This window comes from Pelmatolapia mariae, linkage group LG12, assembly GCF_036321145.2.
Source record: "Pelmatolapia mariae isolate MD_Pm_ZW linkage group LG12, Pm_UMD_F_2, whole genome shotgun sequence".
Taxonomy (NCBI): Eukaryota; Metazoa; Chordata; class Actinopteri; order Cichliformes; family Cichlidae; genus Pelmatolapia; species Pelmatolapia mariae.
In genome coordinates this window covers 31,530,261-31,641,670 of record NC_086237.1, presented here as the reverse complement: position 1 = coordinate 31,641,670, position 111,410 = coordinate 31,530,261, and the positions used below count along the sequence as shown (strand labels likewise).

Genomic DNA, 111,410 nt, shown 5'->3' with positions numbered 1-111,410 from the left:
ATCTAGGAAGGAATATCCAGGAGTGAAGAAATTTTACAAAGTAATCTATTGTAGCTGTAGTATCCTATTACAGTTCCATGCTCAAATTCAGCGTGCTCTTTAAATCAATCCATTCTTTCACATATGTTTGTAAAGGCAGACTCCGTGGCTAGGTGCTTGATTTTATACATCTGTGTCAATGGAACTGAAAAAATATTAATTGTGGCCCTATATCTTCCACGATATGGATATATTTGATCCATATAGTGTATGCATTATATTCCCTAGAACATTTGAGCAGACCTGTCAATCTGTTACAATACATGCTACAAGCTACAACTGAACTACCTTCAGTTTTGATACATTACACTGATGTTCTTTAGTCCTTGAAGCCTGGAATGTCAGAGAAGAAGAAAAATTTTTTTTTTTTGCTGTGCTATCAAAAATAATTGATATTTGGTGTTGAAAATAAAAACAGACTCATTTGAAGTATTATAGTATTTTTATTTACAGTTAGGTTTATTCACATCCAAAGCACATTTAAAGAATAACACTATACCAGGTAACACAGTAACAAAATTTGTAAACATAACATTTAAATATACAATACCAAAGATATATTTAATTTCTCACAAACAGGAATTACACAACAAACTAATAAACTTGATTTAGTTATAATTTACAGCCGTATTTACAAAACTGGCATTATAATACACTGTCATCAATACCACATAAGTCCTTCTTGAAATACTCCCATACACACAACCAGCTGGAAGTGACACACAAGAAGTATGAATCTTAAACAGCTCTCACACTAACTTCTGTCTTATGTGCAACAGTCAACGTTCAGAAAGTTCAGAAATTATGGATTTGCTAAAGCTTGGTGTGATACTACCAAGTGCAGCCTCTAATAAGAGCAGCTTGATCCATTCTTGTCTTTACACCCTACAACAATAACCAATCAGTTTGCTTACAAACAGCCTGTAGTAAGGGCACATCAGTGGATTTCATAAATATCCTCCAATCAGAGTTCAAGCTTTCCTCATCACTGCGCATTCAGGAGACTGATCAGTGCATAATTCCCCTTAATCCGCAAATAGATTTGTAGCCATTTTACAGGCCACTGCTGAGATAAGAGCGGCTCCACGACCGCTCCCCTCCTCTGACTGGATGAAGGTGATATCAGAGTGAGGAGTGAGGTCCCTGACGACTTTGTGGAACCTGTCACGGAAACTGAGACATACAAACAATTGGTCAGAACAATCTTCTCATCCTCATATCATTTCCTCTTGTGTCTTTAGAAGAGCTATCTAATAATTTTTAAGTTTAAGACACAAAATCCCTATACATAAATGTGTTTTGAATCTTCTACTTTCTGCTTCTCCTGTTTACATTCGACTGTTTCTTTCTTCTTTTTTTGGAGAATGGACTTTTTCTTTAGAGCAGGTAAATCTAATCTCATACAATCAGATTTACTTATATATTAAGGTTAATTAAAGTCTACACTATTCAAAAGTCTAAGAGCATTCCTTACCATGGGTGCAACTTGTAGACAGATCCATCGATGCCCACTGTGATCTTTATGGCTTCCTCGCCGCGTCTCTCCCGCATCAGGTTGATGACACCAGCGAGCCCTGCGGCACACATGTGAGCAGAGCGAGTGGAAACACTCTCGCAGACCAGACGCACAATGTCACAGTCAAGCTCTGAGGGCAGAACTCCGAGTGAGGACAGGATGTTGTAGATTTGTTTTCTATCCCCAGTGTCACTGTAAAAAAAAAACAGAGAGAGAAACATTTACAAATTTAGCTTCTAGAGGCACAATGCAGAAAATGTAGTGTGTTGAAAATATATTTTCTTTCATTTCTGGTTCCACTAAATATATAAAATTTAATAAACACCATATGTTTTCGTCACATAGACTATTTAATTTTGTCCTAATGAAATACTCCATTGATAAACTCAAGTCATGATCTGTTACTTTCTTCCATCTGTTCATATGCAGATGTAATGCTTTCGGGCATAACAAATATGATCTTTTGTCATATTTTTAATTGGCAGCATTCCTTTTAAAAAAAATGTTTACTCAGCCCAGGTTAGGATACTCACCTCTCCACCTGTGAGACATAACGTGTCTCAAAGCTTCCACGTGTCTTCAGCAGCTCTGAGGCTTCACCATTAAACAGCAGGTCTTCATTTATTAGCTTCATCATAACGAGCCTCACCAGTTCACCCATGTACTTCCCACTGATAAGCTTCTCATATCTGCAGGAGATAGGGGGGGAAAGAAGAGAGAGAGAGAGAGGCAATTTTAATGGCAGGAAAATATTTTATGGGACATGTGAGGGAAAATGAGGGCTAAACAGGAATGATGTGTGTCATAAAACACATGAGCAAACAACTGTGACTGGCTGGGGAAAGAATGACAACGGGTTGGGAAGGCAACGCTGAAGCTAAAGAGCTGAATGAGGCTGTGCTCTCTGCAAAATCTCTGCATAAAAGGTAAACAGCCATTAGGCTGACAGTTACTGGCAAGCAGCAGCAGAAATAGATGATTAACCTGACGTCCCCTCCATTGAACTCATCACTGACGTATGAGGGGTCTGGCCATTTACTACCATCCTGAGGAAAAATAGTGGGTAACTAAGCAACTGCACAGAAAGCTCAGGTGAGGGTCAGGTGAGTACTACCAGACAATGATAATGAGTTCAGAAAAAACATGTAACATGTTGTAAATTACTTAATTTACACTCCACACCCACCACTTTAAGCCCTTCAAACAGATGGCAGCTCTGACTGCACGTGTATTCAGTAGACGTTTGAAAATTAAAGAGCTGTGTGACGTGCATGCTATATGTCTGAACTAAATATAATGTTCTGCGTTTACTCACAGCTGCTGTCCGGGGTTAATTGAGGCTTCGTCCACCACTCTGTCGTACTCCAGTCTAAAGTCCTCTAGCTCCCCGTTGTCTCCGAAAGCCCCCCATTCTGTGTTCACACACATCCGGCCCTCCTCCCCTTCAACCAGCTCCACAGTCCTCATTTCCTCCATGTAACATGCATTGCAACCAGTACCTGGTAAGAAAACAGACCCACAAACATTATATGGATGCTCATTTCTGCAAGAGTCTAGTTATGAGTCAAACTTCAGGCTGATTGCACGTGTGCATTTACAACTTCTTACCAACAATCATCCCAACTTCACAGCTGCGATCTTCATAATAGCAGGAAATCATTGTGGCAACTGTGTCATTCACCATGGCAACCACATCCATCTCAAAGTCCTGTGTGACGATACAAAATTTGAATTCACAGAATTAAATTCAACCACTATATCTACAGCTGTACTTTTAAGAAGAAAGAATCCTATACGTCCACCTACCCCTCGTCTCTTGATGGCGTCTCTGAGTAAACCCACAACATTGTTCCCTTCTGCACCGGAGGCCTTGAAGCCTTTGGTCCAGTTAAGCAGGATTCCCTGTGATGGTAAAAAAAAGAAAAAGTAAACTTTAAATGTATGACTTTTATTATACAGTGCTTTATTTATTATACCACCACCTAACTTAAATTAACATTACTAATCTTCCTCTTTCCTTTGTCCAGAATATTCACTATCCCTTTGTGTTTTAGTCTCCACACCACTCAACCTGAGCTGTCCCTCTAGCATACTCATTTCTAATCGCGTCTTTACATCTTAAACTCTGCCACCTCCTGTCTATCATGGTTTAGATTTACCTTTTTACAAACAGCTGAAAGAGTTATTACAGTTATTTACTTGCATTCCTGAACAGAAAAAGTTGACTGTTATACTGTTTGTTGGCTCCCATTTGGGTATAAAAAGTGAAATCATATCTGCTATTCATTCATTTTTAGTTCTAAAGACATTTTGAAACATTTGTAAAATGTTTGTGTAAAATGTTTGTTTTCTTGTTTTTATGACAGGTGGTCTAATAAATAAAGAACTGTAGATAAAAAGCTTCTACAAGTCCAGCAAATAAAGGAATTGTTAGAGGTAGAAGGGTATGAGAGTAAATTCACCCACCTTGTCAATGTCCTCATGTCGTACTGGAAAGGAGAATGTGAAACCCAGAGGAAGCTTCTTGTGCTTGATGTGGTGTTTGTCCAAGAAATCTGACATACACTCTGCTATGTAGTCGAATAGCTGCAGAGATATTAAAAAGTTATTTCACAAGAGTAAAAAAAGAAATGCTTGCTTCTATAGATAAATCTGAGTATTACTAACCATTTCAGCAGTTCCTGTCATGGCATCTTCAGGAATGGAGTACATTTGATTCTTTGTCTCAACCTTGAAGCTCCTCTCTTCGTCTTCACCCACTTTCACAAGCATCACACGGAAGTTTGTGCCTCCCAGGTCCAGAGCCAAGAAATCACCAACCTCTATTGGGAGAAAACACCATACATTAGTAATCTGAATGCACATGTAGTCTTTCACTGCTACATTAAACTTAAGTTCACATAGGAAAGACTTCATCTAAACACTGGCAATCCTCTCTTTCAGAAGTCATGACCCACCTGATCCTTCAGGGGTGGAGCAGACATAAGTTGGAAGCATTTTAACGCTAGCCTCTTCATGTGTCTCCAAACGCAATCCTCTCTCCATTTCACGCTGCATCCTCTTCATGATCTCTTTCAGGTCTTCTTTATTCAGCCTGAACTCTGACAGGATCTGGTCCACCTGCATTCAGAGGAGAGATGAAGTAGGTGAGAACCATTTTACACCATATTATAAACACCGGACCGAAACTTAGAGTAACAGGAACAAAGGAATCACGGCACCGGAAATTTGCTGACTACAAATCTTACCGCAATGACTTTATCAACCACAGAGTCGTAGCTACTAGGCATCTTCACCATCTGGTCGAGTTGAACGCTGACACAAGGCATCTTCACAGGCTTAACAAAAAATTAGCTTGCGTGTGTTTTTAGGAGTTTGGTGAGTGTGAGACCACCCAGTGTGTGTATGCAGAGTGAGTGAAGTGTGAGTACCACTGAATGATCCTCCGCTGCTTTTATGCTCAGGTGAAGGGGGCTGGACACACCAAATCCTATCGCCCTCCCCTGCCCAGCCTCACCCCATCTGGCCAAAGAAGTGCAAACATACACAAACGCCCACATGCACACAAAGAGGTATAACCTCTGGGCAAAGTTATAAAATGGTTTGACCTTGTTTCTCAAGATATCTTTCATGACGTGTTCATTTTATTGCAAGAAGACAAATTTTAACTTTTTTTTTTTTTATTGGCATAAGATTTTTAGTGTTATATTTTCCATTGTGTTATATTTTTTATATAGTTAGAAGGTTTGGGGGTTTTTTGTTTTTTGGGGGGGTTGTTTTTTTTTTTTTTGCTTTAAATTCAGTTTAGTTTAGTGGTTTGGCTTGTTTTAGTGTTTACTTTTAGATTTTGTTGTATTGCTATTGGTGATATTTTTCAGACTTTTAGATTTAAAAGCAAGATGATGCAATACAACAACGCCAGCAGGCAATCACATAGACATCTGCATTTATTTAAATGGCTCCATAAGCAGTAGTAATTGCTTTAATAGTACAAAATCTTTTTTTAATTTTTATTTCTAAGTCTAGTCTAGTTTTAATTTTACTTTTGACTGCTGTGTTTTAGTTTAGTTAAAGTTTAGTTAGAGTTTATTATAATGACTAAGCTGATAGAAATAGTCAGATATGACATTTTGCCTTTACTCTATTTCTACAGAGGCTCTATCCTGGCTCAGTATACATTCATATTTTATTAATCAGTTATTTAAGTACATAATCACAATAAGATTATTTTTATTTAATAAATATTAAGGCTACCACATAATTTTAATCTAATTCTGATTCTGTGATTCTGATTTTGAGCACTGAATATGTTTTAATGCTGTTCGCCTTTACTGCCGTGGTTTTCAGACTTCACAAAAAAGCCTGAAAACTCTCAAAAAATGCATTTTTGTTAAATTAGATCATAATAACATCACAATAAACGTGATCTCCCAGTAATATTATGTGATTTGTTAGGTTGAGTTTACAAGGTTATCTGTTACTTTTATATACGGAATTACTTTTAGCCTCAATCTATTTTAGAATGCATTTTTTTTAACATGACATGTCAACTAACCCTGTGGCCCAAATTTATAATTGATTTTTCTTTTAGAAGAACACCATGCAAAGCTTTGGGGTTGCTCAATGTTGGACCTGAAAGATACTCTTATGTTTGCGAAACTGCAAACATGCCGAAATTAGAAATAAAAAGGGATGAATGACCTCCAAAACTTAAAATAGCACGCTAGAGGTGAAGGTCTCCACTGCTTATCAGCTCCAACAGTTTACCTGTCCAGAGGTAAGAGCTTTTTTTAGCTCTGACCTTTTTCTCCAATAGTTTGCTGGGCCTGAGTTCAGGGGTTTTTTTTTAGTAATGGCCTTGATTTTTGAAGGATCAGCACCAGTACTGTGAGATAAGTAAACCCAAAGAATGCGAATGACCTTACTTTCAAGTTTGAATAGTCATTAACTGTGCATGTTATATATATTTGTTGCTTTGGTATAACTATACAATGCTTAAAAATGAATAAAATAAAAATAATAAAATAAAATTACTACAACTTGTTTCTATCAGGTGGGATATCTGATATGTTTTTAAACTTTGGTGTTTCACATCTGACACATTTCTTGAAAATCTTTTGAAGTTCTCAGCACTGAATGTGCATATACCAAAACAGTTCATACATGCAGTAGTTTGCCATAGTAAACCTGCAAAATGCTGCAACTTAATTCAAGTGAAGTATTGCTATCAACATGACATGTTCCTTTGGCATGAGGTCAACCAGAGTGGTCAAAATGTTAAGATGTTTTGTCAGTGCTCTGATTTAAGTCTTGTCTTGTTACATCTTCCCTGATGCCAAATATAACCTCTAACAGACTTCTTTATCAAAGAATAACTTCTTCTTCTTTTTTTAAATCAAAGTGGATGGTCTTCTGATGCTGAAAGCAAAATGACATTTGCATTCATCTGTATGTAACATGAGGGAAAACATGTCTTGATGTATGCTCGATCATCCAGGTAAGGAAATCCCAGAAAGTTGATTCTGTTCATCTGGACGTAGCGTTTTCAGTGGGAGAGACGTTTCGTCACTCATCCAAGTGACTTCTTCAGTCTCAGCTGAATGCAGGTTTCCCAACAATATAAACAGTACATTTGCATAATGACCTAAACTAGCAGCACTGATAAACAATGGTTGGAAAAAGCTGCAGTCAGTTGAGACTGAAGTAGTCACTTGGATATGTAATTAAATGTTTCTCCCACTGAAAACGCTACATCCAGAAGAACAAAACTTTGTGGGATAAGGGAAAACTAATTTATTTTACTGCAGTGGTCACACAACACCTTAAATGTAGTTACAACAAAAGCTAAAAATGTTACACAAATATTGCTATTAATACCTAATCATAACTATGTTTACAGTAATCTGTGCTGGAACTCACTGGATTCCAGCTGGCTTGGCCACAGATTCTCACCAACCTCTCCTTCACAAGAAGTTGCTGTACTGTAATACTTTTAACTGTGAAGAAACATTTAGTGCGTCTTCTTTCTGCTGTCTTCAAGTGTCATTCAACTGAGCCAAAGCCACTGAGGAAGCACTAATGTGTTTGTGATGTGTCTGATTTTTACTTGATTTTCACCAGCTGGTATGTGTTTGACTGATTCTGGTAATAAAACAATATGATATTTTATGGGGGGGGGGGAATAATGCTGGGCGATGAAATTGTTAGAAGCATGTTGTAACACGCACGCAGTTTGTTTAGTTTGTGTCCATTTACAGGTAGAAATTGAATGTGTGCCAAGTGCTTGTCAATAGATGATTATCCAGTTAATTTAACATGTGGCCTGTTTGCACAGAAGCCTGCCTGAATGGATCTCCAGCTGTCTCTTGCAAAGTAAACTTCAGAGACTGAAGCAACTGTGTTGTTCGATTACACGAAAAGAAACGCAAAGATCTGTAGCGTTATAGTGTATTACTACAAACTGTACATCAAGGACAATTCGTTTAACCGTGTTCATCAAAAAAAATAGTGCAAGGAAATGGAAATATTTTAGCTCCGTCTTATCACGTTTTCTGTATCCAACTGTAGCCATGATACAACAGATACTTAGAAGATAGTCATGCATTTATTTACCTTTTGCCATTAATAGTCCATTTATAGTCTAAGATCATATCATTGATATCAATATCATTGAATTGAGAACTATACTGTAGCTATACCCTTCTTCTAAAAGTCAGTGCATCATGTAATACGGAAAACACAATTTGTGACTTTTCCTGTGTACCTCTTTAGTTTACTGTCATGATTATGCATATATTAATCTATCTGGAATGCATCTGTTCAGAAATTTATTTGATCACATTAAAAGTTTGCAGATAGCTAGATTTAAAAACAAACAAAGAACTACTTTTTTACCTTTTCCATCGTATGACAATGATGATTAAATCCCTAGTGTCCTGTCGACCATTAGTCTTGGAGGTTGAGGTTCCCTCCCTTTAGGAGTTTTGATGATTCCCAAGTTGTTGCTCTTATGGTGTTTTGCCTCGGCATAGGTGCATGAAAGGCCCAACCATTATTATGTCCCCAGCATTTGGTCTATAATGCTCAGCAGCAGCTTGAAACCACATTTACATATCTGCAGTTTTTCTACTTTCAAAGTTGTAAACAGAAAAATAAAATCTGCAGGCGTCCTAAATATCTTAAATAGCTTTAGGAAATTTCTTCATTCTTGCAGATACTTTTGGCGGAAAGTATAAAAACCAAGAATTTGTTTTAACTCTTGCACAAAGTAAACTCAAATCTTCATTGATAAATAGCCTAAATTACATCCTAAAGAATATGTATGGGAAAAAATGTAGGATTCATTTTTGATATCTACATATGTATCTACCTATTACACACATAAATGCTACATATTTTAAATATTCAAACATTTGTTTCTAGGCAAAAACCTATGGACGTCTTCATTCTTGTTAGCGGTTCCAGTTAATATCCACACAATGAGTATGCCATCCAAGAGTCAGTTAAACAAGAACAACAAGACAATAAATTATCCAACCAAACCTTTGTCGCATTGATAAGGCCTTACATCTTTAAGCAAAAATGGAGAAAAATATGAAAGCAACCTCCAGTTTGTAGGCAAACTTCTCACTGACAGTATCTCAACTCAAACAAAATTAGTTCCAGGAAAAGAAAACTCATTTCTCCCTTCAGTGCAGCTGACGATCATCAGATTCACCTAAATACTTACTGGTTTCCATGCCAATAGGATTTCAATGTGTCACCAAGGAAATGAATAACAGGCTCACATCTGACATGGAAAACACTTACTTACACTGAGTTAAATGCCCAGGAGGAAATTGCTAAATGGAGCAAGATTACCAGAGAAAACATGAATTGAGGTTGCCATAAAACAGCTGAATGTTAAAATAGTTTTGGGGTTTTTAGGTTTTGTTGTTTTTTTTACAGATTAAGGACATATTAATAATAATAATAATAATAATAATAATAATAATAATAATAATAATTCTACAATTAGTATAAAAGCACATTAAATATCAATAAATATGGTTGCAATGTTGAAACATATCACCATTTAAACCAGTTATTACAATCTCATAATCCTGCTAATCTAAACCGATAAAAATTAGATTTGCTGCATCCAATAGTGTACATAGTACCTTAGATGAAAAATAAATATGATCCGTTTAAGGCTGACTGTTATCCATCCGTGTGTCTAAGATTTCCCTCCGGGTAAATACGTTGTAAATACGTTTATATTAGGTAGATATAATATCGCTTTGAATCTGGCAATCAACCGGAACTCTTAGCACAGCGGTGTGCGTGTTTCCGGCGGAGTGAATGTCAGATTGCACCGTTTGGGGACCGTGACGTGGTGATTGGTCACTTTAAGTTCATGTTAAAAACTGTTAAGTTAGCGCTAACTATACTGTGACTAGGTTGGTGGACGTGTTTCGTACATACCCACGAGTTTTATTTTAATACGGAATTGGACTTTTTCTGTCTGTTTTTACTGGAATCAGACGGTTTGCGATAGTTTTAGCTGGTAAGTTAGCCGAGGCCTGCCTTAGAGTAGATAGCAGCTGGAGCTAATCTGATTAAATTTTGTAATTTTCTTGACAAGTTTAAAACTTGAATCAACTTCTTTGCAGTCTTTGCTTTTCGCCGTCAGTCAGCCTGTTAATCCCATCTGTAAGGAGGGAAAATTGTTAATCTAAGATGACTATGGCTGAGAGTAAACAGTTAGCCTACAAGCTTTTATCTAGGCGGCGACTGCTTTTGCTGCGAGCTTCACATCGTTGAAGTTTCTCTTTTTTTGTTAGCAGGGAAGCTAGTTAGCTGAGCCGGATAAAGGATAATGCTCTCATGTGATTGTTCTTGTGTTATCAGACTATCAGGACTGTGTAACTGACACACGAACCGGTGGCAATATGAAGCTCTACAGTCTCAGCGTCCTCTACAAAGGAGCGACCAAATCCAATCTTCTCAAAGCGGCCTACGACCTGTCCTCCTTCAGTTTCTTTCAGCGCTCCAGGTGCGTCTCACTAACGAAACGAAACAGTTTTTACTGTAGTTTACTGACCTGTGCCTCCCACATCACGGGTAGTATTTATTTCACTATTTCTAAGTGTTTCCTTCTCTACACTAAGTATTGCTTTGGTTTGTTTAGCATTCAGGAGTTCATGACCTTCACCAGTGCCTTGATTGTTGAACGAACATCTCAAGGAACCCGTGCCTCTGTCAAAGAACAAGGTAAACAGATTTAGAGTATTTTAGGTGTGGCCCTGTGATGCAGTGATTAGTGCTGTTGCATCAGAGAGGACCCTACAGATTCAGGGTAACCTTTTGCCAAGTATCCTCCTACAGTGGTATTGGTATAAAAGGCTGCACATTAGCCGCTTACATGGATAACTAAAGACTATCACAGATCTCAAAGGACGAGAACAATAATTTGATATATAACAGTTGTGATTTGTAATATCATAAAGGAATGACTTCCTGCAGTGTCCTGTGTCACAGCAGGGCAGAAGGAGATTTCTGCTGAAAAGTGATTTGATGTTTGACAGGGAAATTGTGATGGGGCTGTGACATGTTCTCTGGCCTGAAAATGGACATTTTAATTCAAGTTTAAACAGTTGGAGATAATAAAGTAAAATGTAAGCTGTCTCAAAACAATGACGCTAAACATTTCCTTGTTCCTGGAGTACACAGACTGCTTTTCCCCTCTTCAGTTTCATGCAGGCTGAATCATCATATCATGTGACATGGACTTTAACAAATGTCATTACAGAATTATGCTTCATAATCAGTGTGTGTTGTTTGTTTTTGTTTTGGGAGTCTTATGGAGAACATTTTGCTAAATTGTATTTTAATAAGGTTTTTTATTCTTTGGCTCTTCTTCAATGCACCAGTAGACACAGTAGTTTTCTTGTACAATAAGATCGGGTGAACATTGTTCTGATAACAACACACCTTGCTCCTTTGTTTTTTTTCTTTCAGAGTACCTGTGCCATGTGTATGTGAGAAATGACAATTTGGGTGCTGTAGTCATCGCAGATACTGAATATCCACAGAGAGTCTGTTTCACATTGCTTGACAAGGTGGTTTATGTATTTTTAAAAAATATATATATTATGAGACTTGTTGTTGATTTCAATATTGACATTGCTTTTTTTTTAGGTATTAGAGGAGTTCTCTAGGCAAGTGGACAGTATAGACTGGCCTTCTGGTAATCCTGACACCATTAACTACAAAGCCCTTGACATTCACCTCTCTAAATACCAGGTCAGTTTGTTTTACTTCTCAGAATTTATGTTAACGAAAGATCTGATAGTCTATGACTGCAACTAGACTGTTTGTGTGATTTAAAAACAATATCAGAAGGACTCCATAATCACCAGATTCTCACATCATTTGGCAGAATTTACTTGTATAGTGCAAAATGCATCTACTTGATAGCTGGTTGTATTTTTGTATTTGTCCACAGAACCCCAGGGAAGCTGATGCAATGACCAAAGTGCAGGCAGAGCTGGATGAGACAAAGATCATTTTGGTAAACCACTGTTCATACATAAATCAAAGCAGAAAAGTGTCCACATTAATTTATACTCAAACTGGGGTGTTAGAAGTTTTCAAATTTCGCATTGCATGAGAACACAGAAAGAGATGATGGTCTCTTAAAACAAATTTTTAATACATGCTTTCAATTACATCAGAAATCAGATGTGTTCATAGTTATTCCTTATCCCTCTGGAATGCAGATGGAAAAGCCATCACAACCTATACCTTACTAAATCTTAGGAATGAAGCACAAAAAAGCTTTTTTTTTTTTTTTTTTTTTTTTTTTTTTTTTTTTTTTTTTTTCTCTTTTACATTCACATTTTTATGTTCTTTAGACATTTAATAACTTCTCTGGAGTTAGACATACCCTGGGTATGTTGAACTCGCTTCATAGCATAGGGTCCAGATTGGCAAGGATTGGAAAGGTTTGCATTTAGAGCTGGGCGATATAAGATTTTTTCATATCACGATATGTTTTTTTCATTTCAGGCGATAACGATATATATCACGATATAAGCCAAATAACTATATTTGTAAGATTGAAATGTGCCGTTGCTCACAAGTAAAATGTGAAATAATCTGCAGCTTGTTTTGATTTAAATATTTATTTCCCATAATAAGTTCAACAGGGTAGATGTACTTAAGGAACATGAGACTTCAGTTTCAGATGAATAAAGGCAAATATTGCAAACTACACAAAAGGCAGCCACTAAAGCGTTTAAGTTTCAAAATAGAACAAACAAAACAGACTACTAAATTGTCAATTCCACTTAGAAACAAAATTTTAATTTTAAAAATAAATCTTGGTTCGTTTTACAGAAGAACAGACAAAATTGACTAACTTTTGTCAATATCAAATAAACTGAGAACTAAAAGGAAATTCTCAATCTCTCCTTGTTGTATAGCTTAGCTTTTCAAACAGTCACTTTAGTCTGACAAAAGCCGAATGACGAATTAGCGCTTTCAGTCAGAGATTGAGCATGCACCGGTTTATTGTATTTCCAGACTTGCTTTCGGCACAATTTACAGTGCGCTACTCTGTTTTTTGTCAGACTTGAAATAGCCGAAATACCTTCACACTACGGAACTTCTATGGCCCTTCCGTTCGACAATCTCTCCGGCATTGGAACCATCATCGTTTTTTTCTTCGGTAACCTTCGCTCACGCTCTCGGTTGATTTTTCTCTAGTCGGCAAACTCATTTCCTCCATTACCCGGGCGGCCCGGCTGCAAAAACAAATACACATGTGCGCCTTGGCACTTGTGCTGTACATAACAAGTCACGTGACGTGACGCTGCAGCTGTGATTGGTTCGGCTCTGCACTACTTAATTTGGATTGGCTGTTCTTTCTTTTTTTTTTAAGAGGACAAGAGAGATGAGGTCTATCGCAATAGTTTAATTTTTCTATCGAGAAAAAGTTATTTCGCAATACATATCGTTATCGTTCTATCGCCCAGCTCTATTTGCATTTGCACTTTATGTTATCCTGTCATCTGACAAAATGTAATGGATTGAAAGGCAACTTTCTCTTATTAGCTGCAATTTTTTTTAACCATATTGGGCAATCTACTTAACTAAAACCAAGTTGTAGTGTTTCTGCTGTTTTATAAACAAATATTATGTTGTCTGCAGCACAACACCATGGAAAGTCTGTTGGAAAGAGGAGAGAAACTGGACGATCTTGTGGCAAAGTCAGAGCATCTGGGAAACCAGTCTAAAGCCTTCTACAAGACTGTAAGTGTGAATGACTCACCTTATTGACATTATGCTAAATTTCAAGACTGTACGCTGAATTTACTAAGCAGGGCAAACTATTTGCATATTTGTTTGTGTTTAACCTTCAGGCACGGAAACAGAACTCTTGCTGTGAAATCATGTGATGTCGCTGCCTCGTCCTTCTTGGACATGCCTCTCTATCTCTGCCTTTCTGCTTTTCCTACAACTCCCATCATCCACCTGCCACCAGCTCTCAACCAAGACAGTTCAGAGGCCGTCAAATCCAAGATGGGACACCGAGAAGAGAGCAAGAAAGGATGGCCAGTCTTAAATGCGACCTCTGCGGATTGTGACTGATGGGGGCTGAAGGAGTGATGGGGTTTGGTCAGGGGGGAAAAGTAACACGAGTTATTTTTAACCATTGAAAAGGTAAACATCTGTGCAGTTTTTCAGTACCAGCCGGAGACATAAGTGTGACGTCATGTATTGGTGATGTGTCGTTAAAATGTCTTCAAACCATTTAATGTTATTTCGATTGAATCAGATCTTAATAGTCTGGTCTCCACTCTTAAAATTTGAAGGAGTATTAACCATGGTTGTGCTGCTGCTTCATGGCAACTCTGACAATCCCACAGTCTTATCTCTGTTCATTCAGCGTGTCAGCATTGCAGTTCAGTCCTTCTGTGCCCACTAGGTGGCCCTGCTCATTCACTTTATGGTTTCATGAACCTCAGTGCTGAGGTCAGTAGAAATACTCTAAAATGAGCCAAGACAGCAGATGGCTGTTTTGACATGTGATATCTGCTTAGACAGAGATTTTTAAACTTCTCTTCTGTACAGGGTTCGGTTACATAATTTCTTTGTTGTTGAAATCGTTAACATTCCCACTTTGGATAACTGCGTTATTAAGTAATGATGAAAATGCTTGAAGCTAATGAGAAGTCGGAGATTAGATATAAAATGTATAACGATGTTTGCCATAGATGCAGCCTTATTACAGTGTGACTAACATGAAACCCGCTGCCGTGTTTGCACTCATTTACGATGTGTACCGTAGCCATGCTTTCCATACTGATATCCCACACACAACACTTAATCAGGTTTTTGTGTTTGGACGACTTGTACATCTGTGTGTAATCCCTCTGGGATCACTGGCATTTTACCACCTTTTTTTTTTTTTTTTTTTTTTTTTTTTTTTTTTTTTTTTTGACAATGGTGATTCTGGGTAACCTCAGGTGCTCATGCACTCTCTGCCCTGTTACTGTGTGCTGGTCAAGTTTCAATTAAATTAAGTTTAAAGCGAGAACAAACAATTGTTGACTAATATTTTAGACCCCACTTACTTTAAGACACTCCGTGACCGACGCTGTTTGACTAGAGGAGCTTCTTTTTTTTTTTTTCCTTTGGTGGTAGGGGTAGAAAGTTCATTCTTCAGGAAGATATGCCTTTGGTTGTGCATTTTAGATGTTTCTCCATGCTCTTGTCTGTTGTGTGTGTCTGTGTGAGTGATTTTTGTGAAATATACCATCCGGCTTCAGGCTCTATTAATGCTGAGTGCCTGTGTGTGTGCTCTGAGGTTTGTATGTGTGATCTGGAGTTGCTCTTTCTGCTTTTACAGTGTAAACATTTGTGCAATATCTGCAGACTGTTGGTGTGATTCTCTTTAATGGAGAGAAAAACAAATATTTCTCATAAATTAACTTTTGTGTATATTCTATTCGTATGACTAATTCCCATATGAAGCTTGTCCAGGGTTGTTTCTGGCAGATTTGTTGAATTTCTTCTTTTTTTTTCTGCAATTTTCCAATTAACAAGTTGAATTTGATTGTCTGTCTGATCTGTGGAGTTATGCTGTGGCTATTTGCAGGTCAGGTCTTACTCTGACCAGTGTATTAAACGGTCTGCATTAAACATATTTTGGTCAAGATGTGGTCTTCAAATTCGAAACGGAGACTTCTGATAATAAATGAATTTTCTGTCTGTGTTAACGTTTTGTTTTTGAAACACTGACTTGTTCATACACTGTTTGCAGAACATGTAATCTTGCTTAGATAAAAAGCAGAGTGTTTTTCTGTGTCCCATGTCCTTATTGTTTTATCTATCTGAGTGGAAGTGCGTTTATCAGGGTGAATGTTGTGGCAGGAAAACATTGTATACACTCACTGAAAATCGGTAGTCCTGCTGTAAATATAATTATCTTGGATCAGCATACTTTTGCAATATGTGACTGCTTTCTTCCTGCAGGAAGTTGGGCCGATCTGGCGCCTCCTTCACTTGCTGTAGGAAATGTAACTTTAAAGAAATGTTAAAATTGTGTAGCCATGCAGCTTGGCTTAAAGTGGAGTTGTTATGCTCAGTTTCATATTTCGTTCTTGGACTCCTACTTGAGCAGCTTTGTATGATTTACATTTTAAAATAATCCTTATATATCTTTTAGGACGCATTGGCATAGGCCCAAAAAAATAAAGCAATCAGTTTTAACTCCTTCATTTTAATTTTTATATTTATTTTAATTGGCTACTTCTACCTCTTTGTGTGTCACCAGCGTCACATAGAGCCAAGAACAGTGAAGAAACTTTTTGAAACAGTCTTTGGAGCAATTTAAAAGCCTAACACTTATTCACACTCAGTGTATTAGAATATATTTATTCTTATCTTAAGTTTAATATGAAGAGCAACCATTGTAGCGGTATACATGACAAAATAATGAGGTGGGAGGGGGGGCATTAGTTCTACTTCATTATAAATTAAGCATCAATGAGCCCTTTTAATCAAAGGTTAGTCCAAGGGTAAAAAAAACAAGCAAGTACATGTTGAATTTCCTTAATATTACAGTATTATAGAGCACATAAGAATCAATTTACCTATGCAGCCTATTCATTTCTACAAAATTAGCAGCAAGCTTGTGAGCGCTGTTGTACGAGTTCAAAAAGAAGCACTTGAACGCACCACGAGAGGTGCGTCTCAGGGCGCCGCTGAGGTGAGAAAAACAGCATGAGTTGATGAAGTCTGGCCGCACAGCCCTGAAAATGTGGACGGAGATGAAAAACAAAAGCAGCGCTCTAATCAATAACGGAAATAGTTCAAAGGTGAGAAGGAAGCGCTTTTTGTGTGTTTTGTGAGCGACACTGTACCAAAAACAAGTCTGTCGGGATCTATCTGACGACGGTTACACGGTACTGATTTAGGTGTGTATGAGCGGGTTTGTTTGATCGTTTTTACTGGGAGCGTAACCTGTTCCTGTTCTGTTTGGCTGTAAGTAGATTCACACCCTCAAGCGTTGCTCTGGCACAAACGTTTCTTGGACATTTTCTTACCTTTGTGACTGTCGATGCCCCCAAAACGCACCGATTTTTCACCTTAACTTCCTGCAGCAAGTTCCCACATCTGCTGTAACACAGAAGTACGACTCGCTGTAGATGTACACGTTTTTAACAAAGAAGGCGAGTTAAAAGACTTGTAATGTGTCCCGCTCCGTGTGTGTGTGTTAGGCAGCACTCTTGTGTTCAAACCCGAATGTTTTGCTTGCACTTTCAGATGGTCGACCGAGATCTCGGGGAGCAGTTGTCACATGCTGTGCAGCAGAGCAATGGTAGGTCTTATCTCTTCCTTGAGGTTTTCTCATACCTGTCTTCTTCCTCTTGGGTTGCAGTCATAAGTTCACCAGAGGAGTCCCAAGATAACAGAATGAAATAGATGCTGCAATATTTTGTAATGTTTTCATTTTAGGCACAGTATTATGCGTGGATAGTAACTCCACCAAAAAAGGGCCTTAACTACCTGAAACTGGATGAAAGAATCCAATAAATTCACTTCAGGTGAATTCCATTCAGTCCATTCTATTTATAGGGAGCAAAAAAAACAACATGGCACAGTTCCAGAGACGCCCAATAGTCTCTGCTCAACACTAACACATAGCAATAACTTGCACAAAAATGCAAATTATTTACTGTGTTCTGAAACAACTGTGGGCATGGATTACACGAAAGGGGTGTTACTGATTTTAATAGAGACAGTGAGGATCAAATAACTGCTTCTGGAACTGTTCATGTAATAAAAAGTGTGCTCACTGAGAAAGAAGCGTGTGTACTGCAGCACCGTGAGCACTGTGTATTCAAAATTGACCACAGATTTGAATCTTTAACTGACACAGTTTCACCACGCATCACAGCAAAAGCTGCTTGGGAATAAAATTGTTGAATCCCGATGAGAATATTTCACAATTATGTTATTTATTCAGTGTTAATTCAATGTTGTTTATGTCCTTTACACTCACATGGAACTTTTAAGTATAAATTTAAAATACTGTGTCATATTTTTACATTTGTTATGCAGGCAAGTATATATCTTAAACACACTTTTGTTAGCTGTGGACTCATGTATTTCTGTTTTCTTCCTTGTAAAGTTTCTACTGCAGCTGCCACTCATCCCAACTCAAAGGACTCTCCTACTTTCACTAATGGATTGATCCCGGGTGAGCATAATTTATGTCTAAAATTGATGTTTTTCTACACCATGTAGGGCCTGTTGCAGAGAGAGAGAGAGAGAAAAAAATGAAATGGACCACCTTCAGTCAACAACTAACAAAAACGCCTGTTTCTCTCAGAGAGTCGAGACTGAAAATAAACTGAATCAAGTTACACAACCAACAGTCAGCCAAGCTTTAAAACACCTTAGAAACACTTTACAGTTATTTTAGGAGTGTGACTGCAAAATACTGTCTGACTTTGGTCAAATTGTTTAGGGCTATATTTATTGAAAGAGCGAGAAACACAAATATGATGCTTTGCTGTTGTGCTGTGAGTTTGTGTTTGTATATGAGGTTTTTGATATCCTGTATGGTTTTGTTGAGACACAGAGGCAGATTTTTCTCTTATCTTCGGACCCTTGTGCTAAATAAGCTTTGCACCCCTGTGCCTTTAGATCGCTCTTGTTGTCATGTTGCTGTTTGCTCATGGAGCTCCTGTCAGTATGACCGGACATGTTTCGCTGTTGAAGTATGCGTATGCTTGACCAGAGAACTCAAACTTAAAAGTTGTTTTAAAGTTCAAAACTTTAGAGAGCTAAAAAAAAAAGAGCATATAGCACATCTTAAGTAAACTGCGCTTCTGTAAGCAAAGTGTGTGGTGCACTTTATAGCTGATGGAACTTGAAAGTCGAATGAAATCCCATCATTATTATTATTAGGTGCAGTCATACATTTTAGAGACAGTGGTCATAAAAGTAAAAAAAACATACCTGATGTAAATTCGATGTCTCTCTCCTTCAGTCATTTCCTTGTGTATCTGGGTTGTTTGTTTTTGTTGTTTTTTCTTACATTGCTGCCTGGAAGGCCCATTGTGCAGAGAGCAAACATCAACTTATATGTGAAAGGATCAACCCTGGTAATGAGAGCTGATTCTGTAGCTACAGCCCGGAGACAAATAGCAGTTTTAAGATGATGACTGCAGGTTTCTTAGTGTATCAGGATAAATGCATGACCTGACGCATCCTCTTGTTGTGTTATTCATTAACACAACAACCCCAAATCCAAAAAGTTGAGATGCGATGTAAAAACAAATTGGATTTTTGACTTTGGTGGTAGCAACACATCTCAAAAAAGTTGAGATGTGGTTTGTTTGGGGTTTTTTTGTTTTTTTAACAGCGCTCTGTAAACATCTGGGAACAGAGGAGACCAGCTGCTGGACTTTCGGGAGAGGAATTTCCTTCTGTTGTCTGATGTAGGATTCTAGCTGCTCAGCAGTTCTGGTTCTTCTTTTCAAACTGTTTGTTTCATGATGCACTAAATATTTTAAAGTGATAAAAGGTCTGGGCTGCAGGCAGGCCGCTTCCCTGAAACAAAAATGCAAGTTAACATGCTGCCAATTTGACACACTGGAGGAAAAGCTGTGCACTGAGATGCAGAAAAGAAAGATGCTCTTGAAGGGGAGGGGGCAAATTTAACTAAAGGATTTTTATATTATTTTTTAACACCATGCTATGGTAAGGTATTGTCATCTATCTGTTTACAGTTTACAAGAATCGGTACTTCTAGAGTATTGTTAAGATTTTTGTAAAATTAACAAACACTGACAAGCTTAAGAGTTTTCACCCAAACTGTCCTCAAGGTCAAGTTTATATTTGTCATTTCACAGCTTTTTTTTTTTTCTTTTTCTTTTTTGTGACTTTCCTGTCACCATTCTATTAGGATCTGGTAATATGGTCAATGCTGTGACATGTTGATGTGTTAAGTGCGTCTCTGTAATCATAATATTCCTAAACTCAACCACTTTTATTTGGTGATATATTTAATTGATATGATTGTTTGTGAGGCTCCTTCACTTATTCACACTCATTGTGAAGTAGAGCCAACCAATGACGAGAAAACTCATCAAGTTCTTTGTGTACTTTACGCACTGCAGTAACCTGTGAATTGTGATGGATCGTGAGTCAGATAAGGAATTACAGCGTCGATGTTCAGGTTTTGTGGGTGGAGTCCCAAAATTTATGACTGCACTTTATATTGTCTTTGTATCATAAGAGATTAGAGGTCTAAGAAGTGGCAAAAGAAATGCACTAAGTGCTAAACAGGATCATGCGGCTTGTTTTTTCTTGCAGAGTGAATCTTTCTTTAAATACTATTAAGCAAATGGATAGGGAAATCAGGAGCGTGTATATGAGCATATAGAGCCATATAACACAGTTTTTATTATCTGTTTAAGAACAGATGAATTCAGTAATAAAAGCATGTAAACAAATTATGCATGCTTGTCAGATATTACAGAAGCAGCATATCGTGCGACGCTTCCCTTAGTTTATGTTGAGATTTAAGTGCTAATGCATGACATGAATGAATTTGTAAAAAATGAATGTTTTTGTGCTTTTTAGGTTCCATTGCAGCCGCATTGTTCATTGCTTTTTTGCTTGGACTGTATGCTATTCTGTGGAAGTGTATGGTGTCACCGCCACAACGGTAAGGAACGGATGCAAGTTGAAACTTGATTTTGCCGAAGCTTCTGTTGGATCTTGTTGACACTGTAGTCGAGCAAACAGCAGTTTGTTCACCTGCTTTTAAGGGTCACACGTCTGAACTTTGTATCTGAGCTCATCACAAAAACACAAATTGTGCCCCATTTCTTGATAAGCACCTATTCCATTTCACTGCATGCAAATACACTCATTTGTGTTGGTTCTCTTTTTTTTTTTCTCTCCAGAAAACACAACAAGTTGAGGGTAAGAGTACATCAGAGAACTTCTATGTGAAGACATGGAAGATATCTGGCAGCTGCTCTGTTGGTTATCTTGGATTTTAAATGTCATGGACTAAAGACTCAGAGCAGATTTCCTCTCTGAAGAAGTTCCTTCAAATAGATTCAACACTAACAAAAGAAAAACTAAATGCTAAACTAAATGGATGAGCCACATGTGCCTCCTCAGCTTTACGGTCTGCTGGTGGCTTCTGTTTACTTAAAGAGTCATGGTGACGTTAAACACTGTTTTGGCAGGTCAGTCTGCTTTTTCTGTTTTCTGTGAATTCTGCACTACTGAGGGAGGCTACAACTCGCTCCAGTGACTAATGAGCTGCATGTAAATGACTCTAAGACAGAAAGAATATAGTATTTTTTTAGTATATGTAGCTATTTTAGCTTTTTTCTCAACTGTACCAAATGGATCTTTATATTTTAAGCATGTATTCTTATTTCGTTTTAGCATTTCTTTATAATATTTTGGATTTCATTATCAGATCAGAGTAGCATCCACCATTTTATCCTGTTCTGTCACCTAGTGGTGCCTCAGACAAGCCTATGTGCACAATTGCTCCTCAGGATTTTGTAACTACTGAATGAGTCTATAATAAAAGTATTTTTTACATTTAGTGGATGTGACTGTTTGGTGAATCTAATCAAGTACTTTCTTTGTTTATTTTAGGTGTTTATAATATGGCTGAGTAAAGCTCTGAGTCAACAGTTTCAATATCTCTCAGGCTGTACAGCACCTGTTTTTGTTTCTTTTGTTCTTTTTTCTTCTGAATTCATGCAGAAATTTTAATGAAAAAAAAAAAAGTAATCGACAGCTTAAGTGCTCATGTGAGTGTAATGAGGAGTCTATTCTGATTTACCAGTCGTGTAGTCCTATGTGACTCAATTTAAATCTATGTGAAAGAAGCAAAGGGGGAGAAAAAGTCATTCCGGGCTTTTCTATGCTATACATACGCAGCATGTCTCTGATGAACCACATTTTCTTAAGTCTGAGCAGCTATTTCTGTCATATCAACTCAGATGTGACTCATTTTTACCATTTTTGATGCTTGGCTCTTCATAACGAGTGAATGTGGGGGAGAAGTGTGAGGTGGAGGAAGCTTGACTAGATTTCAGTAGAGATACTGAAACTTTTTATTTTAAATATGAACATATGTGATACTCCACATTTGAATTATCCAAACCAGTCATGGCTTGATTGCATTTGATTTAAAGGCATGGAAAAAAATAGGCAGATGTGTGGTTTGATTAACAGCGGAAACAGTGAATATACAAGGATAGGACTTGATTTAATTAAGATGTGCTCTATAGGCTAATTGTCATGTTTTACTTTTTATGAACAAGTATTTGGTGAATTTAAATGTGTGAGCTCTGCCTTATACAAGGTATTATTTGAATAACCTGTCAGAAGGGCATTTTTGCACAATCATATATTTGATTGCAGTGTTGTGCAACTTTGTGTTAGTTACTTAAAAGAATATGAGTACAAATACTTAGTACTTACAATTTCTTTTTGACCAACAGTTGAAACTGTTTATAAATCAACATGTTATATCAAAAGGTCTGATCTTAAACTAGAATCATCGCTGGAGAGGTGCCACGTGTGAAATGCTATAGACTTCACTCAGTTTCCTAGAAGGCATAGAAATGATTAAGACAATAACTGAGCTAAAAAACACCCCCACTAATTTCAACTGTAAAATGTAAATGTGCAAGACAATAGAACACAACCTCAATCTACTTTGTATTAAATTAGATTATGAGCTGTACCCAGTGTCTGCTAACTGCATAATAACTGTATAGAACACAATGCATGTAAACTTAGGCGAGAATTTGCTGAACAACCTGTTACAACAAGTAGACCTGAGCTGAAGTCTAAAATTCCAATTATGAGTCACTGATCGAGAAATTCCAGAGAAATGACTAAACATTTCCTGTAATTTTCCTTTTTTATTCAACCTTCTGTTTTGTTTTTCCCATGATTCAACTTTCAGGGCATGACAAAATAGAGAAAACTGATATTTTAATAATGCTGGAAAATAAAAAGAAAGCCATTTAATGGGATTCTGAAAAGAAAAGAAAACAAGTTGAGCCAAGTTAATCTAGTGTGAATGTGAGCATGCATGCCACAGAATCAGACAGGGCTGGGATGTCTAGAAGGATATGGAGAAAAGGTAAAAAGATGGCAGAGTGTTAAAAATTCGTAAACTAATATCTCTAATAATGTTCTTACATTTATATAGAAAAGCACTTTATTCATGCTTTCATTTCAAAGGGCACATGACTCACCTGCTGAACCAAATAAGCTAATAGCAATGCTACACCAGTCGCGTTTTTAACTATGGATTCATATAGCACAGCACAGAATACACTTCAAGCATTGTACCTACGTCCCATCAACAACTACACCACTATCAGCACCTTCTGCATCACAAGCTATGTTTAAAAAGTCATGCTCAGAAAATATGCAAACATCTAAGCCTGCTCATCTACCTTATCTGTTGCAGCACTTACATCCTGTAGATAACATCTCCAGTTCCTTCACAGTTGAGCAAAATCCTGAGTTTTTGTTTCTCTTCTCACATCAAACCTTAGACAATCTGATGTGAGTTTTGTGCACTATTGATTCTTTTGTATGATAACGCCTATAGGATATCATTTTTAAACAAAACCACTTCTGTAATTTAAAGTTTAGCATGAATACAGGATAGTTGATTCACAATATGTCTAATAAACAAATTCTGTATTTACAGTATGGGACAGGAAGAAATACTGAGTCAGACTTGACTCAGTACAGTGGAACCCCGACTTACGAATACCCCATTTAACGAAAAATTCAAGTTACGAAGGCACTTAACGGCAATATTTCTGCCCGTGTTAATGCCCGCGTAACGAAATCCGCTGGCTCTGATTGGCTGAGCCCAGAATGCCTACAATGCCCACAATGCCTTCCGAATCATGTGACAACCCCCTTGGCTTTCGTACTTGCGCTTAGCTGTTCCACTTGAACGACGTATTGTTGTTGCAGTTAGCAATTAGCCTATAGCCCACAGGTGTCAAACTCTGGCCCTCGGGCCAAATTTGGCCCGCAGCCTAATTACATACCATATTACTATTAGAGCTGGTCTACTGGTATTATACAGCTAATATATATATTGTTTAGTATTAAGCTTTGCTTGTTCCATATTCAGTTTTTCAGCAAAACTTGTTTGAGTCCATAAGAAAAGATTCATTCTTATATCTGGAGGAAGATTTTTTTTTTTTTTTTTTTCAATAAATATTAATGTTAGCCCGCGACTTTGTTCCAGTTTTGAATTTTGGCCCACTGTGTATTTGAGTTTGACACCCCTGCTATAGCCTATCGTTCACTCAAAAGGCGCGATGGGTGCTTCGAGTTACGAAAATTTTCGACTTACGAAAGACCCTCAGGAACGAATTAATTTCGTAAGTCGGGGTTCCACTGTACTTATAAAGAATCATTGGCGATATAACCATATATGACACCACATGATTCAAGGGGGCAGTCAGAAGCTTCAAAGCTTGATTTGGTTTCACTGAATACAACGTTAGGTGGTTCAGAGTAACCCTCCTTCAAAGTGTATAAGTAACTCCTGTTCATCAGGCTTGTGACTTGCTGAGAGGCTGGTCTGTCCCAGGGCAGAGTAGCTAACTGTGGACAGTAATTTGCTTCGAGCAGCATGCAAGAAGGGGATGAAGATGAAAGCGAGGACTGCAAACTAGGAGAGCATGGTTCATTCATAAGCTCAGAATCTCTCAGTGCGGTTATTTCATTTAGAGAGGGTCTGCCATTCAAAATCTCGATGTCACAGCTGATGCACTCCTCTGGCTTCTGAGACTGCAGCCACTGATCAGTCTGTGCAAAGAAGATATAATAACTTAAGTAACAGGCACAAATCCAAATATAAACACAAACTTAGTTAGGCGGGGGTGGGGGGGATCAAAGGTTTAGACTGATGGTAGCAGCATGTCTCAAAGCATCTGAGAGAGGCAGTGTTTCTCAGAAGTAAAGATAGGCAGAGGTTCACCAATCTGTTTATAATGTTTAGACAACTAATGAAAACTTTGATTATTATCTCATTGTCTACAGTAAATACTATCATCAAAAGACCCCAAGAATCTAGAGAAATCCCTTTTCACAAGGATGAAATCAAGCTTGGATGGCTTTTGAGTCCTCAGGTGAAATTGCCTTAATAAAGGCATGATTCATTCCTGCAAATCACTGCAAGGGCACTGGAAGACTTCCAGAAATCGTTGACAGGTTACAGTTCTACCATGCAAAGAACAAGCCAAACGTGAAGACAACACAGAAATGCTGTCGTCTTCTGTGGACCTAAAGAGGAGAAGGACCATTCGGTTTGTTATCTGCACTCAGTTCGTAACCCTGCATCTCTGATGGTATTAGGGGGGAATAGGTGTCTATGTAATAGATCTACACGTTTTGGCGCAACACTGTCACCAATTCAGACATCTTTTTCAGGGGAGGCCCTGCATATTTCAGCAAGACAATGCTAAACTGCATACTGCAGTCATTATAACAACATGGCTTTGTAGTGGGAGAATCAGCCGGCTGAACTGGCTTGCTTGCAGTCCATCAGTAGAAAAACATTTGGTGTATGATGAAACAAAAATATGACAAAGACCTAGGACTGCTGAGCAGCTAGAATCTTGTGTCAGAAATAGATATCATTCCTTCCTAGGCTGGATATTTCCTCTTTGTGCATTTTTTTTTTTTGCTCTCTCAGTGAATAGCTCATACCTCATGCAGGAAGCCTTCAAACTCTGGAGTTTTAATGTTCATACCCGCAGGGTAGATAAATATCTCCTTCAGCCCGCTCCTCACACTGAAACAGATTTTTTTTTTAAAGAGTTCAAAATGGTTCATATCATCATCTTCAGGATTCTATCTTTAGGTCTCTATTAAAAGATGACCTTACTCACATTTTCACTTGGGACCACAGGAGAACAGTGCAGCCCATGAGGAAAAAGATGGGAGTCACTACCTTGATTATGAGAGAAGAGTCTACAGGAGGAAACAGAAGTTGAAATTAATTACTTTATGCACTGGAAGTTGACATCTTTTATCAAAGGTTCTCCCAGGAAAGAATACAGTTCAGTAGCTGTATCTCTGGGATCCCCCTGCGTGTTTTAAAACTCACAGTTGATTTTGGTTCTGAAGGTAATGCTGGCTGGTAGCCCAGGCCCCTCTTTAGTGAGAGCACTCACAGAGCAAGTATACTCTGTGTTCTCCTTCAGACTCTGTATGGTCACAAACTTCACGTGGGGATCTGCAACTGAGACATTGGACCGATCTAGATGTACACAGGATGATACATAGATTAAATAATTGTGCTGGGCACCATCCTAACTAAGTTTAATTCAAATCAGGTTTATCTGACACTGCCCAGAAATACAAAATAAATTCAATCATGTAAATAATTAGAACACGTCCACAGACTGAGATTAAGATGAAGAATATCAACATTGCTGGTTTATTCCTCCACACTCTCTCGCAACCTGACCTGGCAGCAAAACAGATCCTACTTCCTGCACTGTAACCAGGTACCCCATGATGAATGCTGGCTGAGCTGGATCATCTTCATTGTAATGCCACTCCAGTGACACAGAAGAGGAAGTACTCTGAACAGGTTCAACCAGACTTGGGCGCTGAACAGATTCTAAGAAACAGGAGATAGTAATGAGGAAGGAAGGCCGAACTAAATAAAACATTTGCAGCTTAGCTGGTGTCAAAACAACAATGCAATTTCTAAAAACAAAGTTTCCCCAGAGTTCAAAAACCTCAACTTCTATAAAATACCTATACTAATATGGTATTTTGTTATTTAAACCTGTAGCTCTTCAGGTGATTGCATCACAGTAATTACTCCACTCTGCATATCAGAACTGCATAACAGGAAAGACTATCTTGTTTACAGGGTGCCCCTATTAGTCAAAGATAAGATATCCTGTGTCAAAATTTAAACTACTACTCTGTAAAAATTGTAAAAGTACAGTACAGTGTACCATTTTTAAATAAAGGACTTTTCTGTATTAATTTTTTAAGGATTATTACTTTTTTCTGTATTTTGTAAACACATTGAATTTTACCATTTAAAGCAACCTCTGTTTAAAAAAAAGTTTCATGTTTTGTTTTTACACTTACAGTGTATAAAAACGTTTACTTTCAACTGCACAGTCCCGATCCAAACTATGATAGAAATTTTCTCACCATCCTATTCTGTGCTAGAGACCAGAGATTTAAAAGAAGAACAAGGTAAAAAGCTAAAGATGACATGACGCTTACAGAGTCCGAGTCTCAATATCATGGTATCATTCTTGGATGACAATAAGCAATTGAAGCAGCTGAGATTGTCAGAAAACCTACAAGTCAAGAAAAACTGGTTCTGTTTAAACTCCACATCTTTTATCTGCTTAATTTGTCATGGAATAATGAGGAAACAAGCCTCATGGCTCTGGAACTGTTTGTTTTTCAGTTGCCCTTTTTAGCCACTGAAAATGGGGAACATTGTATAATTCAGGTTGAACACTTGAGGTATATACTAAATACTTTTGTTAAACCCCTTTAAAGCTGAAAGTCTGCACTTCAATCATATATTTAATTTTAAAATCTACTTTGGTGCTATGCAGAGTCAAAAATTACAAAAATTATGGTATTTCTCACAAACTTGGGAACCTACCAGAACAGAAAAAGAGTACAATCACATGAGAGTCAATCTTAACTGCACTTTGTAAGAAGAATTATGACATAAAAACTTTTTTTTTAAAAAAATACTTCTAATTTTCAGTGGCTAAAACACAGCGCTCAGCCTCAAATGTCTCTTATATACATAATAAATGAATACAATAGACACACGCAATAGCAAAACTCACTGAATTCCTGTGAGTAACCAGTTTGTATCTCCAGTAGTCTATGTCCATCGTCCGTGCATCCATAAATATAAAATGTATACCTGTAACCTGCTCGGAATTCACCTAAAAATAAAAATATGACAGTAAATGCTAAACAAGAGTAAATGTATTTACAATGATTGCTGAATGAAAACAACAATAAAACTTACTAGCATGTAATAACAATGCATTATTTCCCTCTGGCACTTTCCACTGCAGAGTGCAAGGCACTGCATTTCCCAGCACGCACCACTCCACAACATAGCCACAGGTGGCAGTGCTCTGCTCTTCCCATGTCAGATTGAAACCACCCTCGCTGGTGCTGTCTAAACGTTTCTGTACTGGGAGATTTTCTGGGGAAAAAAGTCCAAAACAAAGCAAAATAACTCAGGACTTTAGACTCTGGCTGAGTAGATTTGAAAATGCAAAGTGTTTTTCTGCTTCTAAATTCTAATAAAACTTGGGTTATTGTACTCTGCCACAAAAATCTTAGAAATGCAGTATCTAACCAGATGCTTACTCTTGATGGCAGTAACACTGTGAGGAATTTTGGAGTTGTTTTTGACCAGGATTTGTTCTTCAAGGTGCATATTAAACAACTGTATGACTGCTTTCTTCCATTTGCGCAATAGCTCCAAAATTAGAGCATCCTGTCTCAGAGTGACACTGAAAAACTAGTTCATGCACTTATTATTTCTAGGCTGGACTACAGTAATTCATTATTATCAGGTTGTCCTAAAAACTCCCTGAAAAGCCTTAAGTCAATCCAAAATGCTGCAGCAAGAGTACTGACAGGTAACTAGAAAGAGAGAGCAGATTTTTCCTGTATTGGCTTCCCTTCACTGGCTCCCTGTTAAATCCACAATTGAATTCTCCTGCTTCTCACATACAAGGTCTTAAATAATCAGGCCCCATCTTATCTTAATGACCTGATAGTATCATATCAACCCATTAGAGCACTTCGCTCTCACACTGCAGGCTTACTTGTTGTTCCTAGAGTATTTAAAAGTAGAATGGGAGGCAGAGCCTTCAGTTTTCAGGCCACTCTTCTATGTAACCAGCTTCCAGTTTGGATTCAGGAGACAGACACTATCTCTACTTTTAAGATTAGGCTTTAAACTTTCCTTTTTGCTAAAGCATATAGTTAGGGCTGGACCAGGTGACCCTGAATCCTCCCTTAGTTATGCTGCAATAGGCCTACACTGCTGAGGGATTCCCATGATGCACTGGGTGTTTCTTCCTCACTCACTATGTGTTAATAGACCTCTCTGCATTGAATCATACTTGTTATTAATCTCTGGTGACACTCGTTGTTTCACTTTTTTACTTTTTTAATTCATGGAAACAAACAACAGAGATATTTGTTGTTAATACATTTACATTTCTAGGCTGGACGACTTTAATTTGTTATAATCAGTCTTAAAAGTTTTTAAAAAGTCCTTTTTAACCCTTTAGTCGATCCAAAATGCAGCAGCAAGAGTACTGACAGTGACTAGAAAGAGAGAGCATATGTCTCCTTGGCTTCTCTTCATTGGCTCCCTCTTAAATCCAGAATTGAATTTAAAATCCTGCTCCTCACATACAAGGCCCTGAATAATCCGGCTCCATCTTAATGACCCCAAGCTAAGAAATTTACAGACTTTTTGTTAAATTAAATTTACCGTAATATTTTATTTTATCAAAGGAAAAAAAACCTGTTAAATGTCTAAGTAAGCATTTAAATTTAAGAGACTCTGGGTGTAGAGAAGCTGTTCACCTTTGTGCTCTGCTGGTGGGATGGTGATGTTGGCGGGGATGGAGGTGCCAGAGGGGAGGACAGCCTGGACAGTGAAGTCACACTTTCCTGGACCAATGGACACCACTGCCTGGCCCATGCTGCTGTTCTTCGACTCTGTTTGGCCTTCCTGTGACCACTGAACCGTGTACTCTTGTATGTTTATTGTGGCTGCTGTGCCAGCAATACGCTGAAAATAAATTAGTAATTAAGGGTGAAGGATGTTCAAGGTAATGGTGACATACTGTATATTCTCTAAAACCAGAGTACTATTCCACCCAACGATTTGTGCTTAAAGGGCACCAAAAAATGACTTACTGGCTTCCATATCAGAGTAACTTGACGGGTGCGCCAGTTAGACAGCGGCTGTATTCTTCTCCATAAATCCAAGGACACCAGTGGATCTGAGGAAAATGACTTGTTTAAAGCATGACAGGCAGCAGATCATTGAACCAGAGCACTTTGTTTGTTTGTTGTATGTACCAAAGCAAGCCAAGACCAAGACTTGTTAGGTTAGTTGGTGATTCTAAATTGGCCACAGTAGATAAAGTACTTACAGCATGTAGAATAAAATATATGGTGAAATGTGGCTTTGAGTGGTCAGTAAGAAAAGAAAAGTGTTGTATCAAAGCCTGACAGTACATGGAGAATGAAAGAAAATGAAAGAATGAAAGTTCTTTGGGAGTTTGTTGCTAAGCTCTTGCTTTTTACTTTACTGATATTTTCAAGTATTTGTAATTTTAACAAACAAGAGAATTGGAAGAGACCTCAAACAGCACAAGTGTCAACTTGCTCTTTTGTAAAATAATATTTGTAGTTTGATTACTCTATAACAGGCTTAATAAATCGCTGTGCACTGATGACTTTTAATGTAAAGATCATGTTAACAAAAACAATTGCAAACACAAATGTTGCATTTAAGTCTCTTTCAAATGAACAAACCCACCACAAGGATAAGCAACACGAGAAAAGAAAAAATATGTTTCTATGCAGTAAATTTGCTCCTTCATGCAGCATCATTTTGCAGATAAAAGCGGAACACTGAAAATTAATTTTTGCCCTTCAATAATTTTAGTCTTTTCTCACACTTTATTAAATCTGGACTTGACCACGATATGATATTTGTAAAACAGCATTTTTTCTACTTATATTTTTATTTACCTGTTATGAAGGTTTCTTCTGCCCATTCTCCCCAGAGTCGTCCATTGACAGTGCAGCGTACTCTGACATTGTACTTCGTGTTGGGAACCAGGTGTTCCAGTTTTGTGTCGCAGAAACTGCTCATAATGTCGTTGCACCTCAGCTGTTACAGAGGTAAATGGACAAAAAAAAAACATGCACTAAAATGTCAACTCTTCACTCAGCAGTTTGATGATTATTATTATTAACTTAAATGAATTCACCTCCATGGTGCCGAGTGGGACTGTAGCAACCTGACAGATAAGGTTCATATGAGTCAAGCTTTCCTGCATGCTCCAGGACACTGTGGCGTCTGTCACCCCGCGGTTCACTCTCAGCGACTTCACAACAGGAAACACTAATGGCAACACACACACACGAACCATGTATTTTGTATCAGTGTATTTTCTGTACTGGTTGTGCAGTGAACATTCAAACAGTACAAAAACAACACCAACGCTTATTTCACTACACAGTGTAGGTAAATTGTGAAAGCATCAACCACAGAGCAGTTTAAATTGACATGTACGTGTCTTTATGTCTTCAAAAACATAACTGAGAATATGTTGTATAAACAAAGATGACCTCTGACCTCTGTCAGAGATGTTGAAGCTATAACGTTCCATCTCCTCTCCTAGCTTGTCCTTCACCCACACACTGATGTTATAATTTTGCAGGTGTGGCACAGCTGGAAAAGTACATGATAACTGCTCACAGGTGAAGGGAGCCTTGTCTGAGTTTCTGTGTTTTTAACAAACAATAGAATTGGAAAAGACGTCAAACACATCCAACACATCAGCTTACACTTTTGTGAAATAATATTTATGGTTTGATTACTTTATATTAAATCTTTTGTGTCCTATGAAATTTGTACTGATGACTTTTCATTTAAGATAATGTTAACATAAACAATTACAAACATACATGTTGCATTTTCAAATGAACAAAAACATCTGTACATCAAGTCTGACCACAAGGATAAGCAACACAAGAGAAAAGAGTGCTGATGCTGGCTGCCTTTTGTTTGTCCCTTTCTCTGTCAAGATGAGGTCTGGGCTCTGGGGAAGCCAATGCATGACTAAGGAGACGTGACTTTGAGCTATCTGCTATAGATACTTTTTTTTTTTTTTTTTTGGGGGGGGGGGGCTATTTCTTTTTTTGTACTCAGTTTTCCAGTTTCCTCAAATTTGTTGGGAACACACTGCACGACATGCTCATATATGCCAGAAAAACCTTATAAGACATCCAGAAAACCTCAAAATGTCTCTATAAGTGTCGCTCCTTTGAAACAAAATATAAAAATATGACTGATGGCTCAAAACTTTTCCACAGCACTATATCAGTCCAACATGATGAAAATCACTGCCATCTATGCCTTACATTGTGTTGCAATATAAGGTGTGTACTTCATGTGCTTACTCTATGTGGAGAGTGTAAATTTGCACGTTGCGATCATGCAGGAGTCGCTTTCTGGGTGAATCCCAGGTGCAGGTGACAGATGCTATGTCAAAGGTTACACAGCTGAGGTTTCTGGGTTTCTGGGGTGGAACTACAATATACACACATGTACATATACAGTTATACATGTAAAAGTTCTGCATTAAATGAATAAAGACTACCAAAAAAAGAGAGATTCAAACTTACAACTGATGTAGTTCGAGACATGGACACTGTTGCCTGTTGCATCATCACAACTCAGTAACAAATGCTTAATTATTCCTTTTGGGATAGTGAGGTTGTTTACAGTAATAGCTTTTACTCCGCCTCCAATGCTCAAAAGACGGTATTCCTTGTTCCTGAAGGTCATTCTTTTAACGTTCACACCTGTTGGGGGAATACAGCAGAACACGGCACTGCTGCCCTGCCTCAGCACACGGCTGGAGGGAAAAATTTGGATCTCATCGTTTGCTTTGAATCCTGCAAGACAAAGTAAAGTTACAGTGCAGTCTATTGAAGAGCTGTTCAGTATTTCATGCAAGAAAAAGTGTTGAAAGGTTTTTTTAATCCCTTGGTATGTTCTAGGGTTCTTAAAAGGGGAACAAAAATTGTATTGTTGCACTGATGGAGACACAAAAAACAAAGGGGATTCAGAAATGCCTCTGCTTTCTTTGCACCCATGTTCATTAAGGTGGACTAAGGCTGAGTGGCAAACTGTTCTGTGGTCTGACCAATCAAAGCTTTCAGACTTTTGTTTTCTTTTTCTTTTTTGGGGGGAAATGATGAACATTGCATCCTCCAGCTTATTGAGGAGAGAGGCCATCTAAATTGTCATTAGTGCGTCGTTCATTCACCATCCTTAATGATATCGGGTTGGATCAGTGCATTACGGCATGGGCAATTTCTTTTAACTTCATAAGTGACGTTGTACCTGAAGACTGTACAGGTTCTAAGAAACGGGAGAATGGTTGTTAAGAAGAAAGACGAAATCGATTAGAATTTACATAACAACCCCCCCCACCCCCCAAAAAAAGACTCCAAGAAGAAGAAATAAACACCTTTTGACTCAAAGTATTCTGTCAAACATTAAGTCTGACCACAAGGATAAGCAACACAAAAGAAAAGAGAAAAAATATGTTTTATGCAGTAAAGTATTCTGTCACACCTGGTAAAGGCAATGTTATGGCATGGACATGACTGTAAGTGTTACGTGATATGATTGCTGAAAGAAGCAGCATAATGACACAGGATGTCACAGAAACAGAAAAACAAGCAACAAACTGCAGTAAACAGTGGGAGGGAGAACATACAGCACCTGGTGATGTCTATGGGTTCTAAGCTTCAGGCTGTCACTGACTCCAAATAATTTTCATCCAAGAACTAACAAAAATCCATATATTTAAAATTGTGTCCAGTGGTAAATGTGCCCAGTTTCTTTTGAGTCATTGAAAACGGGAAATTATATTTAAAAATTGCTGTATAATATAGTAGAATAGAATAGAATTCAACTTTATTGTCATTGCATACGTCACAAGTACAAGGCAACGAAATGCAGTATATATAATATATATAAGATAAGATACCTTTATTAGTCCCACAAGGGGAAATAGCTCATGTAAACCCTGAAGCTGAGAGTCGACATTTCAGTCACATTTTGCCTGATTAGTTGTAGATAACCAACATTCCAAAAAATAAATACATAATAAATACATCTATGAAATGTCTTTTTCAGTGAAAGCCTCACTTATTTCAACAAGACAATGCCAAACAGACTCGCTGTTGGACTCGCTTGGCTATTACAAAAAAAAAAAAAAAAAAAACCTGCCTTGACTCCAGACTGATGACCCACAGAAACTATAACATTTTTAAAAAGTTTCAATTTTATTACATTTTATTTTTTACTTTTCTTCCCTTATAGGTAGTAAACTAAAAAAAGAGTGTTGCAGACAACACCTTATTTCCCAACCATGTACATATTTGCATTGTATGCGTAAGATATATGTTGAAAGAGATGTTTGCAATTACTGCAGATGTTGAGAAACGCTTCATTCCTAAGAAAACGACAACTGTTGCTTTTCTGTTTTTTTTTAACCTCATCAGTAAAACACGTAGGCTGACATTTAGCATAACATCTCACCAGAGTTGGTTATCCAGTTGCTCCAAGGACTCTGAACAGACTGATTATAGTATCGCATTCTGGCAGAGTGATCAACACACTCCAGAGGCAGATCAGAGATCCATGTCCATGTGTATATGGCCGAATCTCCAAGGGATACGCTCATATTTTTCTAGGTTAAAAAACAGGAAATAATTGTTCGTAATAACACTGGTAGGTCTTAAAAGCAGGATTACAGAATCAATTAAATGTGGTGGTAATGAAAAAAAAAAGATTCTGTCTTTCTCTGTGATGAACTAGCAGAAAAAATAAAAGTTATCTTTTAAATGGAACATTCTGACTGTATTCTCTGACCATGGCGGGTAGTTAATGCATTTCTATAAATAATTTCAAATCTAAATACAGACTTTTAAACAGCTTTAAAAACAGAAAACACACCTCTCAATACTCACAGTGTAAATAACGGTGTGCTGTTCAGTGCGGCTGAGCTCGATCTCATAAATGTCACCCACGAAACTGCTGTGTTTTACCAACCAGCTCACCACAAGGGTCTGCTTGTCATTAATAGCTTTCAGAGTGATGTTTGGTTTTGGCAGATAACAGCCTGGTGTATGACAGAACAGAAGGATGTAAAGTTACACATTCAGGGTCCCAGAATGTTGGTCCTGACAATGAACAGAATCAACTTTCCGGAATTTCCTTACCTGTGTTTAAGCATGCATCAAGACAACATATTGAGAGAACTTAATCAGAAAGAACATAAACGAACCCAACTTACCATCGTCAAAGCAACATTCACTGTTCGAAAATATCAGATACAAACTGAACAGGCTGAAAAAGGATTTCCTGACATTTATCATCCTCTCATGTGAACCGTTTTTCACTGAGCACGCCAACTGAAAGCCTCTTAAGTCAGCAGCAAGTGTTAGTATGAGTAGGAGTGCGAGTGTTGCATAATGTATAATAGGAAGTCAAGAGAGGAGTGTTTAAATATTAAACCAATGGTGCTGTGCCGTTTTTCACATAAGTAAGAATGCACCAAAACAGATGTTTGCCACAGTTTTATATATATATATATATATATATATACACACATATATATATTACACATATATATACACACAATATGATAACACAGTTCTGATTATGAAGATTACAAGTCAAATTTTCAAACTAAATCTTATAAATGTTGACAGTGCATGAAGCAATTTTTAAGCAATAAATTATCTGAAATTTCAAGGAACGGGGAAAAAAAAATACACCCACTCTTTACAGACATTAATTACAGCATCAGACAGCAATATATTTTTGGCACTTAAGTGAGAAAACAATTCAACATATTGTGCATAGGTAGCCGCTCCGAAAAACTATACATGTATTTCATATTTATACACAATATAAGTCTATTTTTATTTCTCGTAGAGGCCCACAATCCCTTATAAATATCATTAAAGATCACTTGAGAAATAATCTATATATAGTTTAAAAAAGGGGTTGACTGGCTTCCCATATATTCTTATCTCATTTTAAGTGCTCAAGACGTAAATTACATCAATTTTAATCTGTCCTGACTTTCTTATAGTCTTTCTTGTTTGTAGCACAAAGGTACCTTTGTCATCAAACAAAGTGCACAGATACTTAAAAGATTTGTGGTAGAAGTAAAAACACGAGAAGTACAAATATAAAAGCTGATTTACAAAGAGCTTGTTTGTGAAAAGGCACAATGGTTTGATCACACAGGAGGAGAATGGTTAAAGTTCACAACGTACAATGATAAAGGCACATACTGTACAGTCGGTTTATACTTTCTCCCTGCGATTACCTCTATATTTGATCTCTCCGATTTTAAAAGATGAACATAAATCCATCATATTTACATGGACATATATGCACACATACACATTTAAGCAACAGACATATTATTGTTTGTTCAGTATACAACTGGTGGCCTATATTGTTTATTTTTCTCTCATGGACCTTTAGAGGTAAACAATGTTCTCCTCAACTCCCTCATCCCTATTCTGCCCTTCGAGAGAGAGGTATGCCTGAGGGGGGAGGAGAGGGTTAAGAGAGTGAGAGGAAGAGAAGCCGTCCTCATAAAGTCTATGCCGTGTGACCTCTGACCTCCACGGATCCGGGGATTGTTTGTCCACCACCGGTCTGAAGTTTGCTGAAAGAAGAACAACACAAACTGTCAAGTCAAGCCAAGCCAACTTTATTTATAAAGCACTTTAAAAACAGGTTTTGTATTATTTAAACAATTTAAATAATACAAAAAACCGAAAAATATATATGTATATAAAAATTACTAAACAAAATAAGGGCATCAACGTGATACAAAACACGTCAGTAAAAACAGTAGAAATAAAATTAAATTAAATAACAAAAATTTAAATCAAATTAAATCAAATAAAAATCTCAAACTGGGTCAAATGCCCAACAAAAGAGGTGCTTTGTTTGGCAAAACAAGTTAGTTAGTCGGGGAACCTAAGAGCAGATTTAAATATTAAGATTGAGGAGGCCTATTTACTCTAGCTCCCAACTCTACAAGTTGGGATCTGCTACAACAAAAGCCCTGTCCCCCTGAGCAGCTGCTGTGTCCTCGGCACATCCAAGAGCAGTTGGTGAGCTGATCTGAGTTACCGGGAAGGGGAGTGCAAGTGCAGCAGCTCAGAGAGGTCAGCTGGGGCAAGGCCATTTAAGCACTTAAAAACAACAAATAAAAGAATTTTAAAATGTAGTCTAAAATGGGCCGGCAGCCAGTGCAGTGAGGATAAAGCAGGAGTAATATGCTCTCTCTTCGTGTTTCACTTAAAAGTCGTGCTGGAGCATTTTGCACCAGCTTAAGAGGGGACAGAGAGGACTTACTGACACAAACATAATGAAGGCATGGATTACTGTTTCAAAGTGATCTTTTGACAGAATGTTTTTCATTTTAACCAGCTGTTTCAGCTAAAAGAAGCTGGATTATCCCAGTGCACTGATCTGATTGACCATCCTAAAACCCAAGTCTGTGACAGTGGGCTTTATGTACTGTGCCAGCGGGCTTATGTCGATAGGAAAAGGCCCACCAGTGATACAAGGCCCAAACACAACTTCTGTCTTATTCTCGTTAAAATGTAGGAAGTTTAGCGCCATCTACTCATTTGATTCCTCAAGGCACTTAGCTGCTTGTATGGAGTAGACGTTTTAGGGGCACATAAATCTGAGTATCATCTGCATAACAATTGAAAGCAATTTTCTGCTTTCTAAAAATAGAACCAAGGAGTAGCAGATACAAGGAAAATAGCAGAGGCCCAAGTATCAAGCCCTGCGGAACCCCACAAGACAAAGGAGCAGAGGAAGATCTGAAATCAAGTTCTAACACAAAACGTTCTTTGAGAAATGTGGGAATCAATATTTAAAATACTATAATCCACTGTGTCAAAAGCAGCTGTTAGGCCTGTCCTTTTTTCCACTTTCCTTCAGCTTTTTGGCATTCACATCTGACAGGCATGAGTTGTGTCATTTAGCCAGGGCTCAGATTTAGTTTTGGGGTCTCTGCTTTTTAATAAGGCCACAGCATCATCCAGGAGCGCAGCTTCTCTGTATCTAAAGACACAGACTTAGGAATTCCAGAGTTCTGATTGAAATAAGCAGAGAAATGCACAGCAGTGGATGGATTAATAATATGACAGCGCCTCGCAGGACCATGAGGTTTAATAGAGCTACAGAGCAAGGCAATGTCAATTGAAACAAGCTTCTGATCTGAAAATACAGTGCCACAGATCATCCAGTTTGAAACAAAGAAAGCATAAGACAAAATAGGGTCCACTGTGTGTCCACGTCCCTGTGTGGGTCCAGACACCCACTGTATGAAGTCAAAAGAATCACTTTCAACTGTCAAGACAAAGATGTTGTTTTTGAGGGCTGGAAAAAGCACAATATGGTAAAATATAAATGGTAAATGGCCTGTATTTATATAGCGCTTTTCTAGTCCCTAAGGACCCCAAAGCGCTTTACATATCCAGTCATTCACCCATTCACACACTGGTGATGGCAAGCTACATAGTAGCCACAGCCACCCTGGGGCGCACTGACAGAGGCGAGTATATGTAAATCAGTATATGTACAATACTGATTTAAAACAGCATGCACTTTCTACCATGCTTTATATATAGTAAGTAGTCTTACAAGTGTTGGTCTCCTGTGTTTGTGCAGTGATCCTGCTGCCAAAGGGGTGGATGGAGTCATTCAGGGCCTGAGGACAGTCATGATTGTTACTGTAGCTCGGGTATGTCATGCCATCCAGCGGCTGTTTGCTGTGTGTCTGGCTCAGCAGGGTGTTGAGGCTGTTGTAGAGGCTGGCACTGAGGCCGAGGTTGGTCGAATAGGTGGAACTATGCAGGGGGTCTTCGTGGTTTTTTCTTGGCATGGAGAGAGGATGCTGGTGCTGGTTGTTGTTGGTGGGCTGGTGGAGGTGGTTCTGTTGGAGTGAGGTGAGCAAAGCTGCCTCATTCTTGTAGACTGAACAGTTGCCATCCAGGCTCCCTGAGCGGCTGTGGGTAGACCCCTGGGACATCAAAATGACATGAAAAAAAGGAGAGGTGACAAATTTTTTTGGCTTTATTTTTTCTATTGTTCCTAGTTTTGTTTTCATTTATTTGTGTATTTATCTATTTTGTTACTTGAATCTTTCTGTACTTTTATCCCCTGCATTAATGCACTTTCCTGTATCACCTCCCGCTTCCTGAATTACCTTGTATTCACCCAGTGGAATCATAACAGGCAGGCTGCTCTGGCGGCTATGTCTCCAGCTCTGGAGCAGTCTCTGTTGCGCTTCGATCTTCTCCTTCTCCCTCTCCACACTCCTCTGACCCTCCCTCAGTCTGTCAAGATTTTGCTGGTACTCCAGCAGCTGGGCCTCCAGCTCCTCACGCTCATAGCGCAGCCGCTCAGCTTCCAGAAGACACTGCTGCTCCCGCTGCTCCAGCAAAGTTTCCTGTTCACTCTGTAAGCATGCAAGGCTTATTATTCTACTGTTGTAACAGACGTCATACATTGTTTAGGTCTAAAGATTAATACTATATTTGAAACTCAAGAACTTCAACCACAACTTGGGTTTTAAGTTGCAGTTCTGAAAACAGGTAACAGCCTTTTTGACCTGTTCTATATTAGCAGTTAGTAAAATATAACCATGGCAACAGCAGCACAGGAAACTGAATAAGATAACAGAAAATGGCAGATGCACATGCAGGTATGAAAATAAGGTAACAGCACATGTTTAAAAATATCTAATCTGGAAAAAGAAATTCACAGGTCACACATTTTGCTGGTATATGACATGTTTCCTGTTTTTGTTACTGAAATTTGAAGTAATTATAGAAGTTTCTAAAATGTATTTTATTTATCAAGAGTCTAGTGTCTCATCTAGCACTGCAGTTTGCTTTTGTTTGCTTTAATTAAATGTGATCTATTTATAACCTGGTAAGGATCAAAGAAATGGGTGTAGACCAATGACTGTTTTCTACAGTCATTGGCGTAGACTCATAACTCTAAACCAAGCTTTTTTGTGCCCCACCAAACTATTATGAAACAAAGACAGAGAGACCAGAAAGACAAGTGACTGAGAAACATAAAAGCAGTTTTAAAGAACACGATCATGAAGCTAACCTGTTGTTTCTCTCTGGCCAGACACTCTTTGTCCCAACGTTGTTGCTCTTGTTTCAGCTTCACCTGGAGTTTCTGCACCTCATCCACCTCTTCTTTCTTCCTCTCTAAACCCTTCTTTTCCACTTCCTCTTTTTTCTTCTCAATACTCCTCTGCTTCTCCTGCTCCTGGACAACAATATATATGTTGACATAACTCTAAAATCTCAGCTTCCTCAAAATGTGTAAGGTTTCACATGGAGAAAAGGTTTTCAGTGGGTATGATGTGACTGATACCAGGCTGCTTTGAAGGGAGGTGAGTGTTCGGAGCTGAGGTCCTTCTCCCTCCTGAAGAAGGAGCTGGTGGACTTCATAGCAGCTGTCCTGGAGGGTCACAGCTGCCTGCAAACATAAGGAGACAACTGATCACGCTCCAGTTACTAAATGTAACATAAGCATCATCATACAGTCCTGATGAAAAGTTTAAGACCACTTAAAAAAAATGGCAAAAAAATCACATTTGCATGGTTGGATCTTAACAAGGTTCCAAGTAGAGCTTCAACACGCAAAAAGAAGAAATGGGCGTGAGACAAAGCATTTTTATGAGCATGCGATTTATTAAAAAGAACGCTTAAACTCAAACAGGTTTTACAGCTTTACAGCGGTAGGACCACGCCTCTACCTCAGATGCCGTCTCATGGTTATGGGGCTGGAGTCGGCACCAGGAATGAGCTTAATTTCAAGGATTGTCCAGTGTCTTGACGGACAGCCAATTGGATCCTCCGGCTCAGTGCTGGTGAAATTTTTTGGGGGTCTTCCACTTGACTTTTTTGTTCCATAACCCTCATTTAAAAAATTCCAAATGACTGTCTTACTCCGTCCCACCTCAGTAGCAATGGACCCCGCTTATGCAGTTCAACAACCCAACCACATTCAAAAAGGGAACGTTTTTTTGCCTTTGCAAACAAACACCATGACAGTGTGACTACCTGGCAGAAAATGACAATGAATCCCCATTTTTGCACAGATTTGGCCTTTAAAAGTCATGTGGTCCTAAAACGTTGATCAGCTGTAAAACGGCCTGTTTCAGTTTAAGCATTGTTTTCAATAAATTGCATGCTCAAAAAAGTGTTTTGTCTCACTCTCATTTCTTCTTGTTGCACGTTCAAGCTCGACTTGGAACCTTGCTAAGATCCAAAAATGCAAAATATGATTTTTTGCAATTTTTCAAGTGGTCTTAAACTTTTGATCGGGACTGTATTAAGGCTTTATTAGATGCACAGTCTTTGAAATCCCTTATCTATATCTATCTACAACCTTTTAAATACCTCTTTATTTTAGAATCTGAAAATGTAAGTTATGGCAGATTACATATTCACTATTTAGCAAAAGAAAACAGTAAAAGTTCCTGAGAGATTTATTTCTGTCTGAGTTAACATAAAAACAGTTTTGTGTGTTGTAAGTATTTTAGCTGAACTGTTTTATTCTTATATCACATAAAACATATAGTCTTTCAATCAATTAGGTAAAATATTTGTTCTTCTCACCTGTAGACTGTATAGAAGTTGGGTCAGGCTCTGGACACTCTCTGCCATCTACAGAAAACAATGGGTCAGGGTACAGTGGAACAGTAATGTATATTAATCCATCAACAAACACTGTTCATCGGGAGACTAAAGAGGTTGAACCTTCACCAGTGTCCCTTTGTTCTCTCCTTTTCTCAGCTCGACAGCGGAGCTCCACAACGAATTGTCCATCCCGGCTAATTCACTGTCAGATCCAAGAGAGGTGGAGCTCATACTTAGCGTGCTCAGATAATCCGCTGTAGGGACAAGGGAAGGAGATGTGACAGCTTGCACATATGCAATGTGGTCAAGAAATTACAGTAGACATTACAGTAGACAATGACACATCAGCTGCAGTGTGACACATATCCCAGAAAATGTAATGCTGCAGTGTCTGCCAGTGACTCACGCTCAGAGGGAGACTCCTGAATGCTGCTGCCGTGGCTGTTATAACTGCAGCACTCAGGGCCTCGGACAGGAGAGCTCTGACTCTGCACAGCCATGCCATCACGAGCCTGGAGAATGGTGATCAGGTTTTCAGCTGGAGAAAAGGCAAATTTTGGTCAAAGCTTAATGTTTTGCAACACTTTTATTTCAATTTATTTGTTGTTTCCTACATTAGCGTGCGATATGTAGACTTTTTTTATAATTTGCTAATTTATTCAAGTTTGTAATACTAATTAATATACTTGTTAAAACAAATATTTTCGTTATAAGAAATAAACTAAACTTATATTGCAACATTAAAATATTATTTCCCAAGAACATTTCTTTATTTAGAATGCCCTCCAAAATCAAAAATTGCAGCCACACTGGACCTTTTATACCTTCTCTGAGTGCAGCTGTGAGCAGTGAAGAGGCCTGTCTTGGTGTCTCACTGTCGGTGTATGGTACTGGTTCTACCAGCAGGTGGCGATGTGGTACGGGTTCTGGTGACTGGAGGGTTAATTCTGTAAGCTCAGCATAAAGCTGTAACTTCTCCTCCAGGCTGTTGCAGATTCGTTGGTCCTGACCCAACAGCGTTTCTACACAAAATGAACGAAAAGATTACGAGGAATGGGTCTTGTTATGCTTCATAACTGCACAAACTCTCTGTGATATGAACAAATAAACTCTAAAGTAATCTTCTGGCCTCAAACACACTTTCCTTTTTTACCTTGGAACTTGGTGATCTTCTGAATTCTCATTTCTGCAGCTTGCCTGGCTTCCTCGGTCTCAGCACTTCGCTCATCTTCCTCCTCTTCCTCAGGACAGCTAGTAATTTGTGACAATCATTAACACACATTAACCGGACCTACACACGGCGTCTAAGCTGCACAAACACTCTAGATTTGACTTGAATCACATGTGCTTACACGTACCTCTCTACAGCTTGTCGAATGTGTCTCATCCATGCATTCCTCTCCTCTCTGCTGGTGGTATGAACTTCATACATCTCTGGCCCCGCTGAGGATGCAGAGATGAGAAACATCCCTCTCTCTTCATTGGCAACTTCTCTGACGATGAGCTTTTGTAGAGGGATTACTGGAGGCTTCTGGTCCTGTAGGTTGAACCAGATTGGTTAATAGACAGAGACACATGGACAGACAGTTGAATGTAGTTTCTTTTATTTAAAAGATTTCTTTTTTTCAGGGGGAGGGGTTGATGTTTACCACAGCAGCAAATATGAAGCGCTGATCTTTCTCTTGCAGGAAAACTAGAATGTCAGTGAGCAAAAGAGCCAACGTATCTGAAAAGAGAAGTGTGGACACAAATAGTCTGATTTTCTAAAACCTAAATAAACAACATCATAGATCCCGATATGATTTCATATCCACCTTTCAGACGTCCTGTGGCTGTTTTCCAGTAGACCAGCCCTTTGTGCTGCAGATCCCTATGTTTGCTGTGCAGGTCCTGTTTGCGAAACACCTTGCCATTCTTGAGCTTGGCAAAGCTTTTGTTCTCCAGCCGGGCCAGCACTTCCTGAAGCTCCTGAAACTTCTCATATTTATTTACAGTCAGGTCCACTGCTGCAACAACATCACGGATCTGAGCCAGGGCAGTTGACAGGTCAGAGTGTTCTATACTTCCCTCTACGAACAGAAACAATAGCCAGAGGTCATTTTGCAAAACAGCTTTTCAATAATGCTGACAGTTGGTTACAATATTTGGTAAATGGCAGCTTTTTGTTACGATCTCTTAACTGATAACAGACAAATAAGCAGCATTAAAATGTATTAAAAAAGATTTCCGTTTTAGGTCTTTATATCAATAATTTTTTAAGAAGTGGTCTAAAATGCTAAACCTTTAGGCCAACATTTTGTTATGCAATCACTAAAACTTCCTCTTGCTTTTCATTTGTTCTTCTGCTTTCAACAAATATGCAACAGACTTAACATTTGCATATCTGCAGTTTTTCACAAGTCAGAGTAGAGTAGACCCACCCTTGGTATACTGTAATATCCTCTCCAGCAGCACTGGGTACTTGGTGATGCGCTGAGTTACAAGCAGGATAAATTCTGGGACCTCTCTTCGTCTGACCAGCGAGTTATTGCTCTGTTGCTGTGAGAGACAAAGAATTTTAGCTGCTCAAAATATTTAACTGTAATATAACTAATTGAAAAAAAAACAGTGGATCTGGATTCAGGGGCTTACCCTGACAAAGTTTTGAAGTTTCTTGTTCTGTTGCTGTAGCTCTTTGAAGACGTTGACAGCTTCGATGTGGTGACTGCAGAACTCTCCATACAAGTTTTTCATCTTCTCAGCATTTTCATCTGAGAACTAAGAGAGACAAGATGCTGAGCACAGACGTCCATCTGAGTATATTTATTTCACATAACTAAATATCAACTAACCTGCTGAAGTAGTATATCTCCAATCCTGTGGATGATGTAATTTTGGGAGTTCTCTGTTTGGGTTTCAGCCTGTCTGCGTTCCTGCAGAGCTCTGAAGAGGTTCCTGTGGAAGACCAGCAGGGGATCCAAACAGGGGAAAATCCGGGCCACACAGTCCCAATCCAGCTGCAGCTCCTCCAGCATGCCTCTCCTGAACACCTCCGACATGACCGTCAGGGTCTGGATATGGTGCAGCTCGGTCTGCATCAGCTCTGAAAGAGGACAGCCAAACTGGGTAACGGATACTGAAATATCTGGCAGTGTTTATGTTTCAAACTGTAGATGCAATGTTTAGTTTGGCAAAGGTTTCTCACAGGCTGAAAATAAACCATCTGCGCTTCACAGGATTTTGATATGTTAACACACAAAGGCTGACAACACTGGTGGTGCAAGTAATAATGAAACACATTTCTTTGGAAACTGCAAAAAAGTTAGCTTTTCACTCAACCCACAGAATCCAACATAATCAGCTATATGATTACAGATGCCGTTTGTACAGTATACAGTGCTTTTATATAAAATATTAAAACAGTATTGTTAATTTATTGTTAATTCCAGGCCGGCTGGATCTTCTCACCATAAATAACATCCTGGCGTTTGATTGTGTGTCTGTCGTGTTGCCTACAAAATTCGGCAGTGACTGCAAGACTCCATGACTCTGCTTCAAGTCCCAGCAGGTCAGCAGACAGGTCGCTCAGTAAAGGAGCATCAACAGTATCTACATGAATGAAAGCGATGAATAGCGTCTTATTTCTGGATCACTATTACAACTGATGCATGTACCAAGCCTCTCTGTTCTTCCTCACCTTGTGTGGTGATAGGCAGGTCGATGGCTGGGGGAGTCGTTGTGACTGGTGTCCCGTCATCAGACAGTGAGCTAATAGTGCAAGTTGGAGCAGCACACTCAGAGTCCGCACCTGCTGAGTCGCTCAGCCGTCTGAGGGAAAGAGAGCCAGGTCAGAAGAGCCTGTGTGAAAATCTAGGTTTCATTTATTTTTAGGCATACTAAAATAGAGTCTGGTTTTTGGAAGTCTCAATTGTGTCCATCCATCCATCCGCTTCCGTTTATCCTTTTCAGGGTCGCGGGGGGCGCTGGAGCCTATCCCAGCTGTCGTAGGGCACAGAAGAATACATTTTTTTAAATTTCCAGATGTTTTTTCTACTCCTGGATCTATGTGACATCAATATGAGGGAGTATCCCCAATGTCAAATAGACAGCTCTGACTGGAGTACAGAATCCCCATCAACCTGTTGTTCAGAGACCTTCTGTTTGTCAGGGCCAGCCAATCAGAAGAAAACTGGCTTAAAGGGAGGGGAAGCTACAATGGCTCTTTTCGGACGGTGGATGAACTATGGATGAACCTATAAATCATGGAAAACATCTCTAAAAGAATATGAGAGTAAAAACATGGAACTGGAAATAGGCATAATAGGTCACCTTTAAAAGTAAACAAATTGAATTAAAAGACAAAATTAATGCAGTTCATTCATTCTTAATGCTTTTCTCATAGCAGTGGTAATATTCTTCTTTTCCCAGATCATTACCAGCCTACCTGCTGTCTGCAGAGATGGAGAGGCTTTTAGTAAGTGGTGCGACTGTTTCTTTTTTTTCTCTGTTCATTGTTGGAAGCGAAGAGGACGGGCAGGAAGAAGAAGCGAAAATGGAGGATGGAGGGTTTTCTTTGACAGGGTCTAAAAAAAGGAAGATCAAAAGGAGGAGAAATACGTCATACACTGGAAGCTTTCCCACTCTACAAATAAATATTGCATGTTTGTTTAGTATTCAGATGTTTTGTTTATATCGATGTAGTCACTGCTATAAAATTTACAGGATCATTAAACTGTTATAATCTTTCACTGTTTAACTGCAGTTTGATTACAGTTGTGACAATACATTGCAGATGTTGACACCTCTGTCTAATACCAAGCACTCAAAGAAGACAGAAAGCTTAAACTGAAGAAATAAAATGATCATGTTAGTGCAAATAGAGCACTCAACCTGTGTTCTCATGCACACGTAAACACAATCCAGACCAGATCCCCCACTGAGGTAGATTAAAATTTAACTTTTTCTTTTTTTTTTAAACAGGAAAGAAAAACAACAGAAGATGAATGACGAGGGGTGAAGAGCAATGGCTTACTTATCTACTACAGGACAAGGGAGGACAGGTGAAAACTAAATGAATCAAAGACAAAGGGAGGAGCAGTGGGGGCACTCACTCTGCGGGAGAGAAAAGGCCTTGCTTTTCATCAGCAATGCATTCCTGTCTTGCGGTTTCTGGAAAGATATAATCATATCGCCACCAAAAGTTGTAAATCTGTGTGTTTTTGCTTTAAATAACAGGAGGATGTGGTTGTAATCACAACAAATTTAGTCAAAACTGGAATCAGTTAAAGAGAAACATGCTGGGAGATATTGTACTTATGCATGACTAATTTGTGATATCAACACATTCCCGGAGTTCCTTTGTCACCATGTCCAGGAATTTACTCTTCCTGTGGAAAAAAGTACCCACTTTCACTCTGCTCGTCTTTACTAAAGTAACTGACTCCTTTTTCTTTGTTTTCCTTCTTTTCTTGCATTTTGCCCTCTTTAGACAACAAAAACAGGGGTGATAAGAGATACAGGAAAACACAAAGGGAATGATTAAAACTAGATAACTAGCTACAACACAGTAACAGACTGAGAGTGACAGATTTCTGGTTTAGCTAGCATGTACTTAAATGCAATCTGTGGATTTTGGGTCCAAATAGTGCCACGCAGCAATGTTTTTAGGAGTGTTTGTGTGCACATGTGGGTAGTGGTTTGACACCATTCTGCTAGCTGACATTGAACACAGATGTAAATAATGAACGCAAAACAACCAGTATAAACACGTGTTTTACATACCAAACGTGTTTACTAGATGTAAAAGTAAATGAATGTGTTGTTTAATGCATAGGGCATAAAATCTCTTTCTACAGCATTGTGGTCTGTTCAGGTAATAAAGGGTCACTACAGTGATGGACAGTTTACAAGTTAACACCTGGTGCAGCAGAAGAAAAGCTGTACTTACAATCCAGAGTGTAGGTCAAGCTTTAGTAATGTCAGAGCCTACAGTTTCCATAACACCATCTATAACATAGCAAACCTTTTCTTTCTAATCTATTTATACAGGCTGACTAGTGCTAACTAAAAGTGCCTGACCTATTTTTGTAAAACTGACTTCATCCCTGGCTGACTGTGTAAGCCATACAGAAACGGACAAAGACTTTGTCCCCAAGAATTCAGCTGACAAATGAAAACATGAAACATTAAAAAAAAAAAGAGGTAGGACTTTATATTCTGCCAAATATAAAATAACACCATTGTTAACTATGATGAAAAACAGCACATCAAACATGAAGTAGTCTGTCACCAGAAGCTGTTTCTTTTTCTTTTTTTTACATTTGTGAAGCTCCCTGGCTTGACTTTTTTCTTTTGTAAAACTATTTTTAAATCAATAATCTTGCTTATTTGCTCTGAGTGCAAACGAGGTGCATTGTGTTAATGATTACCTTTGCACAGGCTGCAACAGACTCCCGACAGTTCTTATGAACATTCAGTAAACAGTCTGCAGACAAGCACATATAAAATGTCAGTTAATTCCATGAACTGAGTTATTACAACATATGTGAATCCAGTATCCAGATGGCAGACAAACTGTTGTTTGTCACTAGAAATGTTGACTTTATGAAAGAAAAAAAAATGACTTCATGTCTTTTACTGAACAAAACATCACGGCAGCACGTGCAAAGAGATTTAAACAAATCCAAAACAGTTCAGCCACCACAGGACATAAAACAACATCAGCACTGACAGTATAATACTTACTGGAGCACTGCAACAGCTCCTTCCCAGAAACAGGCTTATCACAGGCCACACAAAGAGCAGGACCAGATGGAGACACAGGAACAAACTGATGACCATTAGGAGTGACTGACTTCTCCTTTCCCTCCTTCACCTCTTTACCCTTCACCTGAGAGGCAAATGATACATATTTTTTAATTTGCTCATTCAGCTGACAGTTATTGCAGTTAATGCCATAATAACATGCAAAGCAGGAGAGTAGAAATAATAAGAGTCGTTGCAGCAGGCAAAAAAGAGGCTTAAAGCGGCCATCTTCTTGCTGAAAAACACCTGTTAAAGTGAAGTTAGTTGAGATAAAGGGGCCTCTGAGTGAGCCTTTTTGTTTACTTTGTTAAGGTCCACTGGGACTGCTGCTGTTATGGTGCTTTATCATTAGGGGGCACTGGATTGGAGGGGAGGGGGGTGTCCTCAGTGTATGCTGCGATAGAAGAATGTTTATTATCTTTTAAAACTTTGCAAGGAGGTCTAGAAAATGTGTTTGTTTTCTGAGTCTTCATGTGCATTGTGTTTCCGTAAATATAGGGAAACACTGTCGTTAAAGACATGCACATCCTTAAAGACAAGCACATATGTTCACAAGATCAGGAGTGTAGTACAGAATGTGTTTTGGTTCCCCATGCTGTGTGTGTGTGGAGCGGGGGTCTACATGTTATGTAAGAGAATATTTTCACTGTGTCTTGTTGCTAAGACCTGAAGAGAGAGAGAATTTTCTGCTTCACCAAATAAAGGCTTGTGCTCAGACAATGGCCCCCCAGCACAGGAATTCCGACCTGGCATGTCTGAGATGTGGTAAACTTTTACTGCACTGCTTTTAGAAGCCTTTAAGCCGTGTGTGTATTTTTTGTTTTTTAATCGTAACCTTTAACTGTAGGCATTTTTAATGACATTTGAGTAGATCTGAAATCACAGCCAGCATGAATTAGAAAGTCCACTGCACTGCCTCACCTTAGTCTTGCTGCGAGTGCTCGACATCCTGCTCTTGAGGAAGCTGAAGGTCCGGCTGACTTTATACTTCTCTGACTCGACCTTAGATGGGATTATGTATTTATCCCAGTCCTCATCCTCGATCCTGTTTTAGTGTAAATGCTTTAGTCAGAGGTCATCACAACTCCTCACTGCAGTACTACCATCCAACATGCACACACTAACAAAAACACATCATAATTTTAGTAGTTTAATAGACTAAAGAGAGCATAATAAGGTACACTGGTGTCATGCTGGAATGAAAGAATGTCCAGACAGTATTCCAGGACCCCTAGTCTACGGATTATTACTCTTCACAACATGCTCGGCATGCTTGGAAGTCACTATGGACTCTAGTGCATGCTATTTATAGTATGACCTTGCCAAAATGCAATTAATACGTGTCATCTATTTTCAGCGAGTTATGCTAGTTACATTGGGCATTCTAGGTGAAAGGCAACAATGACAGAACATAAAGAGAACAACCATGCATTATCACATCAAACCTACAGCAGCCACCCGTCATAAGAAGTGTTAATATAATCTGCTTCTGCAGATTCCTACATCATCAGATGCAGCTGGGAAAAAACCTACATGGTTAATGGATGAGCTTGGGAACGGTCGCACAGCGGGGTTAAAATGACTTAAGCCACACATGCACATGTGAGGCCATTTAGGTGAATAACATACTCTTTGAGGAACTCTGTGAGGGTGAGGTGTTCGAGTGGTGCGCTGCTCTCCTCCTCTGCTGACTGGGTCCGCTTACGGAAACCCAAAACCCTGCATGGATATAAAGCACCTCAGACCAAGTTGTTGTGTCTCTTCTCATCAGGTAACTCAAAATGCCAATAATATTCTAAAGTCTACAAGTCATTCCTAGAACAGTGTGGGAATGGAAAATTAAGATAATTACAGGTTTTGCAATGAAGAGTTACACTGATGTTTGTATTATCTGCTATTTTAGTTGAACATTTAAATATTAACCAGCGCTTTTTGGGCAGTGGTAGTTAAATCGGATGGATTCTGATATCGTAAAGGACAAAAACAGTTGGTGAGTCTAATCAGGTTGGTGTGGTTATATAAATGTAATTTATCCTAATACAATAATCTAACGGTGTAATATAATTTGATTGCCTAATGTGATCTTCTACAGTGTTTCCTCTGTTAGCAATGGTTGTTAGAAAACAAAATATATTAGCACATGATGAATTTATGAGGCAATGAGATGAAATCGATGATAAAATGGATATGGATAGAAGCATTTATTAAATGAAATCAAAACAAGCAATGTTACTACAGTGGTCCCCAACCTTTTTTCTGCCCTGTCAGGTGGACGCAAGAGCCCCTCATCAGCACCACGTTCAAATGTGTTCATTTGACCTCAGTTTAACCTGGACCAGGACTACTTTTAGCTTATCAATTACCCTAACCCCATTCAGCTTCCATTCAGGCATACATAAGCCAGGGACATTTTCTATCACATGGGATCACGAGGACTAGTAGGCTAGATTAACAAACTATCTCAACCATTTTTCCATAACTACCGGCGTACCATTTCAACTATTTACTTTAAATAGCAGCTACTTCATTTAACTGCTATCCATTATGTTTAGTGACCAGTTTCAAATGTTTATTCATTGTTTATTTATCCAAGAGCCTATCTTATAATCTCGGCTATTTATTTAAACTGTTAGCAAACAATTTATATAGCTGACAACACTTTTAGCTAATAATTTTCAACCCTTTCTTCATAATTTTAGCTCACTTTTTCATCTGCTTTCTAGTCATGTTTAGATATCATTTTGAGCTTTTCAGCTACTGATTTCAACTGTAACAGCCATATTTTCAGCTACCTGTTTTAAAATCAAGCTACAGTCATGTCAAAAAGTAGGTTTCCAAACAAGTCTATGCAGAACACTCAGTGCGAGTACATCCTTGCAAGAAGCTTCTCGGATTTGAAGTGAAAAAGTCCAGTTGTTTTATTCCCCCAAACTCCTTGGACTATATCCTTAATACTTCCATAGAAATTAAGAAGAAGCAGCAGCCAGGTGCAGCTACTTACGATCAAATAGAGCAGGACCTGGTTTGACTGATCATCAGCAAGTGTGACCATCTCTATAAAAGAATTTTTGTCAGGTGTCTCACAACACAATGTCACAATCTTCAGCAAATTCTCCCCAAAGTCAGGCTGTGCAATGATCAGAGAAACTAAAAACCCAAATTATACATTTTAAAGCGACAGTACTTTTGCGTGGGAACTAATTATTTGTGCAGGGTAACAGTTTCCACACAAATATTAGTAAATGAGACCCAGTGATTCCAAGCAGAGCAGCTAATATACAAAAAGGATTGTCAAAGTCCAGACTTCAACCCCAAAGAAATGCTGAAGTGGAACCTTAAGAAAACTGTGCATAAACAAATAACTGCAAACTTCAATAGGTTAAGATTCCTCTGCAACAATGCGAAAAACTGATAAAGTCATAGAGAAAATTATCACTTCAAGTTTCTGCTGCTAAAGAATGCACATGGGATGTACTCCGTTTTTCGGTAGACTGCATAGTCTTTTTCACATGACTGTACTTTAACCACTTTTCACTTCTTGTTGAGATAAATCATTATAATCTATTTTAATCAGTTCTGCATGTATTTTGGCTCTGCATGCTGTTTAGCTTTGATTAGCTACCCTGGGAAGCACTTGTACACAATGGTTGGGAATCCCTGCGCTACAGAGCAGGAATGTTAAGCAAATGTTAATTCATAGTAACTGTTAAAATCTCTATCCAAGATAAATACTACAGTATGTGCATACTTCCCTTTCAACATCACTGATGTGGTCTAGAATTTTGCAAAATGTTTGTGAGGTCTGACATACAAGAAAGCCCTGAGTTTTACTGTTTACTCAGGGTTATTTTGAGGTTGTAATCAGAGAATATGCTGGCCCCAGCCTCACAACAGGAAGCATGTCACATCCTGTGCACTTAGACACCAACCACAGGTTTAACTCTAGGGAAACACATACACACACACAGACCCCCATGTAAGCCAATCACTAATCACTGGTCAGCACTGATGCCTAAAAAGGGAGGAACATCTGAGCAGGACCCTACACAGTTGAGTGGTTCTTGCCTGAGCTCATGAAATGACACACTGGCTTTACCTCTTTTCTCTGGGCGTCTCAGTCAAGTTGAATGTTCTCTGCTCTGTAATCGACAACAAGGACAAGCATATCAGTATGCCAGACATAGATGTCAATACGTTTGAAAACAGTGCATAGATCCAAAGTGAATCAGCAGAGAGGGTTAAAAAATCTTCCCCATTTAAAATTGAGGCAGAAACTAATATAGAGATCATGGAAAGAGTCTGGAGCCAGCAAACCCCTACAGAGAAAGAACAAACACAGCAGCAAGTCTTGCCTCGAAAAACCAGATGATAGCAACGATGGAAAAAGGAAAAAAAACAAAGAGGAGAAACACAACATGTACCCAAATGGAAGAATAACAAAAGCTTCAGGACAGGAACAATTCTGCTATTAGATGATCTAAAGGAGATCTTCATTCTTCCAATGCCCCAGTCCTCATTTTTTATATAAGGCAGGAGAACTACTATTTTATTACAAAAAAAAAATCTTAATTAGTTTTAGAGAAAACTGTGCATGTAAGTGTACCAAAAATTAAATCCCACAGAAGATGCAGAGCTGCACAATTTATGCAACAATGACAAACATGCTTTTTGTTTGTGTGAAAACATCTGGAAAAATCCTTTTACAACACAAAGTGTAGTAAAATGATTTTGCTTCTCACGAGTTCCTCTTGCAGGTTTTTCAGCTCTGCATAAATATACTTTTTACAGTGTGTCATAAAAAAAGTTTATAGATACCAGATATGAATTTTAATTGTGCAGCCCTGCCCCATGGTTCACCAGAAAGAGGCTGAAAAGCTTTTTTCCCGACCAGCCCGTAGTATTCAAGCTGTTGCTCGACGTCTTTCTTGTACTTACTAACTTGGTTGAGACGAGAGAGGGATTTAGAAAGAGATAAAGCCTGAAGTAGAGAACGACCGCTGCTGTTGAATGCTCCATCTACACAGGATAAAGCATGACCTTTACTTGCACAAGCAAGCAGATCTATTCTGAAGCAAAGCTGACACAGATATACTTCATGGAGCTTCAGCTGATTTCTGACACCTGTCTGGTCTTCCCACTGTTGAACATGTGGCACATTTGTCCATTCAGCTGCCTCTTGGGAACTATCGGGGCAAAGGGGGCAAAGTTCACTCACCTTCTTCCAAATCAGTGATTGTTGCATCGCGGTTTAGCAGTGGCCGTGACGGCTTTGCTTTAGGGGAGGAGTAGGAGTAGGAGCGAAGACGGACCTCAGCCTCCTCTGGGCTCTAGGTGAGAAAACAAATCAGAGCAGTAAACAGAAGTTCACAGATTCAGTCCTGTGAACAGCAAAATCAGAGAGCAGCAGAAACCTGCAGGACAAACAGACCAATAGACTCTGCCCTTTCGTCCATGTTATTGAGCTGTTTATAGTCTGGGCTTATTTACTAAAGATTGTAAGGCAAAGCTGTCTCTTTTGTAATGCTTAGCATATACTGTATGACATGGGTTTTTTCATTTTTTCCTACTGAAAAATTGATGATTAATTAAAAAAAACAAAAAACAAAACAGAAGACAATCAAGGAAAATATTCAAATGGAACAAAAACTGTGTCGAGGATATTATGGTGACTTAATAAGACACATTTTTAATTCATAGTTTATACAAGCTTATGATAATGTTTCGTGAACCAGAAGGGAAGGGGTATACCTTGGTTGATTTGTGCGTGATGTCGGATTGCGTACGACTGAAATCTGGAGAAGCGTCAAAAGAGTCTCTCTCTCCTCCTGAGCTGGAGTGCTGAATGGACTGTTGCCTTAAAGATGAAGATGGGTAGGAATGTCCCAGTATGTCCTCCTCTCCACTGTCACACTCTAGACTAGGGCTGTGCACAATCATACACACACACGGATTTAAACACACACATGTCTAGGTTAAGGTCCTGTCATTCGCTAAAAGTGACTGACAGTTAATACTTTACTCCACATTATGTAAGAACAAAATAAAACTGGCTATAAGGATTTACTTAAAAATCCTACTGACAGTGTAACTCATTCATCACACATTCACATTTGCAGAATGTCGTTGGAGACAAACTGTATTCCGACAGCTATCATAAACCAGAAAAATGTGCAGAACCATAACAACACTTATTCTGATTGAAATACTAATAATAAAGTGTGCAAGGACCATAACATCACCAGCTGCTCAGAAGCTCAAGTAGGAAGGGCAAGTTTTAATTCTAAACTGCAGCATTCCACAAAATAACACACTGGATCTTGATGAGCTGTAATATTTTGCAGATGGATCTCATGACCTGAGAATCAGCCCATCAACCATTGATTTTCTACCACTTATCCAGGGATGGGTCGCAGGGCAGCAGCTTAAGCAGTGAAGCCCTGCCATCTCCCACAGCTCTCATCCACGGGAACCCAAGAGGTGTTCCCAGGCCAGCCAAGAGACATGCGTCTCTCTTGCGTGTCCTGAGTCTACCTTGGAGCTTCATTTCAGTACGACATGCCTGGAATACCTCACCTAGGACGCACGTAGGAGGCATCCTAATCAGATGTTCAAACCACCTCAACTTCAACTGTCTCAATGTGGAGGATTAGTGGTTCTACTCTGATTCCCTGCCAAATGACTGAACTTCTCACCCTATCTCTAAGGCTCGAGCCACTCTTCACAGAAAACTCATTACAGACACAAGAAAACTTGTATCTGGATTCTCATTCTTCCATTCCATGAGACCTTTAATTCCCACCTCCAGCATTCCGAGGGAAGCGGGGATATTGAGTCTGAATGAAGGAGTCCTTTACTTTTATGGCGCTGCTGTTTATGGCATCCACAGACTTAGTTAGCTTGTGAGATGCCGGAGGCAGCTGACAGGTAGGTGGCAGTAGGTGAAGAAAAATTTGGGTGCGGGAGGAGTCCAGTGAGGATACGGAACAAGATTTTTGGTCAGCCTCAAAGCCATTCTGGCAAACGCCATAGACAGTCATTATGTTCAAATCAAACACTGATTTTGACAGTTTTTTTGCCAGACTCTGATTTGCTGAGAAAAATGAAGCAATGTTCAGCAACTTCAGCATGCTTCCTGCCGCTTTCCACACCTTCACTTAAAACAATGTCGGGAAAAAAAAATTAGCTTGCTGAAATTCCAAGCAAACTGGAGTCTGCTGTCTTTGTATGGATTAAATGGAAGACTGCTTATCATCCAAGTCAACAAAACCCCACAACACACTTCTGAAGTGAGTCGGAGTGATCTTTAACATAATCTCAATAGAAGAAATAGTATAAACCTTTTCAAGAATAACTGCAATTGTGTCCTACCTCAGGCCTCGGCTTGCCTCTATGAAGCTGCATCCTCTACGACTCAAAGAAGGAGAGAGTGGCAAGCCTGTCTGCGGCTGACGCTTGTGTGCTCCCTCAAACAAACGGAGGGCGGAAGCCAGGGGCGAGGAAGGAAAAGACGGGGAGGAAGCGAAAGGACAGGGGGGAGAGACAAGAGGGGACTGCTCTCTGTGGTTCTCCAGGCCAGAACCTTGGATTCCCCTCAGCCTGTTGTGGGGTGACGATGGGCACCGGCTCTGGGAGCAGTTCCCTGAATTAGGGGGAGTCGCAGAGAACGAATCCCAGCTGGAGCTGTCAACATGAGATGCAGGGCTGACCTCCTCTTCCCCTGGAGAGCGGTATTTAATGTCAGCATCGTCTACCTGGAAAAGAAAAGTGAGAATGCAATGAGAGAGACCCCAAACTGTTCCACCAGATGATTTGCAGTTCATCCAGTGAAACAATTCACATCTTATGAGCAAAGTCTGTTGTTCATGCGCTGTTCTAAATTATATCGCTGTCGTAAACTGCATTTTTCCCAATGACACTGTATAGAAAAACTTGAGCAACTCACCTGATCCACCAGCATGGCGTTGGCATACACTTGGTCTTTGCCGTGTATCATCGCTGACAGTCTGGCAGCTGCAGCCAGTGTTGGAGACGAGGCCTGGCTCTCCCTTATGGACTGGCTTTTCTCTACAGAGAGAGAAGAATGCACAGAGAGCTGGGATTTTTCAATATTACATTTAGTTTCCACAGCAACACCAAATAACTTCTCACAAACACAGGAAGTGACATAGACATCCTGGGCAGTTGCTTGTCATTGTTCAGGACTAAGAGTCTCTGTATGCGTTTGTGTGTGTATGAGCGTGTGCATGTATGTGTGTGCATGTGTGTGCCTCTATCCGAATGGCTCTTTGCACACACGCGTGAAAGGGCGTGCACGGAGTCGAGAGTACACATCTGTAGGCTTGTTTCTTCTCCACCCTGCCTTCGATGCAGTGGGTGAGTGGAAATAACTCCTGGTGAGCACACAGTAGCATTGAGAGGAACCCTTTCAACACAGAAGAGCCACTGTGAGCAGCAGCCTGGTTTTACTGTTAAACGGGGAAAAACACTCCTGCTCTCAAAACACACAAAGCTCCCTCTGGGATGTTGCTCTGTATAAAGCACACACACTCTCCACAACTCAGTTTCTTATGAAGTATTTCAGGTTTGAAAATAACCGATTCACATAAACAAAGAAGGTAAATGTTACCAGTAATACTACACATAACAATAAACCTTTGATAAGACGCTAATGGGTACATTATCTTTTAAGAAAGTTTAAATGCTCTATACAAACTAGTTTTTTACTAATAACAACAACAATAAAATAGTCATTATTTATAGAGTATTATTAAAATGCAACTTAAAATGATAGTGGTAGCAAAATAAACACATAGGTCATAAAATCATAATTTTTTACACACAAAAAAAATGTATATAAAATGGTTAGCATCAGATAAAAATCCTCATAAGCTATAAAACAGCTAGAAATCAGGTGAGACTTGAGGTGAGACTGAATAGTCAGCTGCTGCTTTTAATGTGAAAAATAACCACAGTAACTACTGCACCAAACTTATTTGTGAATTCTGACTGCTCATAAAAAATCTCTATTAAACACTAACCAGGTACACCGACTTAACTTTTTTTAATATAGTTTTTTTTTTTTTTTTTTTTTTACTGCTACTAGATAACCATCAGCAAAATGTCTGTTTCTGCCAGTGTTAGGTAATGTTACTTTTAAAAGTAACATGCTTAACAAGCTACAAGATTATTGTTTTACATTCTGTTAACTTCCTCAAAGTGAAGGTTTCTCTTTTCTATGCCATCTCGCTAGGTGAACTACACATGTGCACAAGTAGCAGGAGCAGGACAAAAAGAGCGCAAATGTTTCATCGATTGTCTTTTTTGATTGCAAAGCATCAAAGTGAAAATGGGACGTACAGTAAAAGTAAGTCAATTTATGATTACCTGAACTGTGAAACTACCACCATTACATTGATTAACTTGTTAACAAAAGAAAAAAAGTCATCAGTCTGAAGAAAGAAAACTTGTAGAGGAATTTACATTAAGCTGAAGATTCAACAGAAAAATCTAATCACACCAGCAGCTGGTGCATTTCTGGTCATAGTAACCAGAAGAGGAGGTCTCATTAGCGCAGTTACATTATTAAGCTCCTAATGACATTCTCACCTTGCCGTGACCGAGCTTTGCCTCCAACAGTGTCTTTGGCACTGCTGTTTTAAATCTCAGCTCATCAAGCAGTTATTAAAGCAAGACTCAACATTCTTCTTTTAAAGTAAATCAATAGTTTATTCATTGTGTCCAAGCTGCCAGCACTGCAGAATAATAATAAAAAAGGCATTCAGCAACTGTAACAGTGAATAAATCAAAGAAGAAACTGGCTGCGCTTCCTATATGCTGCAAGTTAGATAAATATGAGAGGCAAGAGGGAGCTGAGCTAACATTGATGAGGACACCAGATGATTCCCATTACATCCATGTTAAACATAAATGAATTAACCCAAGTTTAAGTACTGCAGCATATACAGAGACGACTGCACATCACTCCTGGACCGCCAAAGTTTTTATATCTCTCAGCGAAATTCTTAAATTTTTACAACCTGATTCTCCGTTGTTAAAAACGTCTGGATTCTCTTAGTTCCACCTGAAGAGATTATACTGTATATGAACCTCAAACCAAATTCACTGTACCTGCGCAAAGTCACATAAAACTTTCTGCTATGTAGAAAAGGATTAGTTTTAGTCCAACATCAAATCCACAGAATGGGGTTAGATTCTGGATGTGGGTCAAACTGCTGTTTGAAAGCAGATATCATTTCATATAAACCTACTTTAGGGACTTGACAGACAGACCTAATAGTTCAGGCTCTGGGCAGGGTCCAAAGCCACAGCTGGCCGCTGTGGCCTCAATCATTCACACACCTCTGACCCATAAATTCTGGCTCAGTGAACATTACTGTCGGGCAGTGTGATCTGTGTTTAACATTAGTTAACTGGGGGAATAACAGAAGCAGGGTGTTCATATTGCCAACAAGTTACAACAGCAAAAAATAATTCATCCTGCTGGAAAAGCTGTCTTTATTCCTGAGGCAGAGTAAGCAGTCAATCAGCTGTGACTTGAAAGGGGATGTTTTTTTTAAAAAGAAAAGCAGAGCAGTATGCGGGTCTATTTATGTAGGATTTCTGCTCGCTAAAAGTAAAGCTGAAGTGATGTGATATTCAGAGCATGTCCCTTAGTGAGAAGCAACCGTATACAGTAGCAATGCCTAAAGTAGCAGCAGCGAGAAAAACAGAGACCGAGAGAGACTCTATAGCAAAACAGACAAAGACAGCAGTCAGTGCCAGGTTTCCAGACCAGGGCAGTTAAACACAGAGAGTGACCCTTCAACCCATGCTAAACCCCTGGGAGAGGGAGACCGAGGTAGGCAGGATGAAGAGGAGGGGGAGGCAGCGCAGCCACAAGGCTTCTTTCTCAAGGTTCACTCCTTTTAGAAGCTGTAGGGCAAAACATAAAATTCAAGATAAACATACAATAACAATGATTAATCGTATAAACACCTAGGCTTGCTTATTATAATTATAAATGGATTATTTGTTCATGCTGTTCCTTCTTTTATGATGTAACTTGCTTTACAAGGACCACACTAAACAGCTGTCACTTTGATGAGAGCTGAAAGTAAAATAACAAGCCAAGTCTCAAAGAATCACAACAGGTCTTATTACCTTATAAAAATAGGGGAGGCATTTATTTAACTTTAGTGTTCGGGACTTTTAAATCATTAGAACAATTGTCCACCAAAACCCACAAAACCACTCTGAGTTATGACACCTGTGGTCAAACATCCCAATCCAAGCATCACAGGCCCATTGTATTTACAGGAAAAGGTGAAGCCAGAATGAGCCGTGCAACTCTCAGAGCAAAGAAATAAACGTCCGTCTGTGCACACCTGAAATCACATTTCACTTTGCAGGTGTATTGTTAGACCAGAAAAAAATGAAAGTCGAAATCGAGTAGAAGCAGTTCAGTTCAGTTCAAAAAGTTGATGCAGTGCCACCGTTTCTGTTCCTCAATGAGAGAGCACAGGCCAGCAGTGTGTATAAAGCTAGCCTATGTCAATCACAATTACAAAGCAATAACATAGATAATCTTGCAGAGGTTTATGGTGAAAGATGAGGAAAAGACAACTGGAGCTGAGCCATGACACAGCCGTGGCAGTAACATAATCTTTCCCCGTGTCTGTTTCTCTGATCCTAACTCCCTCTCTCTTTCTCGCTTCTCCCAACAAACACAGAATCACTTGTGCACAAGCAACGAACTGTTGAACCACTCTGGTTTAATCATGCACTATTTTTAGCATTTAATTTAACTCTCCCATGACTAACAATGAAATAACAAATTTTATGCCAAGATGAAGTATTAACCAGATTTTGGTTCCGTGCCTGATAATAAACCAAGACTCGATTCAACGACAGTCACTCTTTCACTGACACCTAAACAACCAATTAGAACTATCAAGTGCAGTTCCCTGAGGCTAGGGATATGACCGCACATATTAAACAGTGGGCCTCCCATTTGCACTGCAACCTAGCAGTCACATGAGGCCACAACTTCTTAGCAGGGTTTAGATGCACACAACAGTTTGAAGATGGCGAAAGCCCGAAACCACTCAATCAGCCTCGAGTGGACATCTGACATTCCCCAACATACTGTCAGGTATCAGGTTACATCACTGGTAAACATGCAGTTAGCTCTCTCTGACAGACTCGGTGCTGCAGTGGATGTCTGTGAGTAAGAGTGTGTAATGGGAAAAGTCTAATTTTAACTTTATTGTTCCACAGTGAATGGTGAAACATGCCTGCCAACAGGGCATTTAGAAGTTAAGTCCTGAGTTTGCCAGAAGGGCTGCCTAATCTGTGTTTAAAAAAGTTTACATTTTTCACTTTAAAATGATTCCACATGTTTTTCCACGTCTTTTTTTGTGTCCGTCAAACACTGCAGACATCAACATGTCAGAAATGTGTTTTGAGGACGTCAATGACAGTGAAGTGAAAAGTGAATTAAGATTTGTGGACACTCGCAGAACTATACTTGTCAAAGTGACAGAATAGCAAAACTACTTTTAAATATGTTTTTTAATGCTGCGTTACCTTTTTTTCCCATCTTCCGCCGCATCCTCATCTTGGGAAAAGAAGGCCAGGAGTAGTTGAAAGGGCAGTCGGAGTCAGAGTCCATGAGTTACGATCTTAAAGAAAATCTTCATCCGAACAGCTCGATGTGTTTGATGAATAAATGAGCAGAGCCTTAAGTTACATCTATTCCCACATGGCTGAACAGACTGTGGACTAGCTGTAGCACTCACTCTCCTTTTTTTTCCTGGAGCCCTGCTGCAGACACTCTGACACTTCAGGAGTGAGCCAGCATGTTCCCCTCTGTCTCCCCCAACCACCCCTCCCCCTAAACTACTCCCCTTCCCCCTCCACAGCTCTCAACCAACTGTCCAGCAGAGCCGGGACTGAACTCTTTCTTTTTGAGTTTCCTCTCTGTCTGCTCTTCTTACATCTGAGCAAACTTCTAGGTAACTAAGTCAGTCTCTGCCTTCTTTGCTCATATACCACACACGGTCATGAGAAAGAGGGAGCGAGATATACACATGCTGACAGGAGCAGAGGGAGGAGGGTATTGACAGCTGAAAGGAGGGACTGAGGGAGAGAAACAGACATACAGTCAAACATAGGAGTGACTTTAGAACCGGCAGCGAAGAAAAACACGAAGCCAGACTGCTTATTGAAAGTGAGTCTCAGACATGATAGAAATCATTAACCCTGTGAGTCCATAACTGTCTCGGAGAGATACCAGGCTGCATAGCTGAACACTACCCAGTTAAAGGCACTGGCAATTCATCCCAAATATGCCTAATGGCATCTGAAGAGAGTCCTTCTCAATCGCTCCATTCTCTCGTTCTCTATATTTTAGCATGTCAAAGCCCAGCTGAGAGGGGAGGAGGGACTGCCAGGTTAGCAGCTTCTCCATGGAGACAGCACAGAGAGCTGCTGCTGTTTTCTTCATCCATGTTTCCTCCTCTTGCCAAACTGCAGGAGTACAGTGCTCCAGTTGCAACAGCACAGATACAAGTGAAGATCAGCAAAAAGGATGGTAAAGAGGACTTACAAGACAAACTGGACAATGGCACTGTCAAAAGAGGTCTAGCATGGGTTTACAAATGCACATAAATGAAGGAATGTGAAAAACAGAGAGAGAAAAAGGAGATGCGATGGGTTTTGTAGGCAGAATATATGCGAAGAGTAGAAAAAGAGGTACACTGTGACTATAGAAAGTTTCTGTGTATGTGCATGGGGAGGGGTGATGGAGGGTGTTGGCACTGGGTTAGTGAACATTAATGCTGCCTTTGTGGGGTCTGTGTGAGGTTTAATCCTTTTTTCCATTCTCCAATTAGATCCCACAGTCGGGGTCGCAGACTCTTCTCGGCGCTCCTGGTGCTGCACTTATCGTTTGTTGACACCCTGCCAAACTATCCATATCATAAATCCCTTTCTCTCACAGTTTCCCCCCCCATTACACACACACACATAAACACACACTGCTTTAACACTCCTCTGCTCTCCTTTCCCTGGAGATCTCAACAAGCTGCTGGAAAACTGCATTCAGCAAAGCCCTGGCAACCCCCATTCAGCCACAAACACCCCCTTTTTACTTCCCTATACCCCTGTCCCACTCAGAGCACTCTTCCCTACTGAATTCTTCCAATCAAATACACAAGTGAACACACACGCACACAGAAACTTCTTCACTCTCCTCAACTGTGGAGGAGAGCAGCGCTCCTCGGGATGAATTGGCCTTTGCTATTTGTTCGCTAAACTCACATTAAAATGCTGACCTGGAAGGATGTGATGGGGAATGGTATGCGTATTCGTCTGTATGTAGGCATTTGGGTGCAAGAGTGTGTTTTGGGTGGGGTATTTAAATATCGGGGGCATTAGGAAGGCAGAGATGGGGGAATGCGTGACTGAAGAAGACAAACAGTCCTTTATCCCTCTCTCAAAAAAATCCAAATTATCATATGAATCTTGAAAACAGTAAAACCTTTTTTAAAAAAAATAGTTTTCTATATACATACAGTCATGTCAAATAAGTTACAGTAATCTGAAATGGAGACAGGGAAGATGACATCAAGAAGACAGGGGAAAGATGACAGCTACATTCGAAATTCCTCATCCCTAGCTGAAGCGCTGGATACACAAGTTCTGTCTGTGTACCTGATGACGCATTCGCTCAACGTATGCAGCCATATTGTTAGCGTTAACAAACAGACCAGAATCACAATATAAGCTTCACTACTTCACTAAAAAAATGTAAAAACCTTCTAGCCACTCACGATACCTGACAGGCCTGGAATGTTTACTGAAGAATTTAAATTCTTCAAGGGTCAAATGAGCACCTTTATCCCAGAAGAATGGCATGTATGAAACCTGAGTCATTTCCAGTCTGAGCTGTGTTCATTCAAACATGACCCACTGAGGGGAAACTTGTGCAAAACATCATTCAAGTGACCAATATTATTTGATCTGAGCCACAGAAGGTGATTTAAGGGGTCAAAAGAGGCCAGAGGGAGGCAGACATCACAGGCTACACGAAAATGATGAAGAGCTTCCACTCAGCTAACAAACACAGAGAAACATGCACACAGAGGACAAAATGGCTTAACCATTTAGCATGAAAAACTACACTCGCCACAGGATGCTAAGATTACAGATGTTCAGTGCCAAGTGTTATAAAGTCTGAAGCCTCAGCTTGTAACCACAGCATTCTTACACTGAGGCATCAGTCTGGTCTGCAGTAATACCAGCCAATTATTAACCCACAGGATGTTCCCACTCTCAAATCCTTCCTCTTGCAATCCAGGAGTACATTAGAGTGAAGCCACCTTCAGCCATTTAGTCAGGAATTGGCTTGGTTTGTTTCTGGTCTCCTGTCACTACTGGCAGAAGCAGGATGACTCAGAATGAAGTGTTCATAAAAAAAAAAAAAAGATCCTACTCGGTTCAACAATAACTGTAAACACAGAGTGACATGACTAAAAAAACTTCAGGGAGGGGGGGCAAGACAAGCCAGGGGCCTGAAATGTGATCCTATAGTCAGCAGGGACAGTCGGCAGCCATAGACGATGGTTAGAGTTCCAAGTTCTGTTCAGGAAAGGAAATGTTTCCTGCAGTTTGAACTCACTCAATAATTTGAAGCTACTTGGATAACTTCCTATGAACATAACAGCACCTAAAACAACAGTGATCGATTTCCGTCTGCACAAAAGTTGATGTACCACAAACTCTACAATTAAAACCACAGCTAAAAACGGACTTCTAAAAAAGCAAAATTACTTTGAAAGAAAATCTTACCAGAGTCAGACTGTGAAGGCTCGTCTTCTTCGTCCTCCTCATTCAGACAGAACATCAGCGGCTGCTCGTATACTTCGGAGAAGAAACTGGGAACCTTTAACGAAACAGCATGCGCATTTCCAGCATACCACAAAAACGGAAAAAAAAACCAGAGTAGAACTAAGTAAAAAAACACAAGTGTTTGGCGAGCGCCTAGGTGTGTGAGACAGATCAATTAGTTAACCATCTGTAACACATTAAACTGTTCCTACTGGATGACCAGAATCATGTGCACACACCACACCTCTCAAAACACGAAACACACACTTGACCGCTCACAAAGTCAGCTATTCAGTGGTGTGTGCAAGGTGCCAAATCCAGCACCTTGACAATAAGAGTGAAAAAAAAAACCCCAACAACTGTGGAGCATTGAGAAGCAGACAATGCTCCACAGTTATTGTAGCAGTGCTTGCCACTAGCTGGTACAGATGTTCATGGAAAGTGAATAACTGTTTTTAAAATACCACCTGTAATAACATATTCAGGAAAATTGGAAGGAACGCCTCTTGTTGCACGGAATTTGTCAAGAATATTTGGATCATATTGTAATCCATAGACTTGTACGCATGTGAATCCTTATAAAAATGTTTTCCTGCTGTGCGTTAAATACTTACATTCTCTTCAATGACAGAATTTTCTCCATTTATGTCAGGATACAGTGCTGAAAAAAAGACAACATTTTCAGACACAGCCATCAAACTTCAAAAGAAACACAAGTAAGCACAGATGCTTGCCAGTTTTTAATGATCCCACGTAAACGCAGGTTTTTGTTTTCTTTTCATAAACCTGGGGGATTTATTTATTTTTACTGTGTGGCCTTGATCTCCATTTTCATTTAATTACCATGTTCATCCTAGATCAAAGGGCACGGTGTATGATGGCTTACCAGTAACAACGCAGACATACATGGAAATTAGTGTTTGGGTGGTTTGATTAGTGGCCTTGGGTGATGTTGAAAAATGAAGGCAGGAAATGTAGCAGAAGTGGCCCATAAAAGATAGATAGGCTGGAACAAAGTTTCAGAGAGAAGAGAAAAAGTAGTGCCGGAGCTTGAGAGACAAAGACAGAGGGACAAAAAAGAGAAGGATGAAATATTTTAAAAATAAAAACAAAACTAGCTCAGATACTGTCAATCACACTAGTGATGTGGCTTGGGATCTCAGTGGAATATGCCAAATACTAGTGGATGAACTGCTTTAAAATTCCCTACATAATGTCCACAGGCCTTATGTAGGGAATTTTTATAAGAATTTTTATGCCATGCTGAGTTTTCCTGTAGCACCAGGAACAGGTCCAAGTTTTTATTCATCTATTTAAATATCCTTAAATATCCACATTTAAAAACAAGGCCTACATCATATTTTAATGAGCTTCCTTTATATCTGCTTAATGAAGTAGTAAATCCGTCCTCTACCCTTTATCCAAATCTACCACTGGAAGGAATGATTAAGCAGACCTGCCCAAAACTTCCCACATTTTATTTTATAAACAAAATATCTTCAACTACCTTGTTTTTTAAATAATTATGTTTGATGAGAAATACTTTTAAGCAGAAAGTTTTGAAGAAGACTGTTGTTATTGTTTTTAATTATTTCCCTGATAACTGACTAACAACTGATCATCTATTCAGCAAAGAAATGACAAACCGCCACCTTCATACAGTGGACTTGTTTTTTGCCATATCTTTGCAGTACCCACAAAGCCCAGATGAGGGCAGTCAATTTCTACTGAAGTCTGCATGACGCCACAGTGTGTAGATTCAATACAGTGAAAAATAGCAAATCATCTCAACATGAAAGAGGAGAGCTAAGACTGGATGGTTTAGTTTAATCAGGCCTCCAAATCCCACAAATCAGACAGATTTGAATGTGTATGATACCACTGTCTGCAGGATCATCCACTAGTTCTTCCTTCCCTAAGATCGTCTCCACCCGCTCCCTCCTTAGTGCTTTGATCTGTAGGAGAAAAAGCAGCATTTAAATCAAAAGATTCAGTAAACTGAGAGAGTATTGTATTGATGGGTTTTGATTTTTCTGTTTAGTTAGTCGGACACCCTCTACCTGACCTTAATTTAACAGTACCTTTAAGAACCTTCAAGAAAAAAACATCCTCAACAAAAGCTTAATCTGTAATTTCTTTTTGTTTTGCTTTTATATAATTGTAATCAACTACCTTTTTCTATTTTAGTCTTGTGTTTACAAATATCACCTTTACAATCTTTACGACCATCATAATATTGTTCCGCTCACCCCTCTGAGGAAGTCCTCATCTCTCAGTCGCTCTCTGAGAAGCAGGATGTCAGCATGTCGGCTCTCCTCCGAGCTCCACCTCAGGTTTTGTCTGACCGTCAGAGTCAGGTTCCCCGTGTCATGACAGAACCTAAGCAGGCGAGATCTGTCTGCCCACACCTGGGAAAGACCAGCGGGAGGTGTAGCTAGTGGATTGGGTGGGCTGCAAAACAACAGAAAAAAATATTAGGCATTAGGGTTGATATTTCGAATACTGTTTTCACTATTTTCCCAAACTTCTTTAACATATTGCATATTACATTTACTGTCATTAAGTGCATATGATCTGGTCTTGTAGGCAAAATAAATAAACCTGTAAGGGTGTGGATCCAGTTAGAGGTGGAGTTTTCAGGTAACACAAACAGGTGGCATATAATAACAAAATGCACTTCATCACTTCAATATAATCACAGTATTTTGGAAATTTAGAAATGGATGTTAACGAGGATAATAGCAAACATAAAACTGGGTTGTGTTTATAGTTGAAGGAAAGTTTTCCTTTACTGTGGAGCACAGGAAACTTCTACACTGAATACACAATGTTTTATCAAAACAGTCATTCATTTGTCTCTCCTGGAAGCACCTCGTTAAAGCTTATAATCTTACTTGGAGAGCAGCTCCAACAGTTCAGTGTTGCCTGCTGTCTGTGCCAGCTGCAGCGGCGTGACTCCATTTTCGTTTGGCAGATTGACAGCCATCAAACCCCCAGGCTGGCAAAGCAACAGCTCTGCAAGTCGACACATACCCCATCGAACAGCTAGGTGGAGGGGAGACTCTCTGGGACAGTGCTCTGGAGAATAGGGAGAGAAATATATTACAATTTTAAAAAATGACATCTCTGAAGACATGAAAGAATGCAGCAGGATCCAAGACAACTGCTTAACCAGGAATGTGAGACTCACAAAAACCAGGAGGAAACTAGCATGTCAGAAATCTGGATAACCGTCTAATTAGGATAACTATCTGAACTGTCACTAACTGATTTCTATTCTTATGCAGCACTGGATCCCTCTGGTCCACTGACCTATTTTAAGGCAACAGAAGCCTTTTAACAAGATCGTGACAACAGACAGTCTACAAATGTGACGACTTCTTAGATTTGTGTCTGCCTTTCAATGCAGTCCAACAAGATTTCTATCTGTACCAGATAAAACTGCTCCAACCAAAAAACATTTTACTCTGCAACAAGTTTTTTTAGAGCTTATAACTATTCCTTAAAAGACAGAATAAGTTTACACTAAAGTAAGTACGTTAGTTAACTCAGATATAAATTACAAATGCTGTCTGAAAAGAATAAATTGCAGGAAAAATATACAAATATAACAGAAGCAACACTTGGTATCACTTAAAATTGTCATCTTATCATAAAATGGTAGTTTTTTTACATTCTGATACCATACAGTTTGCCCTTTTTACTGTAATGGGTAGTTGTGTAAAGATTAAGAAATACCCGCAGGATGATGAGAAATGAGTCAAGCTCTGTGCAAGAGCACTTAAACTTCAAATAATTCAGGACTGTATCACCTTTTCAGAATCACAACATTTCTAAGCTGACAAGTAGGGTATTTCCCTTTATAGAGGATAAAACATACTTTAGAGAAACTAAACTGAAACTACAGTCCCAAAAGTAGAAATAAAGAGAATACACCTGTGACTTCCAGTTATACTAACTAAAGAAAAGGTTTTTATAAAAGAATCAGAATTGTCCCATGTTTAGTCTTTCTCTTCCTTTTATACTTTGATGTTTCTATCACGATGCGCAAGTGCATCATGGATTTACATGGGTTCACACTGAAATAAATTACCAGCGAAAGTAAAACAAAAAAAAAAGATTTCAAGATTTTACACTTTTAAAAGAAGAAATAGTAATAACAATAATTAAAAATATCAGTTGTTATATAGTTGTAGAAGTAATGAGAATGAGTCATAGTACAACTAATTAGGCTGCTGTGAGCTTCCTCCTGAAATAGTGCCAAAGACGGTGCATGATGTGAAAAATTTAGCTTCATAAAACAGACAGGAAGCGCTTCGTACTTAGCATAAGGCTTACCAATTGAAATCTTGAGTTTTTGTGACAGCTCAGTCAGTATGAAGAACATTGCATAACTACCTCTGTGGAGAGAGTCCAAGAAAAAAAATGTCCTGGCTTGCTCTTCAGCACATTGCTGCAAGATTAAACTTTGCTAATGAACATGAAAAGGTGCCTGACGAATACTGGGTGAGATACATTTTTCAGCTCTGACTGGGTGCAGCATGAACTTGGCCAGGACTACCAGAGTAAATACACACAGAAGAACCGTGAGCTGACTGTTGTTATGAATTGGTGCTATAAATACAATATATAAATAAAACTGACTTGAATTGAAAAGCTGAAATAATGAGGCACAGAGGTGACAGTGTGGCGAGTGCAAAAGATGTCAGGAGATGGCTTATAGATGGAGCCATTAATGTCTGAAAATTAACCAGAATGCTTCCTGAAAAAATGACTCCTAATCTCCAGAAACCTGTCAGGAGAGGAGTACTAGACTTTATCCTCTGACAAAAATCCAAAGTTCAATGACTGAATCAGTAAAGAGTTTCTGAAGACTTGGTCAAGTGTGTCGTCACCTAAATCTAATAATAACATGTGAAGAGAAAGGCAGAACAAAACAACCTAAGAAAGAACAGCTGAAAAAGAATGACAGACTCTCTCTCCAAAAATGTGCAACACTGGCATCCATGCCGTAGTGGATTTAGTGCATATTTGAAAAGTAAGGTGGACAGAAGAAGTAGTGAAAAAATAAAAATGCAAATGTCATGAAAGCTGTACTGACTACTACTGACTGTACTGACTTCCTACTGTGCAGCTTCTATTTTTAATATAATGAATACAGCCATGTGAAGAACAAACAGCTTTCCATGCAGTCCTGTGAAAGACTAAGGCCACACTTGTTGCTTCCATAAGAACTAAGAGAGTGTATAACAGTCAGGTGTGACTGATAAAATGCACTTCATTAACTGATCATCAGCAACTGTGAACAACAACAGAAGTTTTGGCATTTTGCAGGTCCGGAGCATTGAAATGCATGTTAATACAACGCTACAATTTTTCTAGTATGCTCAGTTTAAGAAATGTTCTCAGGAAGAACATAATTATCTCCAGTGTCATCTCTTGTCTTTGTGACAGTAACAAAGATTTGTTAAGATGTTCCAGTGCTTTTAAAATTTTATTGAAAGCACTGCATGCAAACAGTGAGTACTTAGGAGAGTCGGGGATTGATCATTGAGCTGTATTAAGCATCGGCAATAGAATGATGTCATAAGCAGTGTTATCAAATTAACTGCAGACATTTAGAGAGAGACGTTGCAATGAAACAGACTGCCATAACTATATTACAGCTAAATCTAGTTTGTTATTTATGTAGGTGGCCCTACACAAACACTCAGATCATACAAACAGATGGTGGCATCTAGTAAACTTGGTGGTCAGCACACACACAGGCCACACGCAAACACACAAACACATGCTCGCTCAGATTTATTGAGCTCTGCCTAGGGCTACTTCCAGATGGAAAGGCTCTATTAACCACATTACATGCTGCTTAATTGGCTTTGATGAATTTAACAGAAGAACACGTTGGACCATGTTCACTTCCGATTTCAGCCTGGTGAGCATGGAAAATGGGAATGATGGCTGGGGAGAAGGTGGGCGGAGGGGTTGCAGAGTTGAAGAGTTCAACCTCCTGGTATAGTTGCCAGGACAGTGCTGAGTGATGCATTATGACAAAGGCTGTCAGCTACATTTCTAATCTATAGCTGTCCTCTTTTTTGTTTTTTGTATGAATAAATGTGTACATAATTAAATATATTATCCTTGTCTGTAAATCAACTCTTTAATTAAAACCCCTCCCTCTAACATGCCATTTTCCAAGCTACAACTTTGTTTGGATAAACAGAGTGTACCATTTTAAGCATTTTCAATTTTTTATATTTTTAAATACATTTTTTCATGAAATAAAAACTGCATTTTATGTGTCTTTGTAGGAATCCCTGTTCTGCAAGATAAGACAGTGCAGCTCTCACCGTCTCCACTGTGGCTCCCGAGTACATTCCAGTTTGGGGGGATATCAAGGTTAGCCATGGCCAGGGCCACTCGGCGATCCATAGCCCAATGGGAGCTCTGCTGGCCCAGGTTGAAGAGGCTGCTCAGCTCCTTATGATCCGTGGAGTTCAGACAATGTCCATGGATTACCAGGTGCTCTGCGAGGTCCTGTAAGGGTGCCAGTTAGGAATAAGATACAATCAGGTGTAACTGAAGAGCTCTACAAAACATTATTTTCACTGCTGCCTTTGTATTGGAGAGTTTCCCATTCCAATACAAAAACATCAGTAGAATTCTTATCAATTATATGAACTAAAAAGCATGTGCACAAGAAAAAACTGTATTAACATGTAATTTTTACCACAAGCACACTTTTTTTTTGGCTTTTCTTACCTGAGCATCATCATGAACATACTCTAATGAAGCCTCGCCTACCCAGGTGAGGGGTATAGTTTCAGAGCACAGGTATGCCTGGACAGAAACCATCTCTGCCAGATTATGGCCTAAGCAAGCACAACAAAAGTTATATTTAACATCAGTTAAATAAACAGTATCTTTTTATATGAAAAAGAGCTTCTTTTTCACAGTATGATTGTGTCACTGGATGGAACAAAAAACTCCAAAAGTTACAGATTTTTTTGTTCAAACTGTGTTTAATAAACAGAAATATAAGCCCAAAAGGGTGAAAGGAAATCTATCAAAAGGATTTATGGTTTGTGAGAAATGAGTCAACACTACAAAAACACACCATGGTTACAGGGCTTTAAGAATGCCTCCAATCCCTTGGATATGTTTGAGTATCAGCTTTTCTTTTTGGATGCTAACAAAGGCACTTTTCGTTTTCTGAATTTCTGCATTGAGTTAGTATATTTGAGAGTGCAAAGCCTGCAGGACTGCCTGTTGTTTGTGTCAACCTACACAGAGGCTCAGTAATAATGACATATTGTTCATGGAGCTGTTTCGCTCCTGTGTGGAAGCTGCTAAGATTCTGCACCCTGTCAGACCTCAAGCCACTGTAGGGACATGTTTATGTGTAAGCCGGTATGCTTGAAAATTCAAATACATACTTCTTTTAGGTATTCTGATATATAATCGGGAGTGAAAACGTGGAAAAACATGGGATTGCTAGAATATACTAATGTTTGACGATGGCTTTGTAAAATACCAAAATATGGCATTAGACATGAGAACATAAAATATTGTGCAAAAATCCTAAAGCACTCGTCATTTCTTTATATTTTGCTTCCAAAGAGCCAAACTTTCATGTAATTTTTATGAGTTTTCTTTAAGCAATAGCTTCAGGATATCCAAATAAGTGAAGGACAAAAGAAGTGGCAGACCTAAAAAAAACATTAAAATGGAGGAACACTACCTGAAAATCATGTTCTTAAGAAATAGGGAGAAAAAAATTGAGCAAAGTTGTGACACAGGATCCGAGAGAAGCATCTTGTTATTCAGTTGATCTATCTACTGTTCATGAAAGCTTCATCAGAAATGGTCTCATTGGAAGGGTGGCTGTTAAGAAGCCATCTGAAGGTACTGAAACAGTGAGGAAACTATTTCCATGTATGTTCGCCGTATGTATTTCTAATATTCCTAGCAAAATACAAGAAATAGAGGGTGATTTAAGACTTTTACACAGTACTATACATGTAATACTACATCAGAAAGTCATAAACATACCGGGCACAATAAAGCAGAGCATGACATCACTGTGAGCCCTGGTGACATGGATCAGTGTGGATCCTTCCAAAACAATGTAAACCTCTGCATCTTCTGGCGCAGAGTCAAAACCATCCAGCAATGCAAATACCTTTGCTTCGCCCTGAGATAAACGAAGGTGGAAGAGGTCGAGAGGAAAAACAAAGAAGAAAGACGCTACAGATAAAAAATATATATATATATTGTTAAGTATACAGGCTCATTTTAGAGCAAGACTTTATTCTGATTCTGATGTTCTAGATTTCTGTAAAGTACACCAAATCCCCTGATAGCATTCCTCTCGAGGGTACAATAAACCATCCCCCCTCAATAAAAACAGGAATGCCTTAGCGTCTCCTCAAAGACCTGTCCTGATCCAGACAGGCTACAAGACTTTAGATTTCTCATTTAAGGCAAAAGAAAGAATGAAAAAAAGGTTTGAATAGTCACACACAAAAAAATAATAATAATAATGATAATAAAAAATAAATAAATCGACTAGTACACATCTAAAAATAAGACATCCTATAACTGTTCTGTTAATTATATTAAAACAATACAAGCCTTTAAGGATCCCAGGAAATCTGATTTGCTGAGACCTTGAGGTTTTATATATTTAAATAATATTTATGTTATATTGAAAGCACAAGCTATTCATTTTTTTAACTTGTCAGCCAAAAAGCTGTTCATATGGCAATTGTGAGAAAACAGCTGCTTATTCACACTTTCAGTAAATATAAACAACACTAGCATTCAATCAGTCTTCTTAGTAACCACTTGAGAAAGTCTAGCACTCACTCTTTACTCACAAGTACCTATAAATACATCCACTATGTTCTTTGGCTAGTTGCTACTTTTTGCAGTCTTCAAAGGTTTTTTAACAGATTTCTGCACCTTTGCACATTTCTGGGTCCATGCTGTTGTCTTCATGTGATGCTTCCACTTTGAATACGTGGTTATAACTAAAGCAACCAAAAGATTTCAAGTATAAAGGCTGAACATTAACTAGCTTCACTAGCTACAAAATAAAAGCTTCCCAGGCTAGTTGTCTTTTAACAGAGCTGCTGCTTTTTCACCACCATCCAACAGTCACAGGGGAAGAAATCTATTGTAGACGATATCAATTTGTCCACCTACAGTGGCCTCAATAGACCAGTGTATTGAGGCCACAAGACATATTGTGTGGGTTATTCTTGGAAACCTATCAAAAGACTGACTGAGGCGGGAGTAGAGGAACAGGCCTGAGGGGAAAAAAAGCTGCAGCCAAAATGTAAGTCCTAAAGGTAAGGTTTACCATGAAATTCAATATACATTACAGATTAGTGTAGATGGTTTAAGAGTGTATTTTCAGTAGTCTTTCTTTTGGCCTCAACAGCTGACCTGATTTCTCATGGTTAATAAAACCAGAGGCTTTTTGTTTTCACTCCTCTTATTGACTAAAATAGGGACACTTTGAGTAATCCTGCCTCCATTTCTCATTGTCTCACCTAATCCAACCTTTGTGTTCACTTATCTATTTCTTCATGTCTGGAGGACTTCTATTTGACATAGAGAAAATCAGGTTTACCACAAATCCTCAAACGTCAACCAGGCTTCTCCTGGACCCTCATTAAGACTCTCCACGTCTGTATGATTGACCAGACCGTGACCACTAATGATTATGTGGTCACTAAATGAAATACTGGAAATATCTGTTGATAATGCCAGAGGCAGAAGAAGAATGGATTGGAGCAGACTTTCAAACAAAACTATTTCTGGTGCTTTCAATGATATGAAGTGTGCCGGTGTGGCCATATGCTACTTTTTACTTTGTCTTGCACCTTGAAGGATAGCATATTATTATGTGGATGTGAGCACATGCACCAATCAGCCACAATATCAAAACCACCTGTCTCATACTGTTTAGATCCAAGTGATGCTGCCAAAACAGCTCTGACTTGCTGAGGTATGAGCATGAGAGCTCTGTGCTTGTCTTGTGGTGCCTGACAGGGATGTTGGCAGCACATCCTATAGGTCCTGTCAGTTGCTGGGTGGGCTGCCTCCAAGTTTGACTCGACCAGTTCGGTGAATCTGCTCTTTTTACTGTTACTCAAGTTGTTCTGTTTTCGCGAAGGGGTGTGCTTGATTTGTTATAATACTTAAGTTATTGTTATGTTTCAAAAATATTATCCAGAAAATGCAGAAATCCAGTGTCATACACTTGGTCAAATGCATTGTTGTGTTGCTAAGTGATCTGCACTAATACAACAAAGCATTTTTCTGTATGTGATCAAATTATCCTATAAAGTCTGATTAAACGTGCTGGAAGCTTTGGTCGATCATATATTTTCACAAACGGTGAAATCACTAAATCAGTCTTTATTTGGATTGCCAGGAGAAGGCCTCTTATCTCTAAAAAGAAATTGGTAACATAGCTTAGGTTCTGCAAAGTTGCACCTGATCAACAGACTTCTGGAACAACATCCAGAAGTCCAGAAGATAACAAAGACCGCCTTTTATCATTTGAGGAACATAGCCAGAATCAGACAAGTTTTGTCAAGCGACACTGCAGAGGTTGTGTCTTCCCGTATTGATTATTGCAATGCTCTTCTTTCTGGCCTACAAAAGAAAAGTTTTAGAGGTCTACAGATGGTGCAAAATGCAGCTGCTCGCATTTTAACAAGAACTGGGAAATTTGAGCACATTACCCCTGTTCTGAGATCTCTGCATTGGCTACCTTGTCAGGTTCGAGCAGATTTTAAGGTCCTGCTGCTCACCTACAAGGCTTTAAACGGATTGGCACCTACATACCTCCCCGACCTTTTGCACCTTTATTCCATCTTGTGCTCTACAATCTCAGGACTCTGGCCTTCTAAAAGTTCCTAGAGCCAGAAAAAAGACAATTGGAGAGCGCGCTTTTTCTTTTCGTGCCTCGTTTCTGTGGAACAACCTCCCTCAAGATATTCGGCAGGCATGCTCTGTGGAGGTTTTTAAAACTAAGTTGAAGACACATTTGTTCACCCTATCCTACATGTCTTAATTCTATGGCTTTTAGTTTTTAAATTTTTATTGTTTTTAACTTGTATTGTGTCTTTTACCTGTATTGCTATGTATCGCTTTTATTTTATTTATCTCTTTAGTTGTACAGCACTTTGTTTGAAAGCGCTTTATAAATAAAGTTATTATTATTATTATTATTATTATTATTATTATCCTTTGGACAGAGGAGACCAAAGTGGAGATGGTCGTAATGCACAGTGCCACATTTGGCAATAAACAAGCACAGCTTATCAGCACAAACAGCCAAAGGACCTGGGCACATTGGAGTCACTGAGTGGACCATCTGTATGCCAAAGTATTCTAGAGTCAAACTGTCCCAACAGTTAAAGATTGGCTGAAACTGGGTCATGCAACAGGACAATGATCCCCCCAAAACACGATTACTTCAAGTTACTGCGGTTCTACAAGTTACTGATCATGAGGTTTAGTCAAATCACTGAATAGTAACAGACACACACTTTCAGACACATGCTTTCGAGTTTTAAAAAATTGTAATAACTATCAGGGGCATGACATTAGTTATAGATTACTGAACTAACTTGAAATGTGAGCAAAACATCTGCCTTTGATCTCGAAAGGAGCATGATTTTGCTTACACTGTTTGGTCACCAAACCAATAAAAATAATATTTGACCAAAGTCATGCCCTGTTTGTGTACAGCTTAATCACAGGCAGCAGGGGTTCAAAGGGTTACCATGATCAAAAACACCACATATCAAATACAATTTCTCTTTCATCTCTGAGTAAGTAAAATACAAATAAAAAACATCACTGCGAATGAATCACGGAGTTACTGATTTGCTAGGTAGCTACACAAATGCCAGGATGTTATTGTCACCTATGTGCTGATAGATATGTTTATTTTTTTCCCTGAGTTACTTTGAATTAATGTTCAACAGCAAAACAAACAAACAAACAAAAAAAACACAGAAATGATTTATTCATATGTCTGAAAACACCATTTCCATCAACACAGTGAAAGGGTCACTGGGTTCACATTTAAATAAATCATACAGAGAAACTACAGCTAACGTGATGAACAGACATAGGAAGACATATCAGTCACACCACAATCTGTCAGTGACTTTCATTTTATAAACAAGGATGCTGATCTCTCACTGAATTCCAAACTCAATTTTTAGAGATTTTCCAGAGGGAAAACTAACTGTTGAGATTAATTTAAGAAGCTGATCTAGACTGCAAACTGGGGCGCATACTTACATACAGAGGCACTTTCCTTCTGCTCAGTTCCATCTGCAGGAAAGACAAACATAAAACAAAAAGATAACTGAGAGACTAAAATGAAAAAGAGAAAACACACTGCACACTTGGAGTGGCCATGTGACTACCCATTACCTCTTTAGTTATTTTGGTTATTCTGCTTTTTCCTCTGATCCTGAAGAGATTACCAAACCTTTTATGTGCCGTGCTGAGTCAGGGGTCCTGTGATGAGACAGGATAATCTTTTGATCCCAAGAATAATGATTTTAATGATGATACTATTCTGCCTTGGTGTGTTGAAGCACCAAAACTCCAAATGTTCCCAAATCTGCTGTGTGTGTGTGTGTGTGTGTGTGTGTGTGTGTGTGTGCGCCTGCGTGTTTAGTAGGAAATCGATTGGATTTAAGCCTGCAGGGTTCAGATCTGTTCTCTATCAGTGGTCACTTCCTAAACTGGACACAATAGCTGTAAGACAACTATTTTTAAAGAAAATATTTGCTTTTCTTGATTACTGCATTGCATTTACATTTAAAATGGCATATTTATTTTAAATAATATTAACTAAATATCAGAGTGTCAAAGGAAAATAATTTAACGGGGGTAGGGGGACTTTGCGCTATTTTGTAAATATGCTAGCTATATGACACAGCAGACGTGCTCATCCCAGTTGGGACGTCAGTGGCTATTTCTCATAAAATATCCTCCACCTATCTTTAGGTGCAATTGTATTTTTTCTTGGTGGCTCAAAGTAATTTTACTTATTGTTAAAAGCTTTTTAAATCACGCTGTTTTGGGAGTCTTAACGAGTTAGCAAACTGTCAGTAAGACTGCATGCAAAACACACTGAACTAATTCCTCAAGTAAAATATTGATGCACCCACCTGCACAGGGGCTCAAACTCCGACAGAACCTTGGCAGCACGCTTCTATGTGGGGGAGAAAAATCCCTCTAATTCGGATTCATCCTCCTTTTGCTAACTGCTAATTCAACTGTCCGTATTTAGGTTTCAAGTTGGGAAGTGGTCGTCAGTCGGTGCTGATGCGTTTGCAGACTGAGAGCCTCAGCCTCCACTGACACAGCATCCTCTCCTGTCTCCGTTTAAGCCTTCTGTCTTCCGTCTGCTCGCATGCAAATTCCTCCTTTACGAGTGAAAGTTCAGTTTCTTTGAGGTTACAGCGCCTCCCAATGGAGGGCGATAAACTGTGCCAGGCTATATAAACAAAAACATTCATATTAACAGTGGAAATTTACTGCGCAGTTACTCGAGCCTGTTGTTCAAAGCAATTGAACAATTATAATCAGTCAGTGTGGAAATGACAAACGACTTATTTTTTATTTGCTCATGAAACATTTACCAATGTCAGCCATTATAAAAATACACACTCACAGTGAACTCAGCCACTACCATACATACACACACTCGCATTTACAATTCGACTTGTAATTATAAGATTTCTAATACATGAAATGCTTTCCTTTACATCCACACATTCAGATATTCTTCATACAGTAAATGTATGGTCTCTCTGATGCTTATTGTGCTAGTCACACTGAATTAAATCACCAGGGTGAGACTGTGGTTTCGTCAGTCTCTTAAAACTTGCACCTTTCTTTTTTGAAACGTCCTAGACAGGAGCTTTGCGTCTGATGGTCCAATAAGAAATGTTTTAAAGGTACTTAAACCCAGTCTAATGTAGCTTATAAGTCTCAGGTGACCTGAAGCTGTGGTTTTGAGGTGCTTGGTTCTCCTTGAGTCAGACCATTAGACCTGCCGATGCCAGAGCATGGCACCTCCTTTCTTGGGAGGGAGGAAGCAAACATTGTGTCCAACATTCCCAACACCTCCAAGAGGTCCTTCTGGTAATCGATCTCTCTCTCCACAAGGTCCTGCAACCGCAGCAGCTGTCGGTCCACCACAGGTGACTGGCCAATGACTGACTGATAGATGTCCAGGATCATCTCGGCTGTTGTTACGAGGACAGGAGTAAATCTGGCATCAACCAAGTTCCTGCAGGAAACAGAAAAAAAAAAAAAGAATGAATGTGGGAAACATTTTTCTGCATGATCTGTTGTACAGCTGCAAACTATAAAACTCAAAGCATTCAAATCAATGAGTCAAAACATTATGACTTTTCTTTTGGTACTTTTTGTGCCACCAAAACAGCTCTAACCTGCTGAGGCACAGACATAGAGCACGATAAGACTTGATTTCTACTTCCATGGGGAATCTTTCTAGATTCCCCTACGACAGAACCTAAATATGCAGCCACTGTTGTTGCCAGCATTTATGCTTGTGTCGGTGCATTATGTGGTAATTACCGTGTGGTTGTGTCCCATGTTTTATATGGGGTACTATCCATGATAGAAACAGAAAAAGAACAAAAAACGCTGGGAGCAATGGTACTTTCTGTGAAGCATTTTCAGAATTCAGACAGCTATTTGTAAATTCTAAACTAGACAAAAGATGTAAAGTAATAGTACGCATTTTAGAACCAAGTGTTGACCTACAAATTCGTAAATCACCATACACTTACATCAGTCAAAGGGGATTTTCTCTGTGCCAAAGGTTCTTTACCCTGAAGCAGGTACTTAAAATAAAAATAAAAAACTCCCTAAGTTCACTTTAATTCCTGCAGTGCAGACACACAAAATTGGAGAGACGTCTTTCAAGAATTAGAGGAACTACACAAAACTTTCTGTGGTCCAAAAGTGACCAGAATTGTTTAGGTCTTAAAAACTGTCCATGTTTGATAAATAAAACATTAATTACAAGCACCGATCAAATAATTAGTGTAATTTTTGGGGGGACCTTGAGGCTGTTATTCACTTTGTTTGTGAGGGGTCATAATGATAACATTATGGCTCAGTTTTCTCTGGCATCTCACCCGATCAGGAAGTTGAGTAACTGAGAGAGCCATTGTTCATCCCTTCCTGCCAGTGCATTCTTCAGTGTTCCTCTTCTATCCAGCTCCTTTATAACAGCCACGGTGATCTCAGGCTTTCTGAATCTGATCCATGTCTATAAACAAAAAATCAATACCTTTGAACATTAAACACAATAAAACTTTAAACTTTTATTTTTCCAAAATAACTGCATGTACTGTTGTGTACTGCCCACTGTAAAATGAACAACACAGAGACTAAAAGGCACCTCAACAATAATATAAAGTATTTAAACTAGAGATGGACCGATCCGATATTACGTATCGGTCCGATACTGACCTAAATTACTGGATCGGATATCGGCGAGAAATTAAAAAATGTAATCCGATCCATTAAATATCAAAAAAGCACCTCACAAAACTTGCGACACGACGTAACTCGGCTTGTAACCGTAGCACGTCGAAGCAGTGTGCTCACGTGATAGAGCGGCTGTGTTTATTTGTAGCCTCGCTAGCAATCCAGCATTTCATCTCCGAGGAAGTTATCCCAGAGAGAAGTAAAGCAAGTGTGTAAGTTCATCTCTGAATGTTTGTAAAGCGTACCTACGTTAAGCTTAACAACCGATATATGGAGCCTCTTCTCTCTCCCTCTCTTGCTGCTATTTCAATCGTGAAACTGCTCAATGATCAGCTGATCGGCTTTTCTGTCGGGAGTCCGTCTCTCTTCTTTGTTTTTGGCCCACTTTGCACCAGAAAGAGGAAACCAGCGGCTGAACAACAGCAGCACGTTTAACCTTGATAAGCTGTTGTTAGAATTTATTTAATATTACTTTCTACACCAGGATCCTTTTCTACGTAGCTGACGGCTGGTAACTTTGCAGGGGCGGATCTAGCAAAGTTTAGCCAGGGGGGCCGATAGGGCATTAACAGGGAAAAGGGGGCACAAAGACATACTTATCTTTCTTATTCTCATTTAAAATGTCTAGCTTTTAATAAATAATTATCTGAATCTTACACCCAAAGTTTTAATCTGATGTAAAATGTATAGAAGTCCATTACTGTATATAGTAACTGTTAAGTCTAATATACCCTAGTAAGCTATAGTACTTTTTCCTTTGGGAAAGTACCATCTGTGCAGTCTGCAATTCTGTAGAAGAAAGATGTTGAATATATTTAATTATTCTTGAAAAATAATTTATTTCTGTGCATTTTTTTCACACTGCATCAAATTAAAGTTGATTACGTCGATTAAGCATCATGAGGTGGAGGGTGGGGGTGGTTCCCTTTTTTTTTTTTTTGCTGGGAGTTTGCAACCCTATTAGTTAGGTTGCTTAATATTTCTGCTAAGTACTTTTTAAAATACCAGAATAGGGAGGATGGAGTAGGTTTAAGTTTATTAGATTGATCAGTATTGCTGAACTATGAAATATTTTGGGTGCAGTGTATTTTTTACATACAGGTATAACAGAATAGCTTTAGTGTTGTTGTTTATTTAAACTTGAGTATGAACTTATACAAAATGCAGCAAGATATTAAAAAAAAAACAGTTTTATTGATTAAAAAACGCACTGTATCGGATTCATATCGGTATCGGCAGATATCCAAATTTATGATATCGGTATCGGACATAAAAAAGTGGTATCGTGCCATCTCTAATTTAAACCTTAATGCCAACACTATAAATCAATAAATTGCATACCTCCAGAGCTGTATCCAAAGCCTTGGATACGTTAAACCTTCGAAGTTGCTTGTCATATTTGGCCAAATGTTGTTTGACAGGCTTACTGACAAGATAATCATCCTAGAGAAGAACCAAGAATTGAATGAATCACAGGTGAGAAATCAAACAGTCTCATGAGTCAATCTGATTTCGTGTTAACATTTACTTAGCACATTAAGAAACCATCATCTATTTAGACCTTGTATTACATCTGAGAATGATTTTCACACCTTCTACATGTTACTAATTGTGAACTTGCCTGTTTAGGGACATAATTTTTCCCTTTCACAAAGACACGATACGATGGACGGCGCCTCTGTTGGCCAGCTATTTCCTTTGAATCTTCTTGGTTTTTCCTGTGTTTGATACTCAGAATACTGTTGGTCATACCCACAACAATGGACTCATCATCCGGCTAAAAAGAAAGAGATATTCAGAGTTTTACTTTCATCAATTAAAGAAACAGAATGAATTCTTATAGTTGATCTCGCCCATCTAAGCTCACTTTGGTGGTGTACAATTCAGTGAATGCACTTCATCTACAGAGAGGTTGAAATAGTAAATAAAATATATATTTTAGCAACTAACAAACGGTCAAGTGCTTACAGCCAAAGCCAGACTGAGGATAGAAGCAGCATAGTCAAAGTTGTGGACCACTTTGTAGTTTGTTGTGTTGTACACCTTCACGTGCCTGAAAGACAAACACGGGATATGCATTAAATCAAATTCACTCTTTATTTATAAAGAGTGAATGTGTAGTTCAAATGAGAGTAACTTTTCTTTAATGAACGCCCTATGTACACACAACGAAACCAAGCACATGATTTACAAATGTATTATTAACTAAATATTCAGCATTGTGACGTTTGATTCCACCGGTTAGAACATTTCCTCTTTCTTTGTTATGACAGACGTGCATGCGTTTGACATTTACCTGTCAAGAGAAGCTGACAGCAGTCTCTGTCCGTTGCTGCTGAGAGCCAAACTTGTGACGGTTTTGTGATGGTTCTTCAGTGACACCAGAGGCTGGCCTCCTTTTAGCAGATCCCACACCTTCACATGGCGCCCTCCTGAAAAAAAAGTGATTGAAGGTTTTTTAATGCTGTGATTAAATATAATGTAGGGTTTGTGGATGAGGGCACGTAATAAAATAAAAATATTGCAACGTTTGTCTGAACTGCAGCCACAGTGAAGCATGAAATGAACTGCTGTTGTTGCCCTATGTTGTAGTCCAAGAAAATTAAGTTCTAAATAAGTATTTAACAAGTACTAAATAAGTACTTAACACAAGTTAGTTATTCCAAGTAGTTGCCATAGCAGCTGGATAATTTGGCATATATTTTACACCAGATACTATTCCTGGCACAACTTTCCCATTTATTCAGCCTTAGGACTGGCACATAAAAATGAAATCATTAAATCGCGGTCTATGATGCTTTTCCTTATTTTCTACAATATATGCAGTGTTAGGATGGTGGATGCTCATATTAAACATGGCCAAAGTTTCAAATAATGAAGTCAGCATATGTACAGGTAATCCGTAAAGGCCAACAGACCCAGGTTTCAGCCGGGTTTAAGTGGTCAGTTTTAGACAGTTTTCTCCTACTCTTGTGTCGGTAAAAGACAAAGGACATCCTTGCAAATTGTCATTTCATAAAAAGGTTGTGAGCACAGCAGCTCCACCCATCTACTAAGAAGAGTACTGGCTTATAGGTAGGCTATCTGTAGCCATGTCTAGTTCCAGACAATAGATTATTACTAGGGGCAGCACCTAGGCCCAGTGCAAGATAAACAAAGATTATTTTAAACTGCAGATGACTAAAAGCTTGCCAACTGATTCCAGGAAGTAAAAAAGGTGTGAAGCTTAAAATTAGCTCAACAGACAGTCATTGTTTGAATTATATGAATTATACTGGTGACTACCTGCAGACACAAGAAGTCCCTCAGAGGGATAGAGGAGGACACTCTCCACTGGCTGGCCATGGTCCATGGTTATCACACTCTTTTCCACTCTGGCATCAAACAGTTTCACTGTGTGGTCATATGATCCTAGAAAAAGAGCATCAAATGTTAGTCACACAAAATCAGGCCAAACCTTTTCATCCTTGTAAACATACTTCCATCTGCAGCGTCACTTGATTCAACAATAGAGGGTAGCATTTGGAGTGAGATTATGTAGCTTTTCTGCAGTTACTGACTTTGAATATGAATTAGTGTACTTCTGTCTTAACATTACATTGATGAGATTACTGTTCGTTGCTTGAATCCTCCATTATGTGGTGTAAAATGAGTGTGATTGATGCAAACAGGGCAAAATGTTAACTTCCTGTCCTCCTCTCAATATTTCCACACACAATTAAAAATGAGCTTCTATCTCACCAGTTATGAAGAGATCTCTGTTGAGTTTGCTCGTGACACCACAGCGAATATAATCTGTGTGCTCTCTGTAGGTGGTGAGCTCAGTGGCATTTGGAATGTCCCAAAGTCGACAAGTATAGTCATCCGACCCTGTGAGGATCTGGTAACGATCTGAGGTGAAGTCTGTTAAATGTACTGCCCTGGGAAAAAAATAAAAAACAAATGACATGATTAATATCAGTTCGCGTTTGAGACTGCACTTTTATAAGACAGAAATACAGGCTGTCAGAATTCTTGATGTCATCATCAAATTCAGTCGATGGATCACTCAAGAAATCATCATTCAACTACTCCTTTACTAAAAAAAACAACCTCATAAGACACTGCCAGCTCATCAGGGCCAATCAGACATTTTAACAGGACATCAGCATTATGGTTTTAGTGGTAGACCATTGATTTCTAATGTGGAGAGTATCCACCTGGTGGGCCATAAAAGTATTGCAGGTGAACAGGTAATAACCAATAAGACTGAAATTAAGTTTGAAATCGCCAAAAATGTTTGAATAAACAATAAAATAAATCATTAGCAATAGTCATTAGTAACATGTTTGGATTTTTTTCTTTTGTAACTACCGGTGAAAGTGACATAAGGAAAGAAATTAGGCTGCTGAAAACTACAAGTAAGAATCCTCAACAATTCACTTACATTTTATTATTAAAGATAAAAACACCACAGAGGAACATGCTGTAAACCACAAACTTTAAATAGTGATGATCTATTCAACATTAGTGCTATAGAGGCTATATGTGGATTTGAAAGTGAGCAAAGAAAATGTGATACACAGGCACTTCCTCCTAACTGCCGTCATAGCCAATTAGATGATAGTTAGAGTGGCAAGAATAGTAGTAACCTCAAAGTGCATCAGGAAGTTGAAATTAAGCTTATTTTGTAGCCCTTCCTTTAAATTCTATGACAGAACACTTTGTCACAGTCAGATAGAGGCTTGTGTAAAACTTACTTTGTGTGCCCTTTAAACAGCCTAAGGGCCACCTTGCCACTGACATCAAATAGTCGCACGACAGAGTCCTCACATCCTGCCACAAGGAGCTGACCATCTGACCTGAACCTCCCACAGTAAGCTGTATCCTTAAAACGGGTAAATGACTTGACAGGCTCCTGGGAAAATGGCCCATAAATGTGGATCTGTAACAAAATGAGTGTTTGAATTAGAAGACATCTTAAACACATCCTGCATACTTAAAAGTTTATTACTCATTAAGAAGCCAGTATAAGCCAGAATTGTTAAAGTGAACCCAGATTAAACTGAGTGGAAAATTCTACATTAATACAAGCAAAGCTAACATACTCTTGTGAATGCTGTCACAGCAAAATTATGTGGAGTCACCGGGGAGAAGTCTATGCTTGTGACTGCGCCAAATTCTTTTATCTGGACTGGCGCCTGTAGGAAGAGAAACAAAGTAAGACGAGAAAAGGATTTAAAGCAATTATTAGTAAATGTCATCCATCCATTTTCTTTCCGTTGTCTTATCTAATATCGCTAATCTGTTTCAGGGCTAACATGGAGAGGCAGACAACCAATCATGTTAATGTTAAAAAATATGGTCAATTTAGAATCACCAGTTAAGCATGTTTTTGGACATCTTACTGTGAGGCGAAGTGCAAACAACTACAGCACAGTGCCAAAGTAATTAAAATTAGTCATTTTCTTTCAACATATTTTGTTATTTATTCATATTCCAATTCCAAAGTCTGAATATCCTGAAGAGTTAGTCTTCTGAAAAGTGTAACTGTGCTATTAAGCTATTATATTGACAATGACGCATTACTGAGATAGAATGGTCTTAAAATAACAAGTTCTAGGGGACAATAAACAAACCAAAATAGTGATTATACCATAAAGGACATTTTTAGTTGATAATAATCCTTTAGTTGCTAATAAACCACATAGGAGAGAAAAGTCTTACCTTGTAGTTTTTCCAGTAGAGTGTGTCTTGAGTGACTTTCTCTCCAAGTTTTGGATAAACTTGAATTTTTGTGGGTTTAAATGAAGCCATTTCTGTGCTGATCACTTTACGTCTGTGAAGATAAATAAGGGATAAAAACAGGGATATTTACTCTTAAAAACTGCAGGTAGAAAAACAAGAACTCCTTTTGTGACCAACAATATCCAAACGTACATTTCTGTCTAAAACGGAAAATTTTATTTCGATTGTAACAGATTAGATTAAGTTGATAATTTGACCCAACATTAACATGATTTTGCTTCAGTTTGGGAGTACAGCAGAATTCAGAATGTGACACTGTCACTGTGATTTTTCAACAACATTCAAACAGTTTTAAAATAAACCTTTTTTCTGTTCAACGCGGACTGTATTGCAGTGCTCTCCACCTTTTACTTCGAATATTAGACCTTCCCGAGATTGGAACTGGCGAGCTAACGACTTTACTTCACTGTAACGCTTTGTTGTACATAACAATCGAAGACACGCACCCTCAGTTTTTCCCGAATAGCTGAAAGTTTTACAAAGTTATTAGATTCAAATCAAACACAGTTAATTACTCGGACAGTGGCCCAACGTGTTCAGTAAGGCACAACTTAGCTAGCACACTGCACTTTAGCCAGCTAGCATTTTCTTTATACTGAGCTCTGACGGTTCTCACCTTTCAAGTGAAAAAGTCCAGAAGTGCAAACGTACTTTTTTCTTATGATATGCTGAATTTGGATGATACTGATATTGGCTGTCTAAGTAAACAAAAAGTTTCTCATGTTATCGAGTAATCACGTTGTCTCTCGTGAACAGGAGGACGCCATGACTACATGCGTGACTACTTCCGTTGTGGAATATCGTAAAATGTTCACTAAATGAATACTTAAAGTGAAAGTCTTTATATTTATATGTATTTTTATTAATATATGTGATTGGTAATAAAGCTAATAAAATGATAATATTGGATATTAAGTAAATATATGTATTTTTATGCTAATGAAATCTGATCATCTTCAGTAGTATCCCATATTTTTAACTACATTGAAAGTAGCTGTTTTCTAAGTTTTTAACAATTTTTTTTTTAATTCGATAACACTGGGATTAACGCTGTTTTTAAATCACTGGACATATTTGTAAGCTTTTTTGCCATCCGGTATCTAACAGCGTCACTTCCGGATTTAGCTCCTTTTTCCTGTCCCTTATCAACGGTGTGACCCGCGTGTTTACACACTCTCAGGTTAGTTCACCACCGTCTACCCCTTTTAGATGTCGTAGACTCATATAGTTTGACTCCTGACGTTTGAATATCCCCTCCACACTCGTATTACGGGTTTTAACGCAATGAAGGCATCAGCTGTACCTGAATGCTAACATCAGTTTAAGAGGCCTGGGCTAGTTGTTTAGCTCGAATTGCTAACTAGCCGGTAACTAATTTTACATAATTTGTGAATATTGTTAGAATAAATGTCATGCCGTCAGGGTTTGATTAAAAAGGAGAAGTTTGCATCGTAAGAACATATTGGGAAAGCGGGTTTATGACGTTTCAGGGCACTGACTTCAGCTGACCACCTCTGATTCATGAAGGGCTTCAGCCGAGACTTGCGGTGTGCAGCTATTTTTGGCCGGGACAGTTGTGCATTCTCGTTAATTTCTTGAGACAACATAGCTCTGGTCGGGAGTTGGGGAAGTTTGAAGTTGGCACTTCGTTATTACCATTTTCATGTTTTATGTCATCGATTGATGGCGTATAGTTTTATAAATTGCTTCTGTGTTAGTCATAAGGGTATCCAGAGAGATCCTTCATACAAACTTTCATGTTTTTTTATTTTCGCGAGTCCCACATCTTGCTCAGCCTCTAAATGAAAAATGAGTAGTTAACCAAATTTAGTTCTGAGTAATTGTGTCAAGGGAGATTTTTTTTCTTTCCCCCAAATGACTGACATTCGTGAGTAAGGCACTTTGCACTGAATCCCAGGTGGCTTTCCTTGGCAACTTTTCAAAGATACAAAGATTCTACAGTAATTTCTGGAAACACTAAAAAGAACTGTTTACAGCCAGACTAACCTACCTTTTATTATATATATCTGTTGTGTCTAACATTAGATGAAGGAGTCGATAATGAACCAGGAAAAGCTTGCCAAACTGCAGGCTCAGGTCCGCATAGGCGGCAAGGTGAGTCGGTTTCATATGCTAGAAACTGGGTGTAATCTTTGAGTCGTGAGTTCATATCGACTCTAATGTTTCTGCTCTTTAGGGGTCAGCTCGCAGAAAGAAGAAGGTGGTGCACAGAACGGCTACAGCAGATGATAAGAAGCTACAGTTTTCCCTGAAGAAACTGGGAGTCAACAATATCTCTGGCATTGAAGAGGTACAGCAGGTTCTTTCTGTAATGTATAGCACAACATTGGCAGTCGTTCACATTTAATGGATTTATAGTGCTGAAATTTATTAATAAGCAATGTTAAGATACTGACGTACTTTTTAAATGTTAAACTTCATTGGTTCTGAGGAACAAAACAACATTTTAGATAAGCTTTTTTTTTAAGGAAATAAAAGAGAATCTGTGGTGTAAGCCATCTGACTGGAAACCAGTTGTTGTCAGCTGAAGAGGACCCGAGAGATGGTTGGAAAAGGGTGTTTGGACTGTGCATTGTCTTCTTTTACACTTAGCTTAAACTGTTTTCTTCCCCCACTCCCCACCCCACCACCACTTCAGGTGAATATGTTCACAAACCATGGGACAGTGATCCACTTTAATAACCCAAAGGTTCAGGCCTCCTTGGCTGCCAACACTTTTACAATCACAGGACACGCTGAGAACAAACAGCTCACAGAGATGCTCCCGGGAATCCTAAACCAGCTGGGAGCTGACAGTCTCACCAGCCTCCGGAGATTAGCAGAGAATCTGCCTAAACCAGGTGCCCACAGTGCTCTTTTCTTGACCTGTTTGTTTGCAGTAGATTTGAATTCTTTCTCTCAACATCTTTCTGTCTTCCTCCTTCCCTGCATTCTTAAACACCAGGAGACAACAAAGCTCCCATGGTTGCTGCTGAAGAGGAGGACGATGAAGTTCCAGGTAAGAAAATATAACCATCACATTCAAGTCTGTCTGTCCTGGACTTGATCACATGGGATATATGTCCCCTTATTTGGTTTAAAATGTTTAGTAACATATGTGGATATGAGTGTAAGGCAGGCTTCTGCCACCAATTCTAAGTCTATGGGCTTATTCTTACTTGGGCAACGTTTTTGTTTTTTTGTCTTGATCTTCTATACACAACTCTCTATTCTCCCTTTTCCATTTTCAGATCTCGTTGAAAACTTTGATGAGGCTTCAAAGAACGAAGCAAACTAACAACCACCAGCAAACATTTTGGAAAACCTTCTGGCTCGCCGTGCTTTGGCACAGAAGGTTCATCAGCTTTGTTCATCTGTTTTTGCTTTGTGTTCACAAAGTGTTACAGTTGGTATAAAACAAGTAAAATCAGCTTTTTATGGAAGCTTTTACGAAGCCCTTCGTGTCACTTGTTCTGCAGTACGAGTGAAATTATTTAAGTGGAATGTGCAAACCTTTTTATTTCTCACGCTGCCTCTTCTGCATTGTGATGTCCACACCTTGAAAAATGTAATGGTGGAATGAATCATGTAATAAAAATTACTTTTCTCATTTATCATATGCTTTTGCTGTTCTTTTTCAAATTTCAAAAGAAAAGTATTTTGCTATCACCACAGTACATTTGAAACGCTTGCAGCCAAACATCAAGTCTGATGTTAAGTGTGTAACCTATTAGGAGGCATGTGTAGGCAGAAATGGTATTTTATCTCTTTCTAGTTGTTTCATAATCCTAAAGGTTAAAAACAAACACATTCAGGGTAGAAAAATACCTGTATATGCTTCTATAAACAGGCAGTGTTGTTCCTCTTAATATGGAAAGTACCATATTAAGCCCCTCTTCTGGATTCCCCAGTGTGTTTAAGTGGTTTTTTTTAAGTTTTTTTTTCTATTCAGAATAAAAGGCATCCATCACTAATGTAAATAGAACATGTGGTCTATAAAGTTAGAGAATTCCACTCATTTACAGCAAAAAACATCTCTTTCCTCTTCAATGTTGTGTACTTCTGCTCTTTAATTTTTTTTAATCACTATTAATATGTTGACAACACACTTGGCATAGTGTTTATTCTGTTTGTCAGAATCTTCTCTGGACTGACGTGATCTCAGCTTGGCACAGTTTTGAATATTATGTAAAGTTGATACAAATGTTTTCAGTTTTGGGGTTCATGCGGAAGTGACACTGAATTAACTGGGACTTTAAAACTTTACCTTATTTTATGAGCTCAGATTGACCTTTAAAGTCCAATTACTAGTAAGTAAACCTTTTAGTTGTAAATTTTTTAAGCTGAAGTTGAAATGAAAATCATTTATATACACATTAAATGAAAAACTGATCAAAATAAGCTTTAAGTTCAGTCGTAGAAACTAGGTTCAAGTATTGTATGATAAACTGTAAAAACACAAAGTATGAAATAATTTGAGCAACTGTGACTATTCAACTCCTTGAAGTCATGCATGAAACCGTTCTCTAAAGATGATTAATGAATAATACTACTTTTTAGGTTTTTGAGGAACTGAAACCTGAAACTATTTCTTTTCAAAGTGCCTAACAATTTTCTCTGAATTTATTGGACATAGGTTCTGTTAACCTTAACCAGCATGTAGAAAGGCAGAAAAGATTTTTGAGACCCAATAATAATACAGCCCTCTACAGTTTTGTGGAAGTACCTTTCACATAGTTAAAGATATGACGGGAACATTTGATGTGTGCATAGTATGTGCGAGAATAAAAAGCATGACCAAAGTGTTAGGTAAAGGTCTAGTTAGGTCATAGCTGACATTTGGCCTACATGACTAACGAGAGGGAAAGTCCTGTTTTGTGTCCGTCTTTCCTTTCCGGTGTAATGTCTGTGCATGTTTTTGAGGTTTTGGGAGCATGACAATGATAATATCATGGGGGGAAACCTCTTAAAGAACAGTTTTGGTCTGTCTTGCTTGTCTGATCCAAGAAATGTTAGATCATTTTTTGGTATTTCAGTCTGGAATTACAATTAAGACAGTGTACATATAAGCAGCTAATAAAAAGAAATGTTCCACTTGTGTTTTGCAATTTTGTTGGATTAATCTCACAATATGTTTTGCAATGAGCTGAGCAATCATTCTGACTGCAAAGAGCGAGGAAATAGTGGAAATAGCTTGTTCTCTTAACCTCTCTGTGACATTTCGTAGCGGCTTGTTTTGTGAGAAACACTACAAAAATAGGCATTTACTGTGGATCATGGATTTCTTAACATCAGCAGTAAAGTTTAAGGAGTCAAAATGTGATGCAGCGCAATACAGAAAAAATGCACCCTTTAGCCCAGGTTTGTCTGATCAGATAAGGGTGGTTACTAGTCATAAATGTCACATTTATTCTGCTTTATATATTTTTTGAATCATAAGTGACTGATATATTTCTGCTACCAGCTGTATTTATTAATGTCAATAGGGTTGAGCCTGTTCTCAAAAGACTTTGAATTAAAAAATGTTGTTTATGTTATAGTATTACATTACCTTTTGATGACTGAAAGATCAGTGCTTCTTTGTTCTATTCACAGGTTGCATAGACCGATACCAAGGAGTGCTATTGCCCCACATTTACAGCCATGGTTATATAAAAAAAACCAACATAAAAACTGAAAGTTGAGAAGCGGGAACCAGTGTGTCTGTGTGCGTGTTAGCACATAAAGAGCCAACCAAGAAAATGTTTGGTCGCATTAATATTGAACATAAAATGCGTTGTGTGTCCTGTTTTTGTGATTGCAATAGTTTTTTTTAAATTATTTTTCATTCTCAGATAAGCACTTATCAAACATTGTATTATACTGTTGTATTTCACCTTAAAGACTGAGGGCAACCCCCCACCCCACTGAACACCCACATTTCTTATCTTTTAGTCCCCTGTACGAAACTCACAGCTTCGCTGTGTAAAAAAATTTGACATGCAAAGCAGTATAGAGGAAATGTGCATACTCTTATCACTTACTAGATCGGTCAGTTTCTCTCTCCCAAAGTGTCACATTGGAGGTGGAGGTGTCGATGATGTGTATCGTGCATTGCAATATAAAGTTGTTGCTCTGTGGGCAGTTAGACCATACAATCATCAAGATCGCGGTGACAGAACGTCTGCACTTTTGCTTTTGACATCACTTCAGGGTGAGTTCTTTTCCAGATATAAATCTATCTATCTATACATATATATAAATTGAATTCTAGTCAGTTTAATTTCATATATATATTAGAGAATAAGAAGCAAATTACCTATTTTCAATGCATTTTCTCAACTAAATTAATTTTGAGCCAACTGAATGTTCCATGAGTCACTTTATATATTGTTTTAATGAATTGTTTTTCAATAAATGCTTTTTGCTGTCACAAAATTCCTCAGATGACCTTTTCACTGTGGACATTTGGGCTTCTAATAATCAGCCTCACGGGAGCTCACGAACTCAACCACTTTCCAGAAAACTGTATGTCTTTTTTTATGATCCAAACATTTTCCTAATATTCATTTGTGGTTTAAAATTTTCATCTACTAACTTCTTCTCTGTCTATCTAACTGTCTATCTGTCTTCTCTATCTTTGTATAGTTGAGGTGGCAAAAAGGGATGAAAATTACACACTGACCTGCAATTCAAAACCTGACGACATCGTCACATGGAAGCTGAATGGCGATCCACTGGATGATGACGAAAGTGTAGCGCTAAATGGTCGAAACCTGACCGTATTAGATATAGATACACCAAGTTTGGGTAACTACAGCTGCTGGAGAGGTGAAGAGATGCTATCCTCAACCTATCTGCTGCTGAAGGCTGATGAAGAAGACACAATTGGTGAGTTTCTCTTTCATTTTTCATTCATCCTACCATTCACATGCTCTAAATGATGGGAATTTTTCAACTAGGGGAACCTATATTGCTAATATACAGTCAATATATAGCACTAACAAAGACACTTTTATACTGACTGACAGTTTGGATAAAACTCTCTCTCTCTCTCTCTCTCTCTCTCTCTCTCTCTCTCTCTAGTGGGTGAGATTAGGGCTTTAAGTTAACACACACAAGACCATTCTGTGAAGTATAATTTTACAAAATGTAGTGATGTTTGCTCTCATTTTTCACCCAAACATTTAAATTACTTTAGAATTTAAAGATATTGTTTATCATTACAGATTCTCTCATTAACTGTCGGGCAAAGTCTTATGACTGTAACTTCAACTGCACCTGGACAGGCAATGGATACACAGCAGTGCGTCTTGGACTGGGTCATAACTGGTAAATTTTAAAACTTAAAAAGAAAGAAAGAAATTATAATCTAGACAAATTACAGTTAAGATGCCCAAACTAGACGAACCACCTGAGATGTGTGTATTTTTGATTTTGTTGTTATATTTTATTTTCTGTTTTTTTGTTTTTTACTGCTTGTTTTATTAGCAGTAAAAGTTCAAAGTCCTGCCAGTGGATTAGTAGCAGTCGGCAGCTTGCAGAGGGGAAACTGCAGTTTGAGATGTCTCACGACCTCTCACCCTACGCAGAGGAAAGCACCATGCTTGAACTCACTGCTGAGGCTATACGTGATCTCTCCGTTTTCAGGACATCCAAAAGATTTTATCTCAGAGACATTGGTAAGCTGAGTAAAACTGAGCTACATTAATGGCATTCAGTAGAAGTCTATCAACTACAAAGCACATTTTCCTTTTTGAAAACATTTTCTGATGAAAAAGAAAGTCCATGTATGCAGTCCACGATTGATAAAGTTTTATGTGAAACAGTAACGTTAATGCATTAACTGAATCTAAAGGCAAATGGATTTATGTTAAATATATATACACATATGTTTGTGTTTAAATGATTGTTTTATAGACACACATGGACAATATTATTTACTGTTTCTTCTTCTTCTTAGTTCAACCTGATAGTCCCAAGATTGTCAAGTGTGAGTTAGTGAACGAGGACGTGAATGTGACCATTGATCCACCATCCACCTGGTCAGCACCTTACAGCTTCTTCAGTCTGGAGCACCAAATTGAATATGTGCTTAGAGATGATGGCCAAGTACGCACAATCTTACACTAAAACAAAATCTTATGAGATCTAAATGTCTGTCATTATAGCCACTGCATTTTGATCTCTTATTGTCTAATGTGTCTGATTTTAGACTGGACATTCATCATCTACTCTGATACCGAAGAAAATCAGCAAGCTCAGGGTTCGCTCCAGAGACTCACTGGTGCTCTCCAACTGGAGTCAGTGGACTCCCTGGAAAAATGTAACCTACTGATATTATCTGACTCCACCACTGTCAGCTTTTGCTCGTTATCTCTTCTTACAAGTCTGCAATGTCCTCTCGTGTCCCTGTGGTTTTTTGCCATGTGTTCCTCCTGTTTCTACTTGGTTGTTTTGTCTTTACTTCAGAGGATCTGTCCAACACACTTGTTATTAATGATTTTACTTATTAAGACACAAACTTTTATTTATTTAAATGCTTATTTATATTTATACTTATTTATTTGAAATTACACATATAGTAAGTAAAGTAAACACCATTATAGACCAAAAATGCACTATCATTCCCCAAATAAGTGGCTAGTAAGTACCAAATTTTTGTGGGAGAGTCAATGGAAACCTAAATATGTATGTAGACACTAAACATATGTACACCTACTGTTAGCCTTCCAGCCCCAACTTAAAACACAGACGGGTGTGTGATTCACTGTGAAATTATATTTACCAGCAGTCAGCTGAGGTTTCAAGGGTTTCTATAGTTTTGCTCATTTAAGGACATCAAGGTTAAGGAAAATCTGCGTAGCACACAATCTCAAACATGAATCAGAAGTTAAACTAGCCTTTGAATAGGCTGAACTTTGAGCAAATGGTCACACATTTTTCTTTATGTTCTTGTTACTTCTGTGCAAGTGAGTTGGCGTTTCTGTGTATTTGGTGGTTTGCCACAGTGCAAATCAGCATGCTATTAAAAGAGCTTTGAGCTTCCTTCCTTTTATACGTTCCTACTTCATTTATGTGTTGCTCATGTTGTGCGTGCAGTGACTGACCAAAACAGAAAAGAAACTCTAGAATTCCTTTGTAACGCAATGGTATTTAAACCTACATTTATGTGTTTTGTCATGAAACTTTAGTTACTAGAAGCGTGTAGGCCTACTGAGTTTTCCTTTCATAGTTAACTGCATCACATTTCAATTCGGTGACCCCTAAAGGGAGCAGCTGAAAGAAGAAGAGGAATATACATGCATATAAAAATATAGTTTATATACATGTTCACCTATTTATAAGTACATGCATTATGTTGTATTGATAAGTTACATGCACTGTTAAGTTCTTAGGATTGATACTGAGAAACAAATGTAAATGCTTCAAAGTTTTTTTTAATTTAGAATATTATTTAGAAAATATTAATATTTTCATTTAAACACATCATTCCCAGAGATAAGCTTGTGTGAATGTAGACCTTATGGTAGTACAGATGCCTGTATTGATTTAAACAAAAACATATTGCTATTGCCAGCAATAGTAACAAGTTTTACATTTTTCTCATACCACATACTGTTTAATCAATTTTTGCAATTAAGTTGCTTAAAAAAATGATAACTTTCAAAAGTAAAGGACAAAGAATTCTTGTAATAGATACAACACACAAGTAATTTATACATATATTCAACACACAATACAATTTGAAACATTTTTTAGCTTTTTTTCAGCCAGGAATATTTAACAGTAAAATCCAGGAAAGGTTATCAAAGCTTTACCAGAGCATACTGATTTTCACATAGTAGTTAGCATACTGAAAACTCCATCCATCCATCTTCTTCCTCTTATCTGAGGCCAGGTTGCGGGGGCAGCAGCCCAAGCAGAAAAGCCCAGACCTCCCTCTCCCCAGCCACCTCCTCTAGCTTGTCCGGGGAACACCAAGGCGTTCCCAGGCCAGTCGAGAGATATAATCTCTCCAGCGTGGCCAGCCACCCTTCGGAGGAAGCCCATTTCCGCCGGTTGTATCCGTGATCTCTGTCTTTTGGTCACTACCCACAGCTCGTGACCACAGGTGAGGGTAGGGAGGTTGATCGACCAGTAAATTGAGAGCTTCGCTTTTACACTCGGCTCTCTCTTCACCACAACACACCGGTAGAGCATCCACATCACGGCAGCTGCAGCACCAATCCGTCTGTCGATCTTCCGCTCCCTTCTCCCATCACTCGTGAACAAGACCCCGAGATACTTAAACTCTTCCACTTGGGGAAAGAACTCGTCCCTGACCCGGAGTGCACACTCCACCCTTTTCTGGCTAAGGACCATGGCCTCAGATTCAGAGGTGCTGATTCTCATTCCCACCGCTTCACACTTGGCTGCGAACCATTCCAAAGCGAGCTTGAGGCCATCACCCGGTCCCCTTTCTTAAAGATGGGAACCACCACCCCGGTCTGCCAATCCAGGTGTACTGCCCCTGATCTCCACGCAACATTGTAGAGGCGTGTCAACCAAGACAGCCCTACAACATCCAGAGCCTTCAGGAACTCGGGGCGGACCTCGTCCACCCCAGGGGCTCTGCCACAAAGGAGTTGCTTAACTGCCTCAGTGACCTCGCCCCCAGAGATTGGCGGGTCATCCCCTTCGTCCACAGACTCTGCTTCCTCCACGCAAGACATGCCAGTGGGATTAAGGAGGTCCTCGAAGTATTCCTTCCACCACCCAACAATTTTCTCAGTCAAAGTGAGCAGTGCCACCCACACTATGCACAGTGCACGTAGCACACCACTTTCCCCTCCTGAGTCGCCTGACGGTTTGGCAGAATCTCTTTGAGGCAGTCCAAAAGACTTTTTCCATGGCCTCTCTGAACTCCTCCCACACCCGAGATTTTGCTTCAGCCACTGCCCGCGTCACATTCCACTTGGCCTGTCGGTACCTATCAGCTGTCCCACAGGCTAACCAAGCCCAATAGGACTCCTCCTTCAGCTTGGTGGTTCCCAAGCACACCCTCACTATACGTTTAGGCGCACCAGGTCTGTCCAGCGTCCTCACACGCCACCTGATCCGACTCACCACCAGGTGGTGATCAGTTGACAGCTCAGCCCCTCTCTTTACCTGAGTGTCTAGAACATATGGCCTTAGGTCTGATGATACGATTACAAAACTGATCATTGACCTGCGGCCTTGAGTGTCCTAGTGCCACGTGCACTTATGGACAGTCTTATGTTCGAACATGGTGTTCGTTATGGCCAAACTGTGGTTTGCACAGAAGTCCAATAACAGGTCGTTCCTCCCAGTCACGCCCCTCCAGGTCAATGCACCCGACCCCTACGGTGCCTCCTGCGGGTGGTGGGCCTGCAGGAAGATCGGTCTATGTCCCTTTTTCGGGCTGTGCCCAGCCGGGCCCCATGGACTAAGGCCCGGCCAACAGACGCTCACCCTCGGGCACCCTCCCCGGGCCTGGCTCCAGGGCGGGGCCCCGGTAACCCTATCCCAGGCAGGGTAAACTGTTCCCTTGATGGTCTTCTCATAGGGGTCTTCTGAATCGCTCTTTGTGTGGTCCTTCACCCAGGACCAATTCGCCATGGGAGACCCTACCAGGGGGCAAAAAGCCCCCGACAACATAGCCCCTGGGATCCCTGGGACACACAAACCCCTCCACCACGATAAGGTAGTGATTTGCGGAGGGGACTGAAAACTCTAAAAACTGAAAATATTAATGCACTTACTTAACTAGATACTCACACATAAATGATACTAGCATGCACAAAATTACTTTTGTATTGTCTATATTGCCTAATTTGGTACCTAACATTCTGTTTATTTTGACGTTTGTGTACAGCACTTTGTGACTGCCTGTCTACGAAAAGCGCTTAATAAATAAATTTTACTTACTTACTACTTGAATAGGTGGGACTGCTAATATTTGTAAACCAAGCATGTAAACATTTTTAGATTTAAAGCATTGCATTTGAAATGTTCACATGATCATTTCAGACATAATAATATGTCATTGATTCATTGCAGGTGAAAACTGGAACACATCGACTATGCCGATGCAAAAAAACTGAAAAATATTGTTGTCCAGAGTTGTTGCCTGAGGTTTTCAATGACTGCAAGGAAGAGAAGAGAAAAAGGAAGAAGCACGCTAACTCAAGTGGGAAATATTATCCACAATAAAACGTGGACAGTGATTGACAGTGTTCTAGTGTATACATTTGGTGAGAGTAGATTTATATATGAAATGTAATTATTAAACTATATTGATTTTGAGTCGAGATTCAATACTGTGGATGGTAAGGATTTTATACTTGATTTTTTAAATGTATAAATTACATGACATCATTAATTAATTCCCTTACAAACCATATATCCTTCATTTACCAGTTATGGAGATATTAAACTCTTAAAGATTTCCTAACACTTTTCTTAAAAAAACCTTTTCTGTATTTAAGTTTATTCTTATTGTTATTTTATATAATTATAATTATAAATGTCCAGCTTTGAAATGATTTTTTCATCATAATAGTACATATGTGATATTATAACATTTATAAATAACGGCAAACTTTATAAATAACAATTTGCAAATGTTTATGTGATATTTTTGGTTGATTGTGAATTGGTAGATAAATGAAAAATGCAGGAATTTTATTCACACTAAAGTTTGTAAAAAGAAGAAATTTCAAAGCAGACTTTACTGAATAGACGATTTGGGACATATAAGCTCTTATAACTGATCCAAGATTTTAGCTTTTTTCTATTGTCTGTTTATGATTTTTGTATGTCTTCAGTTGAAATAATTTATAAATATTAATGTACTTGTTTTGTCAAATAAAATTTAGAATACTTTGGTTAAAAGATATTATAAATGCATTTGGAAATGGGCTTCAAAGAGACACTGACAAACTTTACATCTTTGTCAGATGAATTCAGCATGATAGAAAGGTTTTAGTTGGTTTATATTTTTCAATTTTTTTACATTATGTAGATAACTTTAATGAGGTATTTGACTTGTCTGTTATAGATATAACTGTTTGTGTTTTGTCATGCAGGCTTGTGAATAGTTCACATGTAAATGACCTTTATTAACCTTTATTAGGGCATTACATTTTTTGTTTTTTCATTTGACTGGGATTTGATTTCTGTCATTTTTGCAAATAGTTTAAATCAATACAGTAAAATGGGACAACCTGTAATGGTTCTTGGTCTTTGACCCAATTTTAGTTTGGAACTTTTTGTTTTGGACTTGTTATTTATTTCTTTGAAAGCCTAAGTTAATTGTGTTCTAGTTCCTGAGCTGGCTATAGTTCTTGTATTTATAGTTCTTGATTTCTGTTCATATCTGTCTTAGTCTCATATCCGTGTTTTGTTATTCCTTCAGTCTCCCCAGTCATGTACCCGTGTCTGTCTGTTCTGTGTTTTGCTCCTTTGTCTCTCCAGTCTGTCACGTTTCCATGTCTGTTTATCCCCAGTTCCAGTTTCAAGGCCATGTGTCTTAGTCTGAGTCTCAGTGTGTGTTATTTCCTGTTTTTATTTTGATAGTCTCATGTGTATTATGTTTAGTTGTTCTTCCCCTGTCTCATCAGTCTGACTTTGGTTCAGCTGTGTTCCCTAGGTGTGCTCTGTCTGCCCGCTTCTCCTCCTGTGTATCTCCCTCTGTTGTGCTGTCCCCTCAAGCTGTATAGTTTTCCCTTGTCCTTCCCCCTAGATTTAAAGGTACTTATTTTCTAGTTTAACACTCTACCTGATTTTTTTTGTGGTATTGAATATCTTACAGCAATTAAGTTGCCTCCTTCAGAAAGGACACGAGAGTTTTTTGGGTCAGGAAGTTATAAAGAGAGAAAAAACACCTGCTTTATTAGGTGCACTTGCATAATTGCTTGTTAATGCAAATATTAAATCACTTGGTCACATGACAGCAAGTCAGTGCATTTATGCATGCAGACATAAGTTCAAAATGAACCTAAATCTCTGAGGATGAAGAATGAAGGGAGTTTTTTAAAGTAAAAGGTGAATCAGTACAAGCAAAGTGCACCTAACAAAGTCTCTGATGATTGTACACGATAGGGAGAGCAACTAATGACTTTTAGGTCATTGTGATAAATTAAATAAGTAACTACCAGCTTCATATACATCATATATATATTCATATGCATCTTGCAGGCATGTTAATAATAATAACAATAAAACACAGAGACACATTTACCTGTAGTTTGAAAAACTACTGGTAAACTAAAAGAGCACCACAACTTCTTACCCAGCCGCCTCATAGCAGAAGCTACAACTGGGACATACGCATGCGCGGAAAGAGAACGGCGGAAATGGTTGGTGATCTGACAGAAGCACGGCGACAATGGACGCTGCACTGCCTTAAGACACAAAGAGACACACTACAGTCTTATCTGTGTAACGCGAGTGAGATTTACTAATGCCTTGAACATGGGGAAGGTTTGTCGAACAGCAGCGATAGCTTTATACCTCTGGAGTGTCTTTATGCAGTTCAGTCGTCTGTCAGGTGAGACTAAAAACAGAAATGGGAACGTTTGAAATTAACAGCTAACTGTTCGTATTAGCTGCAAGAGTTGTTTTTTTTTAAGCATTTCTTTTTGCACAACAGCGACTTGGGTTAAGAGGCTTATTGTGGCGTTTATTGATGGTTTCTGTCTCGCATATATCCGTGCAGTGTTTGTGGTTTATTAATATTTCTGATATAAACAAATCATGCATGATAAGTGCTTCTTTTCGGGCCTCCTTCAGCTCTTGGGGTCAATGAACTGCTGTATTTCCGGGTCATCAGTCCAGAGGAGATAGGCTACCTCTTCAGTGCTGCACCTGCTAAAGACTTTGGAGGCACTTTCGTGAGGCCTCAGTCTTCTGTTAAATAATTTGATAATCAAATGTTTTTAAAGTCTCAGGTGCACATCTTCACCTTCCCTCTAATCATACTCTTTCTTTCTCCTTTGACCCGCAGACATCATTTTACGATGAGATTTTTCTCGTGCCAGCAGACCCTGCAGATGGATGCTCAGAGTTGACGGACAGAGAGATCCTTCAAGGACAAGTGATCCTGGTGGAAAGGGGGTACGCATACATGCCTCTGTACCATTGTGAATTGTAAACTATGTGAACACAAACCAGGGGTTAGGAACTGAAAATATAACCTTGGACATCTAGCAGCAAAAGTGTAGGGAAGGAGATAGCCTAATTACAAGGCAGCTAATTGATATATATATATATATATATATATATATATATATATATATATATATATATATATATATATATATTTTTTTTTTTTTTATCCCATCTCATCTTAATTTTTTTATTATTATTGTGAGTATTTCAATAACGTGTATTTTAATTTATCCCCTTTTTCAACTGCAAATTGTGTCTTCAAAGTTAATCTTTGTCAATATTTGTTTTATCCAATAAGATAAAATTATGACTTCAGTTATTTGTTTTTTGTTGCAAAATGAGGTCGTCTAGTATACCCAAGGTCTCACTCAAACCTGCCATAAATGTTACCATTAGCCCGAATCAGTCTGTGTGTATATGGTCAAGTTGGCAATTACATACAGTCTGTTTCTAATAATACAGCCATTAACTGCACTGTAAAATATAACTTGTTGTTTCAACTTAAAAATATGAGGTAAAGGGCTGCCTTAAAATTTTAAGTTAAGTCAAGAAATAGAGTTTGTTCTTATAACACAACCAATTGTTATCTTAATGAAAAATCACATGTTGTCTAAACTTTCATCTTAGTTTAGTTGACTGAGATTTGTTAGTCAGTTCAACTCCTTTAATTGTCATCTTTACTTGGGAAAACCCTTTCAGCTAAATTAAAATAATCTATTGTTTAAACTCTTGTCCTAGTTCAGTTGACTTGGGTTTTTTAGTTAATTCAAATACTTTAGTAGTTCTTTTAACTTAGGAATCTATTTTAGCTTAACTAACATAATCTGTTAGCTAAGTTGATTTAAGTTTACTAATTAACTGAGCTCCTTAAGGTAGCTGAGTGAACTTGTAAATCAGTTTCATTTTAATTATCAGAGTTGATTGACTGGATGTAAAGAAAAATGTGTATTAAACATCTTAAGTTTTGGTTTTTTTTGGCTTTCTAACATCCATTTCAGCAAAACTACCTGTTAGGTTTATCTTAGATCTCAGGTTTAAATATCTACATTCCTTTAAATTAATTTTCTGTTGTTTACAGAAAAAAAATAAAACCCCACAGATTCCATTAAAGTCTATCTGATCATTTCATACAGAAAGTTTGTTTTAAGAACATGACAAGACAATTACTCATGAGCACCCAACATTCACCATTTATTGTGCCATCTTAGTCATCTGAGAAACAGAAAAATCAGTGACGTAGCTCATCAGGCTCACAATCCATCAAAACTCAAAGGCTGCTCCCTGTGAAACAATAAATTTGAACTTGGTCTTGAGCCCAGTTTGGGTGAAGATGAAATTCTGACCAATACTCTAGGAGCAGTAGTGATTCTTGTGAAGTAACAACATAAAGTCTGCATTAATGTAATGTATCAACGGGACACTTGCTATTTTAGAAAAGTTATTCTTTACATTTACAAAATTTTTAAACTTCATTGTGCTCAGTCACACCTGTTAGCATAAAACTTGAAATATTAAAATAGTACAAAACCTTTGATAAGTGACAGTAAAGATCAGTTTATAACAACTAAGACATCAAACTCTTGTATTTGTCTTCGTTTACAATTGCAACAAATTCCACAGAACCAATATCTCTGAAAATGAGTGCATGCTTCTGAAACATTTGATAATATGAATATTTCAGAAACATTAGTTTGAGTCTGCTCAATTGCAAAACAAAGGAAAAACTACTGACTTGCATGAGATAAGCATCTGCAAAGTCCAGCATTATATTGTTGTTCACATAAGTTTCTTAAACCATGAACAAATGAGTAATTGTCTAATCTGGAATGTAAAGTGTAGTCATTTAGTGACATACAAAAGTGAGAATGAGAACTTGCAAGAATAAAAAAACAAACAGTAAAATAAAAACTGTCCTTAACACTAAGGATCATACAATTACAGTTCTGCATGGCTTTCTGCAAGAGTCTGTTTCTTAGACCATGCACTAGTGAGATGCACTGCCTTCCACCAATGTTCATTAGGATGTTCTGAATGACTTCAAAGATGTCCTTAAGTTCCTTTGGATAGTGTATGTTGAGGGCAAAAAGAAGGCCCATCAGCATGGAAATGGCACTTGAGACATCCCTCAGATTAGACAGGATTACTGCTGCCTCAAGGACAACCAACACATCGATGTCTTCTTCTTTCACCATCACAATGCCAACTTTCATCCTCTTAGAAAACGTGTCTTCAATACCTGTCGGCTATAAAAGGGTTCAAAGACAAAAAAAAAAAAAAAATTACACAATTACAATTACACAATATCCCGTGTGCTTAACAATTCATGTCTTTCCAAAGAAGAGCCATACTGATGCTTTGGATGATGGTGATTGGCTTTGGGTAACACTTATTAGTTGTTAAAGTTTTTTCAGAATGAGATATGCACCCCCATGTTACAAATCCATTTCTTGCTTTAAACAAAGACCATGTTCATAAATAACTGAGCATGTCTTCAATTGCAGAATTCAAACAAAATTTTCAATTTAAATGGTAAATGGCCTGTATTTGTATAGTGCTTTACTAGTCCCCTAAGGACTCCAAAGTGCTTTACACATTCAGTCATTCACACACATGGGTGGATGACTGAATCGTGACTCAAGAGTTGACAGTTCGTCTTATAATTGGAAGGTTGCCGGTTCGAGCCCTGGCTCCGACAGTTTCAGTCGTTGTGTCCTTGGGCAAGACACTTCACCTGTTGCCTACTGGTGGTGGTCAGAGGGCCCGGTGGTGCCAGTGTCCGGCAGCCTCGCCTCTGTCAGTGCGCCCCAGGGTGGCTGTGGCTACAATGTAGCTTGCCATCACCAGTGTGTGAATTTAAATCTACTTATGCTAAATATTGGCTGTGCTCTAAACCAAATCTGGCTGAGAATACATGAAATGTGCAAACTGCAGCTACACTACAGGATCAGATTATGGCTCCATAGACAATGCTTCTTTAATCAGTTTATTGATTAAAGTTTATTTTTTCCCCCTATATTAACAGCATGAAAAAAGAACATATAGACATGGCTGAACAGGTTGCATAATTGGCACTGAATATCAACATCCACCTTTACCCAGCTGCCCAATGACTCTCGGCCAGTAACCTTTAATTGCTTACCCAGTCTACACAGTCTCTTTTCCAGGGTCCAGGACATTTCACCAAAGTATTGCCCCCCACAGCTGTAGCAGCCACTGCAGCCCCTTAAATATCCTAATATCTCTGCCATTACAATATACAATGTGAGAAATCAAACGTAAAGCTGAAGTGAACAGTACAGCAGCGAAATGTCAAAGACCCTGGTGAAGACATGAATAAACACAAGACACTAATAATATCAATGCTAGCTTGCCAGTTAGTTTCTCTGAAACCCAGACCAAATCCAGTGTCAAAGATCTTGTAATAATACATTTGGTGAGGAAAAAGTACACATGTACTTTTTAATTTAAAATCCACTGTGGTGCTGTCATTATTAAATTTACTAAAAGAAACAATGCTAACCTTCACAGTCTTGAAAGTGTGTGAGGGATCTTCCTTTAGAAAATGAGGTCCTCTGTCCTCTTCCTTTGTGTAGGGCTCTGGTCAAAGAAGTCAAAAAGAAAACAAAAACACTTTTTAAACAGTGTTTATGAAGCATGTAGACAGCTCCAAATTCACAGCTTTTTGATGCATAATTCCATCAATATATGATTATCATTGGAGATTTTGAATCAGGCTTATCAGGACATTCAAGTAGAATATGATATCCAACCTACCACCAATATACATAGATTCTGTAAAAGTTACCACACTAAATGTCCAGTTGTGAAATATGATGACAGACTTTACTTATCAGCTTTCTTTCAATGAGTTCATCAGTTGAACTGGATAACCTAAAACTTAAACAAAGGATTAGATTTCGCAGTTGAACACTTACATCATCTCCGAAGCATCTTATGAGCCTAGTTAGCCTTTCTATGCCGCTCTTGATTTTGTACAGCTCCACGAATCTCTCCATAATGGTCAAGCACAGCAAAAAGGAACCCTTTCAGGTCAACAGATGTAAGACGGGCAAATTCTGCTTCAACCTGAGCAATAGAAGAAGAGGGGTGGAGAGTACAGGCAGAATTAAAAAAAGATTCTTTGAGACCCAAATTTAAGCAAACAGTCATCTGAGGCCCATTAGAGAAAACACAAACACACAAAAGCAAACAAACAAAAAGATGCACTTTACCTGCCGTTCAGCAAACAAGGAAGTTCAGAGAACAATAAGCTCTGTCTTGAAATCTTTTAAAGTAGAATGATTGTGAAAATGACTTATGTGATGTAAAACTTTAGTAAACGTGCGATTAAAAGAACACTGAGTAAAAGGACAAGTAACAGTTTCCTTATTCCTCAGATGTTTACCTTGATGAGCAATACTGTTTTAGTCCAACTGCCTCATTAAAGTTACACAACAGGCTTTTTACATTAAAGCCAGCAAGTCCATTACATACTCCCTTTTTAGATCTGAAATACTGTGCAGATTCTGTGTATATGTAGTGGACAGCAATTTACCCCAAAGAGCGCAAAGTTTGCAAGTCCACCTCATTTAAATGACAAAGTCAAATGTGATCATCTAGACCTGTGAAAATAAATTAATGACAAACTTGCAGTTATGGATGTTATTACAACCACAAGAACCTAAACAGTCTGCTCCATTGCTTTTGTTAATGAATCATTTGTTGGTAACACGTCTGAATATTTAGTTTATGCCACCTGCATGTGATCATCAATAGTGCCATATTACTTCTTAAGAAGTACCCTGACACTACAATCTTTATATCATTTGTTCTACAGAGCTATTAAATTACAATATAATCTGAGGTGTTTCCAGTATGACAAAATGCACAAATTGTAACTTACCATTTGACTCCACTGACAAAAATAAATCCCCAGCATCAAGTTTGGCTTCACAGACCTAAAATAAGTAAAATAAAAATATATGTTATAATTATATTGTTTTCGCCATTTATTCATGTTTGCTAATTTTCTGACATATAAACAATGTTAGTTTTGTTACAATACAGAGAATGCAGTTTAATTAAAAGGTAAATTATGCAAAAAAAAAAAAACTTCTGCAGTATACCATGCCAAAAATCAGTGTCTCTGATGCCAATTATTTTATCACTACAGCTCGTTTAGTATGGAAACTCACACAATCTAGTCATACTGATCACAAGAGTTCAAAAATAAGTCAAAATAGTGAACTGTTGTTAAGCATAAAGCATTTCAGGGTAACAAATAACTGCACAATATAATTAAAGCAAAAAATAAGCACACTGGAGGACTATCTGATAAAAACTAATATAATGCTGGTTTGTAGACCATATTTTGTCTCAGTCCTCAGTGCACTCTTGTAGCTTAGCATGCAGCAGTTAATAACAACTTAAGTGATTACATAGGGATAAACAGATGACAACAAGCATCCGAGTCCTGCCAAAAAGGTCTTTTTGAACCCAGCCAGTTATTGGAAATATTGCCAAAATGAACTTCCACCAAAATACAACAGCCTGTGAACTTGAAAGGAATTTACAAGTACAGAGACAATATGAAATAAGCTTTATTAATTAGCTGAGTTAGCTTGCTAATATCGCAACAGTGGTTGAGTGCACAACCTTAAAGCTAGCGGCACAATACTTGTGATTTGCTCAGCGCCACATTAAACCCATAAAAAAGGCCATATGTCAGTTTATTAGGTCAAGTTTGGTCATGACACACAAGCTGGACCTTGTCGGCTAAAGTTACATTAGCTAAAGCAAACATTTCGGTAAAAGAGAAAAACACACGTCATGCCATAAATTCAAAACATGTTCCAACTTTTGTAGCTCTCTTTCCTTATAGTTATAACCAATGTTACTCACCTTGAAAGCATATTCCAAAGAAGACGATTAGAAAACGTCCAAGTAAAGTGAGCATGTCGTTAACCGCCAATTCCCCATGATGCACCTCGGTAGCAGTCACGTGAGGCAGTTTTGAATCCTGCTGTGCTCAACTTACCCGCATTGTCAAGTTCACATAAGTTTCTGATTTAGCTGGACATGAGTTTTCAAGTTAGCTTTTTTTGGTGTAATTGGGACGTTTTTAACTTGTAATTCTATGTTATAACAACAACTTCAGTCATCTATCGTCAAACTGATATAGAATAATATGTTGAAATAACAAACAGCTAGAATTACATTTTACAGTGTGTGATATCAGTGAAAATCACATGTTGCTGTCTACACTTAGCAGCTGATCCGGTTCTATCGGAATATAACCAGATCCAGGACTGTTTCACATCTTCAGGTATCTCAGGATGTGCCTTGTTGTAATTTAAAGACCTTGCATTATATAGTGGAGCCAAATGCAACAATTACTTGTGAGAAAATACTCAAAAATCCCTTTCAACCTCTGGCAGTACAGCACTTAAAGGACACAAGAATAACAGTAACAATAACAGGCAGAGAACTCCACAGAGAGGCGCAAATAAAGGATAAATTAAAGATTATTCTCAGTGTTTTCATCTGTTCACGTGAGGGACGTACAGTGGCTTGCAAAAGTATTCGCCCCCCTTGAACTTTTCCACATTTTGTCACATTACAGCCACAAACATGAATCAATTTTATTGAAATTCCACGTGAAAGACCAATACAAAGTGGTGTACACGTGAGAAGTGGAACGAAAATCGTACATGATTCCAAACATTTTTTTACAAATAAATAACTGAAAAGTGGGGTGTGCGTAATTATTCAGCCCCCTCAGTCAATACCTTGTAGAACCACCTTTTGCTGCAATTACAGCTGCCAGTCTTTTAGGGTATGTCTCTACCAGCTTTGCACATCTAGAGACTGAAATCCTTGCCCATTCTTCTTTGCAAAACAGCTCCAGCTCAGTCAGATTAGATGGACAGCGTTTGTGAACAGCAGTTTTCAGATCTTGCCACAGATTCTCAATTGGATTTAGACACCAGACCGGTCAGGGATAAAGTTATTGAGAAATTTAAAGCAGGCTTAGGCTACAAAAAGATTTCCCAAGCCTTGAACATCCCACGGAGCACTGTTCAAGCGATCATTCAGAAATGGAAGGAGTATGGCACAACTGTAAACCTACCAAGACAAGGCCGTCCACCTAAACTCACAGGCCGAACAAGGAGAGCGCTGATCAGAAATGCAGCCAAGAGGCCCATGGTGACTCTGGACGAGCTGCAGAGATCTACAGCTCATATCTGAAAACTGCTGTTCACAAACGCTTTCCATCTAATCTGACTGAGCTGGAGCTGTTTTACAAAGAAGAATGGGCAAGAATTTCAGTCTCTAGATGTGCAAAGCTGGTAGAGACATACCCTAAAAGACTGGCAGCTGTAATTGCAGCAAAAGGTGGTTCTACAAAGTATTGACTCAGGGGGCTGAATAATTACGCACACCCCACTTTGCAGTTATTTATTTGTAAAAAATGTTTGGAATCATGTATGATTTTCGTTCCACTTCTCACGTGTACACCACTTTGTATTGGTCTTTCACGTGGAATTCCAATAAAATTGATTCATGTTTGTGGCTGTAATGTGACAAAATGTGCAAAAGTTCAAGGGGGCCGAATACTTTTGCAAGCCACTGTATTTATGTTATTTATGGGGGGGGAAAAGGGGACCCCTTTTGTAACTTTTCTGAGACTGATAATTTCACATTGAGTAGTGGACAGCCCAGCCCTGTTGTTGAACTCCTATTTCTTACTTAAAGAACATAACTGAAAGCAATTTTTTAATTTTTAATATGCTGACACAGTTAAAAGTCATGATTGTGCAATCGCAAAGTGATTCATACATAGCTGGGGAGTTCTTGGCAAACACGGGACATTGACTTTATAACTCCTTAGTCTTGTAATGGAGTCCATGATACCAAGTGAAACTTCAGTGAGCTGTTATTCTGGTTCTATCATGTTGAATCTTTGGTCAAAACAGTGCCTAAAAGCTATTTACCCATGATTACCAACAATGATACAGTCAGCAGAGTTTCAAAGAAAGCTTAGCCACTGCTTACCTTGAGGATGGTATTTCAAGAACTTATCTCACTTCTACTTAGGTTAGGTCCATAAGTTTTTGGACAGTGAGACATTATTTGTAATCTTGCCTCCGTACATTAGTGCAGTGGATTTTAAATCAAATCAAGTCATTTTTATCAGTCAACCAGTTTAATCTGGCCTCCTTGTTCTTGGGTTTAACCAGTGGTTAGCAGCTTGTTGTACACTTTCTGTATTTTGGTTCATGAATGTTTCTGTTAATTAGATTAGACCTTGACAATGAGTGGTGTTGTTCTTGGATAGATGTTGTGTAGGGTTTATTCTTAACCAATAAAAGAATCTGTGATAATTCACTGTAGTTTTCATCTGCATTCTTTCAGGCATTTTGGCATTCCTGAGCTTGCCAGTGTATTCCTGCTTTTTAGCAAATTGTTTACCAATTTGTAGATTTGTCCACTTCTAAAGTTTTTGCTATAACATAGTGCTATAACAAGCTTTGTCAGCACATCTTAAACTGGTTATGCTTTTTTTTTAACTTCAGAGGTTGCTCCTTTGTACAAAAAGCCCGAAATGTAGAGGAAGCAGGAGGAAAAGCAGTTCTTATTGCTGATAACGCAGAGGACAACGACAGTCAGTACCTTGACATGGTCACTGATGGAAGCACTGCCAAACCAAGCATACCTGCTCTTTTCTTGTTAGGACGGGATGGGTGAGAGATGCAGACACACACACACACACACATTCTGTTGCATTTGAGCAATTATTCTATGAAATGCAGGGACACCATTTCCTCTTTCTGTATTTTTAGGATGATGATCAGAAGATCTCTTCAGAGACAAGCACTGCCTTGGGCTGTCATTTCAATTCCTGTCAATGTTTCTGCTTTGGCCTCGTTTCCATTCAGGCAGCCTCCTTGGACACTTTGGTAGAAATGACTCACTCGCAAATTCATCCAATAAACAGTTTCTATCATTGGTGCACATCATGTAAATGGCAACTAAATCTGAAGCCTCACAAGGACATTTCTGATTATGGTTGGCACGTGCACCTGCGCTAAGTCACTAAGTCTAACATATAGAATGATTGCACTCAGAGCCTGTAGAGTATGGGAGAAACTTGTTTAACCACTGAACCTGGAACAAATCATCAAATAAAAAACGAAACCTGCATGCGCATTCTCAGTGCTTAGCTGAACTTGTGTGTCCAGGAAAGCAGTCTCCAGGAACATGTGTTCAGATGCTTTGTATGTCATTTTGGTTACGAAACTGTGAGAAAATGTTGAGAAACAGAAATGACCTTCCTTCTGTTTTATCAAATAGTCGAAACTGCGGGGGGGAAAAACCAGGCCATGACATTCCTGTTTATGTGCATCAGCTTGTAACAGCGTGGTTCTCTTGTGTGAATGGAAAAAAAAAAATTTCTCATGATGGCTAAGTAGAAACTTTCATTTAAAAAAGAAAAATTGACTTGTTTGATATTTTAGTGCCTTTTGTCTGTGCATTTTAGTTAGTTCACTGACACATTTGTTTGTAGTTTTGGTAAACAGGACTAATGAAAATTAATAAAAAGCATGAGATGCCACGGATAGCCTTGCTGAAAATAATAATAGACATTGTGATGATATTGCAAAGACATGTTAATCTGCACAAAGTTAACTGGAAGGCAGCTATTGTAAAGCTCTAAAGAGAGCTTTGACTGCTCTGGAAACACCATGTCAGAGTTCACCCTAGTGAAAATAATTGCCACTACATTATCCTGTATTTTATTTTTAAGAATGTCCTGATTTGAATAGTCTTTGTAAATAAAGTTGTATGTTTAAGGTTGTAAAGACTTTATTTGTTGGCCAGAAGATAAATACCAACAGTAATTTGGGATGAAAAGTTTTGCCTAGTCAGCTTAAAGTAAAGATGCTCTAGTTCAGCAAATAGTTACAGTGCTCTGGACAATGGAGCAAAGCAGCACTCCGGGTTAGTGAAGAAATAATACTCCATTGTTGTGTATCTAATGAAATTAGAATACCACATACAACTAAAGTGGCAGTGGCCATGGTGACAAAAATAAAAATCCCTGGACCACCAAAATTCAGCACTCAGGGGGAAAAGGGTATTTTGTCAAACCAGAGATGATGGTAAGGATGTGTAAGCTGTGCAATTGACACCCATGTGGAAAAAAAGTCTGCGTAATTGGACTGGATGTATGAACACATAATGACTCAGACTGACACTAATGATTGGCCCAAGGCCTGTTTTGGCCTGCCCTGATGAGTTTACAGGCCGCAAAGAATCCGCACAGGCGCCACTCCATCAGCCACTGACGGCCCATATTTATTAAATGGGATACGCTGGCGTCAGTTTTGCGACTTGTGTACTAACAATGTGCTAGTTTAGAAACAAAGACGCAGTTGGTTCATTTCAATAATAGTCAGCATTCTACCAAAAACTCCTCTACTAGAAGTTGCTGGGGGCTTTGTGAGGTCCTGATGGACTGAGACTCAGA

General features: G+C 38.7%; 9 protein-coding genes and 1 long non-coding RNA gene across 17 annotated transcripts; 5 read left to right on the top strand and 5 right to left on the bottom strand.

The window, feature by feature from the left end:
• Window positions 1–541: 541 nt before the first annotated feature.
• On the bottom strand, window positions 542–9,757 carry gck (glucokinase (hexokinase 4)). Of its 3 annotated transcripts, none has more exons than XM_063489515.1 (10): window positions 9,715–9,757; window positions 4,513–4,675; window positions 4,223–4,377; window positions 4,022–4,141; window positions 3,362–3,457; window positions 3,164–3,263; window positions 2,871–3,054; window positions 2,089–2,244; window positions 1,514–1,747; window positions 542–1,212 (listed from the first exon to the last, which is right to left on the bottom strand). In XM_063489515.1, the coding sequence occupies exons 2-10, from the start codon at window positions 4,619–4,621 to the stop codon at window positions 1,065–1,067; spliced, it is 1,302 nt and encodes a 433-aa protein (XP_063345585.1). In that variant the 5' UTR covers window positions 4,622–4,675; window positions 9,715–9,757; the 3' UTR covers window positions 542–1,064. The 3 variants fall into 3 exon arrangements, with proteins under 3 accessions (XP_063345585.1, XP_063345584.1, XP_063345583.1); XM_063489514.1 differs by lacking the exon at window positions 9,715–9,757 and adding an exon at window positions 8,450–8,605; XM_063489513.1 differs by lacking the exon at window positions 9,715–9,757 and adding an exon at window positions 4,804–5,061.
• Window positions 9,758–9,896: 139 nt separating this feature from the next.
• Window positions 9,897–15,819, top strand: ykt6 (YKT6 v-SNARE homolog (S. cerevisiae)). The gene is made up of 8 exons (XM_063489342.1): window positions 9,897–10,100; window positions 10,445–10,589; window positions 10,725–10,807; window positions 11,555–11,655; window positions 11,735–11,839; window positions 12,042–12,107; window positions 13,748–13,849; window positions 13,960–15,819. Exons 2-8 carry the CDS (start codon window positions 10,486–10,488, stop codon window positions 13,993–13,995), a joined length of 597 nt encoding a protein of 198 aa, XP_063345412.1. The 5' UTR covers window positions 9,897–10,100; window positions 10,445–10,485; the 3' UTR covers window positions 13,996–15,819.
• An 851-nt stretch (window positions 15,820–16,670) lies between these two features.
• On the top strand, window positions 16,671–21,690 carry sb:cb288 (uncharacterized). The gene is made up of 5 exons (XM_063489893.1): window positions 16,671–16,920; window positions 17,369–17,423; window positions 18,237–18,305; window positions 20,699–20,783; window positions 21,025–21,690. The coding sequence occupies exons 1-5, from the start codon at window positions 16,834–16,836 to the stop codon at window positions 21,071–21,073; spliced, it is 345 nt and encodes a 114-aa protein (XP_063345963.1). The 5' UTR covers window positions 16,671–16,833; the 3' UTR covers window positions 21,074–21,690.
• A 1,328-nt stretch (window positions 21,691–23,018) lies between these two features.
• osmr (oncostatin M receptor) lies at window positions 23,019–35,424 on the bottom strand. The gene is made up of 17 exons (XM_063490620.1): window positions 35,281–35,424; window positions 34,955–35,106; window positions 34,524–34,674; window positions 32,594–32,866; window positions 32,369–32,498; window positions 31,542–31,690; window positions 31,174–31,307; window positions 30,932–31,073; window positions 30,089–30,174; window positions 29,753–29,960; window positions 28,167–28,349; window positions 27,979–28,080; window positions 26,610–26,765; window positions 26,247–26,399; window positions 26,029–26,110; window positions 25,847–25,931; window positions 23,019–24,943 (listed from the first exon to the last, which is right to left on the bottom strand). The coding sequence occupies exons 1-17, from the start codon at window positions 35,360–35,362 to the stop codon at window positions 24,536–24,538; spliced, it is 2,676 nt and encodes an 891-aa protein (XP_063346690.1). The 5' UTR covers window positions 35,363–35,424; the 3' UTR covers window positions 23,019–24,535.
• A 138-nt stretch (window positions 35,425–35,562) lies between these two features.
• LOC134638516 (rho guanine nucleotide exchange factor 28-like) lies at window positions 35,563–77,803 on the bottom strand. 5 transcript variants are annotated; one of them, XM_063489199.1, is made up of 39 exons: window positions 77,581–77,803; window positions 76,700–76,732; window positions 72,422–72,563; window positions 71,132–71,241; window positions 70,720–70,906; window positions 67,264–67,447; window positions 66,619–66,820; window positions 66,249–66,324; window positions 64,984–65,030; window positions 64,331–64,424; window positions 56,424–56,545; window positions 55,850–56,232; window positions 54,230–54,404; window positions 53,697–53,808; window positions 52,578–52,620; window positions 50,111–50,200; window positions 49,403–49,526; window positions 48,422–48,566; window positions 48,106–48,161; window positions 46,789–46,846; window positions 46,122–46,260; window positions 45,375–45,505; window positions 45,146–45,286; window positions 44,530–44,780; window positions 44,330–44,455; window positions 44,119–44,236; window positions 43,513–43,767; window positions 43,348–43,424; window positions 43,057–43,235; window positions 42,852–42,949; window positions 42,523–42,720; window positions 42,105–42,236; window positions 41,819–41,952; window positions 41,678–41,725; window positions 40,428–40,532; window positions 40,155–40,319; window positions 39,241–39,492; window positions 38,676–39,054; window positions 35,563–36,672 (listed from the first exon to the last, which is right to left on the bottom strand). In XM_063489199.1, the coding sequence occupies exons 2-39, from the start codon at window positions 76,730–76,732 to the stop codon at window positions 36,482–36,484; spliced, it is 5,502 nt and encodes a 1,833-aa protein (XP_063345269.1). In that variant the 5' UTR covers window positions 77,581–77,803; the 3' UTR covers window positions 35,563–36,481. The 5 variants fall into 5 exon arrangements, with proteins under 5 accessions (XP_063345269.1, XP_063345271.1, XP_063345272.1 ...); XM_063489201.1 differs by having other exon boundaries at window positions 41,825–41,952; XM_063489202.1 differs by lacking the exon at window positions 50,111–50,200.
• A 223-nt stretch (window positions 77,804–78,026) lies between these two features.
• On the bottom strand, window positions 78,027–86,490 carry utp15 (UTP15 small subunit processome component). The gene is made up of 12 exons (XM_063489767.1): window positions 86,343–86,490; window positions 85,646–85,757; window positions 85,027–85,119; window positions 84,679–84,863; window positions 83,681–83,859; window positions 83,225–83,350; window positions 82,236–82,371; window positions 81,908–81,992; window positions 81,561–81,716; window positions 81,281–81,382; window positions 79,585–79,718; window positions 78,027–78,707 (listed from the first exon to the last, which is right to left on the bottom strand). The coding sequence occupies exons 2-12, from the start codon at window positions 85,733–85,735 to the stop codon at window positions 78,407–78,409; spliced, it is 1,587 nt and encodes a 528-aa protein (XP_063345837.1). The 5' UTR covers window positions 85,736–85,757; window positions 86,343–86,490; the 3' UTR covers window positions 78,027–78,406.
• A 355-nt stretch (window positions 86,491–86,845) lies between these two features.
• Window positions 86,846–89,340, top strand: LOC134638600 (transcription factor BTF3-like). Its single transcript, XM_063489336.1, has 6 exons — window positions 86,846–86,906; window positions 87,773–87,841; window positions 87,924–88,037; window positions 88,386–88,587; window positions 88,692–88,745; window positions 88,978–89,340. The coding sequence occupies exons 2-6, from the start codon at window positions 87,773–87,775 to the stop codon at window positions 89,022–89,024; spliced, it is 486 nt and encodes a 161-aa protein (XP_063345406.1). The 5' UTR covers window positions 86,846–86,906; the 3' UTR covers window positions 89,025–89,340.
• A 2,753-nt stretch (window positions 89,341–92,093) lies between these two features.
• il12b2 (interleukin 12B 2) lies at window positions 92,094–94,683 on the top strand. Its single transcript, XM_063490106.1, has 6 exons — window positions 92,094–92,233; window positions 92,354–92,596; window positions 92,935–93,037; window positions 93,197–93,387; window positions 93,669–93,817; window positions 93,921–94,683. Exons 1-6 carry the CDS (start codon window positions 92,104–92,106, stop codon window positions 94,041–94,043), a joined length of 939 nt encoding a protein of 312 aa, XP_063346176.1. The 5' UTR covers window positions 92,094–92,103; the 3' UTR covers window positions 94,044–94,683.
• Window positions 94,684–100,052: 5,369 nt separating this feature from the next.
• LOC134638772 (protease-associated domain-containing protein 1-like) lies at window positions 100,053–110,733 on the top strand. 2 transcript variants are annotated; one of them, XM_063489650.1, is made up of 5 exons: window positions 100,053–100,259; window positions 100,502–100,602; window positions 100,716–100,825; window positions 109,456–109,623; window positions 109,723–110,733. In XM_063489650.1, exons 1-5 carry the CDS (start codon window positions 100,184–100,186, stop codon window positions 109,841–109,843), a joined length of 576 nt encoding a protein of 191 aa, XP_063345720.1. In that variant the 5' UTR covers window positions 100,053–100,183; the 3' UTR covers window positions 109,844–110,733. The 2 variants fall into 2 exon arrangements, with proteins under 2 accessions (XP_063345720.1, XP_063345719.1); XM_063489649.1 differs by having other exon boundaries at window positions 100,502–100,620.
• Window positions 102,798–104,943, bottom strand: LOC134638471 (uncharacterized). The gene is made up of 3 exons (XR_010095254.1): window positions 104,815–104,943; window positions 104,400–104,476; window positions 102,798–103,122 (listed from the first exon to the last, which is right to left on the bottom strand). It is a non-coding gene; the product is annotated as an uncharacterized LOC134638471 (long non-coding RNA).
• Window positions 110,734–111,410: the final 677 nt, after the last annotated feature.

What these genes read in the sequence shown, in the direction of transcription:
- gck (XM_063489513.1), bottom strand. Translation starts at nt 4,884, where the DNA reads ATGCCTTGTGTCAGCGTTCAACTCGACCAGATGGTGAAGATGCCTAGT. An exon ending in CTCCACCCCTGAAGGATCAG is followed by an intron (nt 4,378 to 4,512) that starts GTGGGTCATGAC and finishes TTCTCCCAATAG; the next exon opens with AGGTTGGTGATTTCTTGGCT. An exon ending in ACGCCATCAAGAGACGAGGG is followed by an intron (nt 3,264 to 3,361) that starts GTAGGTGGACGT and finishes ATCGTCACACAG; the next exon opens with GACTTTGAGATGGATGTGGT.
- utp15 (XM_063489767.1), bottom strand. Translation starts at nt 85,735, where the DNA reads ATGGCTTCATTTAAACCCACAAAAATTCAAGTTTATCCAAAACTTGGA. An exon ending in GGGACTTCTTGTGTCTGCAG is followed by an intron (nt 82,372 to 83,224) that starts GTAGTCACCAGT and finishes CTTTTTTTTCAG; the next exon opens with GAGGGCGCCATGTGAAGGTG. An exon ending in TCCTCAGTCTGGCTTTGGCT is followed by an intron (nt 81,717 to 81,907) that starts GTAAGCACTTGA and finishes CTTTCTTTTTAG; the next exon opens with CCGGATGATGAGTCCATTGT.
- sb:cb288 (XM_063489893.1), top strand. Translation starts at nt 16,834, where the DNA reads ATGAAGTCTGGCCGCACAGCCCTGAAAATGTGGACGGAGATGAAAAAC. An exon ending in ATAACGGAAATAGTTCAAAG is followed by an intron (nt 16,921 to 17,368) that starts GTGAGAAGGAAG and finishes TTGCACTTTCAG; the next exon opens with ATGGTCGACCGAGATCTCGG. An exon ending in ATGGTGTCACCGCCACAACG is followed by an intron (nt 20,784 to 21,024) that starts GTAAGGAACGGA and finishes TTTTCTCTCCAG; the next exon opens with AAAACACAACAAGTTGAGGG.
- LOC134638516 (XM_063489199.1), bottom strand. Translation starts at nt 76,732, where the DNA reads ATGGAACTGAGCAGAAGGAAAGTGCCTCTGTAT. An exon ending in ATTCTGTCATTGAAGAGAAT is followed by an intron (nt 64,425 to 64,983) that starts GTAAGTATTTAA and finishes GTTTCGTTAAAG; the next exon opens with GTTCCCAGTTTCTTCTCCGA. An exon ending in TCCATCTCTGCAGACAGCAG is followed by an intron (nt 45,506 to 46,121) that starts GTAGGCTGGTAA and finishes TCTTTCCCTCAG; the next exon opens with ACGGCTGAGCGACTCAGCAG.
- LOC134638772 (XM_063489649.1), top strand. Translation starts at nt 100,184, where the DNA reads ATGGGGAAGGTTTGTCGAACAGCAGCGATAGCTTTATACCTCTGGAGT. An exon ending in TCGTGAGGCCTCAGTCTTCT is followed by an intron (nt 100,621 to 100,715) that starts GTTAAATAATTT and finishes TTTGACCCGCAG; the next exon opens with ACATCATTTTACGATGAGAT. An exon ending in TTCTTGTTAGGACGGGATGG is followed by an intron (nt 109,624 to 109,722) that starts GTGAGAGATGCA and finishes CTGTATTTTTAG; the next exon opens with GATGATGATCAGAAGATCTC.
- il12b2 (XM_063490106.1), top strand. Translation starts at nt 92,104, where the DNA reads ATGAATTGTTTTTCAATAAATGCTTTTTGCTGTCACAAAATTCCTCAG. An exon ending in CAACCACTTTCCAGAAAACT is followed by an intron (nt 92,234 to 92,353) that starts GTATGTCTTTTT and finishes ATCTTTGTATAG; the next exon opens with TTGAGGTGGCAAAAAGGGAT. An exon ending in TGATGAAGAAGACACAATTG is followed by an intron (nt 92,597 to 92,934) that starts GTGAGTTTCTCT and finishes TTATCATTACAG; the next exon opens with ATTCTCTCATTAACTGTCGG.
- osmr (XM_063490620.1), bottom strand. Translation starts at nt 35,362, where the DNA reads ATGATAAATGTCAGGAAATCCTTTTTCAGCCTGTTCAGTTTGTATCTG. An exon ending in TGAATGTTGCTTTGACGATG is followed by an intron (nt 35,107 to 35,280) that starts GTAAGTTGGGTT and finishes GTCATACACCAG; the next exon opens with GCTGTTATCTGCCAAAACCA. An exon ending in TTACTCTGATATGGAAGCCA is followed by an intron (nt 29,961 to 30,088) that starts GTAAGTCATTTT and finishes ATTTATTTTCAG; the next exon opens with CGTATTGCTGGCACAGCAGC.
- ykt6 (XM_063489342.1), top strand. Translation starts at nt 10,486, where the DNA reads ATGAAGCTCTACAGTCTCAGCGTCCTCTACAAAGGAGCGACCAAATCC. An exon ending in TTCACCTCTCTAAATACCAG is followed by an intron (nt 11,840 to 12,041) that starts GTCAGTTTGTTT and finishes ATTTGTCCACAG; the next exon opens with AACCCCAGGGAAGCTGATGC. An exon ending in ATGAGACAAAGATCATTTTG is followed by an intron (nt 12,108 to 13,747) that starts GTAAACCACTGT and finishes TGTTGTCTGCAG; the next exon opens with CACAACACCATGGAAAGTCT.
- LOC134638600 (XM_063489336.1), top strand. Translation starts at nt 87,773, where the DNA reads ATGAAGGAGTCGATAATGAACCAGGAAAAGCTTGCCAAACTGCAGGCT. An exon ending in AGGTCCGCATAGGCGGCAAG is followed by an intron (nt 87,842 to 87,923) that starts GTGAGTCGGTTT and finishes TCTGCTCTTTAG; the next exon opens with GGGTCAGCTCGCAGAAAGAA. An exon ending in ATATCTCTGGCATTGAAGAG is followed by an intron (nt 88,038 to 88,385) that starts GTACAGCAGGTT and finishes CCACCACTTCAG; the next exon opens with GTGAATATGTTCACAAACCA.